Here is a 143,106-nt window from a genome sequence, read left to right as displayed (position 1 = left end):
ACAAATAACTTGTGGGCACAGCCTAGAGACCAAAGTGTCAGGTTTTCTTCAACATAGAAAACAACCTATTGTATTTATCCAATACATAAAAATTACCCATTGTACATTCTCACTAATGTCGGCCAAATACCCATCCTATAATTAGCATATATTTATACTGCCAGATCCCCTGCTTTCTTTCAAGCGGGTTTCTTGTTGAGCTGCTGTTATACATTTTTATCATATTAATTGTTCATGCTTTTGTTTAATTTATTCTGCATTAGCTGTGTATGTCTGCTGTGTGACAGCTGACACACACCTGCTATGGCCACAGATACTTCCTGTTCCACCAAAATCCAGGGGTGTCTCCCATCATTATTTACCTTCCCAACACAAACAGGGAGCTGCCATCAAGATAAAAAGGAGCTGATGAACTGTACTCCAGGTTACACGCCCTGGTTAACCTTTCCTGTTGGATAGTAAGGAAGATGGTTGCTCTAGGGAAGCTCTAAGATACTCCTCATGTTCACAGTTCATCAGGGATTTTTCTGACTCCTGTTTCCTATTTTATAGATTAGACTTTTTTTTTTTTTTTGCCTGTAGGACATTCATGTTATTCATCTAAAGCAGAAGTCATTTTCAGTACTGAAAGGGACTCATTCTCTACATTTTAGAAGATTTTTTCTAAGAGCTTTGTCTTCTAGATAAATTCTGAAGAAATCAGAAATCTTTCCTGTAAAGCAGTGGTTTATATTCTGATTCATGGTGTACTGTCAATCTTATTTGTCCTTCCACAAGAAAAAGCAGCTGAAACTACTTCCTTTGTGGGGCAAAAGTTTAAGGAGATCTGAAAATGGGACTGCTTGGACTCTCTGGAGCCATGTCAGACAAGAAGAGCCTAGAAAGTAAATGTCATTCATATCTCTGAACCTTTAAGAAGGTGTCAGAGGAGCAGTATCCATCCCACTGTAAGAGACGAGCACATCCAGGATCTCCTCATGAGACTGAACATACACAAGTCCATGGGGCTGGGTGACATGCTTTCCAGTGTTGTCAGGGAGCTGGCTGACATGGTTGATGAGCCATTCTCCATCGTATTGAAATGTCACGGCTGACAGGAGAAGTCCCTGTGGACTGAAAAAAGGAAATATCACTCCCAGTTTTTAGGAAGGCTGAAAGGAAGACCTGGGGAACTGCAGGACAGTGAGCCTCACCTCTGTGCCTGGGAACACCGTGGAGCAGTTCCTAACAGAAGAAATTTTAAGGCACATGTGAGATGAGGAGGCTTTACCAAGGGCAGACTGTGCCTGGCCAGTCTGTGGCCTTCATGCAATGGAGTGATGGTATCAGTGGACAAAGGAAGGGCAGCTTGACTACCTGGAGTCGGAGCCAATACACTAGAAAGAAAGAATGCCATCCAAAAAGGGACCTGATCATGCTTGAAAAGTGGGACCTTGTGAACTGAATGGAGGTTCTCGTGGATGAAAACCTGGGCATAAGCCAGCAGTGAGTGCTTGCAGCCCAGAAGGCCAACTGTATCCTGGGCTGCACCAACAGAGAGGTGGCAGCAGAGGGGGGATTGTTCCACATTGCTCTGCCCTCATGAGGCCTCCTCTGGACTACTGCGTCCAGGTTTGAAGCCCCCAGCACAAGAAAAATGTGGAGCTGCTGGACGAGCTCCAGAGGAAGGTCACAAAGATGATCAGACGTCTGGAGCACCTCTCCTATGAATAAAGGCTGTTTGTTCAGCTTGCAGAAGAGAAGGCTGCAGGGGGACCTCACTGTGACATTCCAGTACTGAAACTGAGCTTATAATCAGGAGAAAGATGTACTGTATACAGTAACATGGTGACAGGACAAGAGGGAATGGTTTTAAACTAGAAGAGAGGAGATTTAGATTAGATATTAAATGAGATGTTAGGGGGATTTTTTTCACTCGAGGGTGATGAGGTGTTGGCACAGATTGCCAACTGTGGATGCCTCATTCCTGGAAGCATTCAAGGCCAGGCTGGATGGGGGCCTGGGCAGCCTGATCTGCTGTGTGGGAGCCCTGCCCATGGCAGGGGGTTGGAAATGAACGACCCTTTCAGTCCCTTCCAACCCAAGACATCCTATGATTCTAAATTAAGATCCACAGGAATTTCATACAAAGAGTTGTGTGGTGACAACTCCGAAAACTCCAAGTCTGTATTCTCAAGGGTATTTCAAGCACCTGTATCATGGCATTTTCAAAAGCACCTCAGGGTCTGATTTTCATATACAAATTATTAGATGCAACCTAGTATCAAATCTGATGGAGGAATCACCAGCAGTAAGTTGATTTCCTCTAGTATGCTTAGGTGTGAATGTGAGATAGTTTTATTGATGCCTTTGATGACAGGAGTTGTCTACTGTGTTTCCTGCAGTGTCAGGCTGGCCCCAAGGACTTTGTGTATGTGAGGAGAAGTTGGCCACAAACGTCTGTGGTCACAGCCTTGAGAAAGCTGGTTATCAGAACTAGCTGTAGCAAGAAGATATTTCAGAGCTGATCCAAATACTGGGTATATTTCTTGGGCATTATCATGACTTTGTAGACTTTTGTAAGCTGTTACCTGCTTTGCTTTCAGTCAGTACACATGCTGAGACTCCATTTATCTTAACTCTGACTTGAAACTAGGACTTTTGGTTTTGGTTTTCAAGTTGACAGCTAGCATTGCAATGCTAGCAGATACAGCGACTTTGCATTTAGTCCCAGTACACATTCCTTCCAGTTGTCCAGAATAAAACATGAGTCCGAGTCCCTGTGTGCATGCCATAGGCTGCTTTGTTAGTCACCAACAGTGCAGTCTGGGAAGGACAAGAATCTTCCATTAGTCAGTGATTGCTGGAAGGAGACAAGAACAGTGCACTGCATTAAGGTAGTTGAATTCCTGCTCCTCAAATTGTCCCACACTGCCTTCTATTTAGGAAATAAGCTCAGGGCACTCCTTACCTGATCACTCCTTCTAATTCAGCCTACTTTTTCCTACAGGACCAGAAAGACGTCTGCTCAAACTCTTGAGTAAGCCTGCCCTGCCCCAGCCAGGCAGAGTAGTATTTGCAGCACCAAACCACAGCAGCCTTGCTGCAGGTGGCTGTACTCTTAGCTTCTCTGCTTAAATCTGTCTTCTTGTAGTCTTGTGTCCTCATTACTGTTCCAGCAGGGAAGATGCCTTCGACCACTGAGGATCCCCTTAGCTCTCTATGCTCTGGTTTCTGACCCGTGTAGGCAAGATGCTGGACGGTGTTGAGCAGGAGGCAACCAGGTGCTGTAGTGAAAGACTGTCAAAGAAGAGTGATAATGGTCTTTCAAAGGTGAAGTACTGAAAGCATCTTCAGAAGTGACAGAAACTGTGTGACAACATGCAGTGCCCCTACAAGTAACTTCAGGATTAGCAGGTAAGTGAAGGGTAAATTAACTGGCAATTCTTCACCATAATATATTGTGTTAGTCTTTAATTACAGATGTTCCAGGAATGTGGATATGGTACTTCACAAGCTCTCCTTTTAACAACTTTCTTCTCCTAAAGAGAACATGTGTGAAGTAGTCTGGTTGCTCTTCCTCTTTATGGATTGCTCATAAGCAAATAGATCACACTGTGAGGCTGCTTTGCTGTGCACTGGTAAATGAACTGACCTCTCAGACATCAAATTCCCAATGTTCTCTATAGAAAACCTAAAAAAAAAAAATCCCCCCCAACAATCATCGTAGTCCCTGCTGCATTCTGTTCTCTTTATTAGCCATTTTCCGCACAACTTCCCAGTAAAAGCCTCCCTGTCCCATTCTGTGCTTTGCTCACTGAACATGTAGGACAGATGGTATCCACAGATGTGCTGTCAGCACTCGCAGCCAAGCTGATTGCTCTTGTTCTGATCCTCCCTACAACAGCATAGTTCTGCTACACCACTACCGAAAACAGCGATAGGAAGCCCTCTCAACTCATGAGGGAGATTTTGCTTCCTTACTCAGTAACCCTCAGCATTGCTGGAGTGTTGTAATGCCCCACCTCCACTTGCCACACAACTTGTCTACAAGTCCAAGCACTCATCCTCCTGCTGGTAGGGAGGACCTTGTTGCTCTGGAATTTCCATGCTCGTGGCTGGGATTTGTCTTTGGGGACTTTCTGTCACCATCCAGGTGTTACTCTTTCTGAGCTCCAGCTGACAGATGGCATCAAATCATGTTGGACCACACGATGTCTAAAAAGGAAGATTTTTCTTTTAGCTCACACTGTTGTCTCTGGGAGATACTTTTTCCAGCAAGTGGTGCTTTGTAGCTGATGGCACCAGGCAGCCTTCACACTGCTGGTCGGGACTTGCTGCAGCATCCTTAGAGGTGAGGACATACAAGTACATTTAATGTGCAGGTCCAGCCACATCTGTGGTCACAATAAATAGTACAGTGCTGGAGGAGTGCTAGAGAATACTAGTAGATATCTAATTAAGCCATCCAGTCACTGGGTGCCATGTTTTCTGCACGGTGACAGTACATGTGCTATAATCCATGACTGAGAGATGCTACAGCCTTCAGACCTTTCTTCAGGCAGATGGGCAATTGTTTCCAAACAGGAGGACAGCGATCCCTTCACCTCCTGTAGGCAACTCATACATTCCATTTGGCAACCTACTGGTTCAGCCAGTCTTCCCGTGGGGAAGATTTCGTTCTTGTGGGATTGGGAGGCTTTTGCTTTTGCCCATTGTTTTTATCCTTCTTGTCTCACTGGTGTTGATGGGACAGCATGCAGCCTGGCAGGCTGCTAGGCAGTTCTGCAGAGTATGAGCTTGCACTGAGCACCATGAGATTTTGTGTTGCCAGTACTGAAGCGTGCAAATTCGTCATCAGCCTGGCGATGGCTGAGATTGGTTACAGCACAGACAAGTAAACAGAAAATGAGCTGTCCAGTGTTGTAGAATAAAGTCTACGTTAAGTCTGGGATGCAGACATAACATTCGTCAGCTCATCACATTAAAGATAGAACTGTATCTGAACATGCAGACTTTGAAGTGCCTGGCTCAGAGCTGGAGTGTGCCAACAGAGCTCAGCCTCCAAGTATTATATGAACAGCAAATCATGCACAAGAAGTGACCAACCCACCTGGAAGACGCCAGCACAACCCAGCAGCTCTCCATCCTGGGGAGAGATCTGCTCTCACAGGAGCATTGCTCCTTGCTGTTCTTCCCGTTGCCAATACAGGCAGCGAATTAAAACTTGTTCATCTAAAATTGTAATTCTGTGCTGAAGTGCTGGTGACATTATTAGGCTAACAGAGCTTGTCAGCAGTGCATGTGATATGAACCGGAAACCTCTGGTGCAATTACAGCCCTGCACACAACACTGTGATGATAATAGGGCATATTAGCCAAGCAACACCATCAGGGGTTTGAGCAGGATTTTCAAATCCTCTTTTTATTTAATGAGTGCAGTCATGACGTTGACCTGGGGCTGATCCTAAGAATGAAGAAGTGAAGAAGAAGGAAGGCAGCAGATAAAAAGTGGCAGGAGGGCAAGTTTTGAGACTATTCCTGCTTCCAGAAAAATGTGAGAGAAAAGGAAAGAAAAAATGCACAGGAGATTAGAGAAGGGAAGGAAGGATCAGAAGCAAGACAGGAATGTGGATTGCTTCTGAGCTACCTGCAAAATCAACTGCAGAAAGAAAGCTCATGTACAGTTGAGCAGCGGTACACTTCAATGTCACCTTCAGTCAATTGACACTTCAATGTTGACTTCAATGTCAAACAGGGTCTGCTCTGCAGCTGCAGAAAGGAGTGAACAGAAAGGTGGAAGACCTCCAGCAAAGAGCAGGTCCCATTTGTGGCCTGACTACATAGTGTGCCTGGTTCTAGAGAGAGAATTCCCATCAGAGTATTTGTTTAGAAGGCAGGTGTCCTCTTCAGGAGATCCTTACTGACATCGCTTCTGGAAAAATATCAATTCCATACTGAATTTGGCGGGCCACTTTGGAGCTGTATGACCTGTGTGGCCTCCAATGGGGAGTGTGTCTGGTGATCCCAGGGCAGCACACCCTTCAACTGCAGCCTATCCCAGCTCTGCCAGGAGCCTCCATGGGGACCGGGAGGGTGATGGTCTCGTCCTCAGTGTCACCACTGCTTTGTCTCCATGCACCTCCAGTAAGAGCAAGATGTGGGAGCAGAGAGTCATGCATTTGGATGGAGGATGGCTGTCCCATCTTGTAAGGAATTCTTCCACTTAGGTTCTCAATCTTCAGGATTTTAACACATAACCTTCAGTTTCAAAGTATTTGAGGTCCCTGCTGTGTTGAAGCACAGCATCTTATTGAAAATAGCAAGAGCAGAAGGAATGACAGTCTTCCCCTGATGAAATTCATGCTGCTACCAGATTCCCCTGCTGCATCACAGGCAGATCTGGAAAGAGCACTGCTTTTGGCATTAGTACACTTCCAGATTGTCTCCATTGTAATCTTGTATAAGCACTGTTGCCATCGTAGCATGTGTTAGCCCATTCAAGTTTTGCAATGCTGGCATACAAGAGAGGAGGAAAGGGAGCCTCTGGGGCATGGAGCAGGCAGCTGGTACTCTGCCAGCAGCATCCAGATCCGTCTCCTTCCACAGTGATGCAACAAGGAAAGGGAAAAAAAAACCCACAAAACCAATGGAGGAGACGAACAGATTTTGCTTTGGCACACATCTCGCTTCGTTGTAGGAGAAAACAACACCCAGAGATAACACTGCAAGTGCACAGTGAGCCCTCCTGTGATTAACTGCAAAAATACCCTCACAGGAGTAATGTTGGAGTTGACATTTGTAGTTGCAGACAGATGAAGGAATTAAAAGTTAGTTTTCATGTCAAATAAAGCTTTCATGTATGCTTTTTTTTTTAAATCATGCTATATACAGATGTAGGAGGCATATACATGTATGTGTGTGTAAATTTGCCCCACGTGAAATTAGCAAACAGGCAGTGCTGTAGCTGCAATCTCAAGCCAGAAAAAAAAAAAAAAGATGCACAAAGTTAAGTTGGGTATCTCTGTATCTGCATAAAATAACTGAGCAGCAGTTACGTGGGCACGGCTCCTCGGTGTAACTCAGCTGGTGTATGCCAACACACCTTCAGCAGAATAACGAGGACAGCTATTTTGTGCCGCCACAAAATTCGTGTCAATCCTTGATGAAGACGGATGCATGCCCGGTGCCATCCCCCGGGGCCATTTTGATCCCTCATCATCCAACCTCGCGTCCCGTGTGAGCCTCTCAACCTCCTTATACCATTAACTCCGGCTCCCGAGTACCCCCACCCCCACCTCCTCCCAGTCATCTTCCCCCTCATCCCTCATCATCTTCCCCCGTCTTCATCTTCCTCCTCCTCCAACCCGCATCTTCCTCGCAGTCCTCCATCCTCATCTTCCTCCCACTCCTCGATCCCCATCTTTCTTCTCCATCCTCATCTTCCTCCTCCACGCTCCTCCTCCTCCCCCCGCCCCAGGGGGCCCCGCTCCGGTCTCCGCGGGGTGCGGGTGGGGAACACGAACCCCCGCCCCGTGCCCGGCGGAGTGTGCGGGTGTGCAAATTGCACACTTCCTGCGGTGTGTGCGACCCGGCCCCGGTTTCCGGTAGCTGACAGCCGCCGCAGCCTGTCCCTGCCTCCTCCGCCGGTAGTGCCGCCGCGCCGGGCAGCGAACACCGACACGGACACGCGCGGGAGGAGGAGGAGGAGGAAAGAGGAGGAGGGACCGCAGCACTCTCAGCACCATCTCCCTCCCCCACCCCCCCCCTCCTAATGCGATACGAGCGGCATCGCGCAGCCCCACTCTCCCGCGGACGGGCACCTGCAGGTAGGGGACGGACCCACCCGTGTGCGTGTGTCCCGGCGGGTGGGGGCTGCCCGACCCCTCCCCCAACCCCTCCAGCTTTGTGATCGGCGCGGGGCTCCCCGCCGCCTGCTGCCCACCCTCCCGGCCTTTGTGCTTGGGCGGGGGGGAGGGCTCCACGCCGCGGGTGGGGGCATCGCCTGGGGCCGGGGCTAAGAGGTGGGGGCGGCCCGCCTAACCCCCCCGGAATAAAAAAAAGGCTCTCGGCCATCCCTGCCCCCGGGGCGAAGCGGAGCCCGGGATCAGACACTTGGGGGGTGGGGGGGGAGGGTGTTGGGATCCAGCCCACGGGGAATGGGGGACAGTGGGGAGGGGCTCGCGAAGTTGGGCTGTCAGCGGGCAGCGAGGGCTCAGCGCGGCGGGACGGGGCTGGCACGGCTGGCTTAGGCACGGGGGGGGGGGGGGGGGGCATCGCCTGGGCCTTCTGCGGCTCGGTTCGGCTGTCAGACAGCGGTGCTCCCCTGCGAGGGAGTAAGCGTGACACATGCGTTCAAACTCACCTCCCATTCACGACGTTAATGGTTATAAATATCCCCTGGGTGCATCTGGCTGCAGGCAGCACTCCGCACGCAGGCTGCTTCCCTTCAAAGTGAATGGGGACTGTGTCGCAGAGAGGAAAAACAAGTGAAAATGAAGTCCCGTGAACTTTGAGAACTGGAATTGTTGATCCGCGCTGTTTGCTTCTGCCTGCCCTGCTCAGAAACGCGGCTGGGTGAGCACTGCTAATGCCAGCTCACCTCTGAGATGCTGGGCACACTGAGAGATGTGGCCACATCCACAGTCTTATTTACAGCAGTCAGAATTGTGGTAAATCAGTTGATGGCATCCCTGCCATCCCGTCCTGATGGCAGCTTTCCAGGCCAGCGACCAGGTTTCTTTCTCTCGACTTTTTTTCTTCTTCAGACCCAGCACCTCCCTGAAGGAACAGCAGGTGCTCCTGGGGGTGTAAGTCAGTGCCCGGCCTCATGGGGCTGCAGTTAACCTCATCCCTGGGTACCCACTCACCTCTCAGCCTGTAGCAAAAAGCCATTCTTCATCCTTCTGCTGAAGTCTTGTCAGCCCTGAGAAACAGATCTGAGGAAAACTGACAGGCCTTCCTGGCAGTGCACCCTAATGAGTAGTGAAGAGATAGGAACTGTTGGAAAGGCACTTTGGGGAACAAAATATTCATAGAAGGAACAGCAGGGCTCTCGTACAACAGAGCATCCCCCTCAGTATTTCACAGCGCAGAGTGACTCTGCTTACAGGATGCTGATGCTGCTTTCCAAGGCCATGGCTGTGCTCCTTCCCGAGGCAATGAGAAGGTTGGTGTCTTGGCAGGGTGGCTATTTAAGTCATTTTTTTTTGAGTTCCTTCTCTGTGAAGAACGCTGTAAGAGTGTCAGTTCAGGTCAATTGTTTTGTCAATGGACCTGTAGCAGAGAGGAACTTGAAAGACTCTGACTGTGCTGCTGTTCTGACACGAGGCAGCCCTGTGGAGCACGGCTGATTCCTCTTCAGCTCCTTGACCTCGGCTCTGATCTGATTCATGGACTTTATTTGCAGGTAGGACTGGTGAATCCTCTCACCAGGCAGGAACCACCGCATGTTTCCTAGGCAGCGAACATGATGTGTGCCCTGACAGGACCTCAGCCTGTGGCTGTGGTGCAACCACCTCAGGCCCTGAACTATACGCCAAGCTTGGGCCTGCAGCAGGCCCAGTGCCAGCAGCCCCGGTGGTGACAGGAGGGAAGGATGCCTTCAGTGCACTGTCTCCCATCTTCCTTTACAGGTGTTGCCCATGCCTGTGTCTGTATCACAGTCATCACATTCCTTCATGTAACTCCGTTCTCCTTTTGTATTTATGGTCCAGCAGAAGGCAGGGCCTGCCATCATGCATGCAGTTGATGGGTGTTAGCTGCGAAGCATCACATGAACCCTGCTGGATCTGGGGCTTTAGTCCTGTGGAAAGCTGCAGGAACAAAAGCAGAGTCTCTGGTCAGTGTGGACAACCCAGCAAAATGAAAGAAAAAAAAAAGTAGCATCAGTGTGTTGCTGTGGGCAGATATCCAGACCCTTGCATTGCTCAGCTTTGGCAACTGAATGGATGAGAAGTAGTTTTCTTTTCTTGAAAATATTATCGTATTGTCCCTCTGTCTGTCTACAATGGCATCACAGTGACAGAAATGTGCAGGAAAGCATCCATGATACAACTGTCATCTGTAGCAGGTTTATTCAGAACGTGGTGAAAGCCAATGGTGACTGAATTTGTGAATTTCACTTTTGGGTATCAGTCCTTCCGTGGCCTAGGGCCAGAGAGAAGAAAAATCATTGATGATCTAGTGGCTTGTGTTGAAATTCACTCTCTGCCCTGCACGACGACTGTTTCCCCGGTGTGGAGGTGTCTGCGTTGGGGTCTGTTGTTGTAACTGCTGCTGCCAAGTGCTCACTCAGCCCTACCACCCAACCAATAGCAAAGTTTGTGAGGCACTCCTAGCAAACCTGTTCTGCACGTAGAGATTTCCACATGGCCAAGGGCTGGTAGGGTTACAGGCTGTTTGTATATGTATGTATATATACCATATACTAAAAATACAATAAGATCTTTTATACATGACATGTATTACGGTAGGCTTTATCAGAACGTATCATGTTAACATTATAGATATATATGCGTAGGTGATTTCTGTGCTTTTGGTGTCCATGCAGTCTGAGTACAGAGAGGAGAGGATCTATTCGTGTTCTCTGCAAACTGTTATCCTGAAGCTGTGTAGGGAACTCTCATCGCCCTGTGATAGCTTGCAGAACTGGTTGCAGCACGCCATAAGGAGCCAGCATATTTTATCTGGTAACACTCCAAATGTCGCAGCTTAGAATTGGCAAAATATTGCAGGATGGAACGAAATTAATGAACAATTCTCAACATGTAGAAGCTGATGCTTTTGTTTTCTGTTTAATCTGTGATATTTTGATCCGTGCTGCCGCGCCACTTTTGCTTGGATGACTGTGGTGTACTCGTGAAGGATTTTCTGTGCTCCATCATGCAAATTGTCACCCTACAGCAGTCCGTAGTCGCACCAGATCATGTCACTGTGCACTGTGAGGTTAAATATTTGCTCAGATCTTAGAGTAACTGCAAGCTTTTTATGGAGTCTTCTTTTTTCCTCCGCATTTAACTAGGAAAGTGAATATTTCCTGTCTGAAATACAAATTTCATGCTGTCTTTTTTTAGCTCTGCTAGGATGAAAAATCATGTATAGTTTTTTGCTTTTAGTTAAAACGTGTTTGTCTTTCTTAGCTCTTACTCACTGACTCAGTGTTAACGTGTTTTAAACCCAAGAGACAAACATTTATTGTGCAAACAGTAAACAATTGAAACTGTTCTGCAAAGTGCTTGGCATAGATTGTGCCAGATGTATGAATCCCAGCATTCTTAGTACACTCAGTATAAGTTATCTTTGTGCATGTCTCATTCCAAGGAATATTTTGTACTTGACCAAATCTCCTACCAGGTGAGCCTGTTAATGTGGTTTCAAACCTCCAGGTTCCCTCACCAGCCACAGACAGTTGCTGTGCTTCCTCACCCCACACTGGCCTGCCAGCCCTGGCTGAGAGTGAACAGCCTTGCTGAGCATGGGAGCTTGTGCAGCTCTGTCCTTTCAGTGAGCTGTCCCCCAGCAGCAGCCATCCTGTGCTATAAATATGTTGTGTACATGTACCTTTTTTGCTGTTGCCCTGCTTCCTCCTAACCGCAGAAGATGTGAAAATTAACAGTTATCATTTCCAGTTAATCCTCCAGTACTGCTGAATCCTGACTCATGCCCTTGGAAACTGAAGCAGATTCACACACCAGCCATGCAAGTTAAACATCTCCCTCTCTGATTTCCAGAAATGTGGGTAACTATTGTGGAGCCAAAGCAGCAAAAAATTAATGTCTTTAAAAACAATTTATGAACATTTTAAGTCCCCTGGCCGCTTGATAATTTCCAAATCTTCTGGATTTAGGGTTATATTTAGGTGTAGATTTTCCCTGCAAATTTAAAGCTCGTGCCCTGTAGATCAAAGCATGCTAAAAACCTTATGTAAAGAACTTCATAGGAGGATGTAAGCTAAGAACCCTGCAAGAGGTATATTTTCAGTGGGGAGAGTATAATGCATTAAGCAAGTGATGCAGGACTCCATCCTCTGAGTCTGACCTGGTGCATGGTGTCAGCCTGCAAATCCTGCATGGTCCTGAGCACTGCTGAATGGGCAGTAGGGTCTGATTGAAATACTGGTCACTGATAAAGGCATTTTGGCTGGGAAGAAATAAGTGAGGTATCCACGTTTTAGCCATCTGTCTTGGTTCTAGGGGGAGAAAAGGTGTTTCTTGTAGGGACAAGTGAAGAAAGGCAGAAAATTGTATCTACTATATATATATGTGTGTTTAAATCCACAGTATGCTTTTTCCCTTGTCTTATCCTGATCACATTCACTTGCTTATTGTAAATTCTGTAAAGATTCAGCCACAGAGCATATTGGATTTTATAATGCAATCCAGCAAAACACAATCAAGTGATCCTCCCAGGAAAAGAAATATTCATCAATTAATACTTGCAAATTTCAGTCAGTGATTAATCAGTGATTTTTTTTTCTACACTTTTTCCCAAATTGTCTGTGAATATGTTTTTTCTTTCACCTAATTTTTTTTTAGTCTGGTTAGGTAATCTATTTTGAATTACTGAAACTCATCTGGGAATGGAAATGTACAGCAGCCCTTCTTGGTAATGCATTCACATGTACAAAAAAATGTCTGACAGAGAGGAAAACAAACAAAAAAGTAAATATAGATTTACAGTTTATTTTGACTTGCATGAAAATACGCTATGCCAAGGCTCACAAATAAAACCTGTATGGGAACAGTTCTACTGGATAGTGGAGGTCTACTGAGATACAACATCATGCCATTTATGCTGAGGGTGGTTACTCACGTAACCTTTTATTTACAGGAACCATTCTGCACTTTAATTGAGCTCTTTTTAATATGCTGCATCTGCTTTAATGCGCCGTGTTTGCTCTTTGCATTTCTACAGTCTCATCAACATGGTTAAAATTTGCTTAGGTCTAGCTAGATGTCAAGGAGAAATTGCATTTCCAAGCCATGTAGTGAAGATATGCACTATTAACCATTGCTGCTTTTCTTTTTCTTATTTTTTTTCTTTTTTCTTTTTTTGGTTGTTGTTATCATTCCCACTGGAACATTAACCCTATAAAGATAGGTGACCTCTTTTCAGTCAGGCATCTCCAAAACTATCTTTGCCTTCACTGGCCTCCTTGATCCTGATTAAACTTCTCCTCTGTGTTTGATTAGCTTAGTTTACAGCTGGTGCAGAAGCATTCACCTGTAATAATCCTGTGAAGATTAAGATGGGGAAAGTAAAAGCCTGGAACCACTTCAGTAGACTTTATGACACAAGCTGGGATGAATCTTGGGTGTTCATGTACGTTTGAAAATCTCAAGACTTGCCCTTTGCAACACACTTTTCTTGGGTATAAATTGCTCCGGCTCCTTCAGTGAGAGGTGGTGATTTCCTCCCCTTGTGTCCGTACACTGATATCAGCACTCTGCTCATGGCTGAGAGTTCACACTGGGCATGAGGAACATGCTAATCAAGGAGATCAGAACTGAGCAAATTGCTCTGTGTTTTACTTTATTAGTACCGATGCAACGCTACTGTGCTAGGGCAATTAAAAAGCAGGAAGTCTGAGTGAAGACATTTAGACATCAGCTGGTTGATGTCATTCCTTGGCTGCCTCTACCTGTGAATTTCACTACATGCCAACACTTTGCAGTGCTACAAGCCAGGTTTTCTTGTTCCTGCTGGTGCAGCTGGAGGTAGATCTGTAATACTGTATTATATGCTTCTTTTTATATGTCTATTTCATCTGATGCCCCTTTCTCCCAACTAAGGGTCATTTATGTATTCCAATGGAGTTGACAGTATATATATATATTTTTTATCTTACTTGCCTTTTATTGACAGATGCTAACTCATAGGAAGGCATTGGTATGACCAGTGTGAATTCCATTTTCTTCCCAGATTGTGAGAGGCTGCATCGTGGCCATGGGTGAGGACATGGGAGGGTATCTGTGCATGGCTCTTGAGTGTCCATTCTGAAGGAGGGAACTGGTCACTTCTCAAACACAGTTTTGTCCCAGCCCTTATTGTCAAGGTTTGGATCTACCTTGGTGAGTCATAATATGGCTTCAAGGACCATCCAGGTTCCTTTGACAGGCTAGTAAAGATCTCCTGTAAAGTTACTTCCCCAGGTGTCTCTTGTTCCCATTGCATACTGCTTCTTGTCAATTAGTACCTTCTCCATATGGTATGAGGTACCTTGTTGAGGCTTAAGATTAAGTCAGTGAAGTCATATGGGTCATTTTAATATGCTTGAGTCTCGTTTTCTCTCTAGTTATTGGCTGCCTTGAATGACCCTCAGCCATCAGAGGCTAGCAGTTTTCCCTCATGATTGTTGTGCAAGTGTAATCCTATCTGGTTACATTAAGTGGTGTGCTACTTAATGCTTAATCATTCTCTGCTTGTGCAAGATAATTTCTCAAAAATAATAGTATCATTTTCACTCTATTAACAGTTACACCACGTGGAATCCAGAAGAATGTCAGAGTATAATTTCTGCAGATACAACCTTCTGTTTGAGAAACAGTGATCCTTAGGTTTTGGGGTTTTGTGTGTTGTTTTTTTTCCCTCTGGTTTCAGGGGACTGACAAAAGAAAATGGCATTACCGTTTTTCACGTGGTTTGACCCATTAGATTGTGTAGTAGAAAGTATTTGAGTAGGCGTCAAATTGAATTGCTTTTACATTTTCAAGACACTTAAGATATAAAATAGAAGAGACAGCACTAGATAAACACGCTGCATATGTAATAATATTACTGCCAAGGAAATTTAATTCAGTCTTCAGTGATGGGTTTGGGCAGATGTGCTGCATTTAGCTGAAGATAAGTTAATGCATTCAGTGCAGTCTCAAGTAACTAGGAGCAGAATGAAACTGATATTTTGCATTAGTTGTGTATTATTTATTGTATCAGATATAAGTGTGCAGCAGACACCTGATACTACCACCATCTGCTTGGTATCAGATACTGTGTCTGCATGTGCAGAGGGCAGGACGGTGCTGTCTGACATTTCTGTACAAGAGTTGCCTTGGAACAGCTTTCACTTTAAACAGTGACTTTATTAGTGGGTTTTTTTGTTTGTTTGTTTTTTCATGAGAAATTTTCTTTGCTAATGCTGTAGTTTTGCCATTAAGATTCAAGATTCCTGTTGGAAGTTGGCAGTGATGGGCCTAAATTTTATATCAAGAAAGTGAAAAGCATCCGTTATAATCTATCAGCTCCTGTAAAAAACCAGTGTTCCCGCTCTTAGAGAGTAGTAAGTTCCAGGAAGACACTCTGAGGGTAATTCAGTACCAGAATATACTATGAAGGGGGTGAAAGTCTACTCTGTAGAGGCATGAGACCCATTTTACAGAAAGAGAAGCTGAGCCAGAGAGGCCTGGGCTAAAGGATGTCTTCTTTTGCTGAGTTCATTTCTGCCCTGTATGCAGCTGGGGACTGCACTCAAAGGTGAGAAATACCCCCAGGGTAGTGAACCTGTGTCACCTTACCTGACCAAGAGTGCTGACAGCTGCCATGATTTCCCTCCTGTCTGCAAAAGGATGTGCTCCAGAGGATGGAGGAAGAATATCACAGCATTGATCTAGAGCTGTACAGACCCGCTTGTGTTTGCTCAGCAGTTGGGAAAGTTTTGTGGCTGGAAGGTGCAGGCCACCTTCCCCAGCGTGCATGTACTAGACCTGTGTTTCATAGGCTGTTTTCCTAACCACGTGAGCTGTCCTGATAGTTCAGCAGTACCCCACTTCTGCAGGTTGATTTCCTGGGTCTCTCATTTCCAAAGGCTGTGAGCATGGTAAGAGGACAGACAGAAATATCCTTCCCCAAAGAAATGGGGAAAGCAGGAGGTTGTTCTGGTGTTCGTAGGGGAAAATATTCACTAGTGTTTTTAGGGAATGATAACTTAGTCATGCTGTGTGTTGCTGACAGAAACGTGTTTTTTTCCCTCTTCCTCGTGGGATGCCTTTGGATGTTAGGCAAGGGGAGCACACGCTAACTGGGGCAGGCAGGCAGAATGTTGGTTCTGGCAACATTCTGTTTTATTCTGGTCCATTTTGTGTTTGTAAAGTCTCAGTGGTGCATGCTCAGGCTGAGTTGGCTGGGAGTGGGAGGTTGCAACCCTGCTGGGAACGGCAATTTTTTAGGAGCATTTGAACCCATGGCCTACCTGGTTTCCAGCTTCTTCTTCAGAGTTAACAAAGAGGGCTGTCTCAAAACTGCTGTAAAACTTACATAGGTAAAGCTGGCTCTAGACCCCCAAACAAAATATGCCCTATTTAGAGAGTGTGCAGATTGTGGCACAAGTGACACACACACCTTGCCTGTGTTCTCAGTGAGCACTGAGGTTTGCGTGGTAGGAGTGAGAAGGTACAAGAAAAACAAGCATGTTCACTCTGCATCACTTGGCATCTGGAATACAACTGTATGTTACTGCACATCTCCCTGGTGTATGCAGCACGTGCTGTAGGGTGCAGGAGATGGATGGAAGTGGTGGAGTTAAGGCAGGCATGAAACCTTTACCTCAGTTTCCACCAGTCCCTAAGTGCTGACGCTGGCATCTCGCTTCTCTGTGCCTTTATGCCCTACGACAAGACCACTGGTGCTTCTGTGGCTGCTGCTCAGATCTTCCCTGTGTTCCTGTCAAGAACACCTGTCTGCCTCCCTCAGCCCTTGCCCATGGTCTGACCCATCTCCACGCACTGGATGGCAGTGAGACGGTTTCTTCTGCAACCCTTGTGTCTTCAAAGGGTTGGCTCGAGTGTAATTCTGGCACAGAATAAGCACTGCCTATTGAATGATGAATTCATACTAAGTATTGCTTTTTTATCCCACTCTGCTGTATCCATTGAATTAAACTCCAGACGTGAACAACCAGAGTCCTTACTTCTATATTTTTATTTAATGGCTAGTTACCAAGCACAGTGCTATGACATGTTTAACTTGCACAGCTGTGCAGCAGGGAAATCTTCTGCTTGCCCTTTCACTATCTATATCATCTTTTAAAAGCGTGCAGCCAAAGGTTTTTAATTTCTTCCCTTTTTGTCTTTGGCAGATTTATTCAGATGTTGCACAGCTATTCTAAACATAAGCCTTGTAAAATGCCTTCCAAGGCTTTATTTTTCTTCGTGTCTGTTTCAGAAGTATCCAATAGTCCATTTGTTGCAGTCTGGCAGATAGTAAGGTTATATTTCTGCTGACATCCCTGAACCTGTTGGTTCAAATTGGAATGAAACCTGTTTATAACACAGGTGTCCACAGCTCCAGTCCAAAATGACAACCGTGCCTTAAGTTCTGTCCTGGTCTAGGGGCAGTGATGTAAAAGATGCCTAAAGGGGAGCTGAAGCAAGCCACTCGCGTCTCCTGCTGCTGCTGAGCTTTACGAAGTGACAAGACAAGGACAGGAAGTCTGGTCAGAATGTGTTAATTACTCCCCAGGGGCTATGTGCTCTCAGAAAGGACTTTTTTGATGGTGTTGCTGTCCACGTGCCATCCTGCTGTTTCCTACAGTTAGTAGATGAGAATATCTTGCAAGCCTGTGTTACCCCTTGGTGGGCGAGGTCCGTGGCCCCATTGTGGAGCACAAAGAAGCTGATGGTGGAGAAGCACTCACATGAGTGCTAGGCAGAAGGGGCATCTCATCTCATGTGTACCTGAGTTTTCCCACTGTTCTCTGTGTCAGAGGGACCTACAGATGTCCCCGAGATGGGGACATGGGGGGAGCACACTGCTTATCAGGTGCATGCCAAGTGCACACCTCGTTGCTCCTCTACCATGCAGACCTTGTCGTTTTTGCTGGACCTCACTGAAATGTTGGATTGTACCCCTCCCAGGCAGTGACGTGGAGCTTGCCCTTTGTAAACGTAATTCGAGGTATCCAAACTTCTCAGATGTCTCCTGCACTTTGCAGAGCCTGTTGGGTGCATTGTTTCAGTGCAGTTGTTTTCACTGACGTTGGCTGCTGTAATTTGACAGCAGACAGGCATGTTCGCAGAAGCAATAGCGTTTGTGCCCCATGAGAAGCAGCGTTTCAGTGCTTACATTTCCACTCTAGAAATGTGGTTTAATTTGAACAGATGATTGCAATGCAGTGTGTACGTGTCCTATAATATTACACAATCTCTTTTTCTATTGCCAGAGCAGAGTGCAGGTCAGACATTGCTTCCAAAATTGTGTCTCACCAGGGCAGGAACACACCGTGCCTCTGCAGGACAGCAAGGGAGATGTGCTCTTGTGATTGGCATGCAAGCAAAGCCCCCATGCAGGGGGCTGCAATGCTGAGGGCTGGTTTACAGCGTTATTGTTGGCTTTGTGTGTATAATGGAACTCCTGCTGGCTGTGCCAGGTCTCTCTCTGATCCTTGAGTGTAAATGCAGTGGACAAATGCTATTGAAACTTTAGACTGCGGTGGCAGGATCAGCAGGGTTAGGAAACTGAGCAAAGCAGGAAGGCTGGCCCTTGGTCAGTTGTTTAGTGATAGATCACAATCAGAGCAGCTGCTCTTCTCACTGAGAACACACCTTTTACTTGCAGTTGTGCAGGTGGAAATGAGTAGGACCATCCTTTGGATCTGGCGGGTCTTGTTTGCTGCTGCCTTGCACATGACACAGTGACTCAGTGAGGTGCATGCAGAGCAAAGGCAAAATGCTGTTAGAGTGAAATGACTGTATCAGCACAAAGTTTAGCTCTGGTGCAAGCCGTCGGGGAATGGTCCTTCCAGCTCTTTCTCAGCACTGAGTATGGATGTTGCAATTAGCAGCAGGGTTAAAGGACATTGTACCTTGGCAGAGTCTGTCCAGAAAAGGCTACCAGCACTAGCACCACTGAGCTTGTGTGCTCCATCAGCTCTCTGCCACTAGTAGAGGTTTGCAGTTGGGAAAAGCCAACCAGACACCAGCAGAAAGGTGCAAGGCGTTGATACAAGAACACATATCTCTGGAATGACCACTGGGCATGACATTTTGGCTTGCATGCAGGATAAAGGTTTATTATTGCTTTTTTTAAATACAATGGCTGTATGTTTTCTGTTCACTCCGTTGAAAGCCTGGAGTAAAAGCAGTCAGAGAAGAAAATTATTTGGTAATGCTGTCAAGTTGATATAGTAAAATATCTTCTGGTGTCTTTGAGACCTGCTGAGTTTTAGAAAATATTTTGGGTTATTGTCTGTCTTTTAATTGGCAAGAGAACAAAAAGTCTGGAATACCACAGATGGAAGGTTTTACATTGTGAACTTTTTCTTCTGTTATCTTTGGAGAGAATAAAAAGTTTATCTGTATACATTTCTTAAAAGAGGTTAGTGTTGTGCTTTTGAGGTATGTACCTTAAAAAAGTTACTCTCTTACTTGCAATAGCTTTTATTCAGATGTTTTTGCTAACATGCATCTCACCTGTGGCCATTTCTCACTTTAATCATGATGCAGAGCAATTTGAACAGGAACAGGTGGTCTGGGAAGGGTGTCCTCTTCTGTTTGGTGTGCTAGATCCAGTACAAATGAATCGTAATAAATGCAATGCTATAGGTATATATTTATGCTTTTTCTTATGCACTCTACTTTCATTTTACTGACTGCCTGGGGTGCAGCCTTGTTTTTATTTGTTCTTCATAGTATTCCTCAGTCTAAGTAGCATGCTGTTCTGAACTTCAGCTGTGCAAAGGCTACCTTTGTGCTTTCAAATCTCAAGAAGAAATAAGGGAGTCTCATGAGAGTCCTCCTTGCTAGAAGAGTTCTTCAGAAATCTTCCTCTGTGTGCCTGCCACCAGTGCATCTTGTAAGTAAAACATGAATATTCTGAGCATTCTCTGTTTCCTAATTGTGCACGATCCATATATATTTCCCATATTACACATGCCAAACGTTGTACTGTTGTAAGAACTGTGCTTGCATGAGAGCACAAGTTTAGCTCTTGTGGACAGAGCTTTGTAACCTGGTGTCTGAAGCTTTGACGGGTTATTAAACACTTGTGAGATTTTATAGTTGTTTACATGTCTGTAGAGATCTCCAAAAACCCCACTCAGTCCCTGTCAATCCCTTTAACTGCACAGTGCTATTAAGAGCTAGGACTTGTGTTGATTGAACCAACCAAGATCAAAGTGATCTTTTCCATGGACAAATGTGTGAGCCCTCACCATTTTAGTCTGAACTCAGATCTTCAGACTTCTGCATCGTGCTTTGTCTCACACACTGGTTTTTATGTCAGGAGCAGCAGTGAGTCCAGCCGTGCACCCCGCTCCCTCGTGCACTGAGGCCCAGCATCACACAGCTTCAACCTCTTCGGGGTACCCTCAGTAAGGACACCTCGGTGGTTTCAGGATGTCGGCTGCTTTAAGATTCAATTTAAACTTTAGGATTATCTGAGCTGTTATGTATCTAAGATGTTTGAGGCTCGCAGCTAGAAATGTTCCCAGGGTTAACAGTAAAATTAGCAAACAGTTGGGATGGAGTGTTTACAGTTTTTTTATCCACTGTCTGTTGGTGACATGATGTTACTGAGTATTTCTGACCGGCTTGCATCTGAATGCAAATCCTTGCTTTTCCTGGCTCACCTCTGGGGCAGCTTTCATGTTCCTGTTTCTTCTACATCTCGTCAAGTCTTGTCTAGGAACTTTATTAGGGACTCAATTGCATGTGATCTGTTATGGACAGTTGGATACCAGACAGCTCATAGACTTATGTTTTTTTGATGATTTTAAAAGGAAACTGCAGAGCAGGACCTCATCCTGATGCTGGTAGTTTAATGGTAAGGATCATTGTCAATCCTTCAGAAAATGCACCATAAAGCCAGCTTCAGAATGTTATTTTTGCTAAGGATTAAGTCTTTGGAAAATCATTTTAAGTCCAAAGTTATCTCTGTGTTTACAAAAAAAAAAAAAAAGAGAGAGAGAAGAGAAACCCATAAATTTTAATTTAGAGAGTGCAGTTTCACCCTTGCACAGAAAAACCAAGCTGCTGTGGTTTCTCTAATTTTCTGCAGAAAACAGCCTCCCTGTTTTGTGTAGACTGTTAATGGTGTGGTTTCACTCTTGCTATCCAGACAAATATTGTATGTTTTAATATTGCCACGGTTGTGCCATTCCAATTTTCCTTACTTTAGAAGAGCCCTGAAGAGAGAGAAATCCTATGTTTAAAAATACAAACGGAATTTGGAACAGCAAAGTCGCTCATGGGCAAAAGAGAGTCTGCTTGTGTTTGCTTGTGAGGCAGAGCATGGTGTATTAAGTGTCTGGGCTGGAGCTTAAGGCACTGGTTTTCCAGTATGAGAATGGGAGAGTTGGGCTTTTATAATTTGTGTGTAAGTCACGATAACATTCTTGTTTTCTTTTTAGTAAATTACATGCAGACTTTCTGTTAACATAAGTTCCAGGAAAATGAAAGACAGAGGAAAGCATCTTGCCTTTAGGCTGTGTGCTTGACTCTCCTTATTATAATGCTAAAATTAGAGAGAGTATACACACTTCATTGCAACTGCGGGCAATTATATATTGTAAATATTTTCCAAGTGTGTGGGTCATTGTCTTCAATAGAGAATGGCTGTGAACCACAAGCTGAGGCAGACGCTGGGATGTTTGATGCAGTGTGGTTTTATATTCAGACCATCCTGGGGAATAGTGTGAAGAGGTAATTTTGGAACACATTTGAGTAAACAACAAAAAAGAACCAAGCCATGATACGTGAGCCCCTGACAGTTAACTAAAAGCTTGGGTTTTGTTTATTTATTTATTTTAATGCTCATCACTTTAAAAACTTCTGCACTATATTTTGGAGAAATTATTTAGCAGAAGTGTGTTCTTCCATTAGAAGCATCTCTTGCTGGAATACAGAATTAGTAAAATACAAAAGGTGGCTAAGACTGACTTGAGGCCACGACTCAACTCTTCCACTGTTTACTAATGCTAATTAACACACAGGCTTCTATCTGAGCAGTCTGTGCGTGGCCCTCCAGTTGCATCATGCATCCCTTGTGTTGCCATCTTGCACATCTTGACAGTGCTGTCAGCAGAGTTCTGTTGCCAAAGACCTTGGAGGTGCTGTCGAAGCCATCTTTCCCTTGCATAGCTCACACCAAGGGATGATGCTTAGCTGGAAGTCATTAAATGGGGAGATTCTGAATGAAGAGAAATGGAGCGCTAGGTCTTGCTCATGTTTCCTGGAGGGTTGACTGCCTTACCACACCTCAGCACCTCTCTGAGTGGTGGCTTGGACCCAATGACTGGAAATTCACAGGAAACAGATAAGCTTGGACCAGAAACAGCTCCAGTCAGGCTGTCTTCCAGATGCATAACACAACACGCAAAGCTCTGGGAAGAACTGTTCAGAGAAAAGTTATCAGTCTTGCTCCATAAGCAAGCCCTGCTGGAAGTGGAAATACCCACTCATGATGGTTTCCTTATCAAATACTGCTATGACCAGAGCGTGCTAAATCAGTTGTTCTGTTGTTTTGTTTTTCTTATGTTAAATTTTGTCAGACAGAACATTAACTCGAAGCAGAAAGGTCCAGCTTACAACAGAGATCAAAGGACTGGTGACTCAGCCAAAAAATGCCATCTATCAAAAATAATGACACAAGAATGATATGAGCATACAAGTGTATTTAAATCAGTTCCAGTTCCCCAGAGAATGGAGATTAAAGCTCTCTCTCATCCAGGGAAGTGACCACAATGGCATTATTCCTTGAGTAAGTCCAAACTCATACAAGAGGCTTTTGAGCCTGTTCCAGTGACTGGTGTAGTCAATGGAGTCCTGCTTTCATCAGATCAAGGTCTCCTGAGCAAATTTGACGGTGCGTATTCTGGTTGCAGTCATACATGTGTTAAAGGAAAGTGTGGCAGTGCAGCGATGGAAATGTCAGAGCTGGAGACCTTCTTTTTGACTTCAGTGAAAAGGACAAGATGCGTCTGAAGGTTTGAAAAAGTTGAGTATTGAGCCCATTAAAACAGTGAAGGAATGCAGACCCAGTACACAGCTTTCCATGGGCAAATACTCAGGATGGGTTTTACTCAGGTCTTCATTCTTGCTGCATCTTTTCCATGGCTGCTAGTGTAGGACACAAGTGTTGCTAAAAATGGTTTTACTCTCAGTGCTTCTGTTCTGGGGGTCACTCTAGGAATGCTGGAGAGAATGGGGAATAAATTGCTGTTCCGTGTGGGTTGGTGGAACACTTTTATTTGTTAAAGCAGGATTTAAGGAGGTCCATCTGGTGTTTTTTTATTCTGCAAATTCTACTTTCATACATACACATATGCTTTTAAGTATATGATTATATGTTACGTTGTATGCATACATTTGGTCATTTTGGCCACTGCAGCAATCAGCGTTCTGAAATGTGGAAGAAAATGCGACAGTATCTTGAAGAGAGGTGAAGGATAGCTAGATTTTGGATCTGGCAGTTCAGTGCTGAACAGTTCAAGGGGTCAGTTCAAGGACATTTCAAGCAAACAGTCATGTTTTCCCTCTACCAAAATTTTACGTGGGGACATTCTTCTGAAAACTTGCTGGCGGCATGATAAATACTTCAAAGTTCATTTCTGTGCTTCTTTTCCCTTTATAGATTTGGAATTTTAGGAGGTATTGCCAAAAACAAATCCACGTGAATGTACTGAGCGCACAGTTGTGTTCATTTGGCAGGTTATGTGTATGCAGAAAAAGAAGCACAAAACTCCAAAATCAAAGGAAAAAAAAAACCACCAGTTTTTCAAGGGAGTGTTTTTACACAAAATTCTGACATGTAGGTGCAACTGGAGTGCTGAAGCAGAAATAATGAATGCACAGAGATGAGATGGGCAGACTAGATTTCATCAGTGATGTGAGCACCTACGAATGCTGCCCAGCACTGCTCTCTGATGAGGTGAAACAATCTGAGCACAGCTCTTGGTGTGTAAGATGTTCCCCACATCCTGTGCCACTGCCCTGGAGGCATGTAATAGTCACAAGATGGTTCATCTAACAATCTTTAAGTGTGCACACTGGCTAGTGCTAAAATGTTCTTGCTTTTGTTAGCAAAATTTCTTTGTGCTCTGTGTTTATGATGCTCCAGACCTTGAGTTAATAGTTTGAGATCTCAGCCTTCAAAAACCCTGAAATCTTTCCTGAGCACACCACTCAGCTGTGAACAATGTGGAGGGTTAGAATTCCACAGGATCACCCTAGTGCAGCAGAGCCTATGGAAGGAGCATGGCAAGACATGTAATTAATGGAGAAGATCACAGGGTAGAAGAAATGAACTCCAGGACTACCATGTGCTTTGACCTCTCTGAATCTGGAGGGGCTCAGCAACTTTGCAGGTGCATTCATGAATTGCTAAAAGCTGACTTTCCTTTCTGATGTGTTTCTTGGAAGGGAGGTCCTCAGCAAGAGGAAGCAGTCCTGTGTGTTTCTCTGCTGTTCCCTGTTGATCCTTCTTATTGCAAGTAAAGACATCTGAATCAGCCCTGTGTCCCTGAGAACACAAGCTCAGTAAGCATGGTGGGTGTCCTGGAGGAGGAGTTACAAGAAATTAATAAACGTGAGCAGTTATCAAGAGCATCACACCGGGCTGCAGGGAGTAGAGTGAGGAACAGGTCAGCTTGGGGAAACTCAAATTTAAATGTCAGTGTCTGATTTAAAAGAGGAACTCCTACATGGTGCAATCCTGCTCTGGTTGCTCAGATTCACCTGTTCTGCTCCTGTTTCATCCAGTCCTCCTACTTCTGGTCCCCTAAAACCCTCAGCTCTGATGCACAGGAGCAAGGCTCACACAATGAGTGCTTAGGAGAAATTGTGACAATAAAACCAGTGGTGCTGCTGGATTACATTTGGATTAAGGATCAAGTCCCCAAACTGTTCTTCAGCTTACTCGGCTGGTGATGTGTTGGTAATTTTGTTTTGTGGATGAGGAAGGCTAATGTGAGGCTCATAACCCTCTTCGGTGTGAAAACTCAATCAAATCCCCAAACCCTCAGCCAAATCCTTTTCTTTCTTGTCTAGCTGAAGTTATTTCACCAGCCAACAGTTTGTACTGCTTTCTGCAGGCTTGTTGTGATGACAGCTGCAGCTGAAGGCACGCCATGCTTGGCAAGGAGATTGTCTTCTCTAAAGACAAACCATCAGCTGAGGAGGAGCTGCAGGCTCATAGAGCAAGCCTGACAGACAACTGTGAGATTTTTATGAATGGGGATCAGCACTTCTTTCACAGAAAGACATGCTGTTAATTTTAAATCCTTCCTCCACCTCAGTCCCCATCTCTGAAAGCTGTGCTTCGTGCTGCTTATTGGTGATAGTGATTGTAACTCAGATTCTCATCATTATGGTTGAAAATCTGGCTTGCCTGTGCAGCAGCAGAACCCCTATTGAATTCAGAAAGCCCAAGATGTAAGCATGGAAGCTCAGAAATGTTTAAAAACAAGGTCACTCGCTACACATGAATGAGTTGATATAAAATTTGGGATGACCCTTGAAATGCAGAGGTGGAAGATTAGCGTGAAGGTGTGGTTTTGTTTCCACGGTGCACTTATTTCTAAATCAGCTCTTAGTGAACTAGAAACATGAGTGGTAGTGTAAACTCACATAACTTGGAAATAGCCCATGATTTTTGTTTAGGTGAGAGGTTGTTTTTCTCTGAAGACTCTCATCTGGAGTCAGCAAAAAAGCAATGAGGAATCTCTATAAAATCAGCTGAAAGAGTCACATTTAAGCTATTGTAAGTTTGATTTGAAATCCATGCTATTTGAATATATAGTTCTGGATACAGAAAATATTGATATCCCCAAATGAAATGATGTTCTACCGAATGTATTAACACACCTCAAAGAATGGTCTTGCAACAACAATAGCATGTATTCTGTACATATTACTCACTACAGTGGAATGTTGTAAATGAGACTGTAAAAATGTAAACAAGCAATAAAATATGATTCTTAATTTAGGACTGAGATAGCTATAGTGAGTTTCCAGACCTGGGGATGCTTCACTCTGTTAGATATTACTAGGCTCCGAGCTGCAGAGAAGTGTGATGCAAAGTTAAGGCTTTGCAGTCTGTAATGCAGTTTAAAAAGTGTCATTCATGATGAAGCTGTGGTATGTATTTGCCAGCTTCTGGATGATTTCAGAGTGTATGTGCAAGCAGGTTAGTTACACATGAGTCATCTTATTGAATCTTGCCTGTCTGAATGAAGGACTTACATAATCTTTGAAATGTGATTTAGTGTACAAGAGCAGACAGTCAGCCAGAAGCAATGCTCTCTGTGTGAGCAGACAAGCTCACTCTTCAGGAAAGCAGGTAGGTAATGATGGATTTGCTGGCTGTCTGCTGTGCTGTCTTCAGGGTGAGCCTGCTCCTGCCAAAGCAGCGTCGTTGAATTCTGCTGCAGGTTGTGAACCAAAGATGCACAGTTTCTGAGCAGCTGATGTTTTCAGATTTTCAGCCCTGCAGAAGCTGGCTAGGCTTAAGAGCTCAGCTGATGCCATTTACCTTCAACCAAAAGGGCTTTCCATCTTCCAAAGATACGTACCTGCCTGTGCAGCAATTGGGCAGCTCTGTGCTTTCCCTTGTCTTTGCACTGATGTTGCTGATGACTGCAGCCTTGGACAGCAGCTCCCTCCTTTCCTCTCTGCCTTGTGTGAGAGCAGTGTTACTCCTCTGTCATGGTTTTATGATTTTTGTTATTGGTATTCCACATCATAACATCATATAGTGCACTTGGAGTTAAAGAGTTCATGCTTCAGTTCTGTGGATTTTTGATAGTTCAGGATATACCTGTCTCAGAAAGGAAGAACTACATATCCCAGAGGACTGTTCACTGCTCTGTGTCTGTTTTCCATTCAGAGGGAAAGGTAAAACTGCGTGCATGTCACAAGATGTCCGTCTTCTACTGCTTGTCTCTGCAGCACGTGTGCTCCCCAGTCATCATTTGATTTATTAGCTTCAGTTCCAACTATATTGTATTATATTGCATTATTTTGCATTCCAATATCTTATTTAGTAAATTAGCTCTCCTCCTTAGATGGTTGCCGCTGTTTTGTTTGTAGGCCCATCTCCTTACCTTTGCCTCTTTTCCCCCTTCCCTGACTCAGAGAGTGTGGGTCCGTGGGTCCCCATTAGGCACAGAACCAGGCCGAACCAGCCCATAAACTGTTGACATCCTCCTTTTTAGTGTGTGTGTGTGTGTGTGTTTATTCTATAGTGTGCATGTTTTATGCCTAGATCTTTGCATATACAGTCAGCTGAAATGGAGGTGCCCTGGGGACTTTGACCCTTTCAGGTCTGACTGTGAACAAACAGCTGCATGAAACCTGTAGGCTTTTGAAAGCTGTGTATTTCCAAAGAGCGACATTATCCTGCTCCTAACAAGGTCTGCAGGGTGGGAAATCACACTGCACAAAGGCACTGGTTGTGCAAGTTGTGTTTCAGGTGACACCGTGACTGGTGTTGATTTTAGGGAAAGCGTTTTCTGGAGGGAACTGTTAACTACAGTGTGTCTGTCTTTCTGAGCCAGAAGACATTTCCTTTTGTGTAAAAAAAAAATGCATGCATGGAAGAAGGAACAAAAGTAGATGGTTGTTGTTGGTGTGAATGCTGCATTTCAGTTGGGAAGCAAACAGAAAGGGACTTTCTGCATGTACGAAAACATAGGTGAAATGGGGTGAAACAACCAGTGTTCAGTTGTGATAGCATGTTTGAAAAAATAAACTCCAGCACAGTGGGAAGCACGAGCATCCTTCGTTTGGAATATGAATATACATTTAATCCCTCTTGCTTCACCTTAGAAATAAATTTGAAATGTTTTCAACCCAACTTAATCTGAGCAAACATGAAATTTTTGAGTTGTTAACTCACTTAAATTGTTGATCTTTTCCAGCAACTTAAGCACTCAGTTTTTAAAGGTGAAGCAATGGTAAAAGGAAGGAGAAGCTGCCCAGTTTCGTTAGGCAAGGGGTGAGAGCTCTATGTTGGGGAATATCTGTGAAGTACTAGCTCTTTTTCAGACCTCTGGGACCTTCTGAAGCTTTGCAGTTGACTTTGATCTATGTCAGGAGCAGTCCTTGAGGATCTTTAAACTAGGGGATGATAATTTCCTGCCTCAGAAGTGGGCTCCTGTATGGTCCGGTATCAGATGCCTGAGTAAATTGCTATTGTGCTTTCAGCTGGGTTAGAGTTAACTTTCTTTTTAGGAGCTGTTACGGCATTGTGTTTTGCATTCAGGATGAAAATAATGTTGATAACAAGCAGATGTTTTATTTGTTGCCGAGCACTGCTTACATAGAGTCCATGTCTTTCCAGCTTCTCACACTGCTTTGCTGGTGGGCAGGTGCACAAGGATCTGCAAGGGGGCAGAATCAGGACAGCTGACTCAAACTAACCAAAGGAATGTCCCGTATCATGGGGCATCATGATGAACAATAAACTGGGAGGAGCTGGCCAGTGAGTGCTGCTGCTGCTCAGGAGCTGGCTGGGCATCTGCTGGAAGGTGGTTACCGATTGCCTTGCACATGGCTTGTTCAGTATATTCTTGTTTGTTGTTTTTTCTTATCCACTTCTTATCAGTCTGCTTCAGTTTACTGAATAAACAGTTAATATTTAAATGTGCTTTTTTTTTTTTCTTCTTTTTCTCAGTGTTCACTTAATTCAATAACCTATGTCACACCTGCATGTCTTTTTTATGGTAAAGAAATGAGTACCAGAGAAAAAACTGCAAGGTGTGCTGGAAAGTTCTTGTGCTGAACATTTGGGAAGCTGAGGGCTTGTGGTGTTCTGTGGGTGAGATCTTGCCTGGAAAGTACCTGTTGTTGCATGTGGGTGAAAAGCAGTTTCTGGCAGGAAAAGATGAGTATGAGACAGACCTCATCTTTTTATGTCTGACCTGAAAGGATGCTTGGCCTTGACAACAGCTGTCTGTTCCTCGTGCTGGGAATGTGTAGATAATTGTGATGAAAGTGACAACTGTTTGTCTTCAACAGAAGTGCAGTTTGGATCTGAGAAGGCAGAAGGTGTAGTAAAAAAAAAGTAATTCTCTTGAGTTCATTAAGAAATGTTATAACTTAACCTTGCAGTTCCCTTAAGCTTCCAGTCAGCCTTTGGACAGATGACAACAGTCAGTATTGCACAGTGAAGGGTGAATTTACTTGCCTTTTCTGTATACTAAAGTTTCAGGCCTTAATATCCCTGAAATTTGCTTATAAAGGAGATGTTTTATAAATTAGAGAAACATGCATAAATGATGTAAAATGTCATAAATTTTCATCAGATGCAGGGTGGATGTCTGAGCTGTTGCTTAGATTGCCACTTTGATGTTCTAGATAAATTGTGTGCTTAAGACTTTATTTAATTTTCTTGGCCTGAATATGAGGTCAAGTTCCCCAGTTTTCTGTCTGTATTTACATTTTCTCAGAGATTTGAGCTTCGAGTCATATTGCCATTAACACTGATCTTGGTTGCTTAAGAATCCATTTTTATCTTGCTTTAGTTGTGCCTTGCAGGGATGTTTTTCCCCGATGTTTTAAATATACATTTTTCGGGTGGAATAAGGAAAGGGGCTGCTGGGAAGCGGGTGCTGTTTTGTGAAATGCATTTTGGAGTGCGTGAGGTGAGAATGAAATGGTTTCGGTAGAGCTTACAAATGCCTGACAGCACTGAAAAGGGGGGTTTTGCTCTCTGTTTGCAGAATGACAAGCATGAGCCTGGAGGAGTACAAGCATAAGTGCTAAGACCCTGTTGCCTAAACTCTTGTCTCCAGCTGACTTCTAGCCAGCCGAGCTCTGCTGATCCTGCACCATGGAGGACTGCCTTCACACCTCCTCTGAAAACCTCTCCAAGCTGGTGAGCTGGGCCCACAGCCACGGGACCATCTGCAGCCTCATCCCCAACCTCAAGCACCTGCTGTCCGAGGGGGCCCACGGCAACCTGACTGCCATGTGGGGCTGCAGTGCCGGCCATGCCTACCACTGGCCCCTGGCTGCCACTTGCCGGGCCGGCTCCCAGGAACGTGTGTGCTTCCAGGACAGCCGCAGCTTCAACTCAGACAGTCCCAGCATGCTGGGAGTGCCCTCTGAGGCACAGGCCAGCCCACTTGAGCGTTACCCAGGCCGGCCAGGGAAGGCCAAGCTGGACTGCACCCGCACCCGTGACTCCTGCGACTTCTCCTACTGCAGCGAGCCCTCGGAGCTGGGCGAGCCGGTGGAGGAGTACGAAGATGAAGCCACTCTCTTCGACATGGTCTGCGAGTCCTCTGTCACGGATGAGGACAGCGACTTCGAGCCGCACCTCCACCGCATGCCCGGCGGCCCTCGGAAGCGGCCACCTGCTGGGCTCCCCGCTGCTGCCCAGGCCCAGCCAGCCGACGAGGGCAGCGGGGAGGTTCTCCTCAAGAAGATCAAGCAGGAGCTGCCCGAGGACTACTACATCGTGGCCAACGCTGAGCTGACGGCTGGTACCGACGGGCCGGCCCTGGCTCTCACCCAGATGTCCAAGCCCAAAGCACCAGTGCAGGCCGGGCCCTCTGGCCTAGGCCCTGCCAGGGCCCTACCCGTGCCTGCTGCTGGCCCTGACCCTGACCCTCAGCACCTCTGTGCCTCCCCACCTGGCCCACCCCGGCTCCCTGCGCAGAGACCTCCCCGAGGTGCCCTGGCTTCTCCGGCCCGTGGGGCAGGCAGTGGTCCCCCACCCGCCCTGCAGGCACCAGCCACGAGCTCCAACGCCACCGTCGTGGGGAAGGCCATCAGCATCCCACTGTCAGCCCTGCAGCTGCCTGGGCAGGAGGAGGCCCCAGCTACAGAAGAAACCCTTCTGCCTGCCCCACAGCCAGCCCTAGGGGGTGGTGAGGCAGCTGTGTCACCCTCGGTGAGTGCAGAGCCCGAGGTCAGCTCCAGCCAGCAGCAGCCCCCTGCTGCCCCTGCTGCCACCCCCGAAGCTGCAGTCCCATCGATGCCAGGTAGGAGCCTGGGTGAAAGTGCAGTATTGGGGTTCCCCAGCTTGGTGTGAGGGGGCGACTGGGGAGGAAGACGACTGTTTTTCCCTATTTCTAGAAGTTTTCATATACCTGTCATCTCCTTCCTTTTTTTTTTTTTTTTTTTTTTGTCCATCTCTTGTGACTGAGCAGTGAGAATTGGCCCAAATGACAATGCTGAATGATTGTCCTGCCCCGGTCTGCAGGACAGCTCCATGTCGGATGCAGGTGATTCTGGGGCAGGGGAGGTCTGGAGCTAGGTGAAGGTGGCACTGGCTTTGCCCTTCCAGGAAATGAGTGGAATGGAGGAGGTGAAAGCAGGAGGGAGATTATGCTGTGCACCCTTGCTGGTTCAGCCTAGAGATGTCTGCTCAGTCAGAGCAGAGTTGCATAATAGGGGGTGGTGGGAATTACCTTTACTCAATCCCTTTGGTAGCTGCTTTGCTATTAAACAACTAATGTGACTGCCTTGGTGAACCTGGGCAACCAGGTTGGTTGAATACTGCTGAATCTATTAATTAGCAAGAGCCTTCAAGTCTTGCTAGATAAAGCACCTGGAATTCTTAAAGACCTGGTTTGACTAAGCAAAACCCTACTAATTAGGCAAGATGGTTGTTGTCTCAGTTATGGCAAAGCATATTTCACCTTGTGATTCCTATTTCTGCACCTGTGAGAAGTTACTTTTCAGTAGTCCTGTCCTGTAACAGTTTGGAAATCTGTCTGATTCTGATCAGATTCTGCATATATAAATACGAGAGATATGGGGTGCCCCATGTCAATCCAAACTCTGTGATACACCTACTTGCTCTGCATTTCTCAGTTTATAGGACGTAACTGCTGTGTACACTAGAGCTGGTTTATACCAGCCTGTCCCTGCACCTTGCACCATCTCCAGCTTGCAGGTTGGGGCATGCAAACACAAACCTAGGCAGGCTTTTGCTGTTCACATGCATGTGTTATCTTGGAGAGGAATTTGCTTTCAACAGATGCATTAAAAACAAAACATAACAAAACCAAACAAACAAAAAACCCCAAAGAAGAAGAAGAAAAAAAAAAAAAAACAAAACCAGAAAAAAGCAATACACACATGCTCACATAAAATTTTCAAACTAGTTTTATCAGGATTAGCTGGGTTGAAGGCCTGAAACCTTTTTGAGTACCCTTCTGTGTTCTCAGGTGCTGAACAAGGGCAGCAACTGCTGTTACCACTGAGTATATGTGGACATAGTCCCATGGTTTCTACCCAGAGCAGGGTTGGTCCATATCCAGTGTGTCTCTATAAGGACACAGTGAAGTATCTAGATTTACACCCACTGTGTAAACCCCTCAAAACATCATACTACTGCTTGCATAGACAGCAGCATCAGATCAGCATGCTGCCCAAATTCCAGTTCAGTCAATTACACCCTTAATTCTTGAATTTCATGTACTATTCTCAACGTGTGACACATGGTTCCTCTGGTATAAAGCCTGGTATAATGTTGTAATATGCTGTTCCTGTGCTCAAATGTATCCGTGGGTCAGCTTGTGTAAAATGATGGATAAACAACTGCCACTTCAAACTGTCAAGTCTTTAATTTTATATATCTACCTCCTTTGGAAAAGAAGTGCTGGCATAGGTCTGTGGGCTGCAGAGAAGTGGGTAATGTGGCACGTGAATTTATTGCAGTTTCATGGTTCTGCACAGCATATTCTTGCAGCTAGATGGTGAAGCTCTGATTAAAGATTCTAGCATGTTTATTGTTGATGTGCAGTAATATTGTTAGATTTATTTAGCAAACAGAGATATACTGGCAGTGTTGCACAATATATAAAATCTGAGCAATACTGAACTGGAAGAAGAATTTAATCTGTCCTCTATGAAAATGTTTCTGTCTAAACAGAAAGACAATGATTAGTACAGTTCTTGCATAAAAGAAGGCAGGAAATAATCAAACAAAAGAGCCTGGAGCTACTATTAGTTTATCAACTCAGTCAATGTTTTGACAACAAAGATACAGTTATTTTATTTATTCAGTGGCAACTGAATGTGGCAGAGGCTTTGCAAAGGTATTTTTGTGTCTTAGAAGTGAAGCAGCATTGGATGTTAGGTGCTGATTTCTGTTGGGTTCAGGTCTCTATCTGAGCACTGCAGGATATACTGAATTATTTTTGTTAAATTCAAGCCATAGTATATGAACATTTATATCTGTAGTCCAACACTAGTCTTAACACTCAATACAGGAGAAGCAAAGCTTTCTGTGAGCACACATTAAAAATGTGAAATCCACATGCACAGAATGTGCAGAAACCACAGAGTCTTGGATAGGGATGGAAAACAAAAAATGCTATAAATGAAATGGCCACGTGTGTTGTTTCTGTCAGAAGCACAGCAAATCAGTGTGTGGGTCACCCTGGCCAAATGGGCAGAGAGCTGGTTGGTCCTGCAGTCTGATCACAGCAAGGTGCTGGTGGGGGTTGCAGCCCCAAAAATTGGTCAGTTGCATGTGTTTGTGTAATGTCAGCATTGCATTTTCTCTTCCCAACTTTCCCTCCTGTACCTGAGCATGATCACTGTAAAATATGGTACATCTTGGAGTTGAGTGATGGTTGTGGAGAGTTCTTAAGTTCATCTCTTGTATGATGAACTTAAGAACTCTCCACAAACATCACTCTGTAATTGTATGGGTTTAAAATCAGTAGGGGCTCAGGTCCTTGTGTTCATAAGGTTCATGGACATCGAATGATTCAGGAAAGAAAGGGATCCTTGGACCTCATGGGATGCTGGTAGTAACTAAGTTTGGCTTAAACTCTGAAATCACTGTTAACGTGGCAAGTAAAAAAACTGTGCCAGGCAGCACATTCCAGAGAAGTGCAAATAAGTGCAAACAAGAAATAAAAAATGCCTTTTTTTTTAGAGGTATTTGAAGTGTCAGCCATATATACATAAAGGCCAAATTAATCCCAGCTGTAATCTGTCCAGTGAAACTGTGCCAAGAATGAATGCAACACAAGGCAAATAATCACATCAAGGAAACTTTACTTTTAGCCCTTCCAGGAACACTTGAATAATTGCTGATATTTTAATGTCTACAGAGATTGATGACTTTGAGTAAACTGTATGCTGAACTCTTTCTCGAGGAATGTATACTGCTGAATGTGGTCAAAGGAGCAATTAGTTTCTTGCTCTTTGTGTTGGTGTAAAGACTTCAGAGTGCACTGGACCTAGGCTCTTTAGGCCACATCATTGATTCCTGTTACTTCCCGTAGCTCAGCAAAAAATGTGTGCTGAGATAAATAATTACAAAAATGTTGTGCTTTTGTTTTTTAAAAGAATAAAATTAGGTAATTATATTTTAACTCATCAGCAACAAGGATCTGGTGATTTAATTAACCACCTCCTGCACTGCCATTGCTTTTTGATCTTACAGTATGGGTTTGCCAGTCCTCTCCAAGAGGAACCTAGGACAGGCTTAAGAACTGGGCCCACATGAAGACAATGAGATTATCAAAGGCCAAGTACAAGATCCTGCACCTGGATCAGGGCAATCCTGGATATATGAACAAACTGGAAGAGGAAGTCACTGAGAGCAGCCCCGTGGGGAAGTTGTTGGGAGTTCTGGTGAGCAAAAAGGTGGACATGAGCCAGCAGTGTGCACTTGCAACCTAGAAGGCCAGCAGTATCCTGGGTTGCATCAACAGAGGGATGGCAGCAGGGAGAGGGAGAGGATTGTCCTCAACTGCTCTGCCCACATGAGGCCCCATCTGGAGTACTGTGTCCAGGTTTGGGGCTCCCCAGCATGAGGAAAATGTGGAGATGTTGGATCAGATCCAGAGGAGGGCCACGAGGCTCCTGTCCTGTGAATAAAGGCTATGGCTTGTTCAGTCTGGAGAAAAAAAAGGCAGCAAGGAGACCTTGTTGAAACCTTCCAGGACTTAAATGAAGCTTATAAACCAGGAGGAAGACCCAACTTTTTACATGTTTTGGTAGTGATAGGACAAGTAGAAGCTGCTTCAGCCTTAACAAGAGAACATTTTTGTAAGACGTTAGGAAGTCTTACTCAGAGAGTAGTAAGGCACTGGAACAGGTTGGACAGAGTAGCTGTGGATGCCCCATCCCTGAAGGTATTCAAGACCAGGTGGGATGGGGCCCTGGACAGCCTGATCTGGTGGGAGTCAACCATCCCACAGCAGGCATTTGGAACTGAGTGGGCTTTCAGGTCATTTCCAACCTAAGCTATTCTATGATTCCTTGGTTATCTTTAGAATATTGTAAAGGACTTCTGTTTAAAAGGAGGATAGTGTCATAAAAAAGGCCACGCTCAGCATCAGCAGTAGCAGCAAAGTCATATCTTTGCTTTCATCAGTGGAGTCCACGGCACGAAAACTGAATTTAAAGAATTAAAAGTTTTGTACTAATAATTCTAATATTAGAGTATGTTTTGTGAGACTCTTCCTACAAGAAGTTTTTATCTTGTTGTTAACTCTGGAAGGAAAGCCCTGAATACTCTTAACATCTCAGTGAATATATAGAATTCACTCAGTGAACACTATAAAATATTTAGATATTGACTTTAGTATATTTATCAACATTTCAAATTCTACATGTGCTTACTGTGGTAGAAGTTTCTTTCAGATGTAAAAGGCCTCATGCCAGTCTTTTTGCAGCCTTGGAAGACCAACAGTGGACTTCTCATGCAGAGGGGGGGATCTCCTTGCTGCCCTAAATATTAAATATTTATGAAACGATGCAACTTTGCACACAAAAGAGAGGGCTGATGCTTTTAAAAGGTAAGGAATTAAAATATGAATCCTCCAGAAATACCCCTTGTGGCAAGACCCTGGCAATATCAAAGGATTAAATCTGTAAAACATGTAGAGTTCATCCGCTGGTTGGAGGTATTCTCTGGGCTCCTGAACAGAAGAATTGCATCACAGAGAATTATTGAAACTTAATATAGATATACTTTTTCAGTGTTAAGGTGATGTGTCATATCGTAAGAGTAACTGGCAACTTCAGTAAATGCTTTTGTTCTAGATCATCACTGCTCATTTCAGGCTTGGAAACTTCCTGTTATCTCTCAACACTCTGACATAAAATGCAGAAAAGCAGAAGATGGAAAGGAAGTGGAAAGGAGAAGTAGAAATTCACCCTTTTTACAAGACCAGCAGGATTAGATGCTGTGCTTTTTGCTACCTAAACAGACCTCTGCTCTGTGCAAAGTTCTGTGTTTTTTGATACTGGTGTTTAATTAAAGAAAGTCCAGTGCATGTTCCAGCAGTTCTGTAAAGATGTGTAAAAAACAAAGCAACTCAACATTTCTGTTTTTCAGTGCTCATAGATTTCTTTGTTCTTTCTGTAGAAAGAGATGTCTTCGAGGGGTGTTTTGTCAGATTGCCTTCAGAAAACTTGTTAACAGATGTCACTTTTACCATTCCCTGTTTAATTTTTTCTGTTCTCGTGGTGTGATTTATGAGGCTCTAAGAAAGAATAGAGAGGCAGGGTGAGTTCAGATTGGGATCTGCAGAGGAGACAGAGTTCAGCAGACAAGATAGGCACTGATCCTGGAAAGGCCTCATGTGTGTGCCCTTCTTTTGCACTTTGGATGGGATTCTGTAACAGAAAGGAAACACAGGGCATGGCTTTTAGGTCAGGATACTCAATGAGAGTGCCTTCGCACTTGGAACATTACTTAATAAGTTTGTCTGCAGAAGAACTGCCTCACACATGTCTTCAAGTTTTAAGCTTTTAACAGTGGGACTAAACCAAGGGGACAGCTGTCTTCAGCTGCCTCTGTAGTGGGAGCATGGCTTTTTAGCATAAGATGTTCTGTAAAACAAGCACACAGTGACTCCTTATTTTTTCAACTTCCCTCTTGGTAAGTATTGTGTTGCGTCCTCTTATTGTGCTTGCAGTGAAGCTAGAACACCTTTTAATGTGAAACATCAGTAAAAAAAACTTAGTCTGCTTTCTTCCTACTTAAGTAAAATTGAATACAGAATCTGTTTGCAGTTTTCAAGTGCTTGGAAAAGAGAAACACGGGGGTAGATTATTTCATCATGGCTGGCCCAGCACAGGGTAATGCATGCTAAAGAAAGCAGATCCTGGAAGACACTGAAACATGCTGCTATCTATCTTTCTTTGATGAACATGATGTAATGAAGTAATATTTCAGATCATCCAGAGAAGTTGTGGATGCCCCAGCCCTGAAGGCTCCATCCTAACCTGGCCTGCTAGGTGGCAGCACTGCCCACGCCAGGAGATTTGAAGCAGCTGAACTTTGAAGGTCCCTTCCAACCCAAGTCTTTCCATTTTTCTTCAGTAACCAACTCTTATGCAGTACCCTTGCCAGGAGCTTAGCAGTGCTTTCTGAAGCATGTCTGTAAACCCTACCTTATACAGTAAAAGCAGATGTCAGTATGACAGTAGAAGTTGACTCCAATCCTGAGCCACTAGCATGGAAGAGGGCACCTGTTGGAAGGTGACTAAACCTCTGAAGATGTGCTAAACCTCGACATCCCTGGAGACACAAAATCTTCAGCAAGGTGGAAGAAGTGGTGTTGTTCTGCTGATTTCTTCAAAACCAGAGTTTCATGATGGTTCATATTACAAATGGGACTAGGACATTCTGAGGTGATGAAGAGTTATGCCACAATGAAACTCACTGTGGAGCTTTGGTGTGAACACCAAGCACTGCCTTGGAAAATGTTTATGTTTCTGCTAGAGACAAAGGCTTTCTGCAGACACAGATGTGTTTTCAGAGAACACTTCAAGAGGAACCAGCTGGATTTACTTGCAGTTCTCAGTGAAATTGTGTGGAAGGAATAAATGAAAGTTTTGAGATTTGCAGCTAAGGACTGCTGATAATTAGCAGGAGCTCGAGGATTAATCTAACTAATGAAACATGGAAGATGGTATCAACAGCTTTAGTGGTGCCTCTCCCAAAATTCAAAAAGTACCTTAAATGTACTTTTTTTCCTCTCTACCTGGGTTATTTTTATTTCACAGGCCTTTAATGCATCTCTTAACTTTTGAATTGTATTACCTGTGTTACATACTTTCATACTCTGCCTTCACTGTTCTTTTTTCCATCCACACATATAGACACAGACAAGTACTGTGTATCTTTCTGTTCTTTACACTTGAATATATTTATTTAAACTGGAGGTGACACTGTGGTCTGCTGTGGCTTTGCATTAACTAGATCTTCATGATGAAAGCGTGCAGCCATTGATTAATGTTAAACATTTACTTGACAAATTGTCATGGGAAAGAAAAAAAAAGAAAAAAAATAGAAAAAGTTGACATTCTGTTTTTATTGAAGGAAGGAAAAAAAATGATTCAGAGATAAGTTGACCCAGGTCACATCACCCCAGGGCAAAATCTGAAGCGTTGCTGAGTTATTTCAAGCAGGACATTACAGAACCTAAAGATACTGCTTGTGGACAATTAAGATACTCATCTGATCTCTGAATAGCTGGCTTCACTTTTCTCCTTGCCCTCACCCCTGTTCCATCTGGATATTTGCCTGATCTCTGATTTAGTCCAGCTGGCTGGTCAAGTTTGCCTGAATGAGTGAGCAACAGAAGTGTGGAATAATTTCTTCCTGCTCATGACTTGGTACAGTATTCCTCTGGCTGCAGTGAGCTCCATCCTTCAGTGGTGTGGGTTTCCTAGGTTATGAGGATTTTCTTCTGTCCTTGACTCTTTAGAAATGGAGTATTACAAGTTGTTTGGAACTGCTGTCTCTAACTGCCTGCAACTGACAGTACCTCCAAGAAAACAAATTACCAGGCAGGAAAGTTACTCTATGTTTTACAGCTCTGCACTGTATAGCTGGTATGTGCTCTGCTTTTTGCTTGTAGCTTTCCATTTCTCTTTTCTCTCTGTAGAAGGAGTTATCTTGTTGCCTGTTTCACCTCTCCTGAATGCAGACAGCCCTTGGAAACTTGTCGACAAATACCTTTGTCCCATTTACCATTCACCTGCATAGTTGTTAAATACATCAGATTGCTTTTTGTGCTAGTCCATGATAAAACATCAGTGTATACTTGTATATACTACACATCCATAATTATGTTCATTAAGTTGTACCCCAGGTTATACTCTTTCTTGAATTAGTGTGTGTCATTTTTGTACGAATCCATTCAATAGCAGGGGAACTGTTTGTTCCTGTGGTGCACAGGAGAGTAAATTATTTTTATGGAAATAGCAATACAATCCAAGCAGGAAAAGTTTGACATTGTAATTACAGAAGAGAGCTAATAGCAATACTCTGAGCAGCAAAGAGGTGTGTTTGTGTGCGTACGCTCCGTGTGCACGCACATATCTAGAAATAATTTGAAAGCCCTCAATTTATTTAAACAGACTTTCTTCAAAGACAGCTGCAAAATATGGCTATGTGTCTATTCAATTAAAGTCTGACAAAATAAGTTTAAACATGTATTCAGGGGCAGACACAAACAAGCTGTGCCAGGAGCATCAGACTGAAAGCGCCTGCGTGTTCCTTGTCTGTGCTCTGTGCGGGATGCCCAGCTGTTCCCACTGGGACTGCTGTGTCTCCAGGGCAGTGTGCCTGCTTTGGCCATCCACAGTGTGGGAGCAGCTGCTTGGCCTCCTCTGATGCCTTTCTCTCAGCTGTGATGCATTCAGATCTTTGCCCTTGCCCAGCTGCTCAGTCTCCTACAGGCTGGTAGAGAAGCTTGAGGTCTTTGAACTTCCACCCCTGGTGGAAGGAAGGAAAGGTCCTGCAATATGATTTTTTGGGTACGTGTGCTGTGTGCCATGTTACCAAAAGTCTGTCCTGCAACACCTACAGCAGACAGTTCAACCAGAGCAGGAAAGGATACCTTTTGATTCACTACCAAGGGCACTTTAATAAAATAGAGGGGGAAAAGTCCGCAGTCTCTAATAAGCAATACATCAAATAAGCACTGTCAGCCTGTGCAGAGGGCTCTGCAGCATGATTTATTACATTAATTACAGTCATGTGGGCCTCTTGCTCTTAAGTCTGAAGCTGCTGTCACATTCGAGACTTGATTTAAGCATACATTTTGGCCGAGACTAAAATACAGTTTATTATGATTACTGTAATAAAATATTTATTTCATACTCCTTTTCTTTGTTTCACTGCTCGTTGTCCCAGTTAGCCTGCCTCATTCCAAATCTGTGATGTGCAGTCAGATTTCAGATGATGAGGATCCTCATCTGTTTTTCATCTCTCCCTTCACTGTTGTTCTTTTTTTTTTACACCTCTTTGTTCTGATCCTCCCTTCTCTCCCCTTCATCTTCATTTCCCACTTGTAATTCCCAGCTCTGCATCTCACTGCTGTCTGGAGTGAATCAAAAGCAGCCAAACTTCATAGCCTTAGCTCATCCCTCTGAGACCTCTTGCAGTGATTTCTCAATTATACTTATTAAAGATAGGTCTGAACTGCAGTGACATGGCTATGTTGGTAGGCTGTAGCAGAGAGCTTGCTGGGCCTGTGGTGATGTTGCATGCAAACAGAGGACCACTCTGTAAGTAAAAACCTGTTTGTGTCCTGTTTCCAGTTATTCTATCACAAGGCTTGCAACTGTAGAAAGAACTCAGGGTGTGAGACTGTATGTTGTTTGACAGGTTTGGCCCATGGTAATACACAGGCTGAGGGGAAGAATCTTCAGTGACTTTGTGCAGTGTAAGCACATTGTCCTTGTAGTTGCACAAGCAGGCAGCAGCCTTAATGTTCTTTCCTCATGCTACTTTTCTTGCAGACACAAGTCTTAGACAAAAATTATGTCCCCAGAGGTCTCCTGATACCCTTATCAGTTTTATGCCATGGTGCAGGATCCGTAATGCATGGAAACAGCTCAGCTTAGAGATTGTTGTGGCACAGAATTCCGTGGGCCCAAATCTTTCACATCACAGAGTAAATTGGCACCCGTGGCTTTGTGCAAGCCAGCCCACTCTTTAGATTCCTTAGCACTTGCAGGATTCATTTATAGACGTAACTCCATCATTCCCTGTGAGCAAATAAGGGTAGAAACCTCATGGAGAATGTGGAGCTCTCTTTCTCTGTTTTAAAATGGATTTTTTAACATGAGAATTTGTATTTTCCACCTAGTGCTTCACTATCTTTCAAACAACAAATGTCATCCAACAAAGGAGATTCTTTTCACATCCTTTCAGGTGTTTTTCCCCTCATTTTGAGTTGTTCCTGTGTTTTCTTCTCATAGCAACTTTTCAATGTAGTCATCTCACACACATGACTGTTGTTCAGTCTTGCTCCTCTACTGCCATCTGAACACATAATGACTGGCTGATCTCTAAATTTCTGTTCAGGCACATACACACAGGGACTGCAAAGCAGGAAGCACTCACTATATGCTTTGCTGAACTGGGGATGCTTTCTTTGGTGCTGCCAAGCAGGCCATGTCTACTTGGAAAATGAATGCTTCAGTTCTGCAGTGCCACATCCAGCTTCCAGTTCTTTATTTAAGTTAGACGAGTGCTGACATACCCCTAGTCCCTTCTGCTATAGGTTGTGTAGTTAAGTAACATGCTTTGACAGGGCAGCTTTTCATTGTATTGCTGACAAGTCTGGGGTAAAAAAATAAGAATATTTTCTAGTGTTAAGTATTTAACCTGAAGAAAACCTTTAGCAAAAAAAAAACAAACAAAAAGCTTTTGGCCTTAGTGCTACATTGAGATCAGTAGTTGAAGGGTTCTCAGTGGAGTCTGATGTATTGGTAGAAAATTATTAACTTATGCAAAGGTACGTTTGCAAACATAAATCTGGCATTTGCTTCACATTTTGTCGCATTTTGCCACTTAGCAACTTTAAAGTTAAGTTTAATTGAACATCAATTTGAGTTTAACTGGTCTGCCTGCCTTTTTTATTTTATCCTGAGCACTGAAAGATAAATACTTACGTGTTAGAAGTGAACATAGCTTTAGAAAGTTCACCTGTTATTCTGGCAGTAAAGGAGTTTCACATTTTTGGAAAACATATCTAGTAGTACTAGTTTGATGTAGAGAAAACTCACAGAATCATGAAGCTAGGACACCTCCCAGCAGATCAGACTGCCCAGGGCCCCATCCAAGCTGGCCTTGAGCACCTCCAAGTAGTCCCTGGAGCACTCCTGACTGCAGTGTTCACTAGACATTGCTAGTATCTGCTGCACAAAAGATCCTATTGGTCATAGGAGGATGTGCATTCTCAATCCCTTGTCATGGCTCCAGGTTTTCAGGTATCTGAGGATGATGCAGTAGTCTCAATAATATTGGTGAGTATTTTATTGTTGGCTTTGCACCTTTCATCTTTTTTCAGCTGTCGTGGCAAGAAAGCAGAGAAAATGAGTGCAAACTAAAAATAGTAAATAAAATGTAGTGGAAACAGGGAACTGTAATTGTTAAACAGAATTTAGTAGCCAAGTCAGATTGGTAAGGCAGAAATTCAAGAAAAAGTGCAGGAGCACTTTCTTCTGCTTCTGTAATCTGCAGCTAACAAGTTAATCCTTTGATCCTGCAGAGCTCAGAAGCTGTTAGATGTCATGCCTGATGAAAGTCTCCAGGCAGTCACAGGATTTCCCCTCCTCTTTTGACTGACTCACCGAGCCTAAGCATAAATAGGTATGATATATTATGGCATAGAAAGTGCACTTTATTTGGCCTCAGGACTTTGTAAAAAGCCAGTTATTGTTGGATATGAAATAATTACATTAAAACATATGTGTTTTTGACCTAAGCCTTTGACTACTGCATGTTCGTAGTAGTTGCCCTGACAAATTTAGTCAGGAACAGATTCTAAAAATGCCAGAAATATCAGGAGCAGGCTCTGGCTTACGTGAGTCATTTTAGTGGGCTGTTTATAGCCATGTATTGTGGATGAGGTACCGCTGCAGTTCAGCAATTGCAGAGTGGGGCCAGAAACTATCCTGCAGAGTGCTCGGGGAGAGAGCACTGGGCTCCAGAGTGGAGATATCCTGAGTGTGCTGTGCTTCTTCACTTGAATGAAACCATCGTGGTGAAAGTGGGTCTTCCCCAGAAAGGTGTTTCTATTCAAAGTTCAAATCAGACAGAGGAATGCTGGCTAATTGTATGATTGTCATCCAAAACAAGCTTTTTCTACTGGAGATCTTGTTGACGACCTGATGCAGAATTTGAGTCTGTGTGCAGTAATAGCTAAGGTTTACGACTCCTGTTAATGTTACAGTTCCTCTCTGGATATTAAAAACAGGCATAATTCTGATGTGAACAACAAAAGCAAGTGTTTTTCCCCCACTGTATGTAATTGCAGAGGAGGTTATGTCCTGGTGAGTCTGAGTTTGTCTAAGTGTGCAAGATGAAATAAAAACAACCCTGTGTTTGATAACTCAGCTGATAACGTTAAGTCTTGGCTGTACTAAAATCAGATTATGAAAGATCAGACCACATCTGTTGCTCCGTGGGAAGCATCGTCTCATGGATGTGGGCTAGCCAGAGACACTCAGCTCCCACTGGATCATCTGTGTAATCTCTGCCAAGTCAGTTTATCTCTTTTTCTACTTTTAAGTTCAAACTACTCAGGCAGTTCTTCTGTCAGTTGGGAGTTTACCCCAGTCCAGCAATAAGTTGAGATTTACTGCCATTTTCTGACATGTTCTGGTTTTCTTGGAAATGAAACTCTGATGTGGAGTGAGACAGGGATAACAGCTGTGTGGATCAGATGTTTTGTGTACTGTGCAACTGTGGGCAGGACCTCATGAGATGCATCTCCAAGTCAGTTTGTTTTTTGAGTTTCTGCTCCTGGTCTGTGTAATGGGGAGCAGCATTACCAACTCCTGAAGCTGCATTATTACAGGAAAAGTTATTTGATTAAGCTTGGTTTGGTAGATCAGCAAGAACAATATTTTGGTTTGTTAGTTCTGCTTTGCCAGCCACAACAGATTAGATCGTAATCTGAGAACACAGGTTTTCCCTGTACCCTAACAGCAACATGCACGTAGCTAGGACTACAAGGGGAGTGAAAACATATGTGATATCTTCCCATTCTCCCATCCTCTATCAGTTTACAGCTTAAGCACCTTTCTGATTTGGGAATAATGTCTTGTGTTGAGGAGCACTTTGTAATATTTTTTTTCTGTGCTTTTACCCAGTTTTTGAACCCGTGCATGATAAAAGAGTTCATGATGATGTGAGCAGTGGACACCTAAGAACAAGCAGCTGTATATTGCAGTCATCAGGGGGCTAATGTAGATTTCCACCTGTGTTTTCAGTAGTTTCCAGAAGGACCACTGAAAAAATTCCCAGAAGGTTAAGCCTTGGCCAGAAGAGCTTTTCACCTGTACTCTGTGAGATGCAGCAAGGTGAGACCAAGCAAATGTTTGGAAGCTGCTACACTGGAAATACTCCTGTATCAGAATGAGCATTCACTTTCAATCCCCAAACCCAGAGAAGGCATCAGTTCTCTTTCACAGAATTTCCTGTAGGAAACCAGAGGTGTGTGGAGTAGAAGGATTTATTGTAAATATTAGTTGGGTTGTGTTTTTTTTTCTCTTCCCTTTACGTACTCAAATTTGTCTCAGCTCTGACGTTTTCTGGTTTTTGCTTTTCTCTGCCCTACTGGGTGTGGGGAGAGAGCAAGTGACTGTGTGGTGGCTGCTGACCATGGTCAGTCACCACAATAATCAAGAGTGAAATAATGGAATAAGCAAAAGTTGCAGTGTGGTGACAGTAAAAGAATGTTTGGACACAGTTTTTATCTCCGTGGTGGCTGGATTGTATGGTTTGGGGATGGATTATCTTTCAGCACAGTTACTTCGCTTTGGTTAAATAAGGAAGTAGGATTTTGATGACATGAAGAGTAGTGTCTCCTTCCTAAGCTGTTCTAGGCTACAAAGTTTGTCTCAGTTAAGTAAGGCTCATCTGAATCATCTGCTTTTGCTGTAGATAAAAAGCATGTGCAAGATCATGGCAGTGGCTCAGGTGACATCTGGTAACTTTGGTTGTCTCAGACTCTGTCCTCTGAGTCTCACTGTCTCACTGCATGAGTCCCATGCTATGAGATATCTGTGATATTTGAACACTCCCATAGAAAGGGAATAATTCATTCAGTGTTTCAGGGCACTGTTTTGCTCATGCAATATTTAGCATAGTTTTTATAACTGCTAGCTGCAGATATGACAACTTCCTTTGCAGTTTAAGAAAAGATGCCAAAACATAAATGACTGAGTGTCACTGCTGTGTTGTGACAGGGTGTTCTGCAAGAAGTAGTGATTGATGACATGTATAAAACCAAACCATTGTGTGTGCTTTTTTTATTGCAGCAGTACTTAAAACGTGGGCTGTCAGTCAAAGAACAGATTACTTGCACAGCACTATAATAAGTGGTGGTGGGTGCAGTGAACAAGGTCTCAGGGTAAATGTTTGGTTTCTGTGCTTCAAACAGCACTGGCCTGCAGCTAGCCATAAGAAAAGGATCTGTGCTATCCGTTGCTTCAAACATTAGACTTCGTGGTGGGCTGCTTGTAGCTCTTAGATGCTGACATGAAAATTAAAGGACCATCTTTGGAGTCACATCTGAATGCTGTGGTCTGATATGTCACCAGTTGCAAGGACCTTTAAATACAGCTTTATGGAGCAATATAAAGTCGTTTCCTCAATTTGATTTCTTCTTCAAAATGAGAGAAAACGTTCACGATTGCGCTTCATTTGTCAGTGTACAGCTTGATTATGTTGAGAAACTGTATAATCATGTTAAGTGCTGACAGTTTTATTTGATATTTTCTTATGTAAAGTATTAACTAGGTTTTTATTCTTGTGTATTTGTGAATTGCATATCACTGTGTTGCACCTGCTAACTTCTTTCTTACGATGTGCTGCATTATTTTGTAGCGTGCACTTCTGCTTATACTTACTGGCTCTTTAGAAATGTGTCTTATTAAAGACAGTGGTAATATTGTAAACGTAAGACTTTGGTTATTTTTTGTAGAAAAGGGACTGGGACCAGTACAGCCTGTGAGTCAGTTCACAATGGGCTCATTACTCAAATTGGGCCCGTTACGTGGCACTGAAGTCCTCTGGAAAGCCTTGCATTTGTTCTGGGAAGCAGATTGCCTCTAATTAAACTTTCCACAGTTTTCCGTGCACAAAACTGTGTCCCAGTGTCACGAGGAGTCCATTTTGTGCCGTATTTACATCATTTTTTTGTGCCTAGTTACATCATTTGTAAAACTGGAGTTGACTTTTCAGTCATGTGGCAAGTATGTAAGGATGCTTTCACGTGCTCTTCGTGAAATTTGTTTTCTTTTTTATTTCTTTTATCCCTTCTTTTAATGGAAATTTCATTTTGGGAAAAACCTTTCACGCAAGCTCACTGCTCCTTCTGCTTTGTTTTGCCTTTTTCCTTCTCCCTCTTCCAGACCAGGATGAGAAAGCAGCAGAGCTCAGCAGGGAGCAGAACGAGAAGACCATTCGCAGCACGCAGACAGCTCTCCGCAATTTCCGGGAGTTCCTCATCTCCAAATATCCCTCTGAGACCCGAGAGATCTATGTCATCCCCTGCAAGGAGCTCGATGCCTACCTCGCTTCGTTCTTTGTGGATGCCAGGCAGAAGGATGGGTCTGAATACGAGCCAAACAGTCTGGCCAACTATCAGTGTGGGCTGGAGCGATATCTCAAGGAGCACAGGTATGGGTACAGTATTACCAGGGATAAGGAGTTCAAGAGGTCCCAGGAGGCCCTAAAACAAAAGCAGATAGAGCTGAGGTGTAAAGGTAAAGGAAACAAGCCACACAAATCCATGAAGCTCACCTTTGCCGATGAGCTTATCCTGCGCAAAAGAGGCTTGTTGAGCCGGTACAATCCTGAGGGGCTCTTGAACCTTGTCTGGCTGAACAACACCAAGGCATTTGGACACTGCACGGGTTTTCATGGGTCGACCCTCAAATGGGGAGACATCCGACTGCGGGTGACAGAGACTGGGTTGGAGTACCTGGAGTGGATGGGACCGGATAATGGAGATATCAATGCCAAGAGCAAGAGAGGTGGGACGGACTCTCGGGTGTATGCCACCCAGCACTCCCCACAGACCTGTCCCGTGCAAGACTACAAGGAGTACGCCCAGAGGCGGCCTCCAGCCATGCGCTACGAGGACGCACCTTTTTACCTGTCAATCAAACCCGTTGTCAACTTGGCTGCCCTTCACTGGTACAATTGCCAAGCCCTGGGGAAAAATAAGCTTGCCAAGATGGTAAAGACAATGTGCGAGAAGGGCAACATCCCTGGTAGGAAGACCAACTTCAGTGTCTACCAGAGCTGTAGCACGCTGTCAGAAGCTCAGAGCAACCAGCTTGTGCTGATCTGCAATAACTTGAGCCAGCAGGCTGCCCAGTCCATGGCAAGCCATACCAATACTGGCAACTTCATAGTGTCAGCATCCTATGACTCTTCCTCTGACACAGCTTGAAAGAGGGGTTTAACCTGGACACATTTTTCTCTTCTCTTTCGTTTCAAGCATTGACTTTGTGCCCAGTAATATACATCAACTGTGATTGTACACTACTCTCCTGTAGCCCTCTCTCCAGTGTTAATTCACTTTATAGAAATATAAAATATATAATATATTTTTCTTTTTACAGATAAGTCAATAGAGATAGTTTAGTAATACTAACATAGTATTTATAGTGTTAATACGAAAATGAAAGTTACTCATGGGTTCTAATATAATTGCAGATTTTAAAAGGACAAAAATGGTTCTCAGGCAACACAAGATAGACTGGAAATACACTTTTTAACATGCACACACCAGTGACTGTAAATCCCCAGGGAAGCTTACATAGCAATTCTATTTAAAAGCATTTTTTTTTGACTTCTTATTTTAACATGGCCTCCTAAGAGTGGAGGAGGCAAACCTACCACTGGCTGCTGCTTCTTACCTGCTGGCTTGTACTTGATCAGAAATACAAGGAAATAAGAGATACATCAATGTAAGTCTGTGAAACCATTTACAAGAAGTTTTCTTTGTTTTTGTGGGGTTTTTTTTTTTTGTTTCTTTTCTTTTTTTTTTTTTTGTGGTGTTGCTCTTTGTTTCCTGAGGCTCATTTATGCCAGATGGAAAAAAAGTCCTAGAGTCAGCAAAAGGCTATTTTTAACTTCTGTTTTTGTTGATGATTTTCTGTGATCAAAATGTCAGTTGTCTGTAGACTAAAAAGTATTTTTAAGAGTAAGGAAAGATATGCTGGCAAAAAAAGTTGTGTGCATAATTTTAACTGTTTAAGCACTGATCATTAGGTTTTTGTCACTGTGTATACTAATTGTAAAATCTACTGACTTTTATCCACTATTTCAGTACTCGTGGGGATGCAGATGTGCAGAAAAAAACATTATCTTATCCCAAACCATCCAGATAAAATGCATCAAGTATGTCTTAAGCCATCATTTGAAACTGGCAAAAAATAACATAGGGAGAATAAGGATAGTTCCATATTTTCTGAGGAAGATTAAAAAGATGAGTAGTTTTAAGCACTGGAAAACAAATCAAAATCACCTACACATAATCTGTTCTCATTGCAGACAATGGAAATTGTGTGCGTGATTCTGAGGGCAGAATTTGATCATTTAAAGCCTTGAAATAATGAATGATGCTATTGTCCCAACTCTGACTTTGTAACATAATTGTTCTATGAGTACAGTGAAAACACTAACAAATTAAGCCTCAAGGAACCGTTACGATTCTTGATTTTTAAAATGGTGAATGATATCCAGTAATTCAGTTTAGCTTATTCAGCAAGTTGCAGATGGAAGTGTTCCACTAGCACACATGTAGAGACATGGTAAGTCTGCAGACAGGTCCCTTGACATGGCCTGGTATCCTCCAAAGTCTGTGAAGGACAGACTCAGCTTATGTCCCATGGGTGTTGCATCAAACTGTTTCTGAGGGCTTGTTTTCTCATTGCATTTGTGTTTCTTCAAACTTCTTTGCTTTTATTTCGTCACATTCCTTCCTATCTTTTATGTTGTTTAAATATGCAACTGTGCAGTAACTTTAATCATCCCTAATTCCAAAGAAAAAGTGAAACAAAAGTAGCAGTAAGAAATAAATGTCATTTAAAACTTGTTTTCAGCGTTGCTAGAATGATTAAAGGTGCATGAAGGAGGTGGCAGAACACCTGTACCTCACTTAATCCTGGAGGTGTGTTTTGGATGGAGGGTGATTAGCAGATAATCCATAGCAGGTTTGAGAACAGAGATTTCCTCTCTCATAAACATCCCTCCTCTCTCCACTGGAAGCTTTGTGTGGGTGACACAGCCTGAGTGATCACTCTGTGCTCTGCACAGCAGAGCTGGTAGAAAGTCTTGGTGACCTGCGTGCTGGCTGTCCCAGGGTCTGGCACATCATGGCATGATAATCACATCTCACCCCTGAGATAGCTGTCTCTCAGAGCTGCAAGGTAGACATTGGTGTGATGGGCACTCAAATTGCAAAGCTGTGCTTTTCTGGCTTGGTTCTGAGGCTTGAGACATAGTGTTGGCACTTCTGAAGTAACTGCCATGGCAAATCTGGTGAAGATGGAGGAGGGGGAGACAGACAGCTGTGGATTCAGTGTGCAGCCAGCCAGTCTGCTGCCCAGCTTCCCGATGAGGCCAGCCAGTTGATTGCTACGAGCACAGCCCTGTCTTTTCATGGCAATGCTTTACATGTGATACAAGTGAAAAGAATTCTGCAAGGCTGATGTTGCTCTCTGTAGGATTTCATTGCTGTTTGCTGCTGAGGACTCAAGTCACTGGTCTCTGTATGCACTGAGTGCTGGGGTCTCATGCTAGAAAGTTCATTTATGATGTCCCATAGAACTCCACCAGGGAGCTGCCAGGAAAGATTTTCCTCTCAATTTCCCCGTGTTCACCTATCAACTAACACAGGACTTGACCCATCTTCCCTTCCTCTGCAGCACTACAAAGCCAGGTACCTGCTGCCCTTCGTGGAGCAGCATATCTCAGCATCACATCTTTCCTCTTCTGCACACCCACCCCTCTTTGCTGGGAAGACTTGCCTTGAGGTTGTACAGAATGCAGTGGCTGACTGCTGTCTCTCCTCAGACCGCACAAAGCATGAAACCCAACAAGCAAATTGTTCTGTTATTATCAGACCTAGGGCTTGGTAATAAAACAGTTTCTTTGGTAGGACTTACTGCTTCACAGTGGGCTGCTTTGTGTGAATTAATAAGTGTGGTAATCCCATACATTTTCTTGTCTCCAAGAAGGCAGATCACTGGCTGCAGATGGGCAGTACTGCTTGTGTTCTCTAAAGTGCTGGTTTACATCTACACTGTCATTCAGCCCCAGCACAGATCTTGACACTGACCTCAACAAGAGGCCCTAAAGTGCTCAGAGGGACCCAGAAAGAGATGGGCACTGCTGGGTTTTAAGCTGGAAGGAAGGAAAAAAAAAAGGAATTCCCATGACTTTTACATTCTCAACTCCACATACTGTCTGAATTGCTTTTCTGCAGTTTTAGGATGGTTTGTGCCTTACTGTGCCACTGCAATGTCTCTGATAATGTTGCCTGTCAGCAACTGTTGCTTGTCTGGTTAGGCAGTAATGTGCGGAGCACATGTGCTCATTGCAGGAGCCTCAGCATTATAGGGCCATGTGTTCTCTGCTTTTTGGCAGCTGCAGTAACTGCAGCCTCCAGTGATGCTGATGGCAGATTGCCTGGCAAATTCTGATGGGGCATCCCCAAATAGACCACTTTTTGAAGTAGTTAGATGCCCACGGCCAAAATATGATACCCAAGTAGTATCGTACTCCAAAAATAGGTATGTTACCTTTGAATGGCATTTAGCACCACGTAGTACCCAGTCTCCATTGGACAGTTGCAAGGAATAGGGTGATGACAGCCTAATTAATTATCATCTGTATTTAGCCCTTGGGAGTGTCATTATCCCACTGGGAGGGAGACTTCTGATTTAAAATACTGTCCTGGTTCTGTCTGTGGTTGGCAGGAGTGTAGTGTCCCAGCTGCTGTGTTGCTTCTAACAGATGGCAACGCAGTTGTTTGCTGTTGTCTCCCAGTGCTTTGAGGGCATCAGAACCTGCTCACCACTAAGTCTTGTGCTCACCATCATGGCATGGATCTGCCCCAGTAAAAAGCCATAGGGAGATGGTCGTAGAATGCCAAGAGCATTGTGTGTGCTTTTTTCATTGGGTTGAAAGAAGCCTTAAAGATCATCTATTCCAACCCTCCTTCTGTGAGCAGGGTTGCTGACTGCTAGATCAGGCTGCCCCAGTTCCCAGCCAACCTGGCCAACCACAGCTTCTCTGGATAACTGTGCCTGTGCCTCACCACCTTCTGAGTAAAGAATTTCCTCCTAATATCTAATCTGCAAGCCCTTGTCTCTGCCTAAGGCCCACCATAACTCTTGCTACCCACTACTTCTTTTCAATGAGGTCCAACCTCTTCAGCTCACTAGCCCAGCAGAAAACATAGCACAAAGAGGGGGAAGTCGAGATAGTTCTTTGCCTGATTACTGATCTGATTCTGCTCAAAAATTGATGTGCAGCTCCAGTGGGAGAGGCAGAGGAAGATGCTCCCTGTTTAAAGACTGCAGATATTGCAGCTTTGGAAACCCATCAAAGGGATGATGCAATGAGAGCATGTTCTGTATAGTTTGCAGCTGTGTTGGTTGCCTTCAGAACCATTTATTGTGCAAGTATTTGTGGCACCATGAGCTTGCATGCAGTGCTTCTGTTCATGACAGTAGGTGAAACTGGAATTCTCAATATCTGGGTTTTGCAAACTGCCTGTTTAATTTTCAAATACAAATTTACACAGCAAAATGTGTTTTTAAGTACAGGAAAATGAAACTGTGTTCTGAACTGCCTTGTAGACTAAATGATGAAGCATATCTAAAACAACACGGGATACTTTCTTCATTTACCCAGTGCAATAATTCTGTGATAGCATCTGTGCCATTGGCATACAGGACAATCTTACAATGGAAGTTGTGTCCCTGATGCACATTCTCCTTTGTGAAGAATGTCAGTGCTTTTGAGCTATTTTGTACTTTCTAGAAGCTGCTCATCACTGGTATTCAGTCTACAGTGTAGTTGCCCACTCATTTCTCTTAGAAAGTAGAGTAGAAAACGAGATGGAGCAGCAAGTTTTATTGCTGCTTGCCCCTTCCTTGCCTGTTCGTGGCAGTCTATCTTCCACCGTGGGTTGTGCAAACAGTGTGTGATGTAAAGACATGGATCAGGAAGAATAGGTGCTGTGGCAGGTGCTGACTGCCCCAGTTCTCAGAGCAGCCCTAAGTAAACTGAGATTCTGGATGCACTGCGTTTCTTCCCCACCCTGCTTGTATTTACCCTTTTTTCTCTCCCTACTTAAGGACATCCCATAAGTGCATTGACTGACACGACTAATGCACCTGGTGTGTGGGCTGGTTATTCCTCCCAGCCATCAGCTGCAAGTGACTGTGGCTGACCAACTGGTCTTCCCCATTCACAACATCCTACTCACAGTCCCTCTGTCCCTCTAACATTCCTCTCTCCTGGAGTTTGTGACACAGGGGAAGGGGACTGCTCCGTGGAGGGCAGCCCTCCCTGCTTCCAAGTGACCTTGTGCTTTGGGGATAACGTACTCAGGGCAGGCTCCCTCACTTTGAGTGCACGTGGTCTGTTGGATACAGCAGCACTCAGAGGCTCACATCTCCCAACACTACTCTTTTCCCTTCTTCTCTGCTTTTTGTGGGAATGCTTTCAAGTCAGAAAAGGAGGTGGAACTCAGTGCTGTGTTGAGAACCAGTCCTGTGTCTGTACACTGGCCTTCCACTGATGTCTTTAAGCCGAGTAGAGATGGCTGATCCTTCTCTGTACATACATCCTGGAGTGACACCAGGGTGGAAATCGGTTTCTCTTAGGCAGTGTGGGTGATAGGAAAGCAGGACCTCCCTGATGCCCTAAGGCCATTTTGAATGTATGGGAAGGAGGAGTGCTGACAGGACACAGAGCTGAGGTTTGATTTGCCTGAAGTGAGCAAATACATGCTAGGTTAGCGGGGATTCAGCTTACACTGCTAAGTGTGGCTGGCAGTGGATCTGCACTTTTAAACTAGGGTTCTTTATTAAACATTAGTGTTAAGAAGGTATTTGTCTTGCCTAATGCGAGTTGCTGTCCTTGTTCTTAAAAAGGGGATGTATTTTTTTATTTTTTTTATTTCTGTGCTTTCATGTAAGTGCTGAATCTGCACGCTCTGCTGAGGAAGAGTGTGAAGAGAAGGCAGTCCAGCATAAAGCATGGCTATCTTTCTAGCAGGAGAACTGGGACTGCACTTTCCGGGGATGGTCCCCGTGCACCAAGCCTGCCTTGTGGCCAGGAGCACTGCCACGTCTACCAGCATGTCCCACACATCTGATGACCCTGTGCAGGGTCAGCGTGGGTGTCACTGCACCTCTCTCTGAAAAATCAGAGGCCTGGGCCAGCCGGGTAAGGCCACTGTGTTTCAGCAAGCTGAGCAGGGGAAGGCCCCAGGCACAACTCAGCGTCCCGGTGTGCATGATGGACATAACACAACTGGCTCATGGGGCTGTGATGCATCTCTGCATAGGTTTTGAAAAGCTGAGGACCAGCAGGAATGTGGAGGCTGGTTCTCCCTGATGCTCTGCTGGCAATGGAGCGATCCTTTAGAGGAAGACAGGTTTCTCAGAGCCCCAGCAAACTGTGGCTGCATAGCTGCCAGCTCCACCAGTGAAACCAGGAGCTGGCTCCATCCTGCCTCTGGGGCTCAGCTGAGGTTGTCCACCAGCACCTTGACTCTTCTGAAACCAGCAGAGAGGCACTGACCACAGCACAGAGCAGGAAGCTGGGAAGCCCCACAGCTTGGAGACGTCTGTGAGCTTGTTGAAAAGTCTGACAATAGCCATTTGCTGGAATATACTCAAAGCAACGGGGATGTCTAAAGCTTTAACTCCTAATCTGATGGGAAAAAATCAGTTTGGCACAAAATTTGCCTGTTACATGAACTGGTGAGTTTTAACAGTCTCTATAATCTATGTCTCAAATCAGGAATTTATTTTCTGTTTTCTCACTGAATTGTTTAATGTTGTTCGGTAATACAGACAAAAATTGTTTTATTATACAGTGCCATTAAATGAGCTGTCTGTGCAGTGGAAATGGACTTACTGTTTCCAGGGGATTAAGACACTTCTACCTTCTCTTTTATTCTGGTGCTCAGCATTCATTTCACAGCAGTCTCTGAAAAAATGAGTACGTTTCAGATTTTTGTTTGATCTGTTGTAATTAATAGAAGATTCATTCACGGTGTTTGGGATTTTGTGTGGTGGATGCTATCTCTGATGCTGACTTTCATGCTGCCTGGGGATTCCTAACCTTTGGGATTTTTGGCTAGCTCTGTTTTGCACAGTCCATAAACATCAGGCAGATAACCAAACTGCCAAGCAAGAGGAAAAGAATCAAGAAAATATAAAATGCTTTTCACAAATGCTGTATTATTCTTACACTACACAAAATAAACTCTCAGCATTAATTTTACTGATGCTATCTTCACCATTTCAGCTGTTCTTTTTATGAACAGAGAAGACTCGTGTTCCTCATGCCTAGAATTTGTGAAGGCTGTGATCCTGCTGAGATTGTCTTCTGCATCATTACAGCGTGTTCTCAGCTGGCCTAAATCACGTGTGGCTTTAAGTAGTGCCAGGTCTGCTCCACATTGCTCCTGCCAGGATTCCTCCTTCCCTTCTACTGCCATGCATCTGCTCAAGGCTGGGTGTGTGTGTGTGGGGGTGTAAAAGGCAGAGCAGAAATCCCCGTGGCATTCAAGACTCACAGACAAATCATGACACAAAATGTGATGGGAGAGGTTGCAACCTGGTGTGGGGAGAAGTAGATGGCAGTGCCCACAAGCCCCAGTGCTGCTGGTGGGCAGTGCTGGGTGCCAGCCCTATGGAGCTCAGTGAGGAATGAACCCTCGGGCCTCGTGTTTCCACCCACCTTGTTGTCACAGTTGGGTCTGAAACGGGCAGGAGAGGACATCACACAGCCACTGCTTCGTTGTCAGGGCTTGTCTGTGTGTGCATGACCTGCATACCTCAGGGTCATCTCGAGACCCATCAGGCAGACCAAGTTATTCAGGACATAAAGAAACAGCAAAACATCTGAGTGTAGTGAAGGTAGTAGGAAGGCAGTGGAAAAGCCTGGCAAACACAAAAGGTTGTTTTTTGTGTGTTTGTGTTTTTTTCCTAAAGAAGGCAAGCATAATCCTCATCTTTAAGCCATCCTTTATTATCCTACTTTGTTTTACACTGGAATTAGAAAATCTTTCCCATTTGTTTTAATTATCTGCTGACTTTAATTCTGCCTTCGAAAAATGTTTTTGCTATGACAACCCCAGCTATCATGGTGAGTAGTGTTAGGGAAAAACAGTTACAGTAATACTTTTATCTTTCCCTGCATGCAGTGTTTAATCTTTCTAATCTTTTAATGTGAATGTGTTTTCTCCCATTCGGAAAATTGACAAGATTAGGACTGTCTCTCCCAAAATAGCAGTTCAGAAGCGTGTTCTGCTTAAGCATAGCTGGTACAGCACATCATCCACTGGCAACGAGTGGGAATTGTTGTGAGTGACCACTTGATTCTCAGAGTTAAACCTGTGTCTGAGGGTAGCTTCCACATGCCACCTTTTCTAACTCCGCCTAAACACAACTTTTGTAAGATCAGTTTGTAAAAAAGTAGATTTTAAATCTTTTGTATTAAAAAGGTGTTAAAAGATTCACTGCTCTGCCAAACGATTCTATTTCTAGGCATTGTATCATTGGCTGGTGCTGCTGTTGAGGTTCTGCATGTTATCTAGATGTTCTGACATCCACACAATTACGTGGTGCTCGTAGAGATGCTAACCATTGCTGCTGTGATCACCATGACTGAAAAATGAGAGCTGTGCTATGGCAGTCAGCAGGTATTTCTGTGTGTGTCATGGTAAATCTATGCGTTCTGCTGTTGTTTCCTATGTTAAAGCAGTGTGCAGTGCCTCCTGGAGGAGCCAACGTGCTGTGGTAGACAGGAGGTGCAGAACATCTCGTGTCTTCCTCTGAGCCATTCACCCCTTATCAGCTTGATGCTTAAAAGAAAAAAAAAAAAAGAAGTATAGAAGCAAATTATCGAGCTCTGCATCTTTCCTTGGGGGCATCTTCTTGTTAATTTTAATTCAGAATGAAAAAATAAAGGTGCCCAACCAACTGCCTTGATAAAGCTAAAGGCTCCTGCAGCCACCTGCCAGCTGGGGGTGTGAGGGTGTAAGAGGGAATGTGCAGCACCCAAAAACGTTCCTGTGGGTAGCAGATCCAGCCATTAGCCAAGCCTGTGAGAGCTCTTGCAGGGCTTGCTAAAAATGCCTGCAAATGAAAGCAGCCCTCTGATTACCCTAAGAAACTGCCAGCTCTCCTAGCAGCTGTGATCCTGCTCCTGCAAACAAGTGTCAGCCTGGTCAAGTGGTGGATTCCAGGCCTTTCCCCGCCTCTGCTGAAGCTTTGCTGCCAAATGAGCCTTGGATGAAATTCAAGCCCAAGATTTTTGGTCTCAGTTCTTCCCAATTGCTTTCATGTCAGACGAGCCAGGTTTATCAAAATTCTGACACCACATTTTCAGCTCCTTTTCCACCTTCCTCTTAGAATCTGGCAGTATAGCAAGTACACTCGTACACAGAATTAATTTTGACTTCACTAAGATTTTGACAGGCTGAAATGGTACCATATTGTATTTGTACAACAGAAACAAGCTGTGGGGGAAAGTGTGATCTGCCACAGATCCGTGCCACCATCAGCTGCACCTCATCTGCTCTGAAAGGACTGTCGTATATGGAAACAACAAAAGGCCACAGCCATCAGCTGTGTGTCTCTACTGAAAGGTGGAAGTCTGCTGAACACCTTGAGGAGGTTTTCAAATCAGAATGCTGGGTTTCCAGAAGAAGCTGTGTGACTGGGACACGAAGGATGGAATTCATTCTTACTGCCCATCTCTGCACCTCTCTTGGATGCAATATGGCTCTCCTCAGAAATAAAGGGCCATCTTACTGCTCTAAAATCCAACGGCTTCTTCAGATGCATTCTTCCAGCTGAGACCAGCTGCACTGTGTTCCTCTGTTGGTTTTGGTCTATAGCAGCCACGTAGACACGAACACATCTCCAGCAGTGCAGTGAGGAGTTTTTGCTCCACAGAACACCTGCCTGCGTGGCCCTAAAATTAGGTAAGCAAGGCAGTGGCAAAGAGTCTTATTCCTTGCATTTCTTCCCTTTATAGCTAGGTCTTAGTCTCCCCAGTCCCTCCAATTGCAGAAATAATTGGTCATTGTAGCTCCTTCCCACACACTGACCCAACCTGCCAAAGGTGTGTCAGGTTCCTGGAGAACTGGAGTTGTATATTCCCACCTTCACTTTGACTGTAGATATGTCTGCATTGTCTTCAGCGTAGATTTGAACCAGAAAAGCAAGCAGTACCATCTAATTCAGCTCTTGGCAAGCTGGAAATCCAGTTGTTGTTCTACAGATGCAGACGTGGCATTAGGTTTTGGCCTGCTGCCTGCGTTGTGTCAGCAGTTTTCCTGGCATTGCTTCACTTTTCACCACAGTTCTTGGTTTCAAGAAGCAGAGGGGCTGATGTTAAGGCTGTAGTGGATTAGGTGCCACCACCCCATCAGTGTGATACCATAAGCTCTTGTAATTGCATTTCGTCCCAAGTGTGCTGTGGTGAAGGAAAAGCTTCTTGTGTGGGTTTTTTTGTTGTTGTTGTTGTTTGTTTGTTTTTGTTATTAAATAATGAAGTAAAACGCTGTTGTGTTTCTAGCTGTGCTGCTAAAGGAGATGAGAGTGAGCAGTGATGCATTTCTGACACTAAAAATGCAGTTTTCCTGTGGGACCTTCTCACACTGACCTCTTGCCTCTGCATTTGGGAATTTATATATGCAGTGGCTTGTGAGAGAGAAGGAAGATTTTAATACATTTTAATGCATTAGGCTTTGCAAATCCGGAATATCAGGGAGAGGGAAGGTTTCCTGGATTTATTTATCCTTTTTTCCTGAAGACGTCAAGAAAATTGTCAACCACAGTCCTTGCTCAGAGCTAACTTTTCAACTCCAAACCTGGTTCATGATGGATTGGAAAGAAAAAGAAAAAAAGAAGAGAAAGAAAAAGGCTTCACTGGAGTAAATGAGGAAAGATTCCATAGCCTCCTTCAGCCCCAGGTCCCCAGCCGGGTTCCCAGGTCTGCCAGCCCTTTTTACTTGGTGGCTGGATAGGTCTGAACTCACGTGGATGCCACATTGATCTCTCTGCAGCAGATTTTTAAGAAGCGAATTTCAAATTGGTTAAGGTCATTGAGAACAGTATTACCATCCATGTCGTGTGACACTTTCGCGCCAGTTGTACTTTTTTTCCCTGCTGCAAAATACTCCACTGTACTGGGGGTGGACGAAAGAGATGCTTTACTGCTGCCTGTTGCAGCACACATCAGCTGGATGTCTCCTTGTCTTCCCTGAAAAATGCTCCTTCTGTGATTGAGCATAAAAGTACACCCAGTAAGAAGGTAGTAAAACCAAGAGAATTTTTTTTAGTGGTCTGGATTTCATCCCGTGCTCAGTTATCCAGTCATTGAGCTTTTGTAAAGCATGAGTTCACCTGTATGTTAACTGCAGTATGACATTCACCAATCTGCAAATTCCAAAGATACACTGATGTTTATCACGTTTCAGCTCTGTTTTTACCTCCCTGTGATGATCTTTTAACATGTCTGGTTCTGCTGCCTTAGAGGTTGGTTTCACTGTCCCTACAACATTTGCTACTGTCGCAGTGTGACTTTTTATTTCTGTTTTTGATATCTGCATTGGTACAGCCTTAAACTTACAGAATTAAAAGTCATTTCATAGATAATCAAGATAGTCATTGATGTCTGTGATAAGTGCATGCTTTACTCACAGTATTTTATCTGTAATTAGGTGTAGCAACCGATTCTCATATATTTAATAAACTGTCTTCTGCAAAGTTGACTCCTTTGTTTAATCAAATGGAAAGAATTTACTTGGAATTCTGAGGTACTTTGTGTGGGATCATGTTATTGGGGTTAGGAATGTGCTTAAAAATAAGCTTGACTTTAACAGTGTGCTCATTTAATCTCACTTTAGTGTGATTGGAAGCATATAAACTAAGAACATCTTGAGAGTCGAGGCATCTTCTGGATCCTGGTCGGGTTACATCTGTTCCAAGGCACGGGAGAATCATAGACATATAATGGTTGGGTTGGAAGGGACCTCAAAGCCCACCCAGCCCCAATCTCCTGCCATGGGATCAGTGCCACCCAGCAGGTCAGGGTAGAGCAGGGCTCCATCCAACCTGGCCTGGAGCACCTGCAGGGATGGGGCACTCACAGCTTCTCTGGGCAGCTGTGCCAGGGCCTCACTGCCCTCTGATGGAAGAATTTCTTCCTAACAGCTCACCACTATCTCCCCTCTTTTAGTTTAAAACAATTCCCCTTGTCCTATCACTGTCAGACCATGTGAAAAATCAGTCCCCCCTCCTGCTTGTAAGGTCCTTCCAAGGCCACGGTGAAGTCTCCCCAGAGCCTTCCCTTCTCCAGGCTGAACAAGCCCAGCTCCCTCAGCCTGCCTTCTCCGTAGGAGGGGGTCCCAGCCCTCTGATCATCCTGGAGGCATTCCTCTGGGTGTGCTCCAGCAGCTCTGCATCCTTCTGTTCAACAGCACAGTGTGCTTTCCGTGCAGTTTCATTTTAACACTGATCTAGAATAAAACTGAATGTGCCTCCAAGGATGAAATTACTTTAAGTCGGGTGTTTCTCAGGAACAGAGAGGAAAATCGTTCCATCGGGTGTGTTCTGCAGATGGATTTCTATCACCTGGCAGATCCCACCAAATGAAGTCCTGTGTGCTGCCTGCTGCACAACATCCTCTGAGGGGCAGAGGCACTTTTCCTGGGGACCTGCAGTTGTGCCAGTGACAAGTGGCAAGGAAATGCACAGGCCTTGGGATGAAGAGGAAGACAAGTAAGGTATGGACCTGAAAGGGAAGTGGTCTGTAAGGGCCTGTAAGGAGCTGGTGCTGGTTTATGTTGTAATATATGCCAAAGAGAAACAGGGCTTGGCTGCCATCCCCAGAAAGCGGTTTACATTACAGCTAAACTAATTGCTTAGTTCTCAGAGAGGATAATTAGGAGGGAAAAAAAAGAGAAGGAGAGAAGGAGAAAGAGAGAGAGAAAAAGAGAGAGAGAAAGAGAGAGAGAGAGAGAGAGAGAGAGAGAAAGAAAGGGAGGAAGGGAGGAAGGGAGGAAGGGAGGAAGGGAGGAAGGGAGGAAGGGAGGAAGGGAGGAAGGGAGGAAGGGAGGAAGGGAGGAAGGGAGGAAGGGAGGAAGGGAGGAAGGGAGGAAGGGAGGAAGGGAGGAAGGAAGGAAGGAAGGAAGGAAGGAAGGAAGGAAGGAAGGAAAAGAAAGAAGAAAAGGAAGGAAGGGAGGGAGGGAGGGAGGAAGGAAGGGAGGAAGGGAGGAAGGGAGGAAGAAAAAGTGTGTGAAGGAAGGATGCTGCTGGCTGTGGGGCAGCTAACATGATGACACAAGGTGGTGCCATTCATCTGCATGTAGAAGGAGGTGTCTCTACATATCTGGGCCTTGGCAAGGAACACCTGTCAATACCTGCTCATGGAAGCTGCCTTACTTCAGGGGAAGGATGCTGAGATTTAAGGAAAGCTCAGATTTGAGAACTCAGCAATTTTGGTGTCCAGCATTTTTGGCTGCACTCTACTCCTTCTCTCCCTGGCCTCATGCAGTACAGCTCCTGGCTTCCTCATGGAGCAGAGCATTAGGTATCTAGACCTGTGGTGTGTGCATGGTATCAGACACACAAGAACTTTCACAGCCATCATTGCTGAGGCATTCAAGCACTCCCTGCTCACATACAGAGTCCACACCCTCTGAATAGTGCCCACTGAAAATAAACCCTCAGATGGCCTCCAGAAAGGCAAAGGCAAAAGGTACTGGGCTGAAGGAACAGGGCTCTGATTTTCATGATAGATATCTTCCAAGTCTGGAATTTACTCGTGCCCTCATCTTTCAGCAGAGCCTGTGCATGGATGCACTTCAGATGTAAGATCCCAACCTTCTTCATCATTCCTCTGCACTCTCTGAGAATGAAGGCGATCAAGTGTTTTCTCTTGGAAAAAAAGAAGTCAAATGTTGATAAAATAACAATAATAATAATAGAAAGGATGAATTAAAAATGGGAGAGCAAGGATTTCATACAGGGTGGAGAACTGGGTAACTTGTTTCAGCCTTCTGATGACACCATAGCTTTGTAGATGGTGGCTGAAACGTGCCTGCCATCACAGTACCTTTGATTTCTTTCATTTTTGTTACACTAAGGCTTCTTTGCTGTGAGTATTAGAGCTGTGTGCTGCCTGTTGTAGCCTTCACTTTCTGAACCTGGTTATAATTTCAGGCCTTTGAATGACTTACTCATACTGATTTTTACAGCTTCTGAGTATATAAGGATTGCTCAGTGCAGACCTTCACAGCTGACATGCACAGGGCTGCAAACCCATGAGCTTCAGCCCTGTGGAAAGTAGACTCGAACTATAGTGCCTGTAATAAAATTATAGTGGCATCATAAAAATGTATTACTCTTTCATAAAGGAAATTCAGTGCCTGAATATCTATGGGAGGGTTCTTCATCAATCTTCTTTCACCTCCTCTCTGTGAGGCTGGAGCTCTCCTTTTGAGGAATGTACACTGAGTATCACTTAAATCATTCATCAAGACCCACACGGCCACAGCCCACTCAAACAAAGGGTTGTGTTTAGCATAGAGCAGAAAGTGGGTTGAGTGGAAAGCCCAGAAACACCAGCAGCAAATTATAGGAAAAGCTATTTTGAATCCCCTTACTTTCTTCCTTCCTTCTTTCTTTCTTTATTTATTTATTGAAGCATAGTCAACTATGCTCAACAAGTTTCCCATTTTTAACTTTGATGATGACTTGAAATAATCTGTGTATGAATGCACAAGCCCAACACCACCTTTGACACTCTCAGCATCTGGAGCTTGGGCAGGGCTTACAGGGACATCACTAGGGCCAGACACACACTTATCAAATACTGCTTGTGGAGCCAGCCTCCCTGCCCAAATTAAGGGATCTTCTGGGTTTCTCCTGTAAAGCAGAAATGTTTTCTAATTCACACTAATAAGTGACTTTTTTTTTTTCTCCAAAAATTGAAGACTTTTCTCCAGAAATGAGTTCCCTGAAAAATAACACTGCGAAATAAGAACTGTGGCCGAGGCCAGGAGTGCAAAAGCCCAGCTCACATCCCCATAACCTCAGCTAGATATTCCTCAGCTAGGTAGAGCCGAGGCATGGGGAAGCTGGAGCTCCCCGGCAATGCTGACACCTCATGGCCAAACGAAGGAGATGCTGATGCTTCTCTTTTTCTCCACTGAATTCTTTGCCTCCTCCTCTTTCTCCTCCGACTGAGCATAGAGCATTATGTACAAGTCATAGTCACATAGCTGCACTCAATCAAGGCTTCGTTTGACCAAAACCTTCCTGTCCTTCAAAAAGTCCAGGGATTCTTCTGCTGTGTTGTGAATCTGGATTTCCACATTTGGCATGAAAGCGGTGTCAGACAGTGAAATGGATCTATCCTGTCTGGGTATCCCCGTCCTGTGGGGTTTCATTTCATCTCCTCTACTTAGATAAACATGCAGTCTCTTCCCAGTACTCTCAGGCTGCCCAGAAACAAAACTTCTGGGAAGCCTGGAAGCTGCTGCAATCTTCTTCAGATGGAGCATGGGGAGGTCTTAAATGAGTCTTCCCTGCCTGTAATGCATTTCATAGAATCACAGGATCATTTGAGTTGGGAGGGATCCTTAAAGGCCATCTAGTCCAACGTCTCTGCAATGAACAGGGATGTCTGCAGGGGCATCAGGTGTTCAGAGCCCAATCCAACCTGACTTTGAGAGTCTCTAGGGGCAGGGCATCTGCCAGCAATGTGGGCAACCTGTGCCAGTGCCACTGTTATTGTAAAAAACCTCTTCCCTGTATCCAGTCTAAATCTCCCCTTTCCTACCTGCAAGTGGCTTGACACATCTTTCCCTTCCCTCTTGTTCCAGATCCCAGCTTGATGCACTCTTGGAAGACCTCTATGTTGCCACAGTGACAACAGATGGATCTGACATTCTAGCACATCTCTCCACACAATTCAGCAAGGCCTGGACCACACCTTTATGAATGCTGGTGCCAAATCCTCAACAATCACCAGTCATTGTGGAAATAACTGTCTTAAGCATCTACAGCTAATTCCTGGTCTTTCTCTTGAGAGGAAAACCCCTTTTCACTCCTGTTGGAGCTGTGGCAAGGTTCGAAGTCATAAAGAAAGAAAACTTCATAGTGCCAAAACAGAGCAGGGATGCTGCACAGTTTGATGATGTGCAGTCTGTTCCTGTTCTAATGAAAAGAGGTGGCTGTTTTTTTCACCAGACTTCAAGGCTGTGAGAGGATTAATCAGCACAAAATCCCACTGAGCCCTCCCCCAAATAGAGGCACTGCTTTTCTAGCGCTGAGCACGGCTATCAAGTCCAGTGCTCACTGATTGCAAAAACGAATGACACCTACTGGCCCTTTTTTGAAAGACAGCTTCTTCCCCGCCCCTGAAATTGCGGGGAGAGCAGATCACTAAGCCAATATGATGGAAGCGAAGGGAGGCAGAGTGCTGCAAATCCCTACATATGCACGTCCACCAGGTAACCTGGGGCACAGGAAAAGGTTACCTGGAACACTGCTTGTGAAGACACTTATACCAGGAGACAGGGAGATAACCAGTCCCAGTTCCAGATCTGGGAGGTTTGCAGGGCCACAGTCAAGTATGGCGTGTTAACTACTGAACATTTTTCTTCTCCAAAGGAAAATCTCACTTTTTTTCTGCGGCTCTCACTGTGTAAATGGTTCTCTGATACAGAGTTCATTACTGGGGAAAAGCAGAAAAGAAAAGCGACCCGACAAGAGTGGAAGAGAAAGGAGATGAACATGAGAAAAGAGGTGGCATAAAGGAAGAGGTTTGGATGCTGGAGCTGAGCAGAGGAGCACAGGCTATTCCCAGTGCAGCAGGGGTTGGGGTGGCCAGAGCAGCTCTTCTCAGAGACAAAAGTGAACAGGGGATGGAAGAAACACTGACTGTAGAAGAGGTCTCTGCCTGTGCTGAGGGCTTCTCTGTTCACAGGACAGCCACATATTCGATAGGGTCTTGCCCAGAGAACGTACCCCATGGATCCCTGAGAGGTCTGAACAGGTAATCCACGGCTGAGGGCACTGCTTTTGCTGATCTGACTGATGAGGTCTGCAGGAGAATGGAGCCAGCCTGGGGAACAACGGTGACAGAAGTGTATGAGCCATGTGCTGGAGCAAGAAAAGTGAGGTTGAAATGAAATGATTGCTCCCGGAATGGGGCTTCTCATACCCATTTGAAACATAATCACAAAGGAAACCACATTCATCAGTCATTGACCTGTTGGAGAAATGTAGCCCAGATCTTCCAGACAAGGGCACAGATGTGCTGGGAGAATGGATATTTTCAGTACTTTGGGTCCTTTCTGCCTTGTGGTGTGTAAGGGGCATCTGGCTTGGACCAGCTCCACACAGTGAGGCTGGAAGGACATCCCATGGGTGCAGCTGCTCCATGTGAAGGGAGAGAGCAGTGGGCTGGGGAAGAATCTGGGGGTGAGAGTGGGGGAAGGAGGCAAAGCAGGTCGTCAGGAACACCATGGTATTGGAAAAGTTCCTCTGGTACTACCCCTTGGCTATTTTAAATGTGTATAAATGGACGAGCCAGCTCATGACTGCCTTTCAAAGCAGTGACATTTTCTGGCTGTGCTTATGCAGTGAGAATATCTCCATTTTAAACATGTGCAGATGTTCTAAAACGAAGCAGTGGTGCCTGGGACAGCAGGCTCAAGGGGAATTATTGCTTTAAACAGCAGAGGGCTCATGGTGAGGAGGAAAGGAGCTGATTACTCTGTGCTCATTCAAACACAGCAGGCAGCAGAGGAGTGACACCACAGGGACAGTCAGCTGTGTCCTATATCATCCTGACACAACACCCTGCACGAGCCTGGAGCTGGGGCAGAGCTAGGGGAACGTGACAGTCCTTTTTCCTTTTGGTCACCTTGCATGTTCATGAAGGACAGAGCTAAATTTGCAGAAGGACATCTATGTAGCACACAAATAGCTATTGACTGCTGCAAGTCACACTTCAGAAAAGCCTAGGACAAAGCAGGGGACAAACAGACAACAAATGTATGTGCTGAAGCTGGTATCAGCCTCAGAAGTGAAGTCTTCCCTGTCAGGAGCATCTTGTGCTTGTCAGAAGCAAGGTTCCTTCCTACCTGTGCAAGACCCAATTGGCAGTGCATCTCTCCCAAATAGCACTCTTAATTTCAGATGAAATGTAATTGTCTGCCCCAATGGGCTGTGAGGAAAGCTGAGTGACAAGCGTGTTTCTTTCCTGACAAAGACAACTGCATTTCTGGTGAAGATTCACTTTTCCCATACCAGTGCTGTTAGCTTTTGCACCTGATGCAGCTGGTGCTTTTGATGTCAACTAACAATCCCCTGAAATGTCCCTTGCCTACCTTAGACTTCAATAAAAACCCCAATACAGATGTTTTATCGTTTCAACACTGCCTCCCTGTGCTTTTTATAATACCTCTGCTGCACACGAGGAACCATCTTGGAGGCTTCAAGACAAATCATCTTTGCAGTCCTGTTGCTCAGTCTGCTTGGAGCTCAACGATGAGATTGGACTAGAGGATGTTGGTGCTCTTTTCCAACCTGAATGATTCTGTAAGTCTCATTGCGTTTGATATGTGGAAGGTACAGGCTTCACCTCCAGGCTGCTTCAGCCTTGATGGCAGCCTCATCTGCTCAACTCTGTGAGATGGTGGGATCTTCTGAGCAGGATTCTGTCCTCAAGAGACAGCACCTGGCTGCTTTTCTAAGCCTTTACTTCTGTAAATGCTCATCACAGGAGGTTTTCAATAGGATGTTGAAGGCCAGAAAGACAGCACTTGGCCCTCTCTCGAGGATTGACCTCTCACTCTTGGGCAAGTGAGGGCATTGCTAAGCTTCTTTGGAAACAGGTATCTCACGTCAGCCTTGTGGTACCTAAAAGCATCATTACTCAGAGCCAAAATCACAAGTGTTTATTGAGATAAAAAAGAGCAGTCTCAAAAACAGACATTAAAAATAACAGGGAAACAAAGAAATTAAAAGAATGATATCTTTGAGATTGACAGCATTCAAATGTGTTCTAGTTTGTGACCAGAGAGGAGAAAAGCTGAAGTGTGCAGTAAACAGCAGATGATCTTAACTGAAGATAGAGCTGCTGCCACGGTGTACATTTGCAGAGCAAATACATTGCTCTGCTTTGCAGCTGATCCTGAAAGCATGGCAAGCCACAGTCATTAGTGGACTATCAAAAATAGTCCTGCCACAGACATTAGAGTCTGCGAGTTGTAAATACTGGCATACATTCCTACATTACAAACAGGGGTGCTTGAAGTAATGAAGATACATGGGGTGTGGGGAATCTTCTTTCCTTCTGACGTGCATTGCCATTTTGATCTGCTAGGCCCAGGGGAGGGGGGGAATTCAGTGGCATGGCAGGCACTCCCAGCATGTGTTGAAAGGAAGAGAAGACAGCTGATTCAGCCACTGGTATGTGGAAGTTTGGGGAAAAGCAAAGCACTCCCCCTTCTGCAGCTCAATTTACATTTTTTGTTAAGGAAAGCAGCAGAGCACCACAGCATTATTGTCCAACAGCATCTGACTGCTAATGAGAGTAAAATCTCCCAGTGGATTCATCTCCAGTTGGGATGGCAAAGCCACCAAGGGATGACACCTCCTTTATCTTAATAAAGGATATAAAGGAATAATTTCTTTTCACTTCCAAATATAGAAGCTGAACATGAAAGAATTAGAGGCACAATTCCCAGCTGTTAGCTGAAAGGAAAAGATCCACAACATTAAGAGACAAAGGAAAGCTAATGTTTGCTGGCAAATAATGCATGGTACTTGAGACTGGTAAGGATCACAGCAGTGATTCACAATGTTTGCTTTGTTCCTCACAAAAATGGTCTGTTCCTAAATGCTGACATACTTACAGGGGATTTGGTAATGCACTGTAAATGTTATTTATGCAGTTATTTACGAAATCAGTTTGGCTGTCGTAGAGAGGGGTGCATAATTCACACTGTGTGTATTATGAAATCCCACTGATCTATTCCCTTCTGCTGCTTGAAATCATCACTGCGGGAAACAACCCGCAGGAAAAACAGGCAGGTAATGGCAGGAGAGAGGGAGGAGGAGCTTTCACTGCTGTGAGTATCAAAACTGAGACAGATCTATAACATCTCTAAACGAATGAAGAACGTATGCTGAAAACATCACAGAATTGACAGGTAGTGAATCTCTGATGGAGATGTGTGTCCTGTGAGTGAGAAAAGAGCTGGGCGTGAACTCAGGTATGAAGTACTGAGGGAGATTTGGCCTTCACATCTCACTGTGGTTTGGTGTTACATCCAGCCACGCAGAGAGATGCATTTTTCAGATCCACCTTTCGTAGCATTCCTCTTTGGAAATGATGCTGTTGGGAAAATGTGTTCATTCTCTGGTTTGGAGCAAAGCTGGCTTTGTCACCTTATGCACTTGGCTCTCACCTGGTCTGTGGAAGCTCTTTGCTCCTCAGATTATTTCACCATTTATCCAAAGGGAATGAGCTCCATCAAACCGAGAGCACAGTGCCTCTGTGAGCACAAATCTGGGCCCATTCCCTGTGCATGAAGGTTCAAACACCTGATCCCGGATGGGGAATGGTTCCCTCGGGGGAAAACAAAATTGGAAAGAAAAAAAAAAAATCACTCATGAGCACAGAGCTGCCCAGGAAAGAGGAGACAAACCACAAACCAAAGAGCTCAGCACCTTCCGTGAGCCAGCAGCTGGTGGGGGATGTGGAGCAAGTCTCCAGGTGGTGCCTCCCATCTGCTCACGAACACCCACAGCTCCATGGGCTGTCTGGGTGCCTTCCTGCATCACAGCTCCTCTGTGTTCCTCCCCACCAGCAGAACTGAACAGTAACTGCAATTTTCCTCATGTAAAGATGAGTACATTCAGTACATTTTCCTCATGTACTGAAAAAGCATCTGAAAATATAAATATCAGAAGTAGCATTTGGCTATTTTGGCAACTGATGGAACACACACTGAAACAAGTAGGAAGTTCCCAGTTAGAGGTATCAGAGAGTATAATTTATTTCTAATAACAGGAATATCATAAGTATAATATAATAAGCTAGAGATTGTTAGAAATAATAATACTAATTATTAGGAATAGTATTTTTATTCTAGCAGTGCTTCTGAGAGATTAGTAAAGCCAAAAATATTAATGAAAATTGGAAACTGAAATCCTGTAGGAAGCACACGTGGTTGTACACATCAGGCTGTTTGTGAAACACATTTCCCAGAGCCCATAATGACAGGGAGATGGGTGACTTTGGTATCTCAGTACAGAAAATAAACGTGGGGAGGGGTTTCCCAGTCAGAAAAGAGCAGACAGCTACAAAGAAGTCCCCAGATTTCCAAAAGCAGATAAAAGAAGACTACTTTTTAGCTATAACCAAACACTAAAATCAGAACTTTTTGCTATAGCTCCTTAACTTCCTTTACCTCTGTGTATTTCCAAGCTTTGAATGATTTATTCATCCTCTTCTATACACAGAGATAACCAGATCCTCTTCTTCAAAGCCTCAATATGCTCAGGTTACACTGACGAGGAGTTGAGTAGTGAGGACAGCTTCAAGGTGAAGTTACTCTTGGTAATTAAAAACACAAACCTAGAGACCCAACCACTGAAAAGAGAAGTGACAAAACCCTTTAATTTTCTGTATCCACAAAAACCATAACCATTGGCACAACTCACCACATCAAATCCCTCAAAAAGCACATGATACAAATAGCTGATACTGAAATCACTTCTGCAACCCCAAAAATGAGACAAAACAGCAAAGGTGCTGCACAGCACAGATGTGCTTCAGATAAGCACCAATTTAACAGATGTGTGCTGAATACTGACTTTCACCTCAGGTCTCTTTTTTGCTTCTTGGACCTTGCATCCAAAGCAAAACGAATCAAGGTGCAGCTCTACTACTAAAGCTGTGGAGATAAATGTATTTGTGAGGACTATTTTTCACTGTAAGATAGTTTATACTGGCAGCATACCCACAGTCACAAAGTTAAGATCAGCAGATTTTCCTTCAGCACAGAAGGAATAAGGCAAACAAAAATGAAACAACTGAAATACTGAAAAAGACACCATTTCAGGCAGGACTGCTTGGACTGAAATGTCCTTGCATACCTCAATCTGGAAGTAGAGGATTCTTTTATTTTATTGAAAGACTTTTTGAAGCAATTATTTTTTTCTTTCTTCTTGGTGATTTTAATTCATTTACATTGTTCACAAAATAAAGAGGTAGGCACACTATAATGAAGGACTTAGTAAGACCAGCAACACTGTAGGAGCAAACAGCACTACACCAGGAATGCCCCTCCATGTCAAAAAAAAAAAAACTTACTTGCTGATGATGTGCCTCCTGATGCTGCTTGATAAAGTCACTTTTGTCTGTAAAAGCAGACAGGAGTTTCTCTTTCATCAAAGTTAATAAAAAATGGTACTTGTATTCTTTGTCAGCGTTTATGAACTTTATTATTGTGTACATCTCTTGATGACTCTGGCTTGGACATTTATTTAAAAAGGAAGAAATGAGAAAGCACCATGCACTTGATACACTACGGAGGACTTAAGTCTGACTTCAGCCAGAAATATGGAATAAAAATTTCTGTTCAAAAACACTGCTTTTTCATCAGCTGAGCTTGCACTTCCAAAGGCAACCACAAGAATCCAGAATGGAGTAGGATTTAAGATTCAAAAATAAACGAATTAAAAGTTCAGACAGCCCTTGCTGGGGCTAAAATCAGACTTTGCAGTTCTGAGAAACAGCATCACTCATTCTGCCTCAAGTCGAGGTAAGACAGGAAGAATAAGATTTCCAAATGCAGAGTCTTGAGTTATGAAGTATCCTGAGGAATGTGCATGCGCATGCTGGAGAAAGAAAAATATCTGTTAAAAGTGAAACTCCTTGTAGCACTCTCACAATTCAATACCATAGTTTCTGCAGTATTAATTACGTATTTCTTTCAGTCTGCTCTTCAGCTCTGACATTGCAATGACAGCATTTTAAATGAGACAGTTGAGAATCAACTGTATTAACGTGGCTGTTCCCTACTGCTCTCTTCTCTTGAAATCCCATAAAGGTAAAGAGAATGGCAGATGAACTCCTGGCCTCTCTTGTCAAAGACCTCATGCTTCCACTCCCATCAATAACTAACTTACACATCTTGGTACATGACAGATGTCACGTGTGTCTGTATACCAGAAGTGTGCATCAGTACTCTCACACAGCCCGAGGTTGCAGGTACAGATGCCATACAGTCAGGCACACTTCTGGGACATCAGCATTCCACTCAAGTGATGTACCTATGCTTGCTAACCAGAAGGGGACATATGCTGCTCATGGCCCTAGACAGCCTTTGTACAATCCTATACAGCCCTTTCTGCTCCAAAGGCCACAGATTGCCCAGTCTTTAACACTTAAAAGGAATACAACAAAGCATAAGATACATAAACAGGGTCATTAGTATGCACCTCCATTTTTTTTTCCCTGTGCTCTCTGCCAAGTCATGCAGAAACAGCAAGAAAACACGTGGCCATGCTCTGGCTTTCTTGCCCAATTTCTGATTTCAACACTGAAATCAACCTCACCCAACATAAGCAAAATAGTCTGCAAATGTAAAAGTTCCAAGTCTTCTGCTTGTATCACTCAAGAACTGCAGGTTATTTACTTGGCACCCACTAAGACTCAAACAAGGAAAGTTGTACCCACTTATGCTCTCCCTGCAATCCAAGAGGCATTCCTAAGCCTGAGTGAAACTGATGGAGACATACAAAATGTTTGTGCTTATGCTATAGGTTACATTCCCACAGTCAGGTTCAGAGGGAAGCTGACAGCTTTAAGCTCATAACAAAAGACAAAACTTCACTTGTGAAAAACTTGTGAAACCTAACTGCTACAGATTTTTTCCTTCTCCCTAGGAGCAGGGCTGCTCTTTGAAGGGATGCACACCTGAAAGGGAGCCAAGCTGGAGGAAACCCTCCTGTATTAGCTTACCTGCAGTGCAGCCTTCTGCTGAGCTGCAATGTGCTGTTGCTCAGCATGGTCACGGAAATCCTTGTTTAAAGGTGATCTTGCAAGTGCAATGCTGCAAAAAAGAACAAGATTATGAGATACACACCCACAGATAAAACTGCCAGAACTTCCACAGGTTAGGATTTACTGGACTCATGGCTTGACTTTAACATTGTCAGGAAAACTGCTATTTGTTAACCTAAGTGAGAAAGGGAAAAACTGAGTGATCACAGCTGCATCACGTGACCTAGCAAAACCAGCTGATGACAAACTAAACCTGGAAGTCCTGAAGCCTGCTGTGGATCTTGCCCAGTGGTGAAGCCCCACTAAAGTCAGTGGAACAAGTGGGAACTGATCATCAGCAGTTTTCAGAACTGCAGCTTCGTGCTTTCAGCGTTTCTCAGTCACTCCATAGTTGTCCTGAATCACTGTTGCAAACAGAAGCACTTACAAGAGCTCTGCAATCTTCAGAAACAATGACAACAACAGCTTAGGGTATGCAAAACTGATTTTGCTTATCTCAGTGCAGCTTACACTAGGTTTCAAATTAGTTTATGTTTGCTTTTTTTAATTGTTTTGAATAATTCAACTTGCTAAGCAAACATAAGAAATTAAAAGGAGACGTTTTCCCCTTCTCTGTGTAATTAAAATGAGCAGTCATCCTCCAGATAAAAATCAGTGAAGACTGCCATTAGAGGGCATTTCATGTAGTGAAAGGCAGCTGACAACTGTCTCTCAAACTGGTTCAAGATACTAGTGCCCAAAGTCCAGCTCTGCTCACTCAGAAAAAAAAGTATCAAGGACCACAAGGGATCCAAAGAAACTTAGCAGCTGACTTTTCCTAGCAGCAATAATGTCAACAGCTGATTTACTAAACCATGTTTCATGAGCGTGGCTGCTTTTGAAAAAACATCTCAGGACAAGATGAGCTGAAGAAGTATAATGCAAGTCAAGTAACAATCATCTAAATGTAAAATGAAATCATGACAAAAGTGAAGATAAGCATCACTGCTGGAAAGAGTACTGATTTTATTTAGGAGATAACATTTTCACTAATTTCAAAGATGTTTATGTTGCACTCAGTTCTATATCCTCTAACTTTCCAGTATGACTTTTCTCTTGAGATTAAGCAGTGACCACTGCTTTGTCCCCTTTGAAAACAGCAGCTTTTCATCCCACTCACCAGCATAATGTTTATTTTGTTACATGAAAAAGAAACCAAACAAGCACTCCTGAAAATCTGCTGGACCTGCAGGGAAGCTTGGAAGTATTTTTGCCTGAAAGAGTTTGTACATAATGGTGTGACTTTCTATTTTCCTTCATAATCAATAATCGTATTGGAATCACAGCTGTGTACTGAGTTACAGAAGAGATCTGACTGAGGTGATTTCAAATATTCAGTGAGGAAGAATTAAAGGTGGCCTAAAATCTCTTTCAAGAAAGTGTCAGGCAGCACTCAGTCTGTGTTCAAAATACCTAACTATTGTAGAGATATTCTATGTAACAGTGTGTCTAGAATATGGGATTGCATGTGATTCATGCTGGCCCCAAAGCACAACATTCTCAATTTCTTCACATAAGCTGGTGTGAGATCTTCTAGCTACAGATTCAGGACAAGAATCCATTTTTTTATTGGGATATCTCCTGTTTAAGGAAATAAAACTTCTAAACTCAATTTAGATAATTCCATCTAATGTGCAGAACCATTCTTTTTTTCAAAAAATCAGCATCAGTATGCTGACTTTGTCTTGAATGCAGGGAGTTTCAAGGTTAACTCCCTTTAAGAACTGTTCTCTAGATGTGCAGTACCTTGAAGCTCATCACATGCTCCCTGCACTCCTTAGAGCATTTCAGCTCACACTAATAACAAATGCTTTCTAGGTACTTGCTTCCTAACTCCTGAAGTAGGCTTGCTCAACCGAAGTCTGTTTCTCTTCCTCTCAAAAGGAAATTAAGCAAGCCAAAATTCACTGCTGGTAAACAATTTTAAATATTAATGCACTCCTAGCATGCAAGATATCTCGGACTGATTACTGAGGATGGCTAGGAAACACTACTGGTAAGAGTTTCAGTGAGTTTATTTCCTCGTCAGGCATTTCCTCCTCCTCCCCCTTCCCCCTCACCCTCTGATTTAACCAGTGATGTCCAAACAGGTCTCTGAACATAAAATACCTGGCTCCAGGGTGATTTGTGGAAGACTGGTTTTGCATAAGTAATTTTCTCTTCTCCTTGTCTAGTTCTGCCAGGATTGCAACCCTGTTTTTATTCTGGAAACCTGGTGAGAATGACAGAAAAGTATTAGAAAGGTTTACTTGATTTCTGTGGCCCATCTGAGCATTAAAAATCTCTGTGCAATATGACATTATGATGAATACACTAATCTTCAAAGCTTTACTCCCATCCAAAATGCTATTAATCAGAAGGTTAAATTCTCTTCTTATCATTTTACAACCTGAAATAGCTTCCTTAAGCTATCATACATATTAATACAGGTTTCTATCTCAAGTTAGACCCTACCTCTTCCCAAGCCACTTCTGGAGCTACATCCATGGTACAGGATCAAATAACCTTCCTTTCAAAGGAAAGCTAAACTTACCAGGTTTTACATTTAAATTGCAGTCAAGCAAAGTACAATAACAGTGTAATATATAACATAGTCCCAGGGTGTAATTTCTCATGCCAGTGTCCTCAAACTGTAGTACAATTTTTACATGTGCAATACGGATGAGACCACCAATAAGCCTGCATATGTGCTTGTACAAAAAGTGACTGCTATTCCATGCATGCAGAAAGGTTTCAGTTCTAATATCCTTCTGCATACACCGTGCCCTTATGCTGAGTATGAAGAATACCCACTCTGATAGAATTGAGAAGCAAAATTTTACTTGTCTGTACACAAGATGAGACAGTAGCTTTGTATACCATTCACCAAAAGCAGAAAGGGACCTTGTATGCTAGAGAAGACATGAAGAAGTAGTGTGGTTGAAAGACTTCAGAAAATGCCTAAAATAGCTGTTATTCATGTATTTTCAAACCTGTTTAACCAAGGATGTGGTCCAACAGCTGTACTTACACAAGTCTCTAACACAACAAATGATTTCACTCATCTATTATCTACATGGTGGCTACCAAACAAACCAGATGTGCAGGTGCCTGTTGCTGCTGCTTACTATTACATTACAGACTCACAGAATGGTTGGGTTGGAAGGGACCTCAAAGCCCACACAGCCCCAATCTCCTGCCATGGGATCAGTGCCATGCAGCAGGTCAGGGTGCAGCAGGGCCCCATCCAACCTGGCCTGGAGCACCTGCAGGGATGGGGCACTCACAGCTTCTCTGGGCAGCTGTGCCAGGGCCTCACTGCCCTCTGAATATGCCATGCATAATAACCTGCAGCCTTACTGGGTTCCTACTAAAGCCTCACCTTTCCCTGTGCCTAACACATGCACCCCAAGCCTCTGTACCTCCCAGTTCTTGCTGTCTTCAAGGAGCTAAGCCATCTGATTATATTTACTGTCTTATTAGGTAAGGTCATCCAAAATCATCTTTACATTTCTTAAAAGTTTTTAAATTAAAACGTAATTAATTGCTATTTTCATATTTGCTTTCTCTCTTTCACATGATGCATCATTTCCACTTAAATTCTCACTTTCCTAAGCATATTAGTTCAGATCTTCTATGTACCCTACCTAAAAAGCAGATAAATGATTTAAAAAAGAAAAAGCAACAGTAATAAGCTCAAAACTGAGAAAAAACGAGCTCAAAATTTTTGAAAGATAACAGGTGTGCTCTGAGAGACCCAAGGGCTGTGAGATCTTGCCAACAAGATACAATTCAGCAGTTCTCAATTGCAGCTAGCTCAGACAATTATTTATCATGAATTCTGGAAACAACACAGTAACTAAAGTACTTCTAAAAGAGCCCAAGCTAAGGTCATCAAGCCTGTATGCACATTCTACACAGTTTTCATGAGGAAAACAAAACAAAAAAAAACAAAAAAAACCCACCTCAACATATTACCCATGCATAATTCTGAGCACATGCCTGGAAGTCAGACAACATGTTGACTCAGACAAGAAAAAGGAGATCACTTTTTAATATGTTAATATCAGCTAAAAAAGGACTGAATGTACTTGCACTTATCATGAAGCAGATGTTATGATTCAGACAGCATTAACACACATGTAAGAATAAAATTTTATTTGCTGTTTTTGGACTACAATCAGAAACCAAGAGAGACTTGGATCTCTCCTTTTAGTGCATGTCTTGCTATAGCAGCATATATCAGAATCTACAGAAAGTAATTCACAGTTCCTCAAGATCTCTCTCCCCCTTCTCTCCTCTGATAGCTTTATTAACTTAAAGTAATAGTTTGCTCCATAACTCCATCATTACCCATCCACAGTACTGAAAAAATTATTTATGACAATTTGTCAATGATAAACAGAAAAAAAACCTTACTTGGTAAAATGGAAGGAGACATCCAACATGTACAAGTTATTTCCTCAACTGAGTACCATGAAGATCCTACCAGCAGTATTTTTAACTTGTTCTTAAAGCAAAATAAAACCTGCTGTATAAAAGTTAAGAATTGAGAGAGTGGGGCATAAGAAATTCAGTTTAGTGAGAAAAAACTGGCATCCTTACAAAATCATTCACCACATCTGACAGATTGCATGACATTTCCCTTTAGATTTTCCCTTCCCAGGTCTCTACAGCACTTCAGTGAAGACCAAAGTGAAACAGCTAAATAAGTTTCCTATCTGAACTGTAAGGAAAGTAATCTTCCATCTGTAGCTTTTATTTCGCTTTCTGGTACAAAATATGTAAAATATACCAAAAAAAAGCCATCCTCAGTTATGACACACCTAAGAGAAGATCTGAATCTCAAACACAGCAATCCTTATTAAAGCTTTAAGTTTAGACTCTGCTTTTAACTGGGAGGAGTTGCACGACTGCTGAGCAGTTCATGAGTATTCTCTGCTTTGCAAATTTAAGAGTTCATACACAAAATTACCAACTCTTTTTTAGCAGCTAAGCAGATCAATGGCAGTGTTGGATGCCAAGCTGAGTACCTAAACTCAGTGCCAAGGTCCCAGATTAAAGATATTGCAAGTTTAAACCTGCTCTTTGTTACATCTGTATTTCTGACATCAAGCATTTTATTAAGTGCTCTGTGTAGAAGCTGCAGAAGTTTACTACCACCCTGTGCTGCACACAAAAGGCAGAAGATGACAAATCATCTCTGATTTTCTCATCTCCCTGTGGATGGTGGCTTAACAAAACATCATTAATCATTATACTGTGTTAACAGTAACAACTTCCATTCTGATGTGGTTTCATATAGATTGTATATAACTGTGAAACAAACAACATACTAGCAATCCAGTTAATTAACAAAGCATACACTAATACCTCATCTGTCTCTCTGATGAATAGCTGCATGCACCAGTGAATGTTAGACATTGATTGCTTTATGGCTGCAAATTTGCTCTGGGATGAGATCTGCTACAGCCCTTGGGCACTGCACTTGCACACAGATCAGACTGAGATACAGAGCAGAGCAGTTTGTAGATGATATAATAATCTTCCAGGAGTGTGCAAACAGAACACTGAATGTACCTGCTCAGATTGTGAAACATTAATGTGCTCAAAGACAAAACAGTGAACAAACACCAGGACAGAAAAAGATTTTGTAGAATTGCTCCAATTTGAAGCTTGCAATCTTATTTCAAGAGCTTGTTTCTTCCATTGTGCCAGAACTCTTCTTCCTGGAATCATTCAGCCCTGTCTGAAGGAGAACCTCTATTGCTTCCATCTGTGGGGATCTGAAATACAGTTCCTCCTGCAGCACCAGGGGGCTTCCCCATGGGACCCTACACATGCAGTGAAATCTTTGATGCAGCAGTATGCTAGCTGAGCTCTGCTCTTGCTGTGCACAAACAAAAGCCTTACAACAGCAATCTCATTAATGCACACTGCTTATTAAGTACTGTGAGGTGCTACTGCTGCAGCATCCTATTACCAAGAATAACATTCTATAAAATCAGAAACTGGTTTTTCTAATGCTGTAGTAAGTTTCACGTGGTAATAAAGCCCTGAAAGTGAGGCTTTCCTTAAGTCTTATCTGGTTTTCCTGTACCAAACAGCTGCAGCTTTTCATCTTTGAAATTCTAATAAAAGGAATGCTTTTGTAACAGAGGTCTGTGAGCTTAAGGATGTCTAGTCCAGAAACTCTTGACCTTTGCAATCTGAGTCTGCAACCATCAGGAAACTGCATTAAGTCCATCTAAGAAAATAACCAATTATGATTAAATGTTCTGAATGCAGTTGAAGTCTGAGTAAGTTCTTGTGTTCAGAACACTTTTCCAAGGAGTGTTTCAGAAAATACCTCCTTTCTTTTTTGTCCAAGATGGAAATGACAGAATGAATTACTTGAATAGCATTGGACTATATCTGCTCAGGAGAAAAATGCAGAAAAATTCAGCAGCCCTAATCTGTTAAGTGTATGTTGAACACAGCATACAGAATTCTGAGGGAAGCAAACCCAAAGGACTCTGACACTAAAACTGCCCCACTCCTTCCTAGTAAATTCACACACATATTTAAGAAATTTATTATTTTTAAGAATAATTAAGAAAATATTTAAGAAAAAGTAGCTTTTAACTCTAAATGACATCCTATTACTTGAATTGATTTTGTCTTGGTACTCACAAACAAAAACAAGAGTCGCTATTACAAAAGCCTTCAAATTTGTAACAGGACAGCTATCTGCTGTACTCTTTTACTCTCAGCATTTCCACAGAATCCCAATGAACTTTGTTAAAACTACCTTATTTTGGTCAAGCAGTGAGTAAAATACGTCTTTTGGTCCAACACACCTCTGTGTTTATTTTGAATTTTGAAATCACAGAGAAAAGGAAAAGCAGCTACAAGATAAGGGCCTGGTAGCCCTTAGAGTTTCTATGCTCAGTGTTGACAGCAGCGAGCTCCGTAGGTCTGCCCTCCTGGTAAGTGTACTGACACAACAACGTGAAACTGAATTCACTTCTCACAGTCAACAGATAACCATATCTTGGAGGTTTATTTGGCCTTTAATTTCCCACAGGTGAGAAAAGCTTCAGAGCTCGATTAAGTCTTCCAGAAGGCACCTCTAGAGGGCGATTTAAGCCCCTCTTTCAGTTGTCCGAGACAACACTCCCAATCCCAAGTGCCTCAGCCCTATGGATGGACCATTTCCATGTCTTTAATGAACCAATACTGATGTGTCGCTCTTCAAAGAAACTCCCCACAGCACTCCACGGGGAGCATAATTACGATTTTATTTGTCTTATTCTAGGCTATACCTCGCTGCCAACCACCCCTTGTGCCTTTCTCCAGGAGCTTTCTCACATTTCGCCACTTCCAGCCCCACCTTCCTTCCCTGCTTTGCCCTGTCTACACATTAATGCGTGCTTCGACAGACGCTCTTCTCAGAGCCGTCCTGTAAGAGCCTACCTTGTCCCGAGGGATTCGCTGCCATCCTTCAGCTCTGGGTTATTTTCACTCAGCTCAAACGTTAACCCCACTGATACCTGCAAAACAGGCCCAGCGCAGGTTAAGCACTTCTCCTTTCGGAGTTCGGATCTAAATCCACCACGCAGCTGCTGAAAGCGCCAGCTGACCTAACCCCCTCAGCTTCCCGCCCCGGGAGCGAACTCCCCCATTTCCCTTTCTCCTCCACACCCACTCGCGTCCCCTCCCCCCACGCACCGGAAGTGCCCTCGGTCATCTCGCCCCACCCGCTGCCGCGCAGCCACGACCAATCAGCTCTCGGCACACACTGACCTTTGCGTGACGTCACAAGCTGAGCGACGAACCTCCACCCCCCCGCCCCCCCCACGGCGCTCCGCCTTATCCATCCGGGAGGCGCAGAAACGCGTCACGTGCTCATGCTTGACGGACGTGTCCGTCTGGCCAATCGGCTTCGAAGACAGTGAGTGGGCGTGCCCTCGCCCCGGTGGGCTCGCCGCTGGCTGCTATGCAATGAGGGCTGAGATGGGTGCGCGTGGCGTGGGCTGTGCTCGCGTGTGGGCTGCGTGGGCAGTGGTCTGAGCTCCGAGCCTTGGCAGCCGCCCCTTTGGTCAACAGTTGATGCGCTTCACCAAGCCTTACAAGTTCCGAGCTGCTCGCCAGCGTCCGGGGTTAAAGTGGAACAAGGGTTTGTTAAAGCCAGAGTTGTTTTACTTGAGATGGAATTACTCATCTTGGTAAGAATGCAGAGAGAGTGGCTGCCAAATGCCATGCTGTTCCACTATCTTGGACAACCAAATATATACTTAGTTGTGGAAGGGAGCTGACATTTATTTATTTTTTTTTCCCAAACTTCTGTTGCAGACTGAGCTGATTACGTGGAGGTAACGTTTTTGGGGGATATACAACTTGCTTTTCAAAACCTCACTAAGGAACGAGAACTTTAAAAATGGGTAGATGTATATCTAGAGACTTGTGACTTGCAGATTTGGTTACCCAGACTGCTTGCCTGGTGAAACCTGTTTCTGTGTGTTTGTGTGTTGGTGAAAACCCCAACCAGTGCTCGAGCAACCAGCAAATAGCTGCCAGTCACAGGGAGCTTTCTGTTTGCTTTGGGACTACTAAAGTCATGTTAATACTGCTGAAGGTAAACATCATTGCTTTATGCACATAGGAGCATCATTTCCAAATCCCTTTGTCTAAACAGCTGAGTTCCTTCCCTCTGATTTTCTTGTTATTATTTGTTTAAATACTCATTGTCTCTTGAGAGTTACTGTATGTTCTATTTTTTCTCATTTTTAATTATATTGTCTAGATCTGTGGTTTACTTTGTCTACAGGTTTTGGATACCATCCTTAATTGTTGAGAAGCCCTGTGGGTGGAGAACGATGCAGAGCACGAGATGATGATCTAAACCTGATGTATTTCACTGCACGTTCGTGCCAGGGTGAAGGTGTAAGTGATTCTGGAAAGTTGCAATTAAACAGGCTGAGCTCTTCTAAAACACAGCTAACACTGGTGACACAGTTTAAGGAATGTACCGTGGTTCTTGGCCAGGAGCAAAGAAAGAGGGTAGAAAAAGGAAAGATAGCAAGGCAAAGACGTGGAGTTATCAGCAAGGAAACTCAATTGCAAAAAGGCTGAGACAGTTCTGTAGAAGTATGAGGAAAATTAATGACAGTCTTAACTTCAAGCATCCGTCTGGAAACCCAGTGCTGCCTCAAGTTAAATGACTGGCTTTAGAAGAAGTTTCTTATCAGCAAATTAATTTCCTCTTTGGGCTACAGAAATAGGAATGAAGGTAACCCTTGAAAGGAATGAATTCTAATCGCTGGTACATCAGGGTACTTTCATTTTCCCTGAAATTCTTCCTTGGTGTTCACCATAATCAAAAAGTTTATAAAATGTAGCACATACGTAGCAGCTATCAGATGAGGTAAGCTCAAAGCCGAGGTAAAGAAATGATTCGCCCATTTTTTGGCTGAAGTGAAAATGCAGCATATGAGCTTGGTTTGAGCCAGGGCCTTCTATGGGGTGCACTTTCTTGAAACTGGCAGTGCTACTCATACAGATCCATACTAAACAGCACCTTTTATTTCCTATTGTGGGTGTCACACACATATGCAGACCATCAATTTCAAAATGTTTTGAAGAGTTTTTAATCATTTTATATGGTGGGGTTTTGTTTGTTTGTTTGTTTTTTTAGGTTTTATTATTATTTTTTTAATAATCAGTTGCCTTGAGATACTGTTGCTATAGCTGGAGTCCTCTATGGTTGAACATTTGATTTTTCATTTGATTGCTTCTATTATCTATCCCAAGTGCAATCTTTCCACAGTCCTGTTTATTGCTTCCCCATCAAACGTGACAGCTTTGAAGGCTTTTGATGCAGCAAAGCATACCCATTAGTTTAAATATGTCCATGAATACCATTGTTGTCTAGGAACGATCACATCTGTATGCAGAGTCAAGTATGTGCATAGGATTTAAATGGCTTGAGTGCAAAAGCCTGCTCTCTTCAATCTCTGCAGTGAAAGACATGAGCTGTAATAGCACAGGGAAGAAAGGAGGGGGTTTTTTTTTGTTGTTTTTTTTTCAACAATACAGCTGAGTTTTAATTTTTGAACATCCTCTAGAATGGTCGTTTTTCATTCAGTATCATATATACTCATGTGCAGACAGATGCTAAGGTTATCCTCTCAAAGTAAAGCAAGTGTGAGAAAAGATAGAAGTATGCAGGAGTGGCTCTCAACAGCAGAAAAGACAACTGCCAGACAAGCCTAAGTGTCTGACTGGTGCGGGCTCTGATCTACCCTGGTGTTTGTTGTCTGTACAGTCTGGAGTGTGCTATACAGAAGAATCATATCATTTAGGCTTTAAATAGAATACCTCATGATGAAAAGCAAGTGGTTTTTCAATGACTGGTCTGGAAAATAAATTCAACCTGAAGATCGCCTGTTGCTAGTCATTTTAAATCTAGTTGGTATTCTGTGTCTCGTTATCTGAACAGTGCAATGAAGATGCATTAGAAAAGGAATATTCTGCAAGAGCTAAAGGAGCCCTTTTCAGACTCATTCTGAGCACTTAAGAAGCCATCTGCCATTATAAAAACATCCTAAGTGGTATTATTGAGCACTTGGCAATCCAGATCAGGACAGCTGTAACCCACTGGTGCTGCTTATCTTTAAATTTGTAAATAGCTTATCCTACAGGTCGCTTTCCATTACTGGTGAGTAGCTGCTCCAGTCCTTGCCACAAAGGAAAGTACTTTGCAACTAAATTGTTTTGCTGTCAGATAGCGTGTTTGCTATTGTATGTCAACTAACTTTAAATTTAGGATTGTTTTAAAGCAAAAAATACTCCTTTTTGGAGGACTTTGAAAGACAATACTGAAAGCACCCAGTTCTCAGAATCCACTACCAAATTGTTTCTATTCCAAAAGCTGTAAGTATCACAGCATCACAGAATTGTAGGGGTTGGAAGGGACCTCTAGAGATTATCTAGCCCAACCCCGAGTATATCTAGTACACAGTATAAGTCAATAGCTCTGTGTGGTGTCTGTTCAAAATTCCCTTTCTCTAACATATACAGGATGCTCTCCATTTGGTGCCAGAGATTCCTAGTAGTAATGTACCTCAACCTTGGATGAGAAGATACAGCTGAAGACCAAAAGTGCAAAGAGTACTTCCTAAACTAACCCTGCCATAATGGAGCTATGGAAGCATTCCTGTGCAGCCTTGCTGTATCCCTACAGGACTAGCAGGAATGAAAAGGCAGCCTTTAGGTCTTTCACCTCTCAATTTAACCTGGTAAAAATCTGTGGAGATGGCCTGCAGGATTTTTATTTCAGTGATTCAGAGGTAGAACTATTCAGAAACAAAACAACAAAAAAAAAAAAAAAAAAAAAAAAAAAAAAACCCACACATGAAACTTGGTGACCTTTGTCTTGAATTCGTGAGATTCTTGATCCCCAAATCTACTGTTTGTCTTCCTTCCTTCTTCTTTCCTCATTAGCACTATAGACATCTCTGTTGTATTTTTTTTTCTCTTTTCAGTTGAAATGATGTAACCATAAGAAATAGTTAAGATTTTGCCAGGAGAACGTACCATCTTTTTCCAGTTAGTATGAGTTATGAGATAGGCAGTGAATTTCAGTCTCTGTTTAGCCACTCACTGATTTTGATTCTGTTTTATATTTTAATTCTGTTGGTTGAATGTTTCAATATGCTGGCAGAATATTTAACAAAATGAAAACTTACAAGAACCATGACAAGGAACAGTCATAAACAGTCACAAAAGAACACCACTGCATTTAGTGGTATGGAGAAGGAAATGGAGACTGGAACATTATCATCTTTTTCATCAGTCACGACTTCTTAGCAGAACTGAGACATTTTATTTATTTCGGTGCTGCTACTACTAAGAAAAGATATACTTTCCTTCCTCAGCTTTTGGGTGTACATTCTTGTGCCTGCTGTTGGAGCCAGATAACCCACATGCTGTTGCATTTAGAGGTTTTCTATTTGTGTGTGGAAGAATTTTCCTACAGGAAGTCAGCTACATTACAAACTTTTTTTTCTTTCCCCCCCCCCCCCCCCCTCCTCCCCTCTTTCCTTTTCCCTCTCCCCCTTCCCCTTTTCCTTTCTTTTCTTTTGCTTTATTTTATATACAAAATATTTCAAGTTGCTTACAGCCTCTGTTGATAATTTTCAAGCCATCACTAGTTAGTTATGTCTTTTCTGTCTTTCTGTAGCTTCCGTTTTTTTGAATCAAGTGTTGAGTTTGTGGTATCTGATGATTACAAAAAGATTGCCATAGGTCAAGTTAAATAAAATTCTATCACGGATGAAGAAGAAGCTAAAAAAACAACTTCAGTGTGTCACACAAAGCTGGAGAGAAAACAGCAAAGAAGAGGTCAGCCAGTTTCACTCTTTTCAGATTACAAGTTTAATGTATTTTTAGATGTGATTCACGATTTTGACAATCTTTCTGTTCTCAGCAGGACAGTTTGTATTTACTACTTGAAGTATGTATCATTATTATATATAGGTTGCTGCCTAGAGGGTTACTTGCACCCTTAGTACTCAGTGAAATGGGAAGGAGGTAAGCATCTGTCCTTCAGTCTTATCTTTACTCCTCAGAATCATATAATTGCTCAGCATGGAAAAGACCTCCCAGGATCATCAGGTCCAACTGCAACCAAGCCATACTACCCTAACTATAACAACCCAACACTAAATCATGTCCCTGAGCACCGCAGCCAGACAGTTTTTATAACACATTCATACTGTCTGGATGGCATACCATCTCCTCTGGCACACTGACTGCAGCACAGAGCTTGGTGTCATCCACAAACTTGCTGAGGGTGCACCTGATTCCACTGTTAATGTCACTGATAAAGATAGTGAAGAGCACCAGTTCCAGGACTGACCCCTGAGGGACACCACTTGTCACTGATCTCCATCCAGACACTGAATCATTCACCACCATTCTCTGTGAACAACCTTGCTACTGGTTCCTTATCCATCAAATCCACCCAGCAAATCCATGTATTTCCAACTTGTAGAGAAGGATATTATGGGGGACCACATCAAAGGCATTATTGAAGTCCAGATAGATGACATCAGTGACTCTTCTCTTGTCCACTGTCACAATTACTCCGTCACACAAGGACACTAGGTTGCTCAGGCAGGACTTGCCCTTGCTGAAGCCATGCTGGTTGTCCTTTATCAATTCCCTGTGCCTTAGCAAAGCTTCCAGGAGGATCTGCTCTATGATCTTCTCTGGCACAGAAGTGAGACTGACAGGTTCATGGTTTCCTGGGTAATACTTCCTACCCTTTTTAAAAGTGAATGTGATACTGCTTTTATTATTCTTATTTTTATTTTTTCCAGTCACCAGGGTCTTCACCTGGCTGCAAATTAATTTCAGTTGATACTGAAATGATGTAGCATTGAGTCCTGCTCAACTGTTAAGTGTCTTGATTTTATAGTGTACTCTGTGGCACTGGAATTATGAAATTTAAACGTAAATATCATAGTGAGAATTTGAGACTATCACCACATTAATCATCAGGTTTCTGTATTTTCCTGGATAAAAAATCCTTCTGTAAGTGTCTTCTGGCCTTTTTACAGCCAGACTTCAGCTTACTGTGCACAAATCTTCTTGCATTTTGCATTCAGTGGTCCAGTTTGATATTGGAAAGTATTTCTAAGTTGTTTGGATCAGATGAACTATTAAGGATGACATGCTTAAGCTCCAGGCAGAAACCATCCAGGGCAACACAGAAAAACATGGTTAGTAACCAAAGAGGCACATTGCCTGGTATACAGTATTCACAGGCAGCTAAACCAATAAATAAATCACTAGATCTTGGAACTTCATTGCTGTATACAGGAAAATCACTTTAGAAACCAGACATATGACCTCCATAGCAATAAACACTATCTGAGTCAGATAATCACTGAGGCTGGAAGGGACCTTGGGTGGTCTCTGCTCCAATCTCCTGCTCAATGCATGGTCAGGCATGAGATCAAGCCAATTGCTCAGGTCTTGAAAATGTCTGAGGATGGAGACTGCATTATTTCTTCTGGCAATGTGTTTCTGGAGCTGTCTGCATGGGGAAAAAAGTTTTTGAGCAGCTGGGATTGCTTGGTCTGGAAAAGAGAAGCTCAGAGGAGACCTCACTGCCCTCCTGAAAGGAAGTGGCTTGGTCTTTTCTCCTCGTTAACAGTGATGGGATGAGAAGGAACGGCCTCAAGTTTCACCAAAGCAGAGTCAAGCTGGATATTAGGAAAAGTTTCTTTCCCAAAAGAGTGAGAACGGGCTGGAATGGGCTACCTAGGGAGGTGGTGGAGTCACTGTCCCTCAAGCTGTTCAAGGAACGTTTAGATGTGGCACTGAGGGCATGATTAAGTGGAGCAAAATTAGTGGGGATGGGCTGACAGCTGGACTAGATGATCTCAGAGGTCTTTTCCAACATCATTCTGTGACTCTAAGGAAGAACTATTGCTTTTTATCACGAAAGCCCACAGTGCAGCATTCTCGCCCGTGTCCCGCTGCCCTGCTCAAGCTGCCACCTGTAGGCTTCCCCGCCTACCTCCACGCAGCGGGCCGCACTCCATCAGAAGCCAAACACGGGTGAAACTTCCCAGCACCGGAGCTGCGACTGGCCACATCTGTCCGCGTATTTTTACATACCTATATACAGCTGCAAGGGGCTACGACGAGCGCTCTGTCTCTCCAGCGCCCAGCAGCACAGCACGTTGTTTTCGCAGCTTTCACCACGCGTAGCTCAGCACCACGACCCCAAACAACCCACCCTCCCGCTCCGGGCTGCCTTCCTCCGGCGGGGCGGGGCGGCAGGTGGCGCGGCGGGGCCCGAGGGGCGGGCCCTGCTCCCGCTCCTCCTCGTCCGCCCTCTTTCCGCTCCTCCTCCGCCGCCGCCTCGTAGTGCGGTGGCGGCGGGCAGGCTCCGGCCGCGGCCCCGCAGTTCACCGTCGAGGCCTTGCGGTTCCCGCCCGCTCCCGGCGCGATGTCGGGCGGCGCGGCGGGCGTTCCTAAGCCCCTCCCGTCGTCCGGACCCAAATCGCTGCGGGAGATGCCGCATCCCCTGGCCACCTCCAGCAGTGAGGAGATGGGGCCGGCGCTCACCCCCAGCCCCGATCTGCTGCTGCCCCGCAGCATCGCCGACAAGGTACGGCCCCGCGGAGGGCAGCGCCGGGGGGATGGGGAGCGGTCCCGCTGCCCGACGGGGGTGGACGGAGCGGAGGGGGAAGGGCTGCGCTTGTGCCTCCCCGCAGCCCCTTCCCGGTTGCATCCCGGCTCCCCGCGGAGCGGTGGGGGAGCGAACCGAAGGGGCCGCTGCCATCTCCCGCAGGCGGGTGCCGGGGCACGGCTGTGCCTTCCCGGGGTTGGGGGCTGTGTCGGTCCTTCGCCGCGGGGCTGCTCTATAGCGGAGCCCCCACCCGCTTTTTCGCAGCAGTGTGGTGGAAGGATGCTGTTGCATGAGTACCTCAGCCTGCTTTCCGTTTGCTTCCCTGCCTGTGGTATGTGTTAGGAAGGGCTCTGCGAAGCGTGCTGCCCAGATGTGGGGTCGTGGGTGTGATGGTGGGTGCTGCCTGCTCTCAAAGGCTGTGTGTGTCAGTGGGCAGAGTTCCTGGAAAGCAGCGAGGTAGGATCTCCTGGGAGCAGGCTGCAACTTTCTTGCTTTGAGCACTATTGCCTTACCTACAGGGTGTCGCAGACCTTCTGATTTCTCAGCGATGAGAGTGCTTCTTCTGCGTGAGATGGGATTTGTGGCAGTTGGTGGCTCCTTTTGTGGGTCTTCTGGCTGCCCCAGAATACAGCAGTGGTCCTGCAGCCACTTCCCATTCACACAGCCTCATTCCTGGGCTGTATCGCACTGCTTTGAGCGTTCAGAACACAAGCAAGCTCCCCTGTGGTTGCTGCTGAAAGGTGTCTGAGAAGTATACCACCATCTGTTGACAGCTGATTGCAAACTGAGGCTGGAGAGGTATTTCTGCCCCCCAAGCCAACTTACTATCATCAGGAAGGTTTTCGCTGATTTTTCCCCCAGCAGCACAATGAAGTCCATCTTGTAGTAGCTTTGTGTAATATTGCACATTCTGGGTGCTTTGCAGCGTGGACATGCTATAAAGGGAAAAGCAAAAAGGGAGTGAGGTCTGTGCTTGACCTGGAAATAGCACCAGGGTTACGAACCTTATGGAATAAAAGGATTTCCAGTAGGAAGAGAGCAGCATTCTTTTTTTCTTTCTAGCTGAATTAGCAAAAAAGCCAAGCGCCTGATCCTTCTGATGGAAGGAGTCCAACTATCTACTGTCTGAAAGCTGTTTCTTCTTCACAAAACACAAAGCACTGGCAGGAGTAAAAATGAGTTGACTTCTTCACCACTTCATGAGAAACTCCAGCGAGCAAACAGGTGTTCATGCATTTCAGGCAGTAATGAACTTCCGCTGTCTGCACTCAGTGAATAGTCTGGAAAGTGACTGTGATAAGTAGAGGTAAATAGAGACTTCTGGGTGGTTGATGTACCTCTAATGCTGAATCTGTGGTGGTGGGTTGATGACCTTTGAAAAGGCTAGGCTAGTTTTCTTGTTTCCAATGTGGCAATAAAGCCAGTAGCTGAGTAAAAGAGAGAAGTCCTTAACTGAAGTCCAGCTCAAAGTAAAATCTTTTCACCCATTCTTTATTGTTGCAGGGATAGGAGCTATTCTCTTGGCCTTTCCAAGGATCTTCTTGGAGAGTGGTGGAGTCTGGCATTGCAGGACGCATGTGGGTTGGTCTCTTTTGTTGAAGCGGCTCTGAGTCAGTAAGCTTCTGTAAGAAACAGCCCATAGCCATGTCTGTGTTAGGACAGCCTGTAGGAGGGTAGTGCAGCTGCTGACCCATCACCATGAACTGCATAACTTGCTTTTTCTGGGTTCTTTTTCTCTGCATTGAGCAAATACTTCCTAAACAATGCTGTGAGATGAAGGTCTCCTGCCCCGAGACTGGAATCCTCTCAGGAAAGTGCGGGAGTAAAGGAATTTGTCTGCTCTTAAAGTAGTGCTTCAATTTCCACCACCACAGATGTGCAGCCTGAAGTGGTTGAACCTGTGCCATCACAGCTCTGCGTTCTTTAAAGCATGGCTTTCTTGCCTTTTTGGAGCGGTTGAGTGAGGACGCTACTTTATCCTGAGTCAGAGAAACTTGGAGGACGAGAATGTTGCCTGCGTGAGTCCTGCTGGTTGGTTTTTATTTTTCAAACTTGGCAATAGTCTGGTTGCTTAGACCTTGTCTGAGTTTGAAGTCCCATAAAACTTCAGTTTTCTTTTAAAAACACAGTGGCTGATGATACTGGATCAGTTGGTCATGGGAAAGGGAAGGTCTTTTGTGTTATTTTCTACAGCTTCTATGGTTTGGAGCCCCTGTAAGTAGCAGTGGACTACTGTGAATCTTATGAAGAGTCCTCCAAAATATTCATTGCCTGAAATAATGTCTTCGTCCTGACTTGTAGGGGAAGTGCTGTTTTAAGAGTATGCAAGGTCTCAAATGAAGTGGCCATATCTGGCTAAAAACTCTAGCATTCATAGTGATTCCGTAACAAACATAAAACATTTGAGCTGCACTCTTATCTCTGAAGTATTTCTGAATTGGCCAGATCTTTCTATGAAGCATTTTGTTCCCCTCAGGATAAACAGTACTTTGTGTAATTAGACTTGATGTCTGACCTCCATCAGCTTTTTCTTCCCATACCCTTGGCAGCCTCCAAGCAAGGACGCTGCTGAAGCTGAACCTCAGCAGTGCTGACCCTCTGATGTCAGCTGAGATTGCAGGAGGAAGCAATCCCTCAGAGTGCATGGTGGTGTCCAGAGCAAACTTAGAGCAAGCTTTTGGAAGGCCTGCATGCCTGCTGACTGAGGTGTGCTTTTCTGAGCAGATCCTCTTCAGAGGAAGGTAAGACCAATGGGGAAGTGTCAGTGTGGATTTTTTTTTTGTTCGTTTGAGGAAAGAAAAAAAAGGGAAGTTCTGCTTGCATGTGGCTAAGTGACTGCTTCACCATTTTGTCACTTTCAGTGGTGAATCTGTTGTACAGTCTAGGAACAACACTGACACTGAGGATAAAAGGCATTATTAAGAGCTTGCTGGGTTTAGAGCAGAGTTGAGAAGTACATGGTTTGCTGCTGTGTGATTGTAACCAAATTAATATAGAATTACTCTAACACTTGGGATCCAGCCCTGCTAGGTTACGCTGCTTTAATAGCCTATTGCTAAGTGTACTATGCTGTTAAGAATTAGAAATGAAGTGTCCCGTGTGGTTTACTCCTGCTGTCTTCTAGTGTTGTCTTTGCAGTCCCTTGAGTGTACTGTCATGAGAGCAGCTTCCCAGTGGTGGCATTGGCTGTTCCTTCTATGGTCTGCCTTGAGTCTGGCAATTACTGCACGAGGTCCTGTCATCCAGGGCTGAGTTCTTGTCTACTACTCCAAAAGCTCTAGCATGCCTCCTGTGCTAGTGTCTCTTTGGATCTTTCAAGTTTACAAGACAATATAGTCTGTGCATAAATCTTTATTTTATTAACTCACTGGAAGAGAAAAGAAGTGATGTCTTGATCTGCTTCATACAGACTAATCTAATGTGAAATCAGATTTATCACCTAATTATGAGAACTCACAAATTGTTTAAGTGGTAACTTGTGACTTTCAGCTTCCTCACCTATGAGTGAAATAGTTCTCTGCTGACTGACAGCACTCATCCTTCCACCTGTGTCACAATTTAGGCGTAGTATCACAGCGAGAAGCATGAAAACCTCACTGGTTCAGCTTTTGATGGATCCACTACAAAAAAAAAATTGGGGTGAGCTGCTATATATGGAAGTTTTGTTCTATGCCATTTCCAAAGGTTCGTGGATTCTGAAGAGACTGCTGACCGTTAGTAAGCAAAAACTGTGGCTGCAGGAGACAGTGATAATGACCTCTATCTCTTCCTGTCCCTCCAGTCTTACATACCAGTTGCTCCTTCTTTGATGTAGCAGTGCTGCTCCCTGTGTGCAGCAGGCCTTAGTGTGAGCTGTGTTGGCTAAAATCTGAGTAGGAGTTCAGTGAGGATTCGCTTGTCCTCTCTTAGAGCCCTTGGTTATCTTGGTAATGTTTTGTAGCCTATAACCTATGTAGCTTTCCTTCTCTGAAGATATGCGTGACCTCTGATTGCTTATGTTAATACTAGGCAGACAAACTGAGCTTCAAGGCTGTTTTGCAGGCAGCGTATCAAGCAGATTGGATGTGAATTACCAGACTTGCAATGCACAGCTTGAAATTAGCTAATGCATGGAGGAGGCAATTAGAAGTTCAACTGCAAACGTCTGTGTGCGCTAACTGGAAACTATTGCTTGCATGTGACCCTTTGCTCATCTGATTCCACCTACCACCCTGGTGAATGCTTAGGCCTGTATTAGCACCTGATTGAGTATAAATACTTTGTGCAGTTGCTGGAGTGCTTTTACTTAGCACTCATATTCTGGAAGGGAGCCTGGCAACTTCCCAACAGAAGAATATACTGAAAGTCTGGAGCTCTGCTTCCAACTTCCTTGGTTGCTAGTTTAATTATTGCTCTTCATCCACCCACAAATGAAACCAGTTCGCAGTATAATCTAAAAGCTTAAAATAAATCTGCTTAAGCTTCTACAAACTTCTTCCTTTTCTGACTAAATGAGAGCTCTTAGACAAGCACCATGTACTTTTCTTAAAGTAGGCCTGAGGTAAATTCTCAGTCTTTGGAGGAACTGAATCTGGAGAAAAAGGCAAAACTGAAGCTGGTGAACTCATGAAACTATGTCAGGATGGATGAATCAAGCTTAGTTTCAGTCTACAGGAATATGAGATCATACACATGAGAAACTCAGGTTTCCAATATTGTGTTCTTCCCAGGGCTTAAGGTGAAACCAACTGGCCTGTGGGTCCCTTGATCAGCCTTCCTGGAGAGATGAGTGGTGTCTTAGTTATTTCTCTTTCCCTTCGACCCCAGTATTCAGGAACCTCTCTTGATCACTGTCATAAAGATGAGATAATCTTAAGTGATGTTAGTGACATCAGCTAGCTCCCTCAGCACGTGTGGGTCTTTCCAGTTATAGTCCAGGGGTTTGTATCTGTTCAGTTTATTGAAATGTTTCCTAAGCTGATCCTCCCTGACTGATCATAAGCTTTCTCTCTGGCCTTAGAGAGCCACAGGTTCCTCTCGGTGAAAGCTGAAGTGAAGATAGCCCTGATGGCCTTGACCTTTTGATCCCTTGTCATCGGGTCCTCTGCCACACTCAGCATCAGGACTACTTTTTCCTTTCATTTTGTTTTGCTGCTGGATATACCCTTCAAAACTTTAATTATTGTTGGTCTCCTCTGACTCCATCCCAATAATTCCATCTCTGTGTGCTCAGAGTCTCTATATTCCTTCTGTGTCATCTATCCTTGCTACCACCCCTCTGATACTTCCTTTCATATTAGAATTCAGCCAGAAAAGGTCTCCAGCTGCCTTTGGTTCCGTTTCCTGCTTATTTGGTTGGCCACTTCTGTGGGTGGGGAGGTGTTCTGTGGAAATCAGCTAGCTGTCCTGGATGTGTCTTATCTCCTAGGCCATATCTGTTCTTCCCAGCAGTTCCCTAAAGAGGCCAAAGTCTGCTTTCCAGAAGTGTGAGTTTGTGGTCCTGTTGTGCTTTGCTCCATCGTCTCAGGATTATTTCACAGCCATTGTGCCAAGTGGAGAGGTAGTAGTGAGGAATAGGTGAGAATGTCAAGTGCTGTTGGCATTGTTAAATTCTTGGACCATGTTTCTTAAAACAGAAAGCTTTCAGAAACAAGTGCCTGTTTGCCATGTGCCTGTCTTGTTCTTTGAGTGTGAGTTTTAGATATCTGTTTAAAGAAGTTACTGTGTCTTCTGGCATGGCAAGTCATTTCTGGTCATCTCATTAAAAGACTTGACTCAAACCTGGCATGGCCTTCAACTTGACATTAGTGCTCTGCTTGTAGTAGAGCTTTTAGCTGAATTTGATTTCCCATCTCTCTTAATGGTAGTACCTATAACTGCTTTCTCAACCTATTGTATTTCATAAACTGACATCTCTTGTCTAGGTTAATACCATGTTATCTCACTGAAGCTACAGAGTTCTTGTCTTGCTTTTGCTTGTAGCCAGCCCACAGTGTAATGGTGGTTAAACAGATAAGGGGTCTTTTCCACCCTTAATGATTCTATGATAGCCTAGTCCAACTGTCCACCAACATTTCTCCACTAAAGCATGTCCCGCAGTGCCACGTCTCCACACTTTTTTTTACACCTCCATGGGTGGTGACTCTACCACCTCCCTGGGTAGCCCATTCCAGTGTCTGACTGCTCTTTCCGAGAGAAATTGTTCCTATTCTTGACCCTCCTCTGGTGCAACTTGAAGTCATTCCTTCTTGTCACTGTAATCTGGGAGGATGAACTGATCTCCACCTCAACACAGCCTCCTTTCAGGCAGTTGCAGATGGCAGTGAGCTCTTCTCTGAGACTCCTCCAGACCAAGCAATCTCAGCTCCCTCAGCTGCTCTCCATAAGACTCTTGTTCTAGCCCCTGACATGTTTGTTGCCATTCTCTGAACATGCTCCAGGGCCTCAGTATCTTTCTTGAAGCGGGGGGTCCAAAAGCAAACACAGAACATGAGGTGCGGCCTCACCAGTGCTGAGTACAGCGGGATGATCATCTCCCAGCTCCTGCTGGCTTCGCTGTTTCTGATTCAGGCTAGGATGCCACTGGACTGCTTGGCCATGGGGGCAAACTGCTGGCTCATCAGCTGAATGTTGACCAATACCCCCAGGTCCATTGCGTCCATACAGCCTTCCAGCTGCTTTGCCTCGAGCCTGTAGCATTGCCTGGGTTGTTGTGCCCAAAGTACAGGATCAGATACTTGGTCTTGTTGATCTTCATCCCACTGGCCTCAGCTTAGTGATCTAGCCTGCCCATGTCACCGTGTAGGGCCTTCCTACCCACAGGAAACTCAACGCTTCCTGCTGACTGGGTGTCATCTGCAATCTTACTGAGGGTGGACTTAATTACAGAATCACATAATGTTGAGGATTGGAAGGGACCTTGAAAGATCATCTGGTCCAGTTCCCCTGCTGGAGCAGTAACACCTTGATAAAGTTCACACAGGAATACATCCAGGTAGGTTTTGAATGTCTCCAGAAGAGACCTCACAATCTCTCTGGGAAGTCTGATCCAGTGTTGTGTTACCCTTACTGTGAAGAAGTCTTTTTCTCTTATTTATGTGGAGCCTCTTGTGTTCCAGTTTGCACCCACTGCCCCATGTCTTGTCCTGTCATTAAGCAGGCCAGGCCCCAGAACTGACACCTGGGGACCACTGCTTGTGACCAGTTGCCAGCTGGATTGAACTCCATTCACAACCACACTCTGGGGCCAGCCATTCATCCAGCTCTTTACTCAGCAAAGAGTGTACGTGTCCAAGCCTGCCAGCTTCTCCAGGAGAATACTTTGGGAGACAGTGTCAAAAGCTTTGCTGAATTGTAGGTAGATTACATCAAAGGCCTCATCCACCAGACAGGTTATAGAAGGAAATGAGTTCAGTCAAGCAGGACCTAGTTTTCATGAACCCACACTGGCTGGCCTTATCTCCTGGTTACCTTGCACATGCTGCTTGATTTCACTCAAGGTGCTCTTTTCCATAACCTTTCCTGGCACTGAGGTCAAGCTAACAGCCCTGAAGTTATCTGGATCTTCTTTAGGACCCTTCTTGTAGTTGGGAGTCATACTGGCAAGCCTCCAGTCCTCTGGTTCCTCTCCAGTTGGCCAGGTACTCTGATAGATGGTGGGAAATGGCTTGGCAATCACCTTCAATGTCTCTCTTGGCACCCTTGAGTGGATCCCATCTGGCCCCATGGACTTGTGGCAGTCCACGTGGGGTAGGAGGTCTGTCTCCACCTTAATTGTGGAGGGTTTATTCTTCTACTCATTCCAGACTCCCTCTAGTATAGTTGCTTATGCTACCCTCCTTACAGAAATTGGATTTTATTGATAAGCGTGCATTATTAGTACTTTACAATACCACAGCATCTGCATAGTAGTAAAACTTTGTGAGGTGATCTTTTTGTGATACACTGCTTCTCAGAGCAGTGGGACTAGAGTTTCTCATCTCTTCTGACCAGAGTGAAGGATAGCTGACACTTAATTGGGCAAACACTTGCATTATCTTAACTGTCTTTGTACTGTTACTTCTAATTTTGCTGTCTGCTAAAAATGAGCATACCTCCTAATGTACAACCGAATTACTGCTTTGTGGGTCCTTTTTCATCTTAATGGAGAAGGTGGTATGCTTTGAGCTTTGGTTCATTGTTGCACAGCTTTCATAATCTTTTTAAAAAAATGACTTTAATGGTGGTTTAATGAGACAGAGCGCTGAAAACAGGCATTAAAAACGTACATGCAGGAACTTAGTTCTTAACTTCAGCTGTGTTTTAGAAGAGTGAGTCTTGGCAATGACTTGTTTTCAGCATTGTGGAAAAAGTTATGCTTGGTGGTCGGAAAGAATCTTTTGGGCTGCTTCTTCTGGAACCTCTGAGACCTAACAGAGCTGCTGAATGCTCAGTGGGCTCCCTAATGGTGAGCAGGACAGGAGTACACAGGATAAACAGCTTCAGAGGGTCTTTTCTGTTAGGGCACTTCATTCTCTTTAAGTGCCCACAGAGTGATAAACCTCAGGCAGTGCTGTTTCTGCAACTAATGACCTAAGGGATAAAGGATGATTTCCAAGGCCTTCCCCCTGCCACATGGATCTGGGAGACATCAGTTCCTAGATTAAACTACAAGCTGTTGTCTTCGTTTCTTCTAGCACTGCAGACTACCTCTGGTATCTCAGATACATCATCCAGCTGCTGCAGTAGCTGCTTATATCATCCTTCTTTGTGTAGAGAGGCTGGTCTCTGTAAATAGGTCAGGAAACGAGACAGGAGCTCTTAGAGTGCAGTAGGGTATAACTTAGTATTGTTATATGAAAATCTACTTACCATCTCAAGGACAGTTTAGATGCTGCAACTCAAATGCGCTCTCAGTCTGCAGAGTGCAATGCACCAATTAAAAATGGTGTTTGATCCTGTGTGTTTCTCTGAAGCAGCATCACTAACATATGTCCTCTGCAGACCTTAAGCAAGATATTCAGTGCTGAGCAGTCCTGACTGAAAGCTGTGGCTAACTCAACAGCCTGAGCCAGATTTGCAGTGAAGCTCACAGTCCAAGCTATCATGTGTACAGTAAGTGAGTCAGAAAGCACACAAACAAGAAAAAAAAAGGGAAAAACCCAACACTGTGGGGAAAAAAAAATCAACAACTTCTCGACCAAAAAAAAAAATCCAACAAATACCTTGAGGGTGGTGGCAGCTGCAACCCCAAGGTGAAAGTCTGCTAGTAAAACCTTAAAAAACAAGGGAATCTGTTTTTCTTACTGTAACTAAGGGCCAATAAATAGTCAACAGCAAGCTAGTTACTAGCAACACTGTAATGGGAAACTGAGGATGAAAGACAAATGTGGTGATTTGCAGCTTTTTAAATTAGTTTATTTCCCAGTGCTGGACCAATGTATGAAATGGTTTGACAGATTAGTTTTTGGGACATGTTTTATTTCCTAAGTGAGGGGCTGGGTAGGGAGCATGAGGAGATGTTGTCTTCTGCTGTGAATGATATTCTGACACCAGAACTGCTGCTTATTCTAGAGAAATAGTAAAGTATCTGAGCATGTAGGGGACTAGTGAATTAGTCGGGTCTAGTTTAAGTTGGTCTGAAATTAAAGGCAGCTAACATTCATACAACAGGTACTGATAGCATAAATTGGTCTCAAAAAAATCACTGTATTAGGACAACATCCAGAGCTTCTGTAATGTTTTTTCAGTGAAGCAATAAGCAGTGGGGAAGAAGCTACCCTGGAATGGAAAGTGGTAGTTTCCCTGTAGGTTCTGAAGATGGACTTCAGTTTGATTTAAGTTTGTGTTACATACCTTAAGCTGAAGAGAACTACAGGAGTATATAGGAGCATCTCAAAAACTCACCACTAAAAAGATGAGCTAAATGTAAATAGCAACTGGCTTTACTTGTTTCTATCTGTTGCCCTTAAATTAAGGAGTGTCATGGGTGTTCTTATAGAGAATTCGCATGCCCAGAAAAAGGATAGTTGAAGTAGTCTGTTATGCTGTTAGTGGCTTCTAAGCCTGATTCTCATTTTTTGTCTGGGCTCAAGTTGAACTGAAGCTTGAAGAATCAAGGTTTTATGGAACTAGCTGCATCCTTCTGAACGGCATCTTGGGGCCCTAAAAGCTTTCCTTGAACCACGTCTGCACAGTTGGCCTCTCTTTTTACTAACTTTGAATGATATGAGATACCTAGAAAGGAATACATTGCAGTGCAGGTCTTGCTCAATGGCAGAGAAGCCTCCTCTCTCTTGGTGCTGCAGATGGTGTTTGCAACAGCTCTTTCCTGTTAACTCAGTGGTGAAAGCACGGACAGGTTTAGGAATGGAAAGTGACTGCTCTAGGCAGTGCCTAAACCTGTGCTTATCTGGATAGGATTGGCACTTTTGCTGTAGCTCTTTAAAACTTTGTGTAAGGCTGATTGGATGTGAAAGTCTTGTGTGCTGCCAATACAAAGCTGTGTTTTGGATTGTTACCAAGACTATCCCTGGAAAGTTTTTAATCAATACCACTTATTGTCAGTGATCATCACGGCCTCTTGAGGATTTGTCTGCTGGCTTTCATTTTGCTGGCCAGAATGCTGGTGGGTCAGTGTACTTCAGCTCTTGCAGTCGTGTATGTTAAATGTCTGTATGTGCTACAGTGCCTGTCATCAGTGTAGGCCATAAGGAAAAAGGGTGTTTCTGAGGGCAAGTGAGACCACAGATCTCATGCTGTGTTTCTTCCCTCTAATTGGACTGTAGATATGCTTTTTGGTGTTTGTTTGTTTGTTTGTTTTTTTGTGAGGAAATATTGTGTACTGCCCTTTCTTGAAGTGGAGAATGAGGCAGTTTTAATTTATTTGCTTCAAATAGATATGCACTTTATTTTCACTCTTTGGAGCAAATCTCATTCTGATGGAAAGTGTACTATTTATCAGCAGATGTGATTGAGGACTGTCCCTTAAACTGCACCTGCATGAACTACCTCTGAGAGCTCCTCCAACTCTTCTAGTGATGGAGATTAAAATGTGAGATGAACAGACAATCTGATTTGATTTCATGAAACTACTGACAGTGTCTGGGGGAATGCTAATAGTATCTGAAGTGGTGAGCATGAGAAATCCTTGTCATAATGCAAAGTGGAAGTGTATTTGTGCTTGTTTAAACATAGTAATAACCAGGATAGCTGCTTTCTAGACTTCTGCTATCTTCTCTTCCCATTTATTTTCCCTCCTTCCTTTAGAAATTCAAAGAAAAGCCCTTTGTGTCTGTTCAGGTTTAAAAAACGTTACTGTTTGTTCATAGGTGCATCTCAGCAAAATCAGCACTGTGGGTACCAAGGTAAAAGGTTAAATCCACGACTCACCTGAATGTGCTTCTCCTACTAGAGTAGGAACAGAAAAGAACTGATATTGGGTATGTCTGAAAAGCTGTTTGTCTCTAGAAGAAAGCGGTTTAGTTGGACAAGCAGTTCTGATCTTTAATCAGATATCAACCTGCCTTCTTGGAGTGTGGATGACTCCTAGTCATATGCTGAATTCAGATTTTTCCTGCTCAAAGTCCGAATCCTTGCTGCTGCTCTGCTCTGAGAGGTTCATAGCTAGGGTTCAGAAAACAAAGCTTGAAACAAAACACTGGGTGTGTTAAACATGTTAATTATCAAGGTGTTTTTTAGCATGTTTAAATGATTTGTGGTCTTCCTGTGTGCCAGGATACAGTAATTCAACTCTCACAGTAATTCAGGTGTAATGAGCAATATTCTTAAAACAAACTCCTTGCAGAAAGACATGAAAGTTTACACAGCTAGGGGACAGTAATGAAAGTTTTGATTTAAAAGGCCTTTCTGAATGTTTCTGAACACATTAACTTTCTGCTGTTTGTGGGAATCTTTGTACTCTGACAGTGGAGTACCACAAGGTACTGCTGCCTCTTCCCTTCTACTGAGGACTAGAAGAAAGAAACCACAAAGAAGAAAGAAACCCAGCCTACTCAAACATTAAACTGACTTGTGTTCTGTCACATCACAGACACTTCTGCTGCTTTCTACAGCTTTAGTGTAACTGTGAATTAATCTTGCTGGTTAGTAGTCAGACTGGCTTTCTGCTTAGAAAGCTAAATGAAGCTTTCTACAAGGACTCTGTGCTTTGCGAACTGATAGAGAAGCAAACCTTGGATCTGGGAATGTCTTCTAAGAGAACAGTTCATCCTGTCACTGTGTTGAAATATCTTCTTGTGCACTAAGGTAACTTGCCCCAGTAAGGGATTTGTAGGGTGAGGCAAGCATTCAGTAACTCCTTACTTTCTTTTTTCTGTTCAAAGGGTATAGGGAAGTGTGTGTTCAGTTAGTGAGAGTTAATAAGACAAAAGTGTGTCTGATCCCTTTCCATTTTACCAAAGTAGTTTCTGCTTAGAATAACCCACATAATCCAAGTGCTTATCCCTACAGCCCTTTTGCCTTTGTTTAGAAGTAGCACAGCTTATTAGTAATATTGACAGATTTGTCTTAACTGCTGTAAAAACTTGAGATGCCACTCGTTATCCTAACTTTTAAACTGGAACTGGAACTACATTCAACTTCAATGTGATAACAGACAGCTTTCTGTTCAGATTAGGAACACTCTCCTAAGGAGCCTGTGAGGCGATGGGCAGATAGCCAGACTGTGTGAGCAGATGGTCTGGCCTGGTACATGACACCTTCGTATGGGTGCATGCACAGAAGGAGTAGAAGGCATTGTGTTGCAGAGTCCCAGGAGACTCCTGCAGCATGGCCAGGAGGTGGGTTGTTGCTCTTACTGAAAATACTGCTTGCAGGAAACACTTCTGTGCCCACAGTTTTGCTCTGGTTAGCCTGTGATGATTTATGGGAAAACAAACCACAAAATGAAATAATCCATCCTATAAAGCTTGGCTGTTCACCAGAGGGAAGAGGTGGGAATCCCATGACCCACACGAGACAGCTTGGGACCTGCTTGTGTTAGTTTGTAGTGTTTCTGAAGTGCATTTGTGCTAGCATTTCCCTGTCCAGCCAAGTAGGCTGTAAAAACGTACTCCTCTAAGAATGATACCTTTGTAAGCAGGAGTGCTTCCAGGTCATAGGTGGTACCAGACTGCATGCCATGAAGACCAGCTGCTATATCTGAAATGTGTATTTTTTCAGGGATATGGAGGAGTCCTGAGTTCCTAGGCAAGTTAGACCTACAGAATAGAAATATTAGTTTGAGTGATGAATAACAGAACAAAATCATCAGGCCTCATGGCTTGGCAACCTGCTGCACTCTAACACCTACTTAAAATATCCCAAGAGCAAACTGATACGGTCTTTATCTAGTCAGACCTCAGAAGTGGCTTGTTGGTTGAATGGACAGAATACCAGAAGCTGGAAATGGAGAAGGGAGGCTTGGATGTGATATGAGCTCCATTAGATTTAGGGCTTTCTGCCCAACAGGCTTGCTGCATCATACCCTCTAGACCTAGAATGTGAAAGATCAATGCCTGTGAACTAAATGCTTGACACTATCACTCCTCTACTGATACATTTCCAGGTGATAGAAAGAAGACTTGTTTCTCACTTGAGCTTGGTCCTAAAATAGCTTCAACCTGCAGACTGATTCTAGATGATTAATATAGTGGGAAATTCACATTTCTGAGAGTGCTAGTTTATGGTGAGTATGCCCACACACAAGTACACTCCTTCCCCTTTATGGAGAGGGATGTTGGGAGTTGATGCCTCTGTACCCACTCCCCTTTCCTAGAATCACAGGTCAGGCCTCAGGAGGTGGTTCTTACAGCTTTTGTGTCAGCTGCAGTTTAACACCATTCTGTTTGTGGATCAATGAAGAATTTGTGTTACTTTCTCCTGGGAATTTGTAGGGCTTTGGAGTTGCAGTTAACTATGTGGGTGTTTTGTTTTATCTTGCTCTTTCTTCCTCCCTTTCTCACAGTGTCCAGAGCATTTGTCCTTCCCTGTGGTCTGTCTCCTCCTCAGTTTGATTACTTTCAATGGGTTGTGCAAGGAAACAAAGGGGGTATGTGGTAAACAAAGTAAGATCCTAATGCCTGGAAAGCAATTAAGCTGAGCATATATTAGGGGGGAAGCAAATACCTTTTCTTCCCTTGACTTCCATCTGAAGGGAATTTGTATTTGCTTGCAACTGGTATTGGATAATAGCCTTGTGCAGGTGCTTGGTGAGATCCTTCAGTGGGGTACTGTACTGTCAATGATATGATCTGGATGAACGGGGGGATGGAAGATGCATTCTTCTCCCACACAGAACTGACCTGTGTAGAGCAGTGGTAGAGAACTCTAGAAACCAAAGCTATCTTCTCTCAAAGCTCTCTGGTATAAGTCATACTGTGAGTAAGTCTGTGGGAGCCAAGTTAATACAAGCTTCTATAGTGTTTATGAATACTTATATTTAAACCATTTTAGTTTTCCAGTCACCAGCAGCAATTCTGCTGTGACTTACTGTTAAGTACTGGAGATACGAAAATAAGTCTGTTCCAGAAACCAGCATTAATCACTGCATGTAATCATTGTCTCCTTGCCATGTGGTTGTGTTTCTCTGAGAGATGGAAGGCAAAAAGCAACAAAATGCCTTGAAGCACAAGGAGAAAAGCATGGCAGTCCAGATGTTAGAGACAAAACATCAAGGCTCTAAAAGTGGTATAGACCTGGGTATAAGATCACTGATGTTGACAGGATTAATTGAAGGTAAGTGTACTCACTTTGCCTCTGAACAGCAACATTTCAATAGTTTCCAGATGTCTCTTACATCATCTAATACCTAATGAATGAGAACAGTGTATTTGCAACATCAGGTAGCTTCAGGCTAAACCTTTTCACAGGTGAGATTATCTGTGCTTGGACAACCTTTGGGGCAGTTCACTCAGTGCCTGACCTCATGGCTGCTGATGGGTCTCACCTGTTGCAAAGGGGAAACAAATCCTATCCCAGGAGCTGGCAGAGGTCATTGAGACAGCTTTCAGCTAGATATGAAAGAGGATAAAACTAGGAAAACTAGGAACACTTGAGATGGGCCTGGGGAAACAGTACTTGGGTTGGGGATGAGGCAGATGGTCCGTCTGAAGTACATCTGCACCAACATAAGCCATTTGGGCAGCAAACAGGAGAAGCTGGATGCCCTTGTGTTGCAGGCAAACTGAGATTTAGTTGCTGTTACTGAAACATGGTGGGATCACTCTCACAACTGGAGTTCTGCAATGGTTGGCTAAAAGCTCTTTAGAAGGGTTAAGCAAGGAAGAAAGGGTGGTGGCATGGCTCTTTGTTTCAGTCTTCTATGAGTGAAGATCAGGATGAGGTCCAACAAGGTGGACATCCTGGTGGCGGACCATTATAGACTGTCCAACCAGGATAAGGAGATGGATGAGGTGTTCTGCAAGCATCTGGGAGAAGTTGAGTGATTGCCATCCCTTGTTCTCATGGGTAACTTTACCATCCTTCATCTATGCTAGAAATACAATGCAGCACAGAGGAACCAGTCTAGGAGGTTTCTAGAGCTTTTAGAAGACAACTTCCTGACACAGCTGGAAAAAGGAGCCTACCGGAGGAGGTGCCTAGCTAGACCTGTTGTTTACAAACAGAAAAGGACTGGTGGGTGATGAGGTCAGGAGCTGTTGTGGGCAGAGCAACCACAAAATGTTCTGTATTCTAGGTGAAGTCAGAAAGGGGGCCCAGCAAAACTGACCTCCAGAAGTCCAAAGTAGCAGACTTTGAACTGTTAGGGACACTGTTTGGGAGGGTCTCTTGGGATTCCTTTCTGAAGGGTAAAGGGATTAAAGGGATTCAGGAAGGCTGGACAGTCCTTGAGAAGGAAGTCTTAAAAGTGCAGAAGCAGGCTGTTCCCCCATGCCATAAGATGAGCCAGCAGGGAAGAAGAACTGGTGTGGCTGATGAGGGAACGTTCATAAGTTCATAAGGTTGGAAAGGACCTATAAGATCATCTAGTCCAACCATCCTCCTATCACTATCTCTACCCAACTACTAAATTAAGTCCTTTAGCACCTCATCTAAACACTTCTTGAACAGCGCTAGGGATGGTGCCTCACCCACCTCCCTAGGCAGGCCATTCCAGTGCCTGACCACTCTTTCAGAAAAGAAATGCTTCCTCAGGTCTAATCTAAATCTTCCCCGGCGCAACTTGTGGCCATTCCCTCTCGTCCTGTCATTACTTATCAGGGAGAAGAGGCCTACCCCCTCCTCACCACAACCCCCCTTCAGGAAGTGGTAGAGTGCAATAAGGTCTCCTCTGAGCCTCCTCTTCTCCAGACTGAACAATCCCAGCTCCCTCAGCCGCTCCTCATAAGACTTGTGCTCCAGACCCCTCACCAGTTTTGTTGCCCTTCTTTGAACACCCTCCAGGGCCTCAATGTCCTTCTTGTAGTGAGGGGCCCAAAACTGAACACAGTACTCGAGGTGCGGCCGTACCAGAGCTGAGTACAGGGGGAAAACGTTTTCTAATGCTCCTTGAAAGAAATTTAACTCCTGAGGAAGAAGAGACAGGCAACCTGGGGAAAGAGCAAGGAAGTTGCTAGGACATGCAGGAAGAAAAATCAGAGAGGCTGAAGCCTAGTATGAGTTCAACTTGGCCTCTGTAGTAAGAGAACAAAAAAAGTTTTAAAATGTGTATTAACAGTAGGAGGAGGGCTAAGGATAATCTCCATCCTTTACAGGATGTGATGGGAAACATGACACTGAGGTTAAGAAGAAGGCTGAAGTTCTCAATACCTTCTTTACGTCTGCCTTTAATTGACAGACCAGTTATCCTTGGGTACTCAGCCTCCTGACCTGGAAGTCTCAGGCGGTGAGCAGGGTAAACCCCAAAAAATTCAGGTGGAAACAGTTACAGACCTGCTATTCCACCTGGACCAGGTCACAGGTCCATGGGGGCCAGATGGGATCCACCCAAGGGCGCTGGTGGAGGTGAATGCCAAGCCATTTTCCACTATCCATCAGCAGTCCTAGTAAACCAAAGTGGTCCCAGAGGACTGGAGGCTTGCCAGTGTGACCCCTATCTACAAGAAGGGTCATAAGGAGAATCTGGTGAACTACAGACCTGTTAGCCTGATTTTGGTGCCAGGAAAAGTTATGGAACAGATACCTTAAGTGAAATCATGTAACGTGTGCAGGACAACTCAAGGCCCTACCAGGATGGGTTCACGAAAGGCAAGTCCTAGTTGACCAACATAATCTTCTGTGACCAGGTAGCCTACCTGGTGGATGAGGGAAAGGATGTTGATACAGGCACTGGAATGGGCTGCCCAGGGAGATGATGGAGTCACTGTCCCTGTTGGTATTCAAGAGATATGGTACTAAAGAACATAGTTTTACTTGGCTGTATTGGTGGTAGATGAACAGCTGGACTAGATGATCTTAGAGATTCTAACCTTAATGATTTTATGACTCAAACCTAGTGAAACCATCTCCTTCCTTCCTTTGTGGATAACTGCTTCAATAGATTTATCATCCAGGTAAGCTACTCACTTGCTAAGGCAGCATAGATGAAAGCTGACATTAAATTTTTAGAAGCTGGGATTTTGAATAGCTATTTGGCAAGAGAATACATGATCTTCCCTTAAAAATAAACCAATACCTTCAAAATTTTAGAACTTTTTTTTTGGCCTTCTAGGGTTGTATTGTAGATGCATTCTCTCTGTAGTGTGTACTACTCCAGAGGGGAGATGCTGGCTTCCAGAGGATTGAATGCCAAGCTCTTGAGGTTTTACTTTGTGTATATCCAAGCTGCTGTGTAAATCTAGTCTTGTAAAATGTCAGGAGGACATGAAGGAGGGAGAAGATGAGATCGGCTGGAAACTTCCCAGTTCATTCTCCATCCCACATGCAGGCTTCAAATATGTAAAATTCAGCTGAACTTTAAACTTGAAGTGATAAACTTGAAGCGAGTTTCTTGAAAGATTTAGGGTGTGTTTCAGTCATAGTGTTTGGGCTGCGTAATCCAACAGTAGAATGTGAAGCTGCTTCCTTACCAAATAGGAACCTGTGTAGTTGTCAGGGCTCATGCTTTAGAGCAGACAGTTCGTTCCTCTTTGTACTGCATGCCAAGAAAACCAAATCCTTGCTTCTGGAGTCATCTGATCTCACGTATCCAAAATTTTGGGTATTTTGATGAGTTCTATAAACTCCACAAGTGTGTGTGAGGAGTCTGAATATCAGTCGGTAGTTGTACAACTGTGCACAGAAGACCTGACCAGTAGTCACAGACCTGGAGGTCTGAATGTTGATTTTTTTCTGCTATATGTTGTAATCCAGGCCTTGCTAGACCCTTCCTGACCTACTTCTGCAGGTGACAGTAGTGATAGTGGTCTGGGAAGTTTTTCTTATTTACAGTAGGAGAAGATTGGAAATCTGAGGAAATCTCCCAAGGTGCTTCCTGGGAATTGAAGAGTCTGTAGACAGAACCTGTCTTTCATTCATTTATCTGGTCACCAAAAGCCATCTGTTCTCATCACTGTTGTTGTTCTGCTCTGATTCATGGCAGGATGACTCTACTGTTTCGGGCTGCATGAAAAAGGCTCTTTTTCTACGAAGAGCTTTGTAAGCAGTAGATACCTGCTAAAACTTGGACTGTGCTGATCTCATATTGCAGCTAGGTAATTAAAGCAGTAGCTACTGTGTCACACTGAAAACAAAGCTGATGCATGACTCCCTGGCACTGAAGTCAGACTCTTCTGTTATGTGAAACGTTTAATATTAGCAGTATTTTAAATGCTCTTGGGCATGATAATTGTGCTGACAGGAAGTGTAGATGGATGCAGATTTCTTTTCCTGCCAGGCTTTGCAGGACTGACTCCTCTTTCTGTGGTAAAAGTAGACTAGAACAGATGATGCAGTCTTGCTTCCCCACTCCAAAAAATCCCAGAAGTCCAGTGGAAGAATGCCAGTGCCAATTAACGTGATTTGGAAGTGCTTTGTCTCAGGATTACAGCTTGAGACAGCTCAGATTGGTGGGCCATCTGCTGTGACACTTGAAAGCCTACCTCTTTCTAACAATGGTTAAGACTTCAGCAAAGGGATCTAGCCTGCTCCTAAACAAAGACTCCAGCAGCTCCTTATCTCGTGCTGCTTAGCTTGGAGGCTCCACCCATTGCTAAGGACAAACAGTTGGCTTCTCACTTGGCCATCAGCTGCTGAAACCTAGCCAAACAGCAGTGCACGATGCCAGCCCTGTCTGACTGGGGGAAGGGTACTGCCACCAAAGGTGAGGCTGTGTTTTAAATATATGCTTCCTCTGTCCCTTTCCCCAGCCACAGCTTGCAGTCCTGCAGCTCCTAACTGTATGTGATGTGAAAGTTACGCTTAATCTAGATTGGAGCATTTCATCCAAGGCCAAAATTGGGTAAAAGATTTCAGAGCCTTTGTTTTAAGACCTGTGACATTCCACAGAACCAATTACTTACAAGAACGTATTCAAGTAGACTAAAGTGCCTTCACAGACCCCTGTCCTTAAAAAGTGCTAATATGATCGCTGTAGTCTTCCAACTGAACTGGTGAGGAAATTCATTGACTTTGTGCACATGGCCACACGCTTTACCTTTAGGCCTTCTTCCAGTTTTTCTAACAACTTATGTAGAATTCTTGTAACTTAAAGGATATAATGGAATCGCTGCTTTCTGGAAAGTTTTTTTTTCTTTCTTTTTTTTTTTTTTTTACAGACTTTCAAGAATCTTCTGTTTGATCAGGTTTAAACTGTTTCCACAATTAATTCATTTCCATACTTGTTGCAGTTCTGGCACAACTTATCTTACACTAATGCTTATTGCATATGGGGAGTCGAGAGCTGCCTGTTCTTTTTGGAAGTAAGAGCAGATTTGTCTACAGCTGCTGCAGTGTCCCAGGGTTTTCATTGCTCTTTACTATGCTCAGCCAAATTCTCCTGTCTAGCTGAACTGCAGAATTTCTGTAGCCATCTCCTGCTTCTCATCTTACCCTGGCATCTGCATATTCTGTTTTCCTGATTGTAGTATAACTTTCTTCTTCTGGGTTGTTGTGGCAGTGTATCTTCCTGTTACACAGGCTCCTTCTGTAATGAGTCTGAGCCAGATGCTTCTTGTGTGGTTCAGGATAGCTACCTCATATATGAGCTAGCAAGCTGTGCCATGTTCATCCTGATCCTTTGCCCTCTTAAAAGACCAGTTTAGTGTCTAACTTGTCATTCTTGTTCATTTGTGAGTTAAATCTGCTGTTTTTCACATGTTGACAACCACTTCTGAGCATTATTTGGGAGAATGTATCTGATGTATGTTTGTAGGCAGTAATTTAGATCTGCCTTTCCCTAAAATGTGTAGACTAAAGTACTGTTCTCCTGACTACAGCAATTCTCAAAGTGTGGAACGGTGCTAGCACTGTTCTGCAGGATTGTGACGGTCTGAAGGTCTGTCTCTAAAATTGTAGTGTTCGTGGTGGGTTTGTAACAAAGGCTGGTAGCAACTTAGCATAGATTTCAGGCATTGTAAGGCAGACCTTCATAAGAAACCTGTTCTTGCAGCTCTAACCTGAGAGATAATTCTGAACCCTCAAACAGAGGAGGACTTCTTTTGAGGGTGTGGACTATCCTTGTCCAGCTGGAACATAAACCACAATTGTATAGGGAACACTGATGAGTAAATGGGATCCTATGCAGAAGTAATTCCTTAGCTAAAATTATGTATTTCATTTAGCCATGTAATGACTAAATGAAGCTGGGACTAGGCAGTAGATCTTGAACTAAACGCTGTTAGTTGAGATGCTGCTTTAGCTGCAGTGATATTACATCAATTCTGGTATCCAGGGGAGCCTTTGTCCTTGACAAGGGAAACATTCTGTGTATATCTTGTGGTATTACTTAAACAACAACAAAGAACCTGCTGCAATCAATCTTCTCTGTAAATAAGAGCCTTGAATCTTCAGCACTTTCTTTTCTTGACTGTAGTCAAATGTTCCTATACAACCTTTTATGTGTGGTTGGCTAGCTCTGCTACACAACAAGGGCAGAGATGCATGGAACAACTGGTTTATACCAAATTCTAAGTCTTAAGGATGTAGAGATGTACCAAGTTCTAAAAAAAACCTTTTTTTTCTACAGCTGGATGATTTTTAAGGAATTATAGACACCCCCAGACACTTGTGTGCTTCATCCTAAAATGGTTGCTTGCTAGTTCTTTTAACCTTTTACTTTCCCTATGCATTGAATGAAAATCTTGGAATTGGAAGGTTGGGGATGAGGGCCTTCAAGCAAAGCACTGTGTATCTCTGGACCTTGAGACTCAGGAAGGGAACAGCACATAGGTACAGCTAGTGAACTGGATGGGAAGTTTCTGATAGGAGTTTTCCCTCCTGAGTATCGTGGGAGTCTGCAGAGGGGAATGCTGACGCACATCAGTCAACTGAAGTGTTGCCACTTTGCCTGAAGCCTGTCTTACAAGGAAACCTCCTAATTTGCCTAGTTGTTTCATTTTCAGAGCTGAAGTTGGTTCAAGGATATCTCTGTTTTTTCATGGGAATAAACTGGTTTGCTCAGTTTTATGGGGGAGTGGGGTGGTAACGTGCTTTCCTTTCAATTTATGGAACAGCTGAACATTTCTTGGGCTTTAATGTTCAAGCTGCAAACTAGGAAGGTTGCCAGGGTGTCCTGGAAAGGCTGATCTTTGAAGCTGCTGGAAGAAATCATGTGATAATGGACAAAAAGAAATACAAGTATCAGTGAAGCTTGTCAGCAGCATCTCTTAAGACCGCTGCTCTAAGGTGAATCTCTTCATCTATCTAAAACATGTTTTTTTTCTTATTCAAAACAGGATCTCAGTCTCCCCAATGGCACACCTGTTGACACTTCTAGCCCAGCCTCCTCCTCATCCCTTCTCAACAGACTGCAGCTGGATGATGACTTGGATGGGGAAACAAAAGACTTATTCGTTACTGTTGATGATCCTAAAAAACACGTATGCACTATGGAGACCTACATCACGTATAGAGTTACAACAAAGGTACTGAGCAACATTCTCCTTCCCTACTGCTTTTTCCTTCAAAAAGTTTTGTTTTGTTTTTGAAGGGAGTGTTCTGGATGTTTATGATTTGCATTCTGTCTCTTCACCTTAAGGATGAGAACTTAATGTCTTTCAGTACCTTGTAATAATTGTAATGATGATGTGGCTTCTTCTACCAGAACTGTTACGACTTCATTATGTGAAGTAATGTAAAGCTTTTAGTGTGTCAGCTTAGATCTTGTCTCTTGTTAAACAGAACTGTTTGTAAACTTGAAAAGCCAGTTTCTTTAGCTTGAAAAATTTTCATAGATAGTAATCTGAAACCAAACTGATTTGAGTTACCTCTGCTTGAGGGCAAAGTGCCTTCTTTCTGATTCACTGGTAATCTTCACTCGTTTTGTCTATCATTCTCTAAAATTCTTTAAACTTGTTGCTTAAGTGTCCATCACACTTCCTGTGTCATGTGCTTATCTAAATCATGATATTGTAATTTTCATTGTCAAACATAAACTAGCTTCCTTGAAGTTGCTGGTTGTTAGAACTAAGCAGTGTTAGAGTGCTACTATTTTCCAAGAGTGTGTCAGTTTTTCAAAGCAGTGAAGGTCAACCATTAACGTGACCTAATTATACTGGTAGGAAAGGCAAACTGAAAAGCTTGTTGCACTCTTAGCTGGAACTTTAATTTCTGTTAACTAGACATTCTCATCAGTATCAGCTTTGAGGTAATATTGACATCTTTGGGCACTTGTAGTTACCTAATGTAAGTGTTTGCTAGCTTCACTGTGATTATACCTTATCCAGTTGTTCAAAAAGATGTATGTTACTGTGTCTTAATTAGATGTCACTAACTACTGGAGAGGGTATTTTCCCTTGAGATTAGAAAGTCTTCACAGGCCGTATATATCTTTAAAAAAGAGTTCCACTCAGGAGAAGTTCCACTTTCAGGTTACACTGGGGAAATGTGGTCTTGCAGATAGAAGCTACCTCTTATTGCCAGTTTAAAATAGGGCTGCCACTCTTAGTTGTTTTGTCTTTGTCTCGTAAGAAGTAATGTATCTTAAGCACTAAAACATTCTGAGCATTGAAGGAAGGTTTTACATGGAGTGACTTAGCTTTTGGCTTTCACAGGGTGAGGAGTAGGCTGAAGACCTGATTATTCTGTCAAGATAAACTATCTCTACATAGCGGCACCCCTGTTCTACTTGGAAAGTTGTGTCAGTGCAAGGGTTCCCTTCTTAATCATAAAATCATAGGATGACTTAGATTGGAAGGAGCCTTAAAGCTCATCCAGTTTTAACCCCTTGCTGTGGTCAGGGTTGCTGACTGCTGCATGAGACTGCCCAGGGCCCTGTCCAACCTGACTTTGAATGCCCCCAGGAATGGGGGGGTATCCACAGCTTTTATGGGCAGCCTGTGCCAGTGTCGCTCTACCCTGAGTAAGGAATTTCTTCCTAACATTTAACCTAAATCTTTACTTTTCTGGTGTAAAACCATTTCCCCTTGTCCTGTAACTATTGATAAGTCTCCGTCCTGTTTATAAGCACCCTTTAGGTACTGAAAGGCTGCAGTGTGGTTTCCAGAACCTTCTCCAGGCTGAACAAGCCCAGCTCCCTCAGCTTTTCTTAATAGGAAAGGTACTGCAGCCTCCTGATAATACTCATGGCTCTCCTCTGCACTTGCTTCAACAGCTCCACTTAAATCAGAATCTAGAAGGTGAATAAGGTATTTAGCTTAGAGGAGATGTGTTATTCAGTATTGCCTTTTTTTTTTCTTAATTTAAAAGGCTTACACAGATTACGTATCTACCTGTCTGTTAATACTTGCTTCATTCTGCATCTCACTGTAGCACATAATACTACTATATCATAGCATTACAAAACTATTTTAAAACAGTCTATAATTTATCCTCATCAATCTCCTCACCTGTTTGAGTTAATTACTTATTCTTGTAAACTTCTGGTTAACCTCTTGGGTCAACAATCTAGTCTACTGTTGTTTGAAAAAGTCTGGTTGGAAGTTTAACAGTATTAATGGCCAGACTCATTCTTGCTGTACAAACAAGTCATCTTTGAAGCCAAGCTAATTGCCCAGTCAGCCATTGTAGCTGAAAGCAGTAATTAAACATGGCAAAAGCTGCATGGGAATAATCCTTAGATGCTGTGATCAGGGTAGGTCCTGATGCTTCTACGTTTAGGTTGTAGTTTATAGCCCTACAGCAAGTCTCATTCCAGTCATCTGAGGAGAATGTATTTATCAGTACTGTATCGCGTACTTAAGTCTCTGGCTGGATACCACTGTAGAAAAATTCTGAGTGTAACATGACTGCAGTAGTATTTTCCTGTTTTGTTTTTGTTTTTTTCCCTTCTATTGCAACAGCAGAAACAGAGGTCTTCCAGTATGCCCCAGGCTCACCATGTGCTGACATCTTTGTCTGCAGGTAGTGATGGCTGGAGAAGGGTCCAGAATGTTTAGTCTAAAAGGCTTGCAGTGAAGCTGAGATGAAAGTATGGAGTTACCTTGGTCTTGCTTGTATCCTGCTTTCAGAGCTTCCAGCAGCCAAGTTGTGTTTCTCAGCAAGTCTTCTGGATTAGCATGTTCCACAACAACTGAATAAGAATCTCCAAAAGAGTAGGGCAGGCAAATCAGACCTGACTCTGCTGATGGTTTTTCATACCCTGCTTTCTTGATAACTTAAGTTTTCTTAAAAGGGGAAGCTAGGGAAGCCAAAAGAGAAAGTGGGTGAAGTTTGTGCTGGAGCTGAGATGGCCTTGGCTGTAGTGATTTAAGTGCTCCAGATGTTGACAATACCTTTGTGCCCTTCAGGTACACTGATATGTACTTGAGGGTTTTTATCTAGATGTTTCTTCTGAGGCAGGAAGGGGAAAGATCAACCTTACACTAGGTAGTCATCTCTCTTAAGGGAAACACAGGAGTATTTCTAGATGCATTTACTGTACTTTCTAGGAAGGCAGGGCATTCTTCAGTTTCTTCTTCCATGGAAGTCTGAACAGCAATATGCCATTCCTCATGTCCTGCAGTTGTTCTGCAGCTTGAATGGAGTTGCCTTCAAACCAGTGGATGCTGAAGTCTCGTTCTGTTTTTCCTTTCTTTCTGTCCATGCTTCCAGTGCATGCATTGAATGGATGATTACACAGGTTAGCTTGCTTCCTATAGAGGTGCAGATGTTAAATACCCTTTTTCAAAAAAAGGGGCTAAATTATATGAGATGAACAAAACAAAGACCTGATATGAATAACAACACTACTGCCTTTCCCCCACCATTCTACTCTTTTTTTTTTTATACAGTATTTTACTGTGTGCTTAAATACTAATGTGGGAGAAATACATGAACATTTTAGTGAGTAAAAGACCAGAACTAGAGTGAGGAAAATAATTACTTGTGCATAGTTGTCACAGACTAGCTTTAGGTTTGGCTGCTAGCTCTTTTCAAGAAAGAAGAAACACCAAGGCTTGGCATTTGCCTTAATACTGCTTCCAACAAGAGGTGAAAGTGTCAAAAAGCAGGAAGGGTTACAGACAAGTGAAACTGGGTTTGAAATACTGCAGGACTTACTTAGTGGAACTGTGCTGGAATCTTTCAGTAAATCCCTGGAAGTGTCTTACCCATTATTTTTGGGAGGCTGAGATCTGCCACGTCAAATTCTGATTCCTGTGGGAGAGACATGATCTTGAAAAATGAGATTCATAAATCTTTCTAAGGAAGCAGGAAGAATATGACTGTCAAAAACCTAAAAACCTAGACTTCACTCGCCATCCCTGGGTGGTGGCAAGACCCTCTTTCATTCTGTGTGCAATCTGGAAAAAATAACTTGTGCCAAGCTAATGAAGAGTTTGATCTGAAATCCAAATTCTTTCTGCATTAGTGAGATGTGGTTAAAACCTTGAAGGGCTCTTACGTTCTGTCCAAATAGTCTTTGAAAAGGTTATTTGCTCTCTAGATTGGACGGCTCATACAACAAACACTGAAATGCTGAGGAATATGATGTATTTTCATTTGGCTTCTTTTGAAGAGGAAAACCTGAAAAATGGAAAACTTTATAAATCTGTAACCTGAAGGCCACAGGAAGAGTTTGCTGTAGGTGAATGCTGTAACTGATAATAAGACTGTAGTCTAGGGCTCATCCTGCTCAATTCCTGCCTACCTTCTTCCTGACCGGGTGGCACCTAATGGTTTTCTGTAACTGTTAGCAGAACACTTACTAGTAAGGTTCTCAAAGCTGGCAGACTGGACACTTCCATTGTTGTGCTCCAGGGTAAGGCACTGTCACGTGTATACATCCCAATTGCTTGTTTACAGTATGATCTCTTTTTCAGGGGACTGCACCCTGTCACAGACAGTTCACATAAGCTCTCCATTCTACTAAAGGATTATTTTTCGTTTTCATTTCAGATGTTCTTCTGCAATGTGAAGTACAGCTTCCCCATAACAGGGCAGACAGCTCTGACTGACAAGGGCTCTTTACATGTGTATGCTTTATCTTATTCTAGTGTACCAGTACTCAGTGTCTTACTCCAAGCCATTGCAAACATTTCATATGAAGTGTCAAAAATCTCATTTGTGCTTAGGCACTCTGCTGCATTAAGGAAGCTGGTGCTGCTCTGATGTGCAACTGACTAAAATAAAAATCCATAATGGGTATCTAAGTCTTGGCTGTCCTTTATTCACAAACACTCCACTGATGAGCATTTGTTATGTTAGCATATGTACTGAAGTATGCTCATACTTCTTAGTGTAGTTACCTGGTCAGAGCAGGGGTGAGGTGAGCTTGATGTCTTCTTTTCTAGGAAGAGGGGCACAGAGAAACAGAAAATAAACCATTTCTTAGGCAATATCACAGTAGCATGCTGTTCAGTGCGTATTAAAGTTACTGTTGTGCTGATAGCATGCGAAGGCTGCTGGTTCTTCCTAGAGAGACTGCTGATACAGAACTTGCACAGGATCCCCTGTGGGGATTGGTAGTCAGATATGTAGTTGTTGAAGAGTTGGAACCATCCAGAAAGCAAATGAAATGATGAATTGTGTTTGAAGGTTACTACTTGGCTCTCTCCAAATAATTGCTGTATGTGGAAGTTGCCACCAGTGTGGAAGTAAATACAAAATCTCTGCTGGGGTTAAGCAGGGCTTTCAGTGGCTGGGAATAGCAGAATAGTGTAGAGCTGGATTCAGTGCCAGTTGAAAGCTGGGAGAACTGAGTGTTGTCCAAAAGTTTTTGCTTTCAGGCTGTAGATATAATACTGCAGTACAGACGTGGTACTTTCATTTCAAGATGGTCTTGATGTTGCTGCAGGTAACTAAATATGACTCTCTTGGCTTCTCTGTGCTGCACTTCTCAGTGAGACATCACGGAAAGGACTGTCTACCTTCCAGTCAGCACTATCTGCTACTGAGTTCTTTATCAGAGTCCCCTAGCTAGTACACAGCTTCTTTAGTGCTGTTAGACAGTTGTAATATGTACTGTGTGAGCAGTCCCATGTAGTTACCTTTCTATTCTATAGACTGTTTAAAGACTTAAAACATTTGCCAACAGTTTCTCTGTATACCTGTCTACAGCCTCAAACTTGTAATGGCAAAAGTAATTCCTTGCCTTAATGAATGGAAACTTCAGTTATTTAACTTAATATACTGATTCTGAAATTTGGCATACCCTATGTGAACGTAACATAAACAAGCTGGTTTATTCTCAGAAATCAACCATTTTTCCTTCAGCAAACTTAGAAATGGCTTGTGCTCTAATCTGAAAGCCTTGAACAAGCTTAACAGACCACTGGTTTCTGGAATACAGGGTAGTGGTGAAACATTCCTTACCTACAGTTACACTCCTTCACGAGTAAACAAGTCATGAGCTATCTTTGCTTTTAATTCTTGATTGATAAAGTAGTCTTGTCCTTGGAATGAAGATTTCATACATTCTCCTCCAATGCGTAACTGCCAAGAGATTAACACGATGCACAGTGTTTTCATCTTCCCAGGCTGCCCTCACAAAATTTGTGAGCATTCAGTGTAATACTGATAAACTTCAAGAACACATTCCAAGTACTCATTTTTCTTATTGCTGACTTAACCTCTGCTTGAAAGGCCGAAGGGGCGTTCCTTTCATGCAGCTTGCAAACTTCATTTTGGAGATGGAGTTCTAGTGTGAGGCTTGCCTGGCCTCATCCTTATCGGTGATGGCTGTGTTGCACTGCTGCTCAATTCTGAGGTGAGGGATGTTGGTATACACTATAATGATTCTGTTCTTGTTTTCCAGACCACCCGAGCTGAGTTTGATTTGCCAGAGTATTCTGTTCGCCGGCGGTACCAAGACTTTGACTGGTTGAGAAACAAGCTGGAAGAGTCTCAGCCAACACATCTCATTCCCGTAGGTAGTAAGCAAGAATCTGCTGTTAAGGACGGTTGTATATTTGTTTTTACAGTATGTAACACCCCTTTAGCACTGAACACAGGATTGTATTCATCCTTCTGCTAGCAGAGTGGGAAGCACTGCTGATTTGTGACTGATGGTGAAGCTTAAACTTTTTTTTTAGGTGCAGCACCTGAGAGGTGAACTTTAGAAGCCTTCTGTAGGGAACAGGCTGATGACAACACTTGCCTAAGCATAAGTATAATGTGCTCAACTTGCACAATTATTGCAACTGAATTTCTGAGTATGAGGCCTAGGAAAAGCTACGCAGGTTCTTCAGGTCCTAGTGTCAACATTCAAGTTTGCCTTTTGAGCTGGTTTTAAAGAACATGTTTCAAGACCACTTGTGTTAGCCTTTAAGAGCCCAGACTTACAGATCTTAACTGATGGCATGACATCTATTTCATATGTTCAGAAGATGGAGGATTAGCTAAACTTGTGCACCATTATCGTCTCTGAAGCTTACAGGCAGTCTGATGAATGTTTGTTGTATGAGTGACTGATATTGATCTTCAGCTGTGTATTTCATTCTGTATGAAATGTGGAGAGGGTAGGAAGGCTGTGAGATCATACCTTCTGCTCTTCTGAACAAGGAAATCCAAGGTCTGTAGTAGGTCAGTTGTCAGTAAATAAGAACACTCTTAACATACCTTTGCTTGCCCATCTGATATGAGAGTACGTTTGTCTCTCCTCTTTCAGTGAAGAGTCTCAGTGACTGTATGAGAAGTATTCAGTTAAGCTGTTCCAAGGGCTATTTGAGTTTTTTACTTTTCTGGGGTATACCTCCAAGTGAAATAATAAGTTTTGTCTTTCAAAGATAAGAAGTACCTCACAAAATTACATTACACCAATGCCTGGCATCAAAAAAACATTTAGTAAAGGGCTGAGGAGAAGAGAGGAGGGAGTGAACTAACCCCTCCAGGGCCAGGGGGGTTAATGTCAGCTTCCTAGTCCTTCATCCACTCCTGTTCTCTGAATAGCTGAAAATGTCCAGGTTAAGGTTCTGTGAATTTCTAATTGTGGCCATCAGCTGATACTCTTAGCAGCAGAAGGTAATTTATAGTAAGGGAATCAATCTGCTTTTCTGTGACAGCATTTGATGCACACTGGACTGGAGGTTTTGGTACAAATAGCACAAGTTGCTCTGATATTGTACACAAAACCTGCTGAAGGGCAAGGCAGTCTGTTAAGTGTGCCTCTTCCAAAATATGTGCATGAGGGTCACACTGCCTTCTTGATATACCTCTGTGCAAATGCACTGTGGTAATGGTTATGGACTTGCCTCTTAATCTGCTTAATCTGTTATGATGGGGAAATTGCCAGATGCTTTATGTATTCGTTGCTTACAAGTAGATGAGGAACAGTCTATTGGGCAATTTCAATGCACTGTGACTAGTGTATTCTGAAAGGATGTTTCCTAGCTGAGCTAGGAATATCTGTATTTATGATCTGAGGTGATGCAATTCCTGCAGGCCTTCTGTCAGACAAAATGCAGAAAGGGAATTGTTTTCCTTATCTCAGTGTGATTAATTCTGCTTAAAATCTTCCTGTAAAGGATGATGTGTTTTTCTGGTGCAGGGATTCTTAATAGTGAACACTCAGACAGCAGTCCAAGTAAGACTGAATATAGTTCCTTTTTTAGTTTGGTTACTGTGATCTGAAACTTTCTCTCAACTGTTATTTCAAGCAACTGTTAACAACAACAAAAAGCACCTGTGAGATCTGTTTTTATAGAGGTAAGGTTATTATGTCTAAGGATCTTGTCTTTGGGTCGTGGTGTCAGGATACTTTGAGCCATTTCTGACTTCAGTGAACTTTGCTGCCTATGAATCACACAAAGAAGTGTGGTCTGTTAAGCTGGAAGACCTTAAGTGAATAACACACAGTCAAGATATCACTTGCTAGCTTTGTGTACTGACTACTTCAGGTGGACCTCTAAAGGTCTATGAAATAAAGAGCTAGAGCTGTGGCTCGTCAGAAGTGCTCACTGTAATTTGTCTTGTGCTGTCTTTCTCCTGTTATTGGCCTCTCCAGCGTGGCAAGACTGTTCTCTGTAGCTGTTGTGATTGGCAAGTAGTTCTATGGCATACAGATCTACTGAAATATGTTGCAGTTATGCTGAAAGTAAACTTAGCTGTTACATTTATCGTGTACCTACACAATGTCTCTGCTTCTTAATTTCCTCGGTAGTAAAGCATGTGACAGTTACTTCCTGGCCCTGTGCTTTCAGGGTGTATTTGGTGAGGTTTGAGTCTAGGATTTTAGAAGGGGAAATTAAATAATACTTCTTTGCTGTCTTGCACTGAAGTGTGAACATCCATTCCTAAGATGTGAATGAGTGCCATAAAAGAAGCAACTTGAATTATTAATGGTATTAAAAACAAGAGAATTAGGCCCCTCTGTGGAGCAGAGGTCTTCAAGAAAGCTTTCCAGCTCTTCTGTTTCTGCTTTGCTGGGTCTTGCTGAAGGCTAAATGTCCTGCTGGCTGGGCTGTACTGCAAACGCTTTGATCTAGTTTTTGAGGTATGTGATTTGATGTATCAAATGCACTGCTGAGTATAATATAATGTGGATCCTAAGGCTCAGTGTTTATGTAGAGCCACCGTGCTTGCAGAAGGAAATCCTGTGCAAACGAACTGTGTGAATGCAGCCAGCTAAAATCTCTACCAGAGATTCTGTGGCTCGCAAATACTCAAACTTCAGTCATCACTCTGTCCCATCTTGGGTGCCTTTGTTTGAATGGGTCTGTAAACTAAGTCTCCATCTTGTACTTTTCCTCTGGTGTGTGGTGCCTGGGGGAGTGATTTTCTAAAATTCAGAGTTCCAGCTAAAGCTCACAAAGCAAGAGAGAATAATATTTTCCTTCCTGAAGACTACTACAATAAGCATTATTCATCTAAAAGAAATCTAATTAAAGTGTACCTTACACTGATTTAACGAGGATGACTGATCTGAATGTTCAGGCTAATGAGACAAGCCTTAAATTAAACAAACTGGTTATAGGGGCCAGGTGTGTAAAGAATCCAAATGCATCAGGGCTAGTGGTCCCCAAGGCTGTCTGAAGCTTATTGTTATGTTGTGCTGAACAGCAGAGATGAAATAGGAGTGGGGAGAAATAGAAGTAAGATGAAAGAGTGGATATATTGGCATTCCTTTGTCACTTACACAGGCACATTCAGGAATGCTGACAGAGAGATGACCAAGTGTGTGTTATGGCAAGTACTTCAGAAAACCTCTCCCTGGACTGCTGGAGCATTTGCTGTGTCAAACCTGTTTTCCTTTGGTCATTGTAGTTCTGTCACTAAGGCTGGAGGCCCCAAGACCATACTCCACAGAAAATCCCTGTCTGGGAGCTCTGAACAGAAAATAGGGAAAAAGAAGAGGTGGAGTTGTTAGGTTTTCCAGGTTTCCTTGAAGTGAGCAGTGTGTGTGTACAAGTGTGTATATCTATATGCGTGCATTTCACTGTGGTGAATAGTATGCAGCTTTGCTGGCATCCCCTTTAGAGCTGGAGCATCATCATGGCTAGGCAAAAATGCTTTAGGCTGTCCTGGAAGTAGTGTGTCTTCAACTGAGTTGCTCTGATCAGGCCAGACCTACTGAAGCACGATTCAAAGCAGCACTTACATCCTTTCTTATGTATGGGTTCCTATTAACAGAATTTCACTTCCTCTTGAGAGTGGAGTTAGATTGTGTAGTATATTTCCAAGTACAAATATTTTTTTCGTCTTTTGAATCTTGTGTGTTTTGTTTTTCTTTCTCAGCCACTTCCAGAGAAATTTGTGGTGAAGGGTGTTGTTGATCGATTTTCTGAAGAGTTTGTGGAGACCAGGAGGAAAGCATTAGATAAATTCTTGAAGAGAATAACTGATCATCCGGTGCTTTCTTTTAATGAGCATTTCAATGTATTTCTCACAGCCAAGGTAAGCTGGTAACTTCCAAACTCAGTCACTGAGATGGACAGCAGAACACACCTTTGCAGTCTCATTTTAAATAAAAGTAAGAAGGCATTAATAAAACAGTATGTGCAGGTCACAGCTTGCCCTAAAAGACAAGAGTTGTTTTGGGGACTTTTGATGTTGCATGTGTGACAACTGTGTAGGTTCACTTTGCCAGAGAAAGAGTGGTCTACAGATAGAAATCCTCTTCTCCAGACCTGCTCATTTTGCATCCTTGTATAGGGGCTCTTAATAATATATTCTGAAGTATACTCCTGTGATGCAAGAGAGGTTCAGAACAGAAAAAGCATAGACCTTGTAAAATCCTCTTTTCAGTTTGAACAGAAGTAAAAGAGGAAGAAGAAAGATCTCTTGCATAAAAGCTTGCAAATGTGGTTGGTTTTCTTCTCCATCCTTGTCTGTGCTTTCTGTACTGCTTGCACTTTTTGACCCCAAAGCAAAGGGTGGAGACTGGGTTTTTGCTTGTACTTGGTCAGTAACTTCATGCTCATCTTTGGCATAAAGTGTCTAGGAACCATGTAATTTTCTTTCTGTCTTTTGAACTGCATTTTAAATAAGACCCAGGGTAGCCTGCAGTCATTGGTTTGGCCTCGTAAGTGAGGAGAGCTGTAAAAGCATCTCTCTGATGTCACATTACACTACTTCACTCAAATGTGAACCTTAATTTGAGCTCACGTCAGGATGATGCTCTGCATGCTAGTAATGTGAGACTCAATCTCAAATTCTCTTTATTTTTCATCACCCTACCACTTGTGAACATTGCATTTTTAGAGTTGCTTTGGCAATAGAATTAGCTCTTGATAATTGTATGATAGATTTTGCTCTGCTTTTCAGTTGTTGAGGCGTTAATGTAAAGTGCTTAATTGTTTAGTTATCTTCTGCCATCTTTTCACCTTTGTAAAATGAATCATAGAATGGCCTGGGTTGAAAAACACCTCAAAGATCATCTAGTTTCAATCCCCCTGCCCTGGGCAGGGTCACCAGCCACTAGAGCAGGCTGCTCAGAGCCACATCCTGCCTTGCTTTGAATGCCTTCAGGAATGAGACATCTACATCCTCTCTGGGCAACCTGTTCCAGTGCATCACCATCTTGTCTGAGTGAAAAGCTTCCTCCTAACATCTAACCTAAATCTCCCGTGTATTAGTTTAAAACCATTCCCCTTGTCCTGTCACTTAACAACCCATGTAAACAGGGCAAAGCCTTTATCCTCAGCCCTGGATAATATCCTTTGCCTTGACAATACAGTGTGTCCAGGGTTGCTGGGAGAAAAGGACATGTGTTTACCAGTCTGTCCTTAGTCCTACATTATTTATTGTAGCAATGAGAAATCAGTTTGCTTTATTAGGACTTCAGAATTTAATTATTGCAGAAAATCATGAGACCACCTCCTGTCTGAAAAGGGAACCAACCTTTCTTTGTATTTCCTGTTTGGATTAGTAAAATGTTAGAATGCTTGAGAGAATGAGTGAGTAATTTTGAGTTAGTGTCTTTCTTCTGATGCCTACATAGATGTAACACAGCAAACAGTCAGAGGGCCAGAGTCAAGGAACTACTACATTTTAAAGGCAAACATAATTCAAAATGATTGTACCTTCTAAATGTTAGGTTATCTTAATTAGATTTAGTTTTATGTAACTACTTGAAAAGAGTAGCATAACACATTTTGAATATGGAATTTTGTATTCTTTTTTTCAAGAACACTCACCCTGTAATTTGATTTTAGGCTACCATATATTAATACTTGATATCTCTAGGGCTGCTCTATTTGAAAATTTGTCTTGCTCATGCTGTTTTAAACTCTTAAGCAAGTCTTTATGTTGAATAGTGACCCCTGCTGGAATGAGGAGATTGCACAGTGGATGGCCTTCTGTCCAATTTAAAACTACACATTCTGATGTGATGTAAAAGGTGAAATCCTCCAAATATTATCCGTATGCAGCCACTACTTTCTCCTTAGCACGGTTGTCTTTGTCCAATCAGACTACACAGCTGGTGTGAGGAGGCTGCTGAGCAAATAGACATGCTGTCTGCAGGTCTCTATTAGCCCATCAGAGCCAACTAATGGATATACGTAGTGCTGGTTTTGTAGAGGCCCACCCTTCAGGCACTGCTCCACACAGGCCCCCATGTGCAGCAGCAGCTCCTCCAGCTCTCCTGCTGTGCTCTGGGCTGCTGTCACTGAGCTGCAGCTCCAGCCCAGGGGTGCTTCTGTGGGGTAATTGCAGGCTGTGCTTCCCCTTGGCTGCATACACTGTTACACCAGGGGCTCCTCCATTTCTGCACAGGAAGAACTGTTCTGTGTGGTGCCCATGGGCTGCAGGGAGGCAGCCTGCTCCTCCATGGGCCTCTCCTGAGCTGCAGGGAGCTGCTGCTCTGTGCCTGGAGTACCTCATGTCCTCATCGTGCACTGACCTTGGGGCTTGTGGGGTTGCTTCTCTCACATTGCTCACTTCTGCACAACAGCAGCTAGGAGAGAGCACTTTTTTCCTATCTTAAATTTTCTGTCCCAGAACACACCCAGTGTCACTCATGGGGTAGCAGCTGGCAATGGCAGGCCCTTTTTGTAGCAGCTGGCTTTGGTTTGACATGGGGTGGATGCTGAGCTCTGCTCTGATTCCACTTCTGTAGTGTCTGTGCTAGCAAAACCTTGCCATGTAAACATTAATGGGCGATTGCCAAGAAGTCTTGGTGGAAATCGATCCGCTCATGTCACAGTGCCCTTGTTTGCAGTGCAGCAATGTGGAGAAGTCCAGCCACACACAGTGATGGGGACATGTACTACTCACAGTATACTTCATACCATTCTCCTGGATAGTGTATCACTGTCTAGAAGTAGTCTTGAAGCCATACTAGCTGTCTGAGTGGTACAAGGTAAGGTTTTGTGTCCAAGGCTACATGCTGCATTGTTATCTTTTGCCTTTGCAGTGTTTGATCTTGACTGGAAAGTATGGTTTGCTGTATTGGTCTTCCAACACACAAGTATTGTTTTTCTTACCTGCCAGGATCTTAATGCACACAAAAAGCAAGGAATGGCATTGCTGTCAAAGATGGGAGAGTCAGTCAAGTATGTCACAGGAGGTTACAAATTAAGAAGTCGTCCACTGGAGTTTGCAGCCATTGGAGAGTATCTGGACACATTCTCTTTAAAACTCGGTACCATTGACAGGATAGCACAACGGATTATCAAGGAGCAGTTGGGTAAGGACTAAGGTGTTCAACTTTGATACTTCTGGCCAGAATCCCTGTCTTTTTCTGATTGATAGCATAACTGACCTAACCTCAATGACTGTATCATGTAACGAGCCACACACAGCATAAATTCTAATGCCTCTTGCAGGTTTAAAACAGCCTAACGCAGTATCTTGTCTTAGCTCAAATCTGACTGTGAAGTTACTCTTGTTATGCTACCCTATTTTCTTACTGATAGTTATTTCTCAGAGGATTTTTGGTGTGAAGAAAACTTGTAGATTTTAGCTGTAAGAGTATAAGTGGAATTCCGAGGATGCTAACCTTAACGGGTCTGTCTTGATGGAAATTTTACCTGTATAAGCAATGACTTTGGCTACCATGCAGAAGTAAGTATTTATGTATACAGAAGTTTTCAGGAAGGCTCAGTGAAGCTGGCATAATATGTACCAGTCACCTCCATGCAACTGTGAACTCTGATTAAGGTGCAGCACTAGACTGCTGGGGGAGTTAATGTTTGCCTAGCTTGGTCGTAATTTCTTCCTTTTTCATGTAAGTAATTGCAGATACTTTTGGCTAGCTCTTTCTCTGTTCATTTTCTTTTCCCTTTTGCCTCTGCAGAATACTTGGTGGAATTACGAGAATATGGACCTATTTATTCAACCTGGGGTGGGCTGGAGGTTGAGCTGTCAGAGCCACTGGAAGGGGTTTCTGCATGCGTTGGGAACTGCTGCACAGCTCTTGAAGAACTCAGTGAAGATATGACAGATGACTTCCTGCCTGTGCTTAGGGAATATATACTGTACTCTGAGTCAATGAAGGTAATGGGAGCCAAGTGACTGAACACACTGCTGTTTTGTATTCATGGCTTGGAGGTGGGAAAAGAGAGAAGTAAATGGTTTAATTAGGATCATGTTTTTGTAATCAGTTCTGCTTTTCAGCCAACTTAACATGGGTAAAGCTAGGGGGGAAACATGATGTTGAAAATCTACTCCTTTATTGTAGTAGTGGTTGGCTTTCTATAGGAGACATCCTGTAGCTGTCTAGAATTTTATGCTTGGATTGTTATAAAGCAGTCAACATTTTACCTGACTGGTTTGTTGTCTGACACTGCAGAGAATGTGTCACATGCAGCTTCTGTCACTCATATGTAGCAGTGCTGAATTGCTCCTTTTAAATCCAGGTGTCCAAATGACAAATAAGGCTTCACCTCTCATCTCTATTCATTAGGCAGGATGTGTCTGTCCAGCTATTAAGTTCTATTTACTAAATAACTGCTTAAAGACGTTGCTCTGTGGCAATTTTTTCTTGATTATCTTGAAAAACTTTCTTAGCACTTGTATACAAGTAGCAAGTTTTAAGAGCAAGACTTCATTGTGGTATTTTTTTTCTCCTGAAGTGAGCAGTGATTGTAAATCATATTGCATGGAGGAAAGTAATTGAAACAGAGCTCTAATTCTGGCTGCTAGAACTTCTCACCTCACACCCATGGAACAGTGTGTATTACTAACACCCTGCACGTAGTACTAACAAATAAATTCCTTTGAGGCTTCTTTTATTTTTTTTTTGGACCATGATATGTCCTCCTTTAAAAAGGTTTAACAGCTTGTTGGAAACCTAGTCTGAGCAGGATAGTCCTCTCTATTAATCTTAGTCTTGCGATACTTCTGAAACTGAGAATTGGAAACACTTATCTGCAGATTTATCTTCCTAGCTTCAAATGGCTGGTTGCAAGTCTGTCTTGACTAGCTTAAGCAAAGTGTTCTTGCCCAAGGCTTTGTACTCATTTTCTGAAGCTACTGTTTCTTTTCATTCCCATGTTAGCAAAAAGAAAAAAATCTTTTACCGCAGGACATGTGGCATGTCATGATATAATTTCCACGGCCTGCTGGAAGTGCCATCTGAAGTATCAGACTGATTTATAGGAGGTGTTTTGCACAAATGTAGAGAGAGGTGGAAAAGCTTTCTAGCTTTCTTTTAGAAAAGATTTTAGCCTCTCTTAGACGACAACAAAGATACTGAATTCATTCACTAAGCTAGCAGTCTAGCTGCAATTTTTTTTTGTCTTTTTGCTGCAAGTCCTTAATTTTGCACTCTGTTGTAAGTGTTCTTCAGCTGCCTGAAGTACCTCTTCAGCTGAAGAAACTCCTGCTTTGTGGCTTAATTTCTGTGCTGTTGACTTGACTTTCAAGTGTCCAAAAGGATTCTCTTTCTGTCTGTTCTCTTAAGTGGCTGAACTTGCTCATTGTGTTGGTGCTTTGGAAGTTGTTGAATCTAGAAGCTGCAAAACATATCTGCAAAATAGCAGTACAGTGAGGATTATGTTGCCTAGTGTCAAGCTTAGTCACTTTATTACCTTTATCACATCTGATGATCGAGAATATATAAAACTGTGATTAGGTAAGGCACACTGCTCTTTGTTTCCATCTCTCCCTGGTACCAAACATTGAAATCTGTCAGGCCATACTGAGCACAGTTCTTGTGTTCTAAAACGTAAGTCTCTTAGTATTGATATGGTAGACAGATACAGCACTGACTTGCCAGACTTAAAAACGAGTACATAAATGAGAATGAGGTTTCCTCTGGAGTCCAAGAGGCTTTGTCCTGGAAGAGCTATCCTCTTCATGAGCAGTGCTATTGGTCACCTGCTGTGAAATGTCTTATGTGGACAGCTTTTGGACAGGTACTTGAGGAAAGGTAAGTCTTTGGGTTCTAGGAATTTGGTGCAACCTTGACAACTATTTCTGTTCCAGGTTGCACCCTAGGTATGTAGGTTAGGAACCTGATTTGTAGAGCTGTGTGAATGCCTCTCAGTGGAAAAACTGCCAGGTTAATTTCACCTTTTTTTATTTTTATTTCTTTACTTATTTATTTTTAGCAGAGTGCTTCCTTTACCTTCTTAAAGACCACTGTTTTTTGATGGGGCCAGCCTGAAGGAACTATTCCTACTGAGGCAAAGCCCAGAAAGCATGGTTGAAATACTCATGATCTCATTCCCAGGAAGCCACGTATCTTAGCTCTGTATTTGTTTGAAAGATTTGCAGAAGTGGATAGACACTAGGATTGTGGGGTTGATTTTAAAATGTGTGGTGGAGGCAAGGCAAGACCTTCACTAAAACACAGGCTGCACATGAGATGGCTTGATAGAGTCTCAGATCCTGGCAGAGATATGTGGTAATGTTTTTTGTAGTATGCTGATGCTCCATGGGTGTGTGCAGAGGACAAAGTCAGCTCTAAATAATTTAGTGCTGATACTAAAATAGTTTATAAACTCTGTATGCTTATTGTGGCCAGAAAAGCCTCTCAGGTGGTGTGGTTCCCAGCTGTGTGCTTGGACACTACTCCTAATGCATTTTTAAAGCAAGCAGCGTATGAACAGTCTCTTCAAGGGCATGCAGTAAATGAGGATTCTTTATGAGTTCTAGTTGTAGTAAGAAGGTGCATGTAGTGCACGTGGCATAGCATCACAACCTGAGAAAAGTGGCTGGTGGCAAACTTCTGAAGCTCCTTCAGAGATGTAGGTCAATGTGGAATGTTTAAACTACAAATACAAATTGAAGGAGAGCCTATGTCATTGAAAGCAGGCTAAGTCTTGTTTGTACAGCAGCCACTGGTTTTGTTCTTTACACAGCTGAAGTGGTGTGTGTGACTTCTTGTGTGCTCTTTTTCTGTTTTTTGGTATGTTCTTCTCACTGAGGTCCTAACAGTCAGAAGTGTTGCATAGGTAGTGGTAAATCTGGAGTTACTAGTACAGAGCTCTTCTGAGAAGCTGCTGAAGCATAATGCATTAATTGACATCTGTGAAGAGATTGCCTGGGGCTGCCTGAGTAAACATGTCCTCTCACATATGGGACAAATGAAAGGGGAAGCAATATTTTTCTCATCGCTTTCAGGTCAACCATTAATGGATAGTTAAAGCTGTATTCAGAAGCATGTTGCTAATGTTCCATAGTGGGCACTTAAGGAGGAATAAAATACTTGCCCTTTGAATCTAGTCTGCTGGTACCTGTTAATCATTGGCTAATGCACATCAGACCCTGTGTACTGTACTAGCTCTGTGTTCATGGAGGCTGAATGCAGTTGCCCAGAGTAGTTGTTTTTCTGAGGAAAAATACCTCAGTTGATTCAGGCTTACAGTGATGTGGAAAATCACTCAGGTTTTTGTGGCAACATAACCTTAAACACTTGAGTGCTGTTTCACATAACTGCTTGGATTCTGAAATGGATGGGTATGTCATGATTTTTCAAAGCAAATGTGACTGATTGCATGTGTGTTATTCTGTCCATTTATTATTTATTTTACCTGAGCCAACAGTAGATTTGTGAATGGAGAGCCTTTCCAAGCATTGTGGGTTGAGATTTTAAAGAGTAATGATTGCAGTGTCTCCTGCCTTTACTCTAGCAGCAATCATTATTCCTTATAGAATGGAATTATTTGGAATAACTGCAGTGATGGCCTTAGAAAGGAGGAGGGAGGTGATGATTAGTGATTGTAAGGCTTGTGCATCTTGGCCAGATTTTATTTGTTAGAGCCTTTTAGTAGTATACTTAAAAAGAGTGATTTCTATTTGTTGTTTTCATACTGTAAGCCTGTAACACAGCCTTCACACTTAGAGAACTTAGCTTGTGGACCTAGTGAAATATAAGAATAGGCTCTTATTCTCTATTCTAGGAAGCCACTGCCTGTAAAATGTTTACAATGCGAAAGTCACATGGGTGGTTCAGTTCTTTCACATAGAACATACTTTTCATAAGGTTAATTCTTTTATTTTTAAAAACAAAACGCCCAAACTGCCTCCTTGTCTGCAAGTTGAGTTTTTTATCTGACCCCCTAATTGTAAAATGTTCTTTATTTTTAAAAGCTACTTCCTAAATAATGTAAAATAGGACAATAGACTGAAAGGCAAACTTAGGACTGAGTTGTCAGTTCAGCTGTAGCGTTGCTGTTTCTTGCAGACAAGAAGGGGAATAAGCAAGAGCATCCCTCTGACATTCTTTTCTCTTGCCCATAGAATGTGTTGAAGAAGAGAGACCAAGCTCAAGCGGAGTATGAAGCAAAACTGGAAGCAGTAGCCTTGAAAAAAGAAGACCGTCCAAAGGTTAGCACTTCAGAAATCACTCTGCAAAAATAAGCTGTACTTCCCTACTTTCTGAGAACAGTGAAGAAATAAAGCTTGGTTTTTCTCAGTCTAGCTTCCTCTTTGTATTGTAAACTAGGGTTGAGCAGGAGTTTGGTGGCAAGCTGATGCAAAATGAAGACCCAGGTATGAACGTATTTCACCTTGTCTAGCAACATCTCATATTACTGATTTCCCACCATTTAGAGTAAGGTGGCACTGCCCTCTGTTGGAGCATCTAGTTGGACTGTTCAGTAGCCATGGCTTTAAGCAGTGGTAGCTCTCTAGTTTCTGGTAATTTTGGTCTCTGATTGCTAGCTGAATCAATTTCCTAGATACTGGCATCACTGATCCGTGCTGTATGACTCCTGTTTTGCTCTTTCCACTCAGATCTTTCCTTGTGATGCTGAACTTATGCAGCAGGGGTCACTGAGTGACAAGTTCTGTCTGGGCATGGTGGAGGACGACATAAGCTTGTGTGCTTGTGCTGCCACCTGCTTTTCTGCATGAAGAGTGGTGCAAGAGCTGTATCTTGTATCAATGTCACTTTGACCAACAATGGAAACAGGTTTTGTTCCCTCTTTCTGCCTGTGTGTTTTGGCTCTCCTCCATCTTTCTGTTAACAACTGAAGAAGGAATTTTAATATTACAGCTACTGTATGATAATCTTAAAGGAGGTTCAAGTCTTTATTGAACAGCATCTTTAATTTTGAAACTGAAGGGTACAGACTGGAAAAGCAACCCTTTTTTCCCAAGCCTGAGTTTCTGTCTGTCATATACTCTGACAAAACTGATACCAGGATGGCTTGGGTATCTTGTGCGCTTGTGTTCAGATCTTTTGGCAGCTCCACTGCTGATTTGTGTGATATTACTGTTACTTCATAAGCATAGCTTTATTTGAGTAGATATTCTAACCTGTTGTCTGAGTGGAACCATGTCTAGCACATCCAATAAAACAGCTGAGGTTATTAGGTGCTGATATCTATCAAGATGCTGATACAGCAGAGCAGCTGAATTTTGCTAATCTCTCACCTACTAAAATGTTTTTGAAGCTCATCTCAGTAGGATTATTGTGTAAAATGCAAGATTTAAATAGCTGTCTACGAATTTTTTGAGTACTTATATTTCCTCTCCAGAATATCCTAAGCATATCTTTTGGTAACTCCCTTGTACCTCTTTTCTTAATACCTTAACAGCATATAAGAGGGGAAGCTGAAAAAAATTAATAGAATTCCTTGAATGTTCCTAACATGCTAGCACACAACTTTTAGATTCTTTCCAGCTTGAGTGGAATGTCCTTATCTACAAGAACTGATAAGATGCAATGCTAACAACTGTTCTAACTTAACATTTAGTGAGTTATCCTGGCTGTAACTTCCTAGAAACTATAAGCAGACAGAATAGTGACGAGCCAGCTTATGCAGTGAATGTCACAATGGCATTTATGTTCCTTTCAGTATATTGGGCTGATTGGCAGAAGTTACCTTAAAGCACGTGAACTAAACCAAAACAGAAAGCCCACAAAACAAACCCAGACAGAGCTAGTTTTTGATCACCTGTTAACCTCTTTGACTGGAGGGCATTCTAGGACTCACAGTACATGTAATTAGACTTCCTTCACAGAACTCCACTGTTGGTGGTGTGTGATTCTCAAATCAGCTTAAAACTCAGTGGACTATAAATACAGAAAGCTTGTAGGGCTGCTATAAATGTCTGTCAGGAGGTACTGCTCAGAATGATAAAGTTTCCACCAAGAGCACTGTGTAGCTTGTTTTGTATTTGTGGTGTTTCTCATCAGAGTAACAGTGCAGAGCCTTCAGCTTTTCTGTCAGTAAGCAAAATTCAGTGGAGGAGTGCTGCTTGTGTTGGCTCATTTGAGCTGATTTTGCAGTAATTCAACTAAGGCAGTGAAGTGCAGATGTTTCTTTTTGTAGATAAAATCCACTTCTATTAACCTAAGTCTGTCTCAAGGATTTGTAGTGTGGTGATCTGTGGGAGCAGTGAATATGGCAGCATTAATTTTGACGTGAAAGGTGATCGTGTGTTTTTGAAGGGGGATTGGTGAAAGGTGTGTGACAGTGTGTGTTTCCAAAGAACCAGAAGGAATAAAAATGCCATGTACATATAGTTCTGAATAAGACCAGTGTGTGTGGGTGCTTCAGGAATCCTGAGGAAACTTAGTTGGGAAACTTAGACCTGGAGCTGTTCAGCCTTGAAAAAAGAAGACTCTGGGGGGAACTGATCCACGTCTATAATTATCTAAGGGGCAGGAGGCAAAGGAACGAGGATGGACTCTTCTCAGTAGTGTGTGACATCAGGACAAGGGGAAATGGCCACAAACTGAAGCGTAGGAAGTTCTGCACCAATGTGTGTGGGAACTCCTTCACAGTGCAGTGACGGAGCACTGGAGCTGCACAGAGAGGTGGTGGAGTCTCCTTCTCTGGAGACATTCATGACCCACCTGGACACCTACCTGTGCAACCTGGGCTGGGGAGCTGCTTTGGCAGGGGGGTTGGACTAAATGATCTCAACATGTCCCTTCCAAGCCCTACCATTCTTTGTTTCTGTGGCCAGAAGCATTACGGTCAGAGAACATGGAGGAACCTATGTGGCTACTGACTGTAGAGTTGCTTGTAATATAAATCCAGTTGTTTGAATGAAGGGTTATGCAGAGCCCATGAGCATCAAGGAAATGCTGCTTTGTGTCTCACAGAGCTATGTTGGAGGCCAGATGTAGGGCTTTCTCTGCTACTGGTCTGTGGAGTACTTCACTGATTGTCCCTCATCTGCATTGTAAAGAACAAGAGTCGGTTATGTTTCTGCTTAGATACGTTGCCAACTGCAAGGTAGTTATAAACTGACTTCTACCCATAAGTACTGGAATAATATAAAACAAATTTCCTGAAGACTGCTGCAGATATTCTTTATTCTACCCTTTGTGCAATTGACAGCTTTCAGATAGGAAAATCTACTCATTGTGTTGGTGCTAGTGCTCAGGAGTTTCCCCTTCGTATGTCTTGGGCTTGGTGTGCATATATTACTGCCTGTGTAGACCATGCAGCACAAGGAGAAGGAAAAGAATAATGTTAGTGATTTTTCTGCTTGAAGAGCCATTCATAAATCATTCCAGTTCTTGTCTGGCAGTGTACAGCACATTGATCTAATCCATGAGCAAAGAATGCAGGTGTCTTTGGCCTAGCTTGCTTCTGTTTTGAGTTGATGAATAGTGGTGTAATCCTTTTCTCTCTCTTTACAGACTTGCAATAGGCTGTCATTCAATAGTTCTCGCGTTGTTTATGCATGGCTACTTGTCCAGTGTTGGGCCAGGTGAGCTTACCTGGCCCATGATTCTGTTTGTCTTATGATCAGTGCTTTGCATTTACTTTTTTGGGCAGCCTTTAAGGTTAAAGCTAGAAGCATAGAAATTTTATTCCACAGGCAAAGCTGATCACTGCTGTTTATTATGGTCAAAATAAGATGCCAAAGTATATCATTCAGCCCTTTGGGCAAACCTGGATATTTGTGGTTTCACTGGTGAAAATTGCACAGTGCCTGGTGCAGCTGTAATTAGGATGAAGAAGAGAAACCTTGCTGTGGAGCTGTGGTCAGTCTGCTCAGTTTAACAGCTAGAAGTTGAGACTAGGCACTCAGCACTCGTGTGTTGCCTTTCCTCTTCATGTGCCTCTAGGAATCTCTTCCACATATGGAGACAAGATCATGCCTGCCACCTTGCAAAGAACAAATTAAAAAGCCCTGTCTCCTCCCTAAAACATAAATGGATCTCCTTCCCGCAGCTATAACTGAATTCATTCAAGGTCTCTACCTTTCCTCTGTAGCCTTGGCTTAGTGGGATTCAAGCATATGTAGCATCTAACACTCTGAACAAAAGTATCAGTATTGTTTTTTTATCATTTTCATTATGTTCTGCAGGTACCCACGGATGTTGAGAAATGTCAAGACCGAGTAGAATGTTTTAATGCTGATCTGAAAGCAGATATGGAGAGATGGCAGAACAACAAGCGACAAGATTTTAGGCAGCTACTCATGGGGATGGCAGATAAAAACATCCAGTACTACGAGAAGGTATGTGGCATTGTTGTAGCACTGGCAGGAGCAAAGGTAGTTCATTGTCCTCCAAGATGGTGACGATTCTTCAGGAAATATTTATGCTATTTCACAGGAAAGAGCTTAGACATCTTAATTCTTCAGTGCTATGGAAGCTTCCCTTTGTCAGAAGCTTAGTGTAATCTGCTGAGCTGGTGGTTCAAGTGATTTACATGAGACAAGCAGTCTCTTGCAAAGCATTCTTTTAACAGCACATTTTACTGGTTGCTTGTTTATCTTGGATTCTTGAATTGAACAAATTGCAGAGCAGCAGTAGTAATTTTCCTTCACCACAACCAGGTAGGAAGAAAAGTCCAAAAATGTGGATTGTGGATGCCCATCCCTGAAGGCCTTCAAGGCCAGGTTGGATAGGGCCTAGGGCAACCAGATCTGGATATCCCTGTCCACAGCACAGGATTGAACCTCAGTGAACTTTAAGGTCCCTTTCAGCTCAAGCCATTCTGTGAAGTTACCAATTATTCACATGCAGTGTATTGAAGTCCCTGAGGTGTAATGGGGTACACAGTGTCTGAGGCATGTACCTTGACTGTATAGATTTTTCAAATAGCTTTGATGGAGTGCTGCTATAATAGCAGCCTCTGTGTCCAAACTAGCCCTCTCCAAGTCACATCATGAGCATGAAAATGACAGCTGTTCTTTCTGAATGCTTTCTTAGGTTATTGAAGAAGACTAAAGAGTATTAAGAACTCTGCTGGCCTTTCTGAACTTCTGCTCTGTCAGTCTGGGAGGGTGGGTCAAGAATTAAAAGACCTGATAGACCTATTTAGATAGATCTATTTTTTAATAATAAATAGATTTATTTTTTAATCTTTCTTTCTTTCTTCAGTGCCTTACAGCATGGGAGTCAATTATACCACTATTGCAAGACAAAACAGAGACCAAATAAGAAGTACCTTCATGGACAGTCTAGAACTCCTGTGCTCAGTACCACTAGACATACTGGAACTCTACGAAGGTCTCTTTTTTTTTGTCAACTGAGATACCAGCTGTGCTCAAGCTGGAACAGACCCTCTGAAAACTATTTGAATTTTTTCCTCATTTTCTGTTTAAACTGGGGTATGTTTCATCTTTTTGAGGTATCTTGAATGGTTCCTTCTCTATCCTATGGAGTGACATGGGGCTTATAGTGACAGTGCATGGGGATCTTGATAAAATTTACCTCTTTAGCCTGGAAGGAGCTGATGAGTAGAACACTAAAAAGATGAAAATAAAACTCTACTGCAAGGTGCCAAAATGACATCTTTATTACTGTTCTGTTTTGTTTGCTAAAAATACAGCTATTTTCTAACCAACTTTTTTTTTTTTTTTAATGATGGAGAGGGGAGTACTGGAAGTGAGTATCTTCTGTTTTGCTACCACCTGTATGCTCTCATTGGCTAAAATGCCTTCTGGAGGGTTTCCTGTGTGAGAGTTAGGCTGGTCCTAGGAGGAGCATACTGACACTACCTACGTATAGCCTGTGATACAAGCATGAACTGTGTTTTTTCGTGAGTGTAGCATGCTGTTGGTTCATACTAAATATCTCTGTTTACCTTGGTGATTATGAAGTAATGTCAGTTGGCTGAAGTGTACTTGTGACCGAGTTGGGGATCAAAATCATTCTGGGTGTCCATGAGGAACGATGGAAGCAGGTGTGAGTTTTTGGTGTATTTTTTTCTAAAGCTCGCTCTGAAACGTGCATGGTAGAACTCTCTTGATCCATGCTTTATTTCTGGTTTGCTTGTTTTGTTTATTTTTCTGATCTTGAGCTTCTTCAGTAATAATCAGTTAAGGTACCTGCTGTGGTGGAAGTAGAACTCTCCCTATTTTAGTTTGTTTTGCAGTTGCAACTAAAAAGCCAAAAAGCGTTAAATGCTTGCCTACACCAAGCATCGTTGTGTGTGTATGAAACTTGCCTTAAAGGAAGAAGTGAGGCTTAATAGGTATACACAGTATCCATGCCTATCTCTACAGTAATCTGGTGGCAAGTGTTTTAAGACCTCTTCTGGTATAGAGATCTATTTTCTGCTAGTTTCTTTTGGCCTTTAGCAGTGTAGCTGTTATTGCAAGTCCCTTCTCTTTTCTCCTGCAGTCCAGCCTCAAGTAAATGCCTGCTTGGTGTTGACAGCCTTAGTACAAGGGGTTCTGCCATGATGGGAATCAGAATCTTGTTTTAACAGCATGCAGATAAACCCTCCTTATCCATTTGAAGTGGGGGGTCTTGGGGGTTAATGTCAGTGAAATACTGGGATTTGGAGGAAAAAGCAAAAACAAAACATTGAGTGCTTACAGCTAAGCGTGAGTGATCACTTGGTCTCTGGCAACATTCTTGTGAAGGACCTGAAGGGTAACTGGGTTTGTGCAACTTCTGTGTTCTCCTGTCAGGTACCAATCTGATTTGGACTCATAAGCACCAATTATATCCAACCCCCACCCCTGGAGTGGCTATAATGGCTCTGAGTTATCAGTGCAATGTGGTAGCTGTCAGGCTAATGAGATTGAACCCTTCAGATGCAAAAATCAGTTTTTTTAAGACATTTTAAGTGGTTTAAAGGGGTTTTCCTTTTTTGACTCAACCTCCATTGGTATTTCTGTGGTACTAAATGAGCTGCTTTCTGGTTTAAGCTCACAGTTTATCAGTGTACACATGGGTGGTGTAACATCTTGAGGTTGTTGTTGGGTTTGGAACAACTAACGATGTTCGCTGTGCAAAGGGAGTACTTGAAGAGATAGTCTTGAAGCAGTAACTTATTGTCTTCCTTAGTCTTTCCCTTCTAAAATAAGCACCTCTAAATGCATAATACTTTGTACACTTTGACCACCAGGGTTGCACTCAATTCCTGTCTTCTCTATTTCCCATAAGCAGATCATCATGCTTTTTGGAGCTGGTGCCTGTGTGGTAAATGAAGATTTTTAGTTTACTCCCAGTGATGTTTCAGAAGCAAGCAAAGCAAAATTGGAAATAACATTTAGACATTCTTTCTTCCACCTCATCAAAAATGTGCAGGATGAGTGGAAAGGATGCTGTTCTGCTGTGTAAGTTCTGTCTGATACCTTATAACACTGGCATTCTGTTCCCATTCAGTGCTGTGCTGAACTAAGGTATGGCTTGGTTCTGGGGAATTTAACAGCCATTCATAAGTGGAAGAGGCAATGGGGAGTTCCAAATGAAGTCTGAGTAACTTTACTGCTGGAGTGGTTCAAGATCAGCTTAAATTTTCATTAATCTGATGCCACTGTGCATCCTGGTTTCTAAACAACTAGGTAGTCAAAGCATATTTTGATTTCAGATTCTGACTGAGCTGTTAAAAGGCAGGCGTGCCTTTCTTGTATAGAATATGTGGCTCTGTAGCACCTACAAGCTAATTTGGAGGAAAGGCTGTAACTTGAGGCTGTGGTCCTGGATTTCTTTGGCACCAGGATTTTTTATGATCTGGAAAATGAAAACCTCTGACCCTGCAGGGGAAGTGAAACAACATTCAGAAGAAAACCTCCTCTGCGAGAACTGCTGCAATGTAAGAAGAATGTGTAGTGATGGACCTCTTAGCTCCTGAGGGCTACTGCAGAGGAGGCTCTATGGAGTAAAGAGCTGTTCCTGTAAACCACCAGGTAGCTCCTGAAAGATGTAGTTTACTTAATTAATTACTGTTAGTGAGAGTTTAAGATCTGAACTGTTAAAAGGATTACAGGCCATGACAGTCTTACTGTGATGGTTATCTCTCTTAGGAGGACCCAAACCCTAATAATGGGAGAAGTGAGATGCTGGAAAAGGGAAGCTGGAGTAGGGCAGAAGCTTAGTCTGTGAGTTACTTCTTGAGTGCTCAGACGTTTTTGGTCACCCCCTGTGCTTGCACTGGAATGGTGTCAGAAGTGGCTGCATCCTTCCAGTGAGCCCATGTAATATGAGTCCTCTTCAACGGCCCTTAGAATGGCCTAGCTTCCTTTGTAGTCTGCAGCCAGACCAAGACGTGTCTCAGAGGATGTTTAACTCCTGTCCTGGTTACTCCTGCATAACCTCTAGAATGTTTGTTTATTTCTCAACCGGCACCAGCACAATAAAGCAAGCACTGAGATACTGTTTTTTTGTACTCAGTAAGGAGCCATGCATTGTTCATACATGTTTTTATCAGGTACTGACTCTTGCAATAAACAACTGTTGAAACATCTCATGGCTTTTTCAGGTATCCATTGAAAAACAAAATGTTGATAAGTGTTAGCTGTTCAGTCATAAATGTTATCAAAGAATAAACTGTGGATTCTTCAGAAATGTCTGCTTGGGTTTTTGTTGCACTGACACTTGCACTGAGGCTGTAGTGGGCAAAGTCATAGAAAGAAACTTCAGAGAATCATAATTTAAAAAAAAAAGTCCACAGAGTTCCAGCTGCCTGCTGTACAGGGACAGGTTGCCACCCACCAGGTCAGGCTGCCCAGGGCCCACCCAGTCTGGCTTTGAGTGCCTCTGGGGATGGAGCAACACCTTCAGGGATGGGACACCCATAACTTCTCAGGGCAGCCTGTTCCAGTTCTTCACCACCCTCTGAGTAACTTCCTCTGAATGCCAAGTCTAAATCTTCCTCCTTTTAGTTTAAGACCATTGTCCCTTGTCCTACCACTATCAGACCATGTAAAAAGTCATTTTCCCTCCTCTTCGTAAGCACCCTTCAGGTACCAGAAGGCCACAATGAAGTCTCCAAGCTGAACAAGGCTTCTCCCTCAGCCTTTCTTCATAGCAGAGGTACTTGTGCCCTCTGGTCATCTTTGTGTCCTTCCTCTGGAGGAGGAACTCTCACTTGCCTTGTGCTGGGGGCACCAGTCCTCCCCTCTATTGATACAGCACAGCCCAGGATGCTTTTGGCCTGTGTCCGGTTTCTTCAACCAGGGCTGCTCTGAATTTCTGCTGAAGCTTTTCTGTCTTATGTGGATGTTCTGGTGGGCCGTAAGTTGGAGCTGAAGTCCTTTACACACTCAATTGCTTGAAAATAAAGGAGGAAAGTAAAGGTCCTTGTCCTGCTTTCCTCTGTGCCACGTATCCATCTGTCACTCCTTAAAATGTAGAGACTGCAGCCAGCAGGGGATGGCAGGCTAGCTCTGCCCTGGTTCCCCTCTTTTTGTTTGAAGTGTCAGTGTTGATAATAAGCAGTGCTGACTTGTAGCCCAGGCTGCACTGCTTCCAGCCTGGGCAAGTCTATGCACTGAAAAGCACTCACTTTGCATCCTAGGGTCACCCTTATGCCACAAAAAAGCAAAACAAAATGAGAGCTGTGAGATTATCTGTGTGCATTTGGTAGTGTGGAAGAGCAGTGCTCTTGTCTCACCTGCTCAACCAACTCTGATAGCTGTGCTCTTGTTCAGACTCACAGGTTATGAAATGTTGTCTTGACATACAGTGCTGGCATGTTTCTATACCTTTTCATATATCCCTCTGTAGGTATACACGAGTTGCTCTGAAAGTGATGCCTCCTATTTAATTCGATGGAAGCTACAACAAATACAAAGAGCACAGTAGCACTGTTTGATAGCTACAAAAACTATTTTTTGACACAGTCACCACCACTAGTTATGCGTTTCCACCAGCAACGAAGAAAAGCCTGCAAGCTGTGCTCATAAAAACCTGTACCAGCGCAACTGATGTGCTGTCACTACTGCTGAAACACACCTCCCACTGCCTCGGTGTGCTCACATCCAGGTTTGACTCCCATCAACATTCAGTAAGCATTGATGAATGTCAGTGAGTGCAATTATTTCCTCGTGGAAGAATGCAGTGACACAGCTTTGCTTTATCCTCCCTTCCATGTCAGACACCATTTTGTCTGACTGCCCCTCTGCTGCCATCTCGCACACGGCAACAAAATGCAATGGGATATTGGTGGGAAGGTTCAGGTTCTCCTGCCATACCACCACCATCATTGTGTGCCAACATCCTAAAATAGGAGGCATTACTTTCAGAACGGCCCTCGTACTTTGTTCACTGTTTACTATGGAACTGATATTGATGGAGAGAAACACTTTGAGGTAAAACTGTTTGTAGCTCCCTATTAGCGTGTACTTTGAAATGCACCATTTGTTTACCTCAGTTTGATGGAATGGACCAATAAATGTATTTAAAGATGAGTCCTTTACAAAGCATTCAGCGTTTCATTTCTTTGTCACCACCTTCACCCCCGAAATGTGACGTGTGCACTTAATTTAAAGAGCTTTTAAGTGGTCTGTGCATAGTTCAGGAGCCTGGAAGCCACTTAATCTTCGTTAATTCAGTCAGCATGTGAGTGGAAGCGTGGTCCTAACGCCGATCCTTCTAGTGTGTGCATCTGCTGAAACTTGTTTGGATTTGGCTGATAACCTCTCACAAAATGGCAGATGGCACGGGGTTCCTTTCAGCTGGAACGAGGCCCTGGCTGCTGCCTGCTACTGGCAGCCCTCCACCTCCACAAAACCTGTAGGGCTGGGGAGCTTCGCCCGCCCTTTCTTGACCTGCTACAGGAGCAGTACATCCTGGTGCTGTGGGGTGAAATGCCAGTTACTGAGTCATGGCCGTCTTCCCATAAACTCTGTTAATGCACTACCATGGCAATCTCCCAGAAACGAGGAGCAGGAACGTATATTAAGAAGTGTTTTATTGTAGAGATTACAAAAAAATGTGCCTTAATCTTGTAGGGTTATTTATTTATTTATTTATTTTATTTCCCCACTGTGGTATTTCTGTATTTTTCTTACTCTTGTCCATACTGTTTTAGAAGCTAGGCTTGTCCTGCCTGACCACCATACACTCCCAAAGTGTTGCTGTGACAAAGTCACAGAACTGTCCTCAGGTTTTGGACGTGAAGGACAAGAAGAAACTCACGGAGAACCATGACTGTTCCACTGCTTTCCCCTTTTAAAATGGATGATGTGCTTGGAAACATCTCTCCCATTCCTGCTCTGTTCTTGACAATCTGCACTATTGCCAAGCAGCCTCCAGTGACGAGGAGTGCTGCAGGTGACCTGCAGCCAGTGCAGACATCACTGCAGAAATAAGGAGGCAAACTTCTTTGTCCTGAGTGAGCTCAGTGGCTGTGAGGAGAAGACGTAGATGAGATGCTTGGGGCTAACTATAGGGGCAAATGCTTGGCAGACCTTCCACTTCCTCAAAGAACTGATGAAGATTCAAAGGAGCGTTAGACGGTGCAGCTTCTGTCACTTGGTCAGAATCTGAAAAGAACCAGTGCTTGAACGTTGTCTGATGGCCACGATGCTGTAAAGAACAACAACAACACAGGTTACTGGAGAGCTACCGAGCTGCTTTCTCAGGGAGACTACTGTTTGCTCTTTCCTCACTGAGCCCTCAGTTTAAACTTTGGCTTCTGTGGTGTCTGGAGCTGAGTGTTGATGCACTTCCTTTTGAGAATCTGCCAGCTGCTCTGTAAGTTACTGCCGTGCGTACAAGCTGTGAAACTGGTACCATGTGTTGTCTTCCAGGTTTCCATGGAATTGCAGAACAGCCCCAGGTACTTCAGAGACCATCAGGTCCAGCTTTTTTGTGGGAAAGATAAGTTGCTTTTGTGGTAAAAGCTTTTTTAAACGGTAACTCACAGTCACTTTGTAGCTGTAGTGCATTTAGGTAATATAAAAATGTAGTGCATTTAGGTAATAGAGGTGAGAAAAAGCAGCAAAAAATACAGCCTCCTTTGCTATACAATGATTGTTTCTCTTTGAAAGAAGCACCTGAGGGATGCTGGAAGTTATTTGCTATCACAATAATCAAGTAACCTGTAATGGGTTTAAAAGACAAAGTTTTGCTTTGTGTAGGATTATTCCCTCACTCTACTTATTCCAATTTCCACATTATCTAGCACTGGAAAGGCTTTGTCCCGTGGGATTATTAGCTCTTAAACTCTGCCAAATATTCCTCCTACAGCAATTTGTGTTATATTAAATAGAAAGGAGGTAGAAAACAGTGGCTAAACCACTTGCAAGTCAGATTCTATGAACCTTCTCAGTGCTTGCCATCTCACTTGCACAGACTTTTTGTTTTTCTTTTTGCACTGGTTTTGCAATTTTATTTGTGTGTGTGTAATAAAAGAATAACAATTTCCTCTTCCAATCATTACTGTACATATAAGACCTACAATCAGTAGGTAGAAAACAGCATGCTCCTCTGGGGAAAGCAGATCTTACCTTAAAGGAAGGAGACTCAGGCAGCCAGCCAGGAAAGACAGAACAAAACAGAAGCCGCTGTACCAGTTCAGAGTGCTTTGGTAGATCTTGTTGTAGGCTGTGGATGTCACTACTCCTGTGGTAACTAGGGACAGCTGCAGCAGGACAAACACCTTACCTGTAAAACAGCAACGTTGCTTGTCATCATGGAGGAGAAACCTGCTGTGCCACCTCCCTGTGACATCCAAGTGAATCATCACCACCACTGCACGGCGGAGCGACGTGGCTGTGGCTTAACAAGGGGCGGATGGCATGAACTCACGTCTTCTGCAGCTCTGGAGCAGGGTTAAGTAACTCTTCCTTAAGGCATGGGACAAAGCAAAATAGGATTAAGTGGCCTAGGTTTTGAGGTTGCAGTGAAAGATTACAACCTCAGTTGCAATTGGAAATAAGTGCTCTTTCCCATACGATATAAAAATGCAATATCTTCAGGACAAGAGATACCCTAGTCAAACCTGTGTCCTCATGGTCTCCTCTTCCCATGTGGCATTGGTGGCCAACCCCAGTGGTGTCTGAAGCCAAGTCATTGGGGTAAAAATGGTAGCTGATGATATGATGTGATAAAATACCTACGTTTGACTACTTTCTAATACAGTGTTAACAGAAAAATTAAGAATTGCATCTCCCATTTCCCAAAAACTGTCTTTTTCTTCTAAAAAAGCTGTCCTTTCTTTGTTAAAGCATATTCTGATGGGATTCAATTGACAAGAAATGTTTGGAGACTTACTTAGAGACCGTAACTGAAAAAAAGATGAAAGAAATCCATCATTCCCAAAACTGGAAGAAGCTAAATATGAACTGTGAGTGTCACTGTGCTTCAGCCCAGCATGCCCTCTGTTTTCCCTGGAGCCCTGTGTTTTTGAGCAGTACCTCAGATGTTATTTTCTCTGCCTCTGAGCTGCACACTGATAGCAATCACTTGAAACGTGTACTGAAAATTCTGAGGATAAATGATGAAGCAGTGAGGGAGGAGAAGCTTGGACGTGGCAGGCTTGCTCGGCAAGTTTCTCTGCTCCTCCCTTCCTTTTTGTGGTACTGTTATTATGCAATGCACAGATTGTAGTGAAAACTTACTTCTTTGCACCCAAATGAAGGGATTTGGCAGTTTTTTTAATTGGTGGGGTAATGGAATAACTTACCATAGGATGATCCTTCAACATGCTTGGACAACATGGACCTGATGGTTGGTAAGGGGATGAGGGCAAAGAGCATCACTGCTCGAGCTGCAACACAGTGAATATATGGTTATCATCAGTACCTGCTTCCTGTCCCATAACACAGCATGCACTACTTTTGAAGGCTGCATGCCTCTGGCTCGGGGAGAGCCTTTGCTTTCCCTTGCCATGCCTCCTAAGCCTCTGAAAGATGTTAAAATCTGCAGGGGGAATGCGGGTGCTTGCTTCATCCAGATGGCAGTGGGTAAGACACTATTGCTCCAGCTAGCTGGGGCACTTTGCCTGAGCCAGCTGTGATCTCTTTGTCTTGTCCCCAGGTACCAGTGCATTCATACAGCACTTCCAGTAGTGAGCTGGACAGTTCAGGTCTAAGCACTGGAGAGAGCACTCTATGCTACACAGCCTGGAGAGGAACACTGCTTTTTCTCCTGAGTGCTTCTGGCTCAGCCTGAGTGAAGATGTGGTCCACATCTAGCAAACCAAGGTGCTTCCCCAACACAAAGAGTATGCAACTTGCAAACCCAGTAGCAGCACTTTTTCTTGACGAACTTAGTACTAGACAAGCATTTTTAAAGTTACTGTTTTCTTTATTTTGTTCCTCTGACTAATTGCCTAGTGGATGAACGAAATCTGTTAGAAATTTAGCTCAGTTTTTGGCTTGGTAAACAAATATCCTACCATCTTTCCTCTTAGAGTAACTTGGTTTAATTTTCAATTTCTCCCTTCTTGCAGAAGCAGACAGAAAAACTTCTTCAGGTCATTTCTCTCGGATCTTTTTCTCACTTTAAGAAAACTGATCCCAAATGTGTGCGACAAAGCCATGCACTTTCTGTTAGTCAGGTATGATTCAGCCACCTCACTGTCATCATGGATACTGTTTTTGGATGTTGGTTTCCTGTGTTCCTGCAGAGGCTGCTTCCCCCAAATAAACATGCCTTTCCTTCACCATGGGATGCTGCCCCAGCTATTATCACCTGTCCCTTAGTCATTTATATACAGTGTAAGATTTGTACAGTATGTTGCCATCATATATATATATATTTTTGCTAAAGCAGCTCCAGTTTCTCATATAAATTTTCCCATCAGTCATAAAGCCCTCAAGGTAATAAAAATAAATCACATATTGAGGAGATCACTTAGCAGGAAACCTTTCACAATGATCTTCTCTTATAGTCTTAACTCTTCTGTCTTAAGCACTTTGCTTTAATGGCACATGTTGTCTGGCTGGTACTGGTAGCCTGCAACAGTTCCTGCTCCACCACATTGTGAACATTTTTCTCCCACTCAGGCCTGGACTATGACCAAGTAACAAATTACAAGTTAACTAGCCTTACAGTGAGCTTTGACGTGAGCGTGTGCCTTCTCTGGTGATTGATGTGTGCTCTATGGGAGAGGTGTGGGGAGCGGGCACTTGTGGAAGCTCAACTCACCAATGTAGAACAGGAAAGTCCACCGCACAAAGGCCATGATGAGAATGCCAGCGCTGAAGGACAGCACACCGATGATGATCATGGTGATGTCCTTGAAGAACTTGGAGAACACAAGTACCCCCAGGAAGCTGGTGATGAAAATCACGTACCCAGCGGCATTGCCGTGGCCGATCTCCACGGCATTCCAACTCAAAGGTTCCCTGATCAAGAAGAGTGGAAGTACGTTCATTGCACCAACCACGGCAAGATCGTAGAGGATCGCCGCCACAAAAAGCATAAGGATGATCAGTTTTGAAGGTGTGACTGGAGTTTGGCTGCTCCTCTCTGAAGGGTGGGCAGCACTCTCTGCTCCTGCAGTGTGGGCTGGCAGCTGGTTGCCAGCCTCCTCTACACTCTTGGTTTTGGCTGGGCAGGAAGCTGCTGGCTTGGGGACTGTCAGCACAAAAGCACTGTAGAGGAGACAGAAAGCATAGCAAGCAATGCTGCAGCTCACCAGCACAGTGCCCTCTCGATAGTGATAGCTGAAGCCAACAAAGAGGTAGCCAGATGCCATGCTTCCCAGAAAGCCTGCGAGGCCATACACCATCTCGATTACGATGAGCCGCAGAGACCTCCTGCTCTCAGAGGAGCCCAGAGATCCCAGAGCCATGATGCCTGCCCAGAATGTGGTGAAGCCACCTGTCAGCCCATTGAAGGCTGCAGCCCCGTACATCACCTCAATCGGCCAGTCCAGCAGGATCAGGAGAAGCAGGAGAGATTTGGAGCCCAAATAGCCAAGAAGCGAGATGCAGATGGGGATCTTCCGATGCACCTTATCCCCCAGCTTGGACAAGCCATAGGCTGACACCAGAGGGCTCAGACCCAGGACAAGGTTGTAGATGATATAAAAATCGGAGACAGCCTTCTGCTGAGCATCTTCCATGACGTGGGAAGGGGCAGTTGAATTGGTCTGGTTGTAGAAGTTCTTCACCACCAGCAGCAGCGCCGTGTCATAGAAGGCACTGGCCACCTGGGAGCCTGCGACCACTGGCTCAACCCACGTTCTCATTGCCAACGTCCCCACCATGCTGCAGATTAACCACCTCTAACTGGGGAGAGAGGAGAGCTGTTT

The 143,106-nt window shown here is 43.5% G+C and overlaps 4 protein-coding genes across 4 annotated transcripts in view; 2 read left to right on the top strand and 2 right to left on the bottom strand.

Moving 5' to 3' along the window:
• The first annotated feature begins 29,663 nt into the window (after positions 1-29,663).
• Positions 29,664-53,154, top strand: KIAA1958 (KIAA1958 ortholog). The gene is made up of 3 exons (XM_065745207.1): positions 29,664-30,895; positions 46,272-47,837; positions 53,085-53,154. The coding sequence occupies exons 1-2, from the start codon at positions 29,740-29,742 to the stop codon at positions 47,315-47,317; spliced, it is 2,202 nt and encodes a 733-aa protein (XP_065601279.1). The 5' UTR covers positions 29,664-29,739; the 3' UTR covers positions 47,318-47,837; positions 53,085-53,154.
• Positions 53,155-69,628: 16,474 nt separating this feature from the next.
• On the bottom strand, positions 69,629-78,891 carry INIP (INTS3 and NABP interacting protein). The gene is made up of 4 exons (XM_065745264.1): positions 78,697-78,891; positions 73,372-73,474; positions 71,182-71,272; positions 69,629-70,055 (listed from the first exon to the last, which is right to left on the bottom strand). The coding sequence occupies exons 1-4, from the start codon at positions 78,719-78,721 to the stop codon at positions 69,960-69,962; spliced, it is 315 nt and encodes a 104-aa protein (XP_065601336.1). The 5' UTR covers positions 78,722-78,891; the 3' UTR covers positions 69,629-69,959.
• Positions 78,892-86,162: 7,271 nt separating this feature from the next.
• Positions 86,163-132,510, top strand: SNX30 (sorting nexin family member 30). The gene is made up of 9 exons (XM_065745266.1): positions 86,163-86,407; positions 108,220-108,408; positions 114,678-114,788; positions 118,595-118,753; positions 121,793-121,988; positions 122,598-122,797; positions 126,989-127,075; positions 131,024-131,176; positions 132,045-132,510. The coding sequence occupies exons 1-9, from the start codon at positions 86,246-86,248 to the stop codon at positions 132,102-132,104; spliced, it is 1,317 nt and encodes a 438-aa protein (XP_065601338.1). The 5' UTR covers positions 86,163-86,245; the 3' UTR covers positions 132,105-132,510.
• Positions 132,511-138,252: 5,742 nt separating this feature from the next.
• Positions 138,253-143,106, bottom strand: part of SLC46A2 (solute carrier family 46 member 2) — a 4,913-nt gene continuing 59 nt past the window's right edge. Inside the window, exons 1-4 of the mRNA XM_065745198.1 lie at positions 141,996-143,106; positions 140,530-140,613; positions 139,352-139,508; positions 138,253-138,428 (exon numbers count right to left, since the gene is read on the bottom strand). The exon at positions 141,996-143,106 is cut by the window's right edge and continues 59 nt beyond it. Of these exons, the coding sequence (XP_065601270.1) occupies positions 138,371-138,428; positions 139,352-139,508; positions 140,530-140,613; positions 141,996-143,061 (1,365 nt within the window). The 5' untranslated portion in view covers positions 143,062-143,106 and the 3' untranslated portion in view covers positions 138,253-138,370. The remainder of the gene's footprint in view (positions 138,429-139,351; positions 139,509-140,529; positions 140,614-141,995) is intronic.

This window comes from Cyrtonyx montezumae, unplaced genomic scaffold (assembly GCF_038088225.1).
Source record: "Cyrtonyx montezumae isolate F1298 unplaced genomic scaffold, pur_monq_1.0 scaffold_34, whole genome shotgun sequence".
NCBI classification, from domain to species: Eukaryota; Metazoa; Chordata; class Aves; order Galliformes; family Odontophoridae; genus Cyrtonyx; species Cyrtonyx montezumae.
The sequence above is the reverse complement of the archived record's forward strand: the minus strand, read 5'-3'. Positions and strand labels throughout refer to the sequence as shown.

Coding starts and splice junctions, on each gene's coding strand:
- KIAA1958 (XM_065745207.1), top strand. CDS start 29,740: ATGGAGGACTGCCTTCACACCTCCTCTGAAAACCTCTCCAAGCTGGTG. Junction 30,896..46,271: donor TGCAGTCCCATCGATGCCAG/GTAGGAGCCTGG, acceptor TCCCTCTTCCAG/ACCAGGATGAGAAAGCAGCA.
- INIP (XM_065745264.1), bottom strand. CDS start 78,721: ATGGCAGCGAATCCCTCGGGACAAG. Junction 71,273..73,371: donor ACAAATCACCCTGGAGCCAG/GTATTTTATGTT, acceptor TCTTTTTTGCAG/CATTGCACTTGCAAGATCAC. Junction 70,056..71,181: donor AGCAGAAGGCTGCACTGCAG/GTAAGCTAATAC, acceptor TTCTTTCTCCAG/CATGCGCATGCACATTCCTC.
- SNX30 (XM_065745266.1), top strand. CDS start 86,246: ATGTCGGGCGGCGCGGCGGGCGTTCCTAAGCCCCTCCCGTCGTCCGGA. Junction 86,408..108,219: donor CCCGCAGCATCGCCGACAAG/GTACGGCCCCGC, acceptor TATTCAAAACAG/GATCTCAGTCTCCCCAATGG. Junction 122,798..126,988: donor TGTACTCTGAGTCAATGAAG/GTAATGGGAGCC, acceptor TCTTGCCCATAG/AATGTGTTGAAGAAGAGAGA.